The following is a 144,179-nucleotide window of genomic DNA, read 5'->3' on the forward strand; positions in this document are numbered from 1 at the left end:
TGTTGTTTATTGAAGCTATTTGTTCTTTAGCTCCAAGCATAGAGATTCTGATTCATTAGGTCTTGGATAGGCTCTGGGAATCTGTGTTTCTAAAAAGCTCTACAAATGATTATGAATTAAGTTTGGAGATCACTGTATCAGTTGGGTGGCAGGAAATGGAAAGTCTCTTTGAGAGGTTATTAAAGACACTTTAATAACCGCTTATTTACAAAGGTGTGAGCAAGTTTAGGGGGAACTGTTAAGGGATGATGAGCCATCCTAGCAGTAGTAGGAAATAGGTGCAAGGGGAGGAAGTAGTTACCAGAACTTGGTGGGACTTATAGGTGTAAGAGAAGACCCCTGGACAGGCACCATGGACAGCCATTGTCACCCCATCCTCTGGCAGGGAGGAAAACTTCTCTCTCCTTTGGCCCTTTGATCTCTTTCTGGTGCTTTTCATTGGCCAGATCCATAGGGCCAGGAGTCCAGGCGATGCAGTCTATAAAAGTCAGACTTCTGAGACACCAGACAAGATGGAGAAGGCTGGAGAGTGGAACTGAAGGAGCAGATAAAGAATATCTAGCACATGTTGGTATAGATGATATTTTCTAGTTACACATTTGTATCAATATGGGAATGGCAAATATGTGGATGTGTTTTTGTTTACAGACACACTTTTTTTTGGGGGGGGTATGAAATTGCCTTCTCAACGATTTCATCATAGAGACTGGAAACTCTTAAGGAACAGGGCTGACATCTTTAGAATTATCTTCCTGTGCCCTGCCCATGGTTTAGCCAGTTAATATTCTTTCTCTGGAAAGGGCTGTAAGGAGAATATTTTGTAATATCACACATTTTAGAGAATGTTTTGGAAGTTGTGTACCTGGTTGGCAACTTTACATTTAGCAATATATTTTTGGGATGCTCTATTCTCTCTTATTAAGTTATTGTGGCTCTATCGTTCCATATTCTGTGAATTTATTTGTACTTTATAGGAAGCTGTTTATATTTGTAACCAATACGATCTTCATGCTGAATATGTCTCCTTAAAGAAACCACCTTTCTATACTTCCTAAAAGATTGAATTTAGTTGTATTGCTCTTTTTTTTTTTTTTTTTGGTTTTATGTCAGAAATTTATTTCACTGTATTCGAAGCTTGCATAAATGCTTATTTGTGAGTATAATGCCATATCAGAAGGATTGGATTAATTTTGATTATAGTGTGTTGCCTGTGAAGATTTGAGCACATCTTAATATAGCAGTAAAAAAAAAAAAACAAACTTTATGGGAACTGTCCATGGAATCCCTGGAGATTTATCTACAGCTTCTGTTTTAAGACTCCAGCTCCTTCCCCCCCAGTGAAGAAGTGTTTGGCATGTAGAGTCTCCCTTCTTGATACAAACTAACAGCTCAAAGACAAAGTCTTCCACTACAGCTATTCATTAGGTCTCCTGTGTCTGGTAAAGAGGACAGTTCTGGTCTCACACCAAGGGAATAATATGCATACTGATTTCCAGCATCTTTTAGTACCTAATGTGTCCTGGGCACTTGACATACAATTTAGTTCTTCCAGTTCTTCCAGTTGCTCAGGAAGAAAGCTTTGGAGTAAACTTTGAATCCCTTTTTTTTTTCTTCACATACCTATATAAATCTACTCCAGATTGTCTACAAAACAACTCCAGAAGTCTCTACTTTCAAAATATATACAGAATCTGGTCACTTCTCACCATGTGCAATGCAGGGTGCTAGTTCAAGTCACCATCATCTCTCCCCTGGATTCGACTAGTGACCTCCTAAATGCATTGCCTGTGTCTCTCCCTTCTCCCTTCCATCTTTTTTTTTCTATAGAGCAAACAGAGAAAGGCCTGTTAAAGATCAGATCATGTAGCTCTTCTATTTATAGCCCTCCAGTGGCACCCACCTCACAAAGTCATTACCATAGCTTCTAAGGTGGAACCCTATCTTTTCTTAACTCTCTCTCTGACCTCATCTCCTTTTGCTCTCCTCTCATTATATCTACCTACAGCATACTTCTGCCTTTGTATAGGCCATTCCTTCTGCCTAGAATCCTCTTCCTCCAGTTTTTTACTCTCTTATTTCATTCAGGTCTCTTGAAATATGACCCTCTGAGAGAAGCCTTCTCTGAATACTGTATATATAGCAGCCACCATTACTCTTCTTTCACCGCATTGTGTTCTTTTTCCTTGTATTACATATCAGCACCTGACATATTTACCTGTTTGTTTCTTCTGCACGCAAATTAAAGCTTCTTAAAGGCTGACTTAAAGACCTTTGAGGTCCCTGGTCTATCTCTGGCACCTGCTTTAGTAAATGGCACATAGATGGTGTTCATCAAATATGGGTTAAGTAAATGAGTGGATTTAGGAGTAAATCAATTATTCTTAAGAAATATATTATCTAGCGTTTAGCAAAAATAACTCAGAAAATTTTCATTTTAAATAATATTGTATTGAGTACTTATCTGATACTTTGCTAAGCATTTTATCAGCCTTATTGCCAATGAAGAATGTTTTGGTTTATTGTGAAGGAGGGGAATATGCGTATCACATACACACACATGTGCACGTGTACATGCAAATATAAACATACATATATGTTATGTATGAATGTGCATGTTCATGTATGTATGCATGTGTGTGAGTGTGTGGAAGAATGTGCATGCACTTTGCATGTGTGTGCATGATTATGAGTGTGTTTGTGTTTAAAACTTTTCTTGGCCCAGGAAGGAGATACATTCCTACTCAATAGTTCATTGGAAAATCTCCATCTTCTGTCCTAGGAGCCGGTGCCAAAGGTGGACATGGAAGAAGGAGACAGTGGGGATCTGCACATGAATGAAGAGACCTGACTGTGGAGTATTAGAGGATTTATTAAAGGATTGGACAGTTTTCCTTTATGGTCTTTGTGAAGCCTCGGAGTTACTAACTGCCAGTGCAATATGGTATCACAAAGATAACAGCCTTTACTAGAAGTTCAGTTTTCTATTCCTACCTTGGAAAGCAGCAGCTTAACAAACCCAAGTGGTCAACGTTTATGGTACTCCTGTCTTTCTTCTAGGACCCTTTGAAATATATGTCTTTTGAATTTAGTTTTGCTGGAAAAATCTGCATCCAATTTGAATGAAATTGAATATGTTTCAGGGCTCAAGCAGCATGCCTTCCATCTGAAGCAAAATGGAGATGAATTTCAATTAGATGTTCCCATTATAATCTGTCTCCACCTGTAGTTTTCCATAAAAATTGCTAGGAAGTGTGGTATAATGTATGATCAGGATTTGCCCACTGGCATCAGTGTCCCATTATCTTAGTAAAAAAGCACAAAATAATTAGTCTGATGCATATAGATAGCAGCTTCTTACAGCGAGTGACTTTAATTGTGGTGAGTAATATATACGGAGTTTGAAGTATTATATATTTCCCTCCCAAGAAGATACCAATTACTAATTCAGTTGACAAAGTAACGATATTTCAGAAGATTTAATGCAAACTGAACATTGTAGTCAATAGCCACTGTAAAATGTCCATTTTATGGCCTTATTTTTGCTTGAGCTTAATTTATGGTAATTTGGTAGTTGCATATAGCCTGGAAGTATGCTGTTGGCTTGAATTAGTACTTGGGTATTGCATAAATCATACTGAATGTGTTGGCTTCATCTAATGCCCTTCTTTCTCCTACAGTTGGAATCCTTCTTATCTTGTCATTTCTCTCCCCTCAATCCTACCTGTAAATTCATGGGGCTCTAAGAGCTCAGTATTTAGGAGATCACTTCCTCATAGAGTAGCATCTTCCAAATACCAGATAGAGTTCTGTGCTTCACAGGGAGGGAATTTAGCAAAAAATTTTTTTGTGGGATAGAGTATTTGTATTATCCCACCTTAAGTGCTTTAAAGGAAAATACAATTCCCTCTCCCTGTCCTATTTGCCTCTAAAATCCATGCTAATATAAAAGGCAAGGTTTAAAAGTATTATATTATTTGAACTAATTTTTCCAGTGCTGGTTTATATTAGTTTTTTCAATTTTGTTTTTTAATCTGAAACATAGGACAAATATGCCAGCATGCTCTAAGCTCACAGGTAATCTACCTGGGGACCTAAATAATATGAATCATCCACCTGTATGGTAAGATTTAGTTTAGGTGACTGGTCTTCAAAGAAATACATTGGATGTTTCAGAACTAATGAGATAATTGCCTATGTTCTGCTGTTCTTTTATACTTGTTGATAAAGATTTTGAATTTTTAGTTGTGGTTAGTCATTTTTAAAAATGATTAAAAATTTTAAGTCAATAAATGTCACATAGACATCTAATTGTGAGCAATCTCATTTTAAATGTTGTAGGAAACCATGTTTTAAAATGTAGGTTCTTCTCTTGAACCCATAAAATCATAATACAATATTGACATCTCTTCCTAAGTTGGATAACGATATTCTTCTAATTTAGTTACACAACTCTCTTCCTTTACTTATAATCATAATAGTTAACATCTGTACATAAATTATACAGAACTTTTATAGGCATTACCAGTTTTAACCCACATATCACCCCCCCATGTTGTAAGCATTATTATCTACAATTTAAATGAAGAAACAAACAAATTTAAAATGGTATATTTTCTAATTATAAAATGACAAATGTTTATTGTAGGAAATCTCAAAAGTGTCAAAAGTACACAGGTGTTGTTGGTAAGACTGACCAAACAACAATATAGAAAGGACACAAATTACCAATAGCATGAATAAAATAAGTCGATATCACTACAGACGCTAAAGAAAAAAAGGACACTAAAGAAATGCTACAAACAACTCTATGCACATGAATTCAATATTCAGTAATAAGAAAAATGTACTAATTCCTTAAAAAATACTATTACCAAACTCACTGAAGATGAAATAGGTAACCTGAATACTCCTATCACTTTATTAAAAAGCTGAATACATAGTTTAAAACCTGTAAAAGAAATCTATGGCCCAGGTGGTCTGACTGGTGAATTCTAGCAAACATTTCAAGAAGAATGAACATAAATTTTATACAGTTTCTTTTTCCTTTGTCAAAAGTATAAATACACAGATCATTGGAGAATCCAGAAATAGATCAACACAAATATGACCATTTGATTTTATTTGCATTTGATTATCTTATTTATTTTAATGAAAAACTATCTTTAAACAATTTTATATTTACAGAAAAATTAAACAATTTTATATTTACAGAAAAACTGAGAAGATAATAGAGTTCCTATATACCCCCTACCCACAGTTTCTTCTATTATTAACATCTCACATTAATATGGTACATTGGTGCGGTGCCTGGGTGGCTCAGTCAGTTAAGTGTCCGACTTCAACTCAGGTCATGATCTCGCGGTCCGTGAGTTTCAGCCCCGTGTGGGGCTCTGGGCTGATGGCTTAGAGCCTGGAGCCTGCTTCCAATTCTGTGTCTCCCTCTCTCTCTGCCCCTCCCCCATTCATGCTCTGTCTCTCTCTGTCTCAAAAATAAATAAACATTAAAAAAAATATATGGTACATTGGTTATAATTAATGAACCAATATTGATACATTATTATTAACTAAAGTTCGTACCTTTTTTATTTAAATATTTCTTTAGCTTTTACCTAAACTCTTTTTTCTGTTCCAGAGTTCGATGGAGGATGCACATTACATTTAGTTGTCATGTGTCCTTAGGTTCTCTCTTAGCTGTGGCAGTTTCTCAGACTTACCTTGTTTTTGTTCACCTCGATAGTCTTGAAGAGTATGGTTGGGTCTTTTGTAGATTGCCCCTCAATTGGGATTTTCCTGATTTTTTTTCTAAGTGTTTATTTATTTATTTTCTAGTTTTTGAGAGAGAGGGGGAGAGAGGGGGAGACCGTGAGTGTGAGCAGGGAAGGAGCAGAGAAAGAGGGGGACAGAGGATGTGATGTGGGCTCTGTGCTGATAGCACAAAGCTTGACATGGGGCTCAAACCCATGAACTGTGAGATCATGACCTGAGCTGAAGTTCACGACTGAGCCACCCAGGCGACCCCCTGAAGTTTTTTCATAGACTGTGGCTTTATTTTTGGGGGAGGAAGATCATAGAGGTAAAATACCTTTTTCATCACATTATATCAAGAGCACATACTACCAATGTGACTTACCACTGTTGATGTTGCCTTTGATCATCTGGCTGAAATAGTGTTTGTCATTTTTCAACTGAAAACTTTTCATTTCCCCTGTTTTCCATACTTAACTATTTGGAGGCAAGTTGCTATACCTAGCCCATACTTAAGGAGTGGGGGTTATGTTCCCTCCTCCTTGAGGAAAGACTATGTAACTAAACTACCTGAAATTCTTCTGCATGGAAGATTTAGCTCTTTTCCCTATTTATATCTATCTATCTATCTATCTATCTATCTATCTGGGAGTATGGGTCCATGAATATTTATTTTATGGGTTATAATCCAATATGACTTTGTTTTGTTGCTCAAATTGTTCCAAGTCAGAACATTGGGAACTCTTTCAATTGGCTCCTGTTTCACTTTCATATGCCCTGATGGTGTTTTTTGTTTTTTGTTTTTGAAAGTACTTCCTTAATTCCTGGCACTACAAGTTGCTCCTGGCACATCTTGTACATTTCCTACTAGGAACCTCTTCTATATTTTCTGTTTCAGCCCTAGAATCCCCCCATTCCTTCATTCTCCAAGAAGACCTGGTTCTTTTTCTTGGATAGTGGTATTAGAAACCAAGACCTGGACACTAGTTTGTCCACTGCTACTGAGATGTTACTGACTCTAGGCCCTTTGGTTGATGGATCAGGGAAATTTATATTTGTATACTGTGTCTATACATGTGTTTATAACTATTTCTGCATGTAATCATTTTAATTTATATTAAGCTAAACATGAGTTAATGATGTCTCCAACTCTAATATCATATGGATCTTTCTAGCTCCTTCTCTTGTTTATCCGTAGACCCCACTCCAACAATAAGAACTTGGGCTTCCATCATTCACCATTTATACTCTTAATTGTTTAATTCCAGTATACATGTATAGCTGAGTTAGATTTGTTAACCTTTTCTTGCATGGGAAAAATTTTATCAACTAAAGCATAGTGTTTACACTTGATCTTAGCCAAAACGATAAGAAGTGACTGAGCATAGCATTTAAATAGAGTTTCTTTTACCTTTAATTTTATAAATTCCATTAATTTCCAAAGTTACTTAGGTCAGCATCACCTCTTCCAGTGAGGTAGTTTTATACATTTGTAATACTGTTAGATTGCTTTGTCACATTCTATATTCCATTCTGGGATCATATGTCATCCTAAGTAATTTTTAAAATTTTGCATACATTAAGGTCCATTGTAAAGTTTTATAAGTTGAATGGCTTTGACAGGTGCATAATGTCATATGTCAGGAATCATACAGCATAGTTACGCCACTCTAAAAATTCCCCATGCTTCAATTCTCCCTTCTAAACCCCTGGCAATCCCTGATCTTTTTACTGTCTCTATAGTTTTGCTTTTTCTACAATGCCATATAATTGTCATCAGACAGTATATAGCCTTTTCAGACTGGCTTCTTTTACTTAAAGATATGCATTTATGATTCTTCCATGTATTCTCATGACTTGATAACTCATTTATTTTTGTTCATAAATAATATTCCATTGTATAATTGCCATTTGACTTTTTCAAAGGTGCCTAAGTGATTCAATGGAAAAAGTATAGTCCTTTTGACAATGTTGGAACTATTTGGGTCCATTACAAACCATGGCACTCAATCTTGTATAAAATCCTTGTATAAAAATCAACTAAAAATGAATTGCAAATCTAATTTTAAAATTATAAAACTTTTAGAGGAAAATATTCAAGACCTGGAGTTGAGCAAAGTGTTCTTAGATGGAACTCCAAAAGCAAGATCCATAGAAGAAGTTGATAAATTGGAATTTATCAAATATAATACCTTTGCCCTGCAAAAGACACTATTTAGAGAATAAAAAGACAAACTACAGACTGGGAGAGAATATTTGCCAACCACATGTCCAACAAAGGACTTGCATCCAAAAAATATAAAAACTCTTAAAACTTGGCGCACTGGGGTGGCTTAGTAGGTTAAGTGTCTGACTGTTGATTTTGGCTCAGGTCATGAGCTCATGGTTTGTGAGACTGAGACCCAATCTGGGTTCTGTGTTGACCGCACAGAGCCTGCTTGGGATTCTCTCTCTCTCTCTCTCTCTCTCTCTCCCTGTCAAAATAAATAAATAAACATTTAAAAAATCCTCAAAACTCTATAGTAAAGAAACAAGCAAACTAATTTCAAACTTGGGAAATACTTGACTTTACCAAAGAATATATACAAATGGCACATGAAAAGATGTTCAACACCATTAACCAACAGGGAAGTGAAAATGTGTGGTCTGTTCTCTTGGTACGTCTCCGAATTCCTCTCCTGTGTTTTCCTACCTCACTTACTCCACAATCAGCCACACGCATATCTTTGCTGTTCTTAGAACGTCCCAGATACAGTCTTGACTTCTACTTGAAATGTACTTCATCCAAATATTCCCAAAGCTAGCTCTCTCACCTTTTTCAAACTTTGCTAAATGTTACCACCCTAATGAGGCTTACTCTCTCCATCACGTTTAAATTGCAATCCCCTGTCCCTGTGCTCTCAGCTCCTCCCTGTTTTACTTTTTCATAGTGTTTATTACCTTCCAACAAATTGTATAAAGTACTGATGGTATTTATTGTTTGTTGATTACCTTTACCTACTAATATCTAAATTCATGGAGACAGAAATTTTGGGTTTTATTTACAGATGGACTCCAGTGGTTTGCTTACAGTAGATTAATAGTAAATATTTATTGCTTATATTAAAGAAATAAAGTTATTGCCCACCATTTTATAGAATGTTTATATTATGCTCTAAATATCAAACATAATTTTTGTGTGCTTTAAATCTTTATTAATTTAGTGGTTAGTTATGGGGGTAGTTGTGTACCATTACATTTTTCTGTATATGCATTAGAGTGACATGATGATTTCACACAGAATCACTAATTCTAAGACTTATGACTGAGTATTCTGCTTTCTCAATGTTACTTTATCTTTCTATATCTTTCTGTCTTCCTTCTTTCTTGTTATTTTTCACAGGAATTTATAATTAGGATAGATTAGTGGTATTCTTTTTTAAAAATTTTTAATGTTTATTCATTTTTGAGGGAGAGAGAGAGAGAGAGAGAGAGAGAGAGAGATCAGGAGCAGGAGAGGGGCAGAGAGAGGGAGACACAGAATCCAAAGCAGGCTCCAGGCTCTGAGCTGTCATCACAGAGCCCAATGCAGGCCTGAACTTATGAACCCTGAGATCATGACTTGAGCCAAAGCCAGACGTTTAACCGACTGAGCCACCCAGGTGCCACCCAGGTGCCCCAATTAGTGGTATTCTTTTATTCTTTTTCCTCAAGTATGAAGTAATGCTTTTTTAAGAACTCAGGAGTTTACGGTAGTGTTATTAAATACTATTTATGAAAATAGTCTGTTTTTCACAGTAAGGGATGATGTTGCAACAGAACAAGGCTTTGCCTTTTTATTCACCTAAAATATGGAATTGGTACCAAAGCACCCAAGTAGAACCTATCAGAAATAAACAAGTAGATGTTCATTTTCCCTGAACAAATTAGGTAAGTTCATGGAAGCAGAAGTTTGGCTAGTTCCATTTTTATCTTAATGCTTATGTCCACAGTCAAGCTTTTTGGATATACCTTCAATGAGAAGAAAAGATCAAGATTTTTGGTTTTGCAAAGTGTTACTCAAAACACATATTATGGGTGTCTCAGCTCTTAGTTCAGTTCTTAGCTCAAGCTCATGCTTGAAAGTACTGATGTTGTTACGTCTGTATAAAATAAAGCAAATGGCATAGGTTTAAAAAACCTAGGGGCGCCTGGGTGGCGCAGTCGGTTAAGCGTCCGACTTCAGCCAGGTCATGATCTCGCGGTCCGTGAGTTCGAGCCCCGCGTCAGGCTCTGGGCTGATGGCTCGGAGCCTGGAGCCTGTTTCCGATTCTGTGTCTCCCTCTCTCTCTGCCCCTCCCCCGTTCATGCTCTGTCTCTCTCTGTCCCAAAAATAAATAAAAAACGTTGAAAAAAAAAAAAAAAAACCCTACACAGGCAATCTTTACATTGAGAGCTGTCTAGGTTTAAATGGCTATTTGTTCTTTGACAAATCTCTCCAGAAAGCAGTAGAATGAGGACTACCTTTGGAGCCAGAAAATGCTGGGATTCAAGAGGTGAGAAAAGCAAATTCCTTGGTTTCCCCGTGAGTACAGCCTAGTGGCGGGAGATGGGTATTTAATAAAATAATCACAATGACATGTAACCACAAACTAGAAGAGCTTCCCAAGTAGAGTAAAGGGAGCTATAGAGGGGATTAGAGAGTGGTAGATCTGTCTGGGAAGCACAAGGCAGGTATCCTTGGGTGTTTTAGTTGTATGTAAAAAGTGAGAAAGTGTAGAAGGTGATGTGAGATGAACGGGAAGAGTTTCCAGCCTGAGGCAACAGTATTAAAAAATCCTGAAGGCAGAAAGGACCATGGCATGTTGGCAGAGCAGGATAAAGGCCAATAGAACTAAAGTATAGAGAAGGGGACAGGGCGGGGCATGTTCTTAGATAAGAAGTAGGTAAAGGCTAGATCAGGCATTGCCTTACGGGTGCCAGTTGGAATCTTGATCTATATTAAATAATTCCTAACAGTTTTGGGAATTCATAAAAAGGTTTTATACAAAACTCAGATGTTTAGAACTTGGTTTCAAAATATCACTTGACATTACCAAATGTGGAAAATCAACTTAAGGGAGCTGGACTGGAAATAGGCTAGTTAGGAGGCTATGTAGTGTTAGTAATAATCAGGCAAGTGATGGTTTGGACTAGAGTGGTTTGGACGAGATCAGTCAGGAGGCTTCTATATTTAAAAAAAAGTTTTTTTTAATGTGTATTTATTTTTGACAGAGAGAGAGAGAGAGAGAGAGAGAGAGAGAGACAGAGCATGAGCAGGGGAGGGGCAGATAGAGAGGGAGACACAGAATCCGAAGCAGGCTCCAGGCTCCAAGCTGTCAGCACAGAGCCTGACACGGGGCTCGAACTCACGGACCATGAGATCATGACCTGAGTTGAAGTCGGACGCTCAACCGACTGAGCCACCCAGGCGCCACAGAAGGCTTCTATATTAATCTAGGCAGAAGATGAGGGTGATTTGGACTAGAATGGTTGTATAGGAGTTGGAGAGGGACAAATGTGTTCTCCATAGCTTTCTTGTTTCTTCAGAGTTGTATGGACCAGTATAGGCCGTCCATGTAATTAACTGATGCAATGAATTAACTGCCTAATGTCAGTTGATAGGAAATTTTCAGGTGTGGCTATGGTTTAATTGATCCATTTTGGAGATCAAATAGTGCAGTTTTTTAAAGGACTGAGATTTCTATCAAGATTTTCCTACAGTTTTAAGAAGATGGCATGATGTTGTTAGGAATAACAGTGCAGATAATCTGTCAAAGCTCTAAGAAAACACCAGAAGAGGAGGGCCCTTGATTCAGGAATTGATGCAATGGCTGGCAGCTAACACAGCAGCAGAAGGTAGGGAGGTGACAGACACGCAAGGCAGATGTTCTACTGAGCTCCTCCATCTGGATAGGGCCTTTTGGTTCTACTGCTCTTTCCCAGCCATGCAGGAAGCAAGTGCCAATGATGCATCTTCATTAGGATGAACAGGACTTTGGATAGATGAAAAGCAATTGCCACTTACCGAAAGCCCAGGGTCAATGAGCACCCAAATATGGTATTGATAGCACTGGGGGAAAGTGACAGGACCATAATCTATTCAGCAAGTGTCTTCTTCTGAAAGAGGACTTATCGGCATCGAATCCCAACCTGCATCAAAAATACAGGAATGAAATGTGTTAACAATAGCTATATTTTGATCACTCATTCTGCCAGACTCTCTATGATCTGCTCCATTCCTTTCCCCTTATTTCTCATTTCCCCCTACTCCCCCCATTGACCACTGTACACAAGCCACCACAACTTCCTCATTATTCCTTGAAGATCCCAAGCATGTTGCCATCTCATGGAATTTGCACTTGCTATTTTCTGTTTAGAATTCTCTTCTTCCATGTCTGTGCATGACTTGTTCTATCACTTTAATAGGTCTCCACTCAAATTCATCTCCAAAGAGAGGCCTTGCTTGATCATCCTATCCCCAATTAGTACCTTTGGTTACACTCTAGCCTTTCGCACTGCTTTTGTTTCTCTACATAGTTCTCTGCACTGCCCAACTGTAAAATGCACATATTTGTTTATCACACTGATTAGAATGGAGGTTCAGTAATGTGGAGATTTTGACAGTTGTCTTCATCGTGTGATCCTGAGTATGTAGAACAGTATTTACACAGAGTAGGCACCCAAGAAGTACTGGGGTGAATCACCAAATGGATCTTATTTAATATCCACAGTGCAATCTGAGAAATAGGTGTTATTGTTATCCAATATAACAGAAGAGGGAACAAGATTAAGTATTTTATACAAAATCAAAAAGATACTGATTTTAGAATCTGCTCTTTTTACTTAAACCATTTTGTTCCATTTTAATCTTTGATTTTCTCTGCATCATATAAAGTGAAGAGGAACATCAGATAATACTACTTACTTTTGTTATCAAAACTGTCCTTTTGCTAGGCCAGAGGGTATAATACAGAGGATGATGGTATGGCTAGTGTTTAGGTATAAGAAAACCCTTTTGATACTGGAAGTAGAAACAGAAAATTGTTATGGACTAAATATTTGTGCTCATCAAAAGTCCTATGTCAAACCCTAACCCTAATATGACAGTAGTAGGAGGTAGAGTCTTTGGGAGTTTTAGATGAGGTCAGGAGGCGAGTCCTTATATGACATTAAGAGCTCTTTTAAGAAGAGATAAGAGAGAGTGACATTTCTGTCTCCTTTTCTCCCTCTCTCTCTGTTTCTCTACCATGTGAAGACACAGCAAAAAGGTAGCAGTCTGCAAGGGGGCTTTCACCGGCAACCAAATCTGCTTGTACCTTGATCTTGGACTTTCCAGTCTCCAGAACTGTGAGAAATAATATTTGTTGTTGAAGCCACCTAGTCTATGATATTCTGTTGTAGCAACCCAACCTAAAACAAGAATATTCTCTGAGCATTTATGCTCAAGGTTGTCTCTTTTGCAAGTTATACAAGAGACTTTATATGTATATGTCTCAAAGAAGAGGCTTGGCATGATGCTTCTGAAGAGCAGACAATGACCTTTCTGGACAAAGGACAAATGAAAGAAACTGAAAATAAATGTCCAGGAGATTCTCAGCCTCTAGCTAGAGTTCCCCAGGAAAGACAATTGTAACCTCTCAGTCTCCTGAAGATGAAGCTCAGAAACACCATTTTTTAATTTAACAGTCTGTGTGGCCAGAGGCAGAGAGTGGCATCATTGATGAGGATTTAATGATGTGAGGCTCTATTTGTGTAAATAACTGTAGGAAATCCCAGAGTTTACAAGTGGTAATGACCATAGACTCCAGCTTCCTAAAACCAGGTGTGCAGTGTAATCTTTTCATGCATGTCCTGATCTACTTCAGGTTGAATGCTTTTGGTGAGAGCCATTATATTAATTTTCCTTCCCTATTTCTCAATTCCAGGTTAGCTTGTATGGAAAACCAGACACTCTCCTCACAGAAAGATCTAAGCTGCTGAACTTCTTTGTGAACTATTATGAGTATGTCCTTGAGTGGCTATTTTTTGTGTCACCAGGTGTAGAAATATGTCTTTGTTAACAAGCACATTACTGTAGTTTGTGCATTTTAAATGCATTTTAAAAACTTGAATGCTGGGTTATTCTGGATAATTATTATTTTTTAAAAAAATTTTTTGATTAGCTGAGAGTTAGGCACCATCTTCTTCTTTTTTCCCTGACACTGGAAATCAGGAATAATGCTCGAGTTCACTCCTGTCATTAAAAACAGTATATTAAACCTAATGAGAGCCACTTTTAATTAAAAATCTAGGAGTGTACCAGGTAAATCCTTTCAATTTATCAATTTTCAGTGATTATTGTAGATATAAGATTGGTCTAAGTGTTGGTTGGTTATAAACCATATCTAGAATTAAAGAAAATAATCACCCTTTACAAATACCCTGTTTCATTCAAATGGGAAAACCCTAGTGAGTAGAATGTTATGGTAGTTTGTATTTCAAAGCTCCATTATATTTTTAGATTTTCTCTATGAAATATTGATGTTTCTGTTTCCTTCTTTTCTTTTTAAATATCAGTTTAATATCTCCACAATCTTATAATACCTTCATTTCAATGCTATTCCTAAACTTCTAAAAATGTACTGAAATCTTAACTTTAATTGTAGTTGTTACATGGACTCATTTGATTTAAGCAATTTTAAAATGCAATTGAGATTTCTTCCACCATTTTTTGAATGTGAGAAAGAAAATAAAAATGATTGGTTTAGTAAGAACAAAAATAAATTAAATATCAAAATAAGACAAAATACACAATTTACACAATTTATTATTACAATCGTAATATATATTCCCATTTTAGTTTTATTTAACAATTCTTTATGTAGACCTCACCATATTCCAGGCATGGTTCTAAGGCCTGAGTGGGTATTAAGTCTCTTTGTTAATCCTTAATATTACCCCTATGAAGTTTTTACTGTGATTCCCATTTTACACATCAGAAAATGAGACACAGAGAAGTTATATAACTTTCCCAAGGTCGCGGTACTATTAAATAAAAGAGTTGTGATTTGAAACACCCAGATTATGTGCTTTCAACTATTATACTATGCTGTCAGTCTTGGCTGCTTAAAAGACAGAAATGCTCAAAATGTCAACTTCCAGTACCCATCACTGTTTAGGGCTATTAATATCTGGAAATAAATGAATTTTATGACCTATCTCTCATACCTCAGGAATATATAATGAATATTTTATAAGTATGCATTTATGCATGTCACACACACACACACGCACACTACAATAAAAATACAGTCTTAACTACATTATAGTTCTGGCATTTCCTTATGATTTGTCCTCTCCAAAGATTCAGGCATTTCCAGATAATCCCAGAAGAAGCTAATGGAGATGGCCCTGTCCTCATCATTCTGTAGTTATTATTTTTTGTCCTGCTTCACCTTTGGGTGCTGATTATCTCTGTGTTCTATGCTTTTCCACATTCTATGCGAATCCATGAAACACTCATGCATAACTTATAGCATGGTTGATTTATGACAGTCAAAAATACCGAGTAGCCTGCAGTTACTCAACTTTCCCTCTGAAATAAAATCAGAAAAGCCAAAATTCTCATTATGACTCAGATGTGAATAAATATATAGCTTTTTTCCCCCCAAACTGATTTCCTGTTGCTCTCATGTTTTTCTTTTAGTTATTCCCTCTAACAGAAGAAAGAAGAATAGAAGAATAGAAGTTATTCTCTTCTAATAGAAGAAAAAAAACCCCATAAACTTGCCAGTCATATTAACTGGGACGCCTCTAGTTTGAAACCATCTCTTATAGATACAAAGTAGTCAGTTTAGGGTTGGTACTAAAGGCTATTTGTCCTGGGCTAATTCCTATGGTATTGAATTGTTTGGGTCCCCCAAATGCTGGCATCTGCCCTGGATCACCATGAGCCCTATTCTTGTCTCTGGTTGTGAGGTCCCTACTCTGTGACACCTTGTCCTGAGTACTGCTCTTCTCCTGTTCCCTAGACCTATTAATACCCATAACAGAATGCTGCAGTAGGATTTTTCAAAGGCACAAGGATGTTATAGATGCTCCTTAACTAAGTAAGTGCCAGATTAGAACAGCCTATTTAAGGGAGAAGAAAAAAAAAAAAAAAGGAGAGAGTAATCTTTCAGTCAAATTGAAATTATAGAAAGGAGTCAAAATGCTGACAGGAGAGGATTTGGTGAAAAGATTTCCTTTACAGAATGTTATGCTAAACCCTGTATTAGTCAGGTTTTTCCAGGGAAACAGAACCAGTAGGATGTGTGTGTGTGTGTGTGTGTGTGTGTGTGTGTGTATGTAGATATGTGTGTATATGTATGTAGGCATATATAAGGAGAGATTTATTTTAAGAAATTGGATAATGCAATTGGGAGATGGCTGGTAGGAGAGCCTACAGCTGGGACCTCTGTGGACTTTTGGACTTCACTCAGGTCAGAAAGAGCTAGAGGAGCCTGAGTAAAGGCAGAGAGAGCCCCTGAGAGACTACATTTAGGAAATAACTACATGTCCACTAATGGACAAACAGATAATGCATCTTTCCCATGGAGCAAATGAGGGCCACATCAAGATCAGACCTATCTCTGAACTGCTTTAGGTTCTGCCCTGAAGGAGAGCAAACAGCTTCCAACTGTGAAAGTCTGTGTATTAGAGTGGCCACTGGGGAACCACACTGAAGGAGAAATCTCATCTCTGTCATTGGAAGCACCTAAAAGAGTAGGAGGCTTTGCAATGCCCACAAAAGTACCCAGTTTAAATATCTGCCAGACTGAGAGGGCATGATGTTGCTCTATTACCTTCATGCCATGTGGTATGTAGTGCCTGATGAATACTTAGTTGGGCTTCTCTGAGTTGCTTCTGGCTTCCTCAGCTATACCCATGGAATGGGGCACCCACTCCCAGTATTGTTAAATTCCAACAACATTGTGTGGGTATTTCTGTGCCTTTTCCATCCTGAAGGTTGTAGATTTCTGGGATGTTCTCATCTTTCTCTTTTTTTCTTCCTCCCTCCCTCCCTCCTTCCTTCCTCTCCCCTCCTCCTTTCTTTCCTTCTTTCTTCCTTCTTTCCTTCCTCCCTCCTCTTTCTTTTCTTTTTTTCTTGCTTTCTTGCTTTCTCTCTCCCTTTCTCCCCCCTCTTTCTCTCTTTCTTTCTCTCTCTCTCCCTCCTCTTTCTTTCTTTCTTTCTTTCTTTCTTTCTTTCTAGCATTGTAAAAGGTTCCCTTGTTCATCCTCCTTTCAGGCAGGAAGTTTTGCCTTATGTTATAGTATATTCTTTTTCTACTCCTTATTAGTGACATAATATAATGCAAGAAAAGAATGCAAGGAACCAAGTGTATTTTAGCAAAACCAAAAAGTATTTAGGGAGATGATCTCATGGCTGTTTCATTAGAATAGCTTCTCTCCTTTGTTCTGCTGCTGTCAGTGGAATTTCATGGACTTGCCTTGCTTGTGGATGTTTGAGTACAGCCCTTAATGCACTAAGAACCTTAACTCATGGTTGCCTCTTACACTACACAATAAATTTCTCTTTATCTAGATACAGATCCCTTTTATTCTTCTTTTCCTTTTTTTGTATTTAAAAATCATAAGGTTAATTTTCCAGCCTGGATTAGAGAAGAATTATAATAACCCTATTTCAGTATTTTACTCTTTTTCTTCTATGTTGCTTTACAATCCAGGGTCAGTCCAGGGTCCTTTGGAGTCAAAGGAATGGATACATTGGAAAATAACTATAGTAAAATCTGTTTAAAGGTGCATGAGGAAAATAAAATCTTGATTTTCTTTAGACAAAAAAGATACATGAATATTCAATCATGGTGATTTCTAATAATTTTACCATTTTGTCTCAATAGATGGTGGAGTGACTTTCTTTTTTCTAGTGGGGGGGTTGGAAGCATATTTTCAGTAAAGATTTTAATTGTGTAATTTGACTTCTTAAACATAGGATGCTAGATGTAATATCTGTATATGCATTTTCATTAAACATTCTTTTCAATCAGATATATTTAAAGATTCTTGTTTGGGCTAAGTCAGATTTGTCAGCTCTTCAATCAGTTTGTAGTACATTGTAAAAGAATATACTCAAAACAGAGCTAAGCTGTCAAGCTGTGACAACTTTGAATGAGGAAGATTTTCAAAAATTATGAGTGAGATATTTTAAATGTCTCCTTGACATCCATAGCACTATTCAAAATACTTCATCAGAGGCATGTGCTTTACAAATGTACTTGAAAATTAATGTGAGGAGTGCAATTTGTCAGTCTTTGTCTTAGCAAGCGCATCACTGACAGTCACAGAACATCTACAGTAATACAGCACTGAATCTCTCCACCTAGGTGCTGCTGGGATGGGGAAGAGATGGAGTGACCTATTCAAGGGGCAGTTAGAAGGGCCTCTAGCAAAGCAGAAACATAAGAGGCTTGATTCCAAGTCCTGTTGATACCTGTTTGAGCCGGTGGCGAATGGCAAACTCCATTTGTCCTTTGCCAGGAGGATTGTGTGATTTAGTGATTCCTCAAAGGAGCCATTTCATCCTTAGCTGTGAGTCAGGGACATGAGCTATTTGTCCTGACCTCAGCTCATAATAGGGAAGGCTATGGCAAAGAGACAAAGCCTTGGCTATTTATTTTAAATAAGTCTCTTAAGGGGTAAAGAAAAATCACAGGCCTGGGGCTGTCCTACCCTAGCTTCTTCTAAATTTAAGGAAACCTTTCCAACACCTGACCTGGAAGAACTCTCCAGGGACACCACTTAATTGGTGAAGGGGCTTAAGAATGGATCACATTGAGCCATAGACTTTCATGTTTCTTTTCACTGCTTCTCAGTACCTGTCAAATGCATGTGTTGTATGCTTATCTGTTGCTAAAGTTTACGAAATCAAGGTGGGGAAGGCACACAGTGCTGGATATTGAAGAGAAAAACTTAAAATAGATTAAAGGTCATCCTGTCTTCCATTTGCATAGTGTCTCTGGTCTTTTAAGGTGCCCCAAAGGGAAATTCACAGCAAAGATTCATGGCAGTGTCACAGAACCCAAACTTAGGAAGGTCGGGTTCCAAGACCCAAAAGAAATATAGGTGGCCACTGCCTCTTGGACCTTGGTGCCTTCTCTTCTGTGTGTCCGCCTTTCTCTCTGTCTCTCTAGAGAGAAGAGGAGGTGCCTCAAGAATGGAGAATGGTCAACAGTATTAGATACTTCTGAGGCATCATAGTAGAATAATAGGGGCTGTACAAATAGCCTTTGGGCTTAGTGACGAGGGTGACCTTAAGGAGAGCTGTTTCAGTGGTGTGGGGAGGCAATACGTCATAATGGAGTGGGTTGAGAAGTGTGTGAGAGGTAAGAATATGGTAGTAAGATAACTACTTGATACTTTACCTATTCTCATTGTTCCATAGCTAACCAACTACGTAAAAGGGGACTCAGAAAGATTCAGTACTTTACATGGGATTATACATTTAGTGAATGGCAGACACAGGATTCAAACATTTAAATGTCTGCCTTGCAGGGTTGAGCTCTTACCTGCAGTTAATTTTTCTACCACTTTCATCAGGGCCATGGGTATGTGGCTGCTTATGGTCCCAGGGCATGCTGAATATATTTGTGACCACTGATACTATACAAAAGTGATAGCTGCCATGTTTTGCTTAGGCTCACAAAAATGTGACATAGCACAAGGAAGTAGTTTTAGTTTGTATTGTTAATCCACTTATTAAGGTAGGCTTACTATCACATAATTGTCTAGTTTGTTCCAACCTTCCAATATCACTTGCAGGAACGATACCATTTTGGTGGCCTACTGTCCCTTATCAGGGCACCTATAATGATACAGTATTTTTCTATTTGACTTGTACAGTCTATGTGTGGGTTTTAGAATAAAAGAATAATAGAGACAATTAGCTCTGCTAAATGCATCTTGGAGCCATGTGCTAGCTTATCTATGGATTTTCTCCTTAGATGTTTAAATATTCCCCCTGCAATTTAGGTTTCATGAAACAAAGGAGATCTGATTTAAGATAATTCTCTTGGTAAGAAAGCAATTGCTATTGCAATCTGCCATTCACCCAGAGCCATTGATCCCAGGATAAACATTCATTTATCAGAGAATTCAAAATAAAACACAACATATGCTGTCGTTTATAACAAATTGATGGGTAGAATTCTGCATTCTTCTTAGGTTCTCCTATCTAAGCATTGTTTCATTCATTTGGTGAAAATTACCATAATATATCAGTTTTGTCTCCTCTTGCCATTATTTTAAACTCAAACTATATGCTGGTTATTATTATTTTTTTTTATAAAGTCAGCCCATTATCTTAATTAACCTCATTGTACTATTAATAAGTTTATTTAAAACTGTCTTTTCAAAGCATTATTAGGATATTTAAATATGGTCTCTTTTATAAGCCACTCCACCATTTGGAGTTGTTGAGTCCACAGTGTGCTGGTAGGTGCTTGGGAGGAGTTCAGGCATCTGGATTGTTACTTTGGTCTTGTGTGGTGACATTCTTACAGCAACCTTATAATCATCTTCTAAAAGCTGTGGTCCAGGTGTAAAGAGGTTGTGGCCATGAAGACATGCTTTTCATTAGAATTGTTATTGAGTTTTGCAATCTGCACATAGCAGGCAAAATGACCATGAGATGGTAATTAATTGGTCTGTTTATTATTTCAGAAAGGAAGAAAAGTTCACAATTCTGGTCATTGCAAAGCCTCCAAATTGGAGATTAAAAAACAACAACAACAACAACAACATAAAAAAACCATAAAACACTTGTGTGAACACAGATTCCCTCCTTTCATTTTTTAAATGTAGATATTTTTTTCTTGAATAATGAGTGTCTTGTAGGACAAGAGGCTCTTGACTGAAAGTTGGCATTAAAATACTTGCTATCTAACAGCAGTATAAGCAGATTGTACAAAGGAGACCACTGTTTAATCACTGAAGTTCAAAACCAAGGTTTCTCTCTGCGAAGGGTGTTTGGAGCCTCTAAAAAATGCAACAGATGGGTACCTCAAATTTAAATTCTTTTGATAATGATTAAGGATTTTCTGCTTAAAAATGATGAAAATAAAACTTCCACTGACAGCCTTTGAAGATGACAGGAGAAGATCTATCAGGAAATTATAAATTTTTTGTGGGTTTCATTTTAAAGTAAATGGTTTTTGCTTCTCTGTACTATATGATCTGACTTTTCTGCATTTTAATAAAAGTTTTCACTTGAGCTCACGTAAAACTCAGAAAGAAGCAATAGTTATAAATAAGAGTATATGCATTATTTCTTGTACTTTTACTGAATTGAAAAACTTGAAAAAAAATTTAATCTCTGGTGCAAAAAAAATAGAGATGGTTCCAACTGAACTGTTAAATTATTTATTTTTTCTCTCTTAGTCATTGTATAGAAATTTACCACCTCAAGCAAACAAAACCTACCGATGAGCTACATGACACCATGGTGATCTTCATTTAGTTGTCTGCTAGTCTTTTCATCTGTAATCTGGATGGGATTATGTAACATTCCATAAACATCAACAATGAATATATTTTGTTAATTCCTAATATTTTTTAGAGAAAGAGAGAGAGAGAAAGCATACAGATGCAAGTGGGGGAGGGGTAGAGAGAGAGAGAGAGAGAAAGAGGGAGAGAGAGAGTCGTAAGCAAGCTACATATTCAATGTGGAGCCCAGTGCAGGGTTCTGACAAGCCTGAGATCATGACCTGAGCTGAAGTCAAAAGTAGGACACTTAACCCACTGAGCCACCCAGGTGCCCCTCTTCCTAATAAATTTTTAAGTTGCTTTCACATATTTAAGAAGTTGTTTTGAAAACTTTCCACTGTAGTAGGTCTCACAGTGCAGGTTTTAACACGCAGAGGAAGGCTGTCTTAACATATTCATCTTCAGTTAAACTTACTGTATAGGCTGACATGATGTTTATTATGTCTCCTTATAAAATTTGTCATTTTGGTAATATACCAGTGCTTTGTTAATTCAATAACCACATATCTAATAAATTAATTCTATATCTTTATAGACTCTTAAAAAGCACATTGTGTACTTATACTTCATTAGTATGTCAAGGAAAACTTTTTACATCATAAACTATCAACAGTTATTGATTGGATTAGAGAGGGTTGAGGAATTTTGGAGTGGCAAATTTGTACTAAGTATAAATGAAACATTCTACAAAATCATAGAAGATTTCTTAAGTTCCGGAAGGGACTTTTTATATCATCTGTCTATTTCATAGTTTGGATGGCATACTGAATATGGATGAAAAAAATCAATATTAAATGCATTTTATTTAAATTAAAAAATATACATCATATTCAAATGCAACAGCTCAATGGTTACACTAGAACAATCTAAAAGTTGTTAATTCCACAGCATGAGGCCCTATATATGCAAAATGAGATGAAATCTACTATGTGCCAGAGCTCCAGATTGCGGGCTGCCTTTGCCTTCTGATATATGCGAAAGCTCAGTAAAATATGCGATGTGAGAAAAGAAATCAGTGGGTTTATATTATTATTTCTAGTAGGAAAGGCTACATTTCTTTGTTTATTAAGAACTTTAGAGGTCCATTGTTCATTTTTCTTTTCTTTTTATTTTACATTACAAATTCCTCTTAGAATTTAGTCAAGTTAAAAAAAATTTTTTTTTAGATCATTACCTTTAAGGAACTAGTCATAAATCTACATATATTAGGCTTCTTAAAGCTGCATTTGCATAACTGATTTGAAAGTAACATTTGTTATAAGCTTAAGTCTTGATGCTATTATCCCATGGCAATTATTTCCAACCACTATGAAATGTCAAGGATGCTCTGTTTATAGTATGACCCTGGTTCTTTTCCCTTGCCAAAGTAGAAGACATTGATAAGTACTTAGATTCTAAGAAGTTTAGGAATAGGCATTTAATATGCTCCATGACTGGTTATTCTTTACACCAGTCCCTATGGAATTAAAGGCATCCTCAGCTGTTGGGTACCTCCCTCTTTTTCCCTTTTGCTACTTCCCATTGGTTGCTACTAAGGTTAAATCCTAAAGTGCACATCCAATTATGCATCTCATTGCCCTCAAGTTTATATTCTTAGAGAGACCTTCCCCAGCCACCCTATCTATAGCTGCTGCTCTCACAATGTAGTTTTGAAAATGGCATACTTTGCTTCATATTTATCATTTCATTTATCCGTACCTAACATTATATTCATTTGTTTGTTTTTACAGAGAACAATTTTCACAGTTCCTTACTAGAATGTAATGTCTGTGAGGGCAGGAGCCTTGTTTTCTGTCCTGAGGATTGGACCTGGCACATAACAGGTTCTCAATAAACATTTTTTAAATAAATGAAAGTATTTTTTAGAAGTTTATTTATTTTGAGAGAGAGAGAGAGACAGAGAGAGTACAAGAGCAAGTGGGGGGAAGGGCAGAGAGAGAGAGAGAGAGAGAGAGAGAGAGAGGGAGAGAGAATCCCAGGCAGGCTCTGTGCTGTCAGCCTAGAGCCCAACACGGGACTTGATCTCACAAACTGTTAGGTCATGACCTGAGTTGAAATCAAGAGTCAGATGTGTAACCAACTAAACCACCCAGGCACCCCTGAATGCATTTTCTTTAAAGGCAAATTGTATCTCAACATTCCCTCCTTCAGTCTTGTGGTTCCATTGTTTTACCATAGCAGTATGTGTTATTCCCCATTTATTATCCCAAATAGAATATTTTTCTTTTTGGTGATGGTGTGTGATATATTTATTCAATGCTTGGAGATGCCCTGGCTAAAAATGTATTTATGAGAAATAATCAATACAAATGACAATATTTGTGTTAAGCTCTTTTTTTTCCCTGTGAAATAATTTCTTTGGAATTTTGCTTCCTCTAATCTTTCCAATCTGCCATAAGATTATCTGTGAAATCGCTACAAGATTTGCTTGTGTTCTCTGGGTGTAGGGACCGCAGCATGAAAATTATACTGGACTATTTTAGAAAAGTACATCGGGATTAATTTTTTGTTGTTTTTGTTCTGATCTATAAGCAGTTTAAATTCTTACTGGCCTCTGCTGTGTGTGGGAGAAATCCATAGATAATTTGCACTTTTATTTATTTATTTATTTATTTATTTATTTATCTACTTTTAATGTTTATTTATTTTTGAGAGAGAGGAAATGAGAGAGAGAGAGAGAGAGAGAGAGAGAGAGTAAGCAGGGGAGGGGCAGAAAGAGAGACAAAGAATCCTAAGCAGACTCCAAGCTGTTAGCACAGAGCCCAATTTGGGGCTCAAACTCACCAACTATGAGATCATGACCTGAGCCGAAGTCAGATGCTTAACCTACTGAGCCACCCAGGCATCTTGATAATTTGTGCTTTTAATGATAAAGGTTCTCACAATGCTTTACATGAATGTACTGACAGAAAAGACAAAATTGCCTTTTTGCCACTTAGAAATGCAGGACAAAGCAGCTGACAAATGTCATCTGGAATTTTAGGTCATACAAACCTGCTCACTCCCTGTGTCAGCAAGGGTATGCCTATAGGATTTTAGCAGTTTCCTTCCAGTTTCTCCAGAAATAATGGGTTAGTTCACATAAGACAGTCTCAAGATTATTGATATAATCACAAATTGAAATGGGACCCTGAGCTCTCTGTTCACAGAAAAGCTTGCCTGGCTCTCTCTGTATTTGAAGTGATTAACGATGCTTCAGCATTATGGGAAAATGATATGTCTATAATTATATGAAGCCACAGGAGGGAGAAACCCTTTCTGATACCGGTCTTTGAAGCCACCCAAGTTATTTGAGTCTGAGCCATTAGGGGGAAAAACAAGCAGAAAAAGTAAGACAAATATAAGAAAAGAAAAAAATCAGAATATGCAGTAGTGATACAGGTTTAGGGGGAGACTGTGTGCAAGAAAGAAAAAAAAATGGTTTTGGCCATGAAAAGCTAATCACTGGGGGAAATATTGTCTCAGCAGTTAACAAACCACATAAAGTCATAGAACACTCACCTGTTCTCTGAGTAATTATCTTCCTATTTTTCCTATCAGGTCGCCCTCCTTTCTAATTTGTAATGGAAATAACATTTCTCACCATCTCTGTAAGGCACAATGACACAAAAGGACTACTAAAAATCTAAAACGCTATGTAAATATTATAAACAATGATACGGAAGAGGTGGTCTTCATTGCTCTTCCCTACCCCCACTGCATGGGTGTTCATTATAAAATAGTCTTCCTTGGGGCACCTGGGTGGCTCAGTCAGTTAAGCATCTGACTTCGGCTCAGGTCATGATCTCATAGTTTGTGAGTTCTAGCCCCTCATTGGGCCCTGCACTGACAGCACAGAGCCTGGAGCCTGCTTTGGATTCTGTGTCTCCCTCTCTCTCTGTCCCTCCCCCTATAGCGCACTTTCTCTCTCTCTCTCAAGAATAAAAGTTAAAAAAAAAAAAAATTAACAATATCAGTCTCCAAAAATTTAGGATAGTTTAGGGCTTATGTGGGTTTCAGGATCACCTTTAAAATGTCAGGGGTATATGGGGCTCCGTTTTCCTCCCCAGCCTTGGTCAATCGCTCTGAGGAGATGGAGGACAACCTCCAGGTGCCTGAGAACAGCGTTGGATTGACATGCATACAGCCTGCCCGGAGGATGTAAATACAAACTGGCAGCCCAATTCCCTTCCTGACCACTTGGTGCCACTCTAGCTTTAAGAACTGCTCAGCTGCAGCCAAATCCTGGGAAACCGCTTTCTCCTAGATTGGCTTCTGTGGTTTCAAAGACAGTCATTGTTTTGAAGAAGGTCATTTGGAGAGTTCGATGGCTGATGTGATTAGAATGTGTACAGCGAGTCGCATTCCAGGTGCTTTGTGTGCTAACACTTAGGTGTTATTACCAGCATTAATTATCCAAGGGACATGTAGCAAACACAGGTGGGCCCTTGTTGGTTCATTAAAAAGGCAAGGCTCTGCAGAATGCAAACCACCAGGTAGCCACCCAGGCCTTTTAACTTGGAGTTTAATTTGAGAACAGGCTGGTGCCCATCAGACCTACTCTATTCATAGATTGGACGTTATAAAAAGAAAATTTGTTCAATATTTGTTCCTCCCCAATATTTGTTACACACACACACACACACACACACACACACACACACACACTGAAATCAGAAAGCAATGAATTCAGAAAGGGTTCAGAAACAGACACCCTTGTAGTGAAAACAGGAAGGACCTGAAAATGCTGTTGAGTATGTTTCCTGACATATGATATTTTGTTTTTTTCCCCATCTCCACACTCTTTACTTGCATAACTTTTCATTTATCAACAAAAAGGGCATTTTCCTTTACAGAAAGAACCATCTTTCATTTGAGTTAATTACCTCTAGTGATATCCAAAATGTTACCCAAATGACACATCTTCATCTCTTTCCCCACCTCTCTTTTTCTTCTGGGACCACAAAGGACTCAAGGAAGGAATCTGTGCATAGGCGTTTACAGCTTTGAGATGACTCTCAATTGGAGGACATTGCAGCATTTAGCTGAAGGTCCTGTGTTCTGTTTTAATCAGAGCCCAGGAGGGCGGCTTGCCTACTTCTGAAGATGCTATTGAGAGGAGTGCTTTTCTGACTCATTAATTTGGAAAGGCAAGAGAAAGCTGCCATTAAGAAATGTCTTTGCAATTAATTGCATGTAAAATCTCAAGGTTTTTTTTTTTTTTTCCCCTGACACATTTATAGAAAGTGCTTTGCCTTGTTTATGTAGGGGTACCTGTGGCCTTAACATGACTGGAGCTGTCCCCAGGCAAAATTGAGTGGCTGGCAAAATCTGTTTCTGAGTCCTTTCTGATTTCATTGCTTATTTTTCCCTTCTCTGAGCCTAAAACTTCTTTCTGTTTCCCCTTAAAACTTATGAGTTTTGAATTTAATTGCCTCTGGCATTTGGCTTACCAACTTTGGGTTGTCCTTGGGCTTGGGGGTCTGGGAGCTCTGTTAGGATCCTGAATCTGCCATTTCCTTGCTGTGTGAATTTAGGCAAATTACTTAACCTTCAGGTCCCTGTCTGTAAGGAGGGCTATTTTGAGCAATAAATGAAACACCACTTATAAAGCTCGGGGTCTGGCATCAGAAGCATCAAGCACTTAAGATGTTTGTTAAAAATGAAGACTTTCTGAATATTATTCTAGACAACTGACTCAGAATCTTGAGGGAAAGGCCCCAGGAATCTATAGTTTTAAAAGACCTCTTACACTCACCAAAGTCTGAGAATTCCTGGCTTCAGGAATAAACCTTATGAAATGTAATTGTTGTTATGAAAGGATCAGGGAAAAGGGCATAATCAAAAGGAAGGGATGAGTAACTGAAGGACCCAGGCATCATAGTTGTTTTGTTGAGAGAGATTTTAGGGCAACTATAGGGCGTGATTTGATTAGGGCTGTCCTGAATCCTATGCAGAATGGAATATGTGGACAATTTATTCAGGATGTTGCTGGAGTAAAGTATGCAGTGTCTTCTTTCTAAAGTGAAGATGCTAAATCCATCTATTTTACTACTGTAATTTGTCATTTTTTTTCCAACTGTGTTTTGTTTTGGGTATCCATATGTGTGTATTTAAGGCAGGGATTACTCCCCCTCTGTTTCTGCTGGTTAGCAGACTCTTGTTCACTAGACTGTAGGCTCTACAAGGGTAGACATCATGATTTTGTGCTCCTTTGGAGTTTCAGGGTCTAGTACACAGCACATGTATATGGTAGGCATCTGGTTAATGAGGGCATGAGTTGGGAAGGAAAATGGTTTCTTAACCTCTAACATATACCAATTAACCTCCCCTTTTCTTCCTTCTGTTCACATTCACACACGTACTTAAGGCTTAATCAGATCCAGGTTCCTTGAGTAATAGAATCATTTGGGGCTGGGTTGGTGCTGACACCCTAGATGAAGCTAGGTCATCTAAAACTTAGGGATGACCAGATATATGGAATATAGATTTTAAGGGAAATTAATTCAGTATTGGCTTACCGCTGGGCCATCTTTCTAGTTCAGATCATCTGGGAGATTAAAGATCCACTGACCCAATACGAGCCTGATTTGCAGAGCTTATTGACCATGTGGAAAATTGAGCGATGGAAAGCAAGTTGCTGCCTGCTGGGCTTTGTTGTTGACCCCAGTATTTAATGCCTGCTCAGAACATTTTAAGAAGTGACAATGGAAGGATTGTTTTGAACATAGTTAATATTTCCCAGAGGCATTCACAACTGTCTAATTTTTCTCAAAATTTAGTGTAATAGGAGAAATGCAGATTTCTGGACCCTATTCCAGGTCAAACCTACATTTTCCAAATGGTAGGTGTGAGGCAGGGCATAAGAAAAACTCAAATGAATTTGGTCTGAATGAAGCTGTTCATGAGATCCAGGCCATCTCAAGTTACCCCCACTCTGCCTTCTGGGGTACTAAGGGGAGTGATATCTGATATCTGTAAAGTATTTATTGCTCTCCATGTATAAAACTGTGGCACAGGAGTAAGTGTATTCTTTGGTCTATAAATCCTGTAGCCTTTGACATCAGGATTCAGCCTTGTCATGTCTTTCATAATCAAGGACCACATAACTTTTTATTTTTTTTTCCCACTAACATTTTCTTTTGTTAGGGCAGTTTTAGGTTCACAGCAAAACTGAGGGGAAGGTTCAGAGATTTTTCACAAACCCCTTGCTGGGCACATGCACAGCCTTTCCCATTACCAACATCTCCTACCAGAGTGGTACATTTGTTACAATTGATGAAGCTACACTGCCACATCATTATCACTCAAAGTCCATAGTTTACCTTGGGATCCACATAAGTTTTTTAACCTCATTTGCTTCTCCTGTAAATGGTTTCAAGTGAGAGAACTTCTCTCCTGTGCTCTGGACATTCCTATTTCCATGTTTTAAGTAGGTAACAGGAAGAGTTTTGTAGATTTTTGTTGTTAACTTTGAACTCTTTAGATTAAATGGGCTAGAAGCCCTATTTGTCCTTTTAGTTTAGTGATTCTCAAAATGTCCCTGAGCCAGCAGTATCAGCATCCCTGGGGGAATTTGGTAGAAATGTCAATTCTTGGGCCTGACCCCAGACGTGCTAAATCAAATGCTGGAGTGAGGCCCAGCAGCCTGTATTTTAATCAGCTGCTCAAATGGTTCTAATGCTGCTATAGTTTGAGAGTCACTGGACTTAAGGGAAATGTTGCTCGTTGGCTTAAAATTTTAATGAGCGCTAATTTGGCTGAGTGGATAATCCTTCATACAGTGGCATTTAAGGAAAATAGAAAAAGGCCAGTCTGAGGCTCTGTGTGGCAAGATCAGGGCAAGACAGTACCATGGATCAGCTATGTCACAATCACATTTAGTTTTTTGCCTAGGACTGACCCTACGTATATGTTAGAAAAAATTTCTTAACCTCTGGTTTCATGGTCCTTGTTTGTACATTTGGGCAATGATGAGAATCCTACTTCAGCTGGCTGTTGTGGGGTTAAATAAGGATGCAGGTTAAGTGTCTCTTGCAGTGTGGTGTATGGTAGGTGTTCAGTGATGGTCCTTTTGCTGCCCTCCCTGAAGACGGGGAACCGTGTGAGATGACACCAGACTGTAAGACCAGGGAGGGGCAGGACCTGCATCTCTTAGGGTCCTTGTTGTAGTCCTAACAACTAGCACAGTTCCTGTCCCAGAACTCACGGAAAAATATTGGTTGTATAAACAAATATGAAACGGTCAATGCAAAATAATGAATGAGGGTGGTTTTATTTGATATGTTGACTGATACAGTATAAATGTGAGGAAAATGTGACTTTTTGAGACCAAGTTTAGACCTACTGTAAGAAATTTAAGGGCCAATTCTAAGGTTCAGATCAGAAGCTCATACCGGGACTCAAGTAGGGATGGGAGACAGGTAAGTGTGGGGATTGAGGACCCCCACTCCCAGCACAGCCAGGCTCCGCGTGGGCACAACCACTCTGCAGCAGCCCAATTTCCTCCTCCCAGCACCTGGCCTTGCAAATCTCCTGAGGTGGCTCCGCCCCGCCTAGAGGAAGGGGGCGGGTGTGTGGGCGTGGCCTGTGCCCCAGCTCGTGTCCGCGCCGGGGTAGCGGCTGTGTCACGTGGCGCCTGGTGCTCCGACACCCTGTGTCTGCTGCGTCTCCTTGGTGGTGAGGCTAAAAGGACGATGGAATCCCTTCCGGATTTCCCTGAGCGTTTTATGATGATCCTGGACCTACTGTGTGGACAGGGAAGGCAGGCCCAGCTTGTATCATTCTGATTGTCAGCGGACACCATTTTAGGGCCCATCAGGCTCTTTTGGCTGCTTGAAGTAAGTTCTTTTAAAATTCTTTCAGGGGTTTACCCAGGAACTTTAGGCGGAGATAGAAGGTGTTAGTAAAATGGCCTTTTGTCGTTTTGTTGAGTTCACGTATACAGCAAAATTAATACTAGGAGAAGAAGCAGCCAATTCTATGGAAAGCAGCAGAGCTTATACAAATGCTAGAAATTCTCAAAGCCCTTGAAATCGGATACAGACAGGTGAATAGCGTATTTTTCTCACATTTACAGTATGCAAGTTTTTTTTGGAACACAGTGTAAACTTTTTGAATGACTGAAAAAATATTAGGGCCTTTTTCTGTTTGCATCATTGCTTTAAAACTGTGTATGAAAAGGTTCCTATTACTTGTTAGGAAGCAGCAGGTGAATAGCATATTTTTCTCACATTTACAGTATGCAAGTTTTTTTTTGGAACAGAGTGTAAACTTTTTGAATGACTGAAAAAATATTAGGGCCTTTTTCTGTTTGCATCATTGCTTTAAAACTGTGTATAAAAAAATAAAACTGTATGAAAAGGTTCCTATTACTTGTTAGGAAGCAGCAGTTACCTTATAGATTTTTTTGTCCCCAGTATATTGAGGTATAATTTCATATAATACAATTCACCTATTAACCTGTAGAGTTTGAGTTCTGGTAACTGTATACAGTGGAATAACCACCACCACCACCACCACCATTAAGATATAGGAACATTCATTACCCTGAGTTTTCGTAGGACTCGGTGGTAACCCTGATCCCCATCCCCAAGTAACTACTGATCTGATTTTTATCGCTGTAGTTTTTATCGCTGTATTTAGAATGATGACATTAAGTGGACTTCTATAGTGTGTGGTCTTTTGTGTTTGACTTTTTTCGCTTGGCACTGTGCTTTACAGATTTGTACATGTTGTGGGTATTACTATTTTGTGCCTTATTGCTGAGTAGTATTCCATTGTAGGGATAAACTACCTGTTGATTGACATTTAGGTTGTTTCCGGATTTTGGCTGTTACAAATAAAGTGGCTATGAACGTTTGTGTATAAGCAAAAAAAATTAAGGCAGTACAAGCACTTTTCATATCATTAAATATAAGAATAGGGGCTTCTCACTAAAATGTAAGGGCAATTATATTAGTATAGGTGTTAACAGATTCTGTATTTCAAGTTCTGAAACATATTGTAGAGATCTATTGCTGAAAATGTTTAGAAGCCAAGGTAGATCAACTTTGAAATGCTTTTTTTTCTCCTTTGGTTTCCTAATGACCCATTTGTTTTTGACTCTCTTTAAGGGTTGCCAAAAAAAAAAATCTGTAATGAAATTGTGCCTTACATTCACTTATTCTCCTTTCCTTGTCTTCATTTTCGTTAACAATCTCATCTTATTTAACTTCTAACTTTATGCCTGCTGTACTAAACACCTTCTCAACTTTAACAAATTAATGTTCTTAACCATGTTGTTACCACCCCATGTTACAAATGGAAAGGCTAAGACTCTGAAATTTAAGTAATATTAGCAAAGCCAGGACTAGAATTTAAGGATGATTTCTCAGCCTATGATCATTCTACTGTAGCACCTGGTACAGAGAAACCTCTTTACGTTTGTTTCTGGCTCGACGTGACGTGATTACTAATTCTCCTACACTTAGCAATATAGGTGAGCTTACAGAACTCTTAGAAGACTTGCAGGTGGAAAAGGAATGAAGAAAGAATTCCCAGAGCATAAGCCATTGGAGAAGGGAGAATAGCTTTTCTCTTCTTCTAAGAAGTAGATGTTTGAATATCAGGATGGCCAAAACTTAGAAAGATTTTGGTGATATTGGAATTGGATGAACAAATGCCCTCAATGCTCTTTGCTGTTTCCTTATTATCTCTTAGTTACTTCTATTCCAGGTTCCATGATTTGAGCTTAATTTTTTCCTGGCTTCTGACATTGGTTTTGCCTGTGCTTTTTCCTTTCTCTTCATTCATGGAAACTTGAATTGTCTTTCAAGCTCTTTCTGACCAGTCTAGGCAAAAGTGATCTCTCCTCTGAGTTCATGATTCTGTTTGACATTTATTAGGTACTTAATTACATATTGCTTTATGGTGGCAATAAATTATTTAAATAAGAGCTATTTAAATTTGGATAAGTATTGTTCCTCAACCACAGTTGGATTATAAAGTTCCCATTAAAAAATAGCAAGCATTTAAAATAACAATAAAAATGAAATAATAGCTAATATTTATTGAAAGCATTTACTGTGTATCATTATTTCATCTATTTTTCATATGAATTTTATGAGATGGATACTATTATTATTATTCATGCTTTATAGATGAGAAAATGGAGGCTTAGATTAATTTGCCTGTGTTGATATAGCTGGAAAATATAGTCCAAAAGGGAAAATGAAAACATAATCCTATCATCCAATGATAACTATGTACTCTTAAATTTTAAATAGACTGAGAACACTTTTTTTTTTAATTTTATAAAGTGTTTAACAAAGTGGTAGTCAAATAATGAATACTCAGGGTACCTTTATTGAATAATCAAGTGCATTCCACAAAAATACCATTGAATAAACTTACAAAGTAGTTGAATTATATTTTCTTGACTTAACCTGTTTGATTTAGCTTCCCCTTTTCTTCTTACACAGCTGACTGTCCAGAATGAAGTTTTCTACCTACTGATGTCAAAGACTGTTATTATGTCATAGGAAAAATCACACTTCCCTAGCCCCGACCTTTACCTTTTTGAAAAAAACCAGACAGGATAAATTCTCATATAAGTAAAGCTTTGAGGCTCTAACAAGCTGCATTTTTAGAAAAATTTTACTCAGCTTTAATCCCTTGTGGGTTCTGTAGCTTTGACCAGATTTTTCTTTCCTGTTGAATTCTTGGCCTTGTATAATAAAACGATTCATGCTTTTCTCTGGATCCTTCCCTTTCATTTTTCTTAGCCTTCTTCAAAATGTTTGTTATGCCAGCAATCTTGACTGGGAGTGTCACAGAAAGTAGTGGCTGAGAGCTTGAGATTTTGGATTTTCAAATAACCATCACTTTTTGGCTCTGTGAGTTTGGGCAAGTTATGTAACTGCCTTAGGTAGGTTACATAATTGCCTCAGTTTTCTTATCTGGAAAATGGAAACAATAATATTATCTACCCTACACGGTTATTCTGAGGATTTTATTTGAAAGACATTGCATATAAGATTCTTAGCATACTGTCTGATGTTTAAACATAAGAAAGGCTTTCTTTTCCCCCAAATATTATCTTGTAGAAGATTGAATGGCATTTAGTAAAAAGTTCTTATGAAGCCCTCCTAAGGGATACATTGTAAAAAAAGGTCAAAGTTTGGGGAAAATACATAAGTCCTAACGACCTCAGTGAATGTTACTTAAAGAGATCATCTGCCATCATAGACTTAAAAAAGAAGCAAAAGTATTTAACACAGCTGTAGGAGTTGTTCCTGTAGGTTGTTCTCACAATTTTAAATACTGTATGTCAGTGTAAACAAAACTTTTAAAGAGTCTTTAAGAAAGGAAAATTCTGTGTTTGGGTTTGTGGACATTGGAATATATTCCTTCTGGGACGACTGGGTGGCTCAGTCTGTTAAGTGTCCAGCTTTAGCTCAGGTCATGATCCAGCAGTCAGTGAGTTTGAGCCCTCTGTCAGGTTCTGTGCTGACAGCTAGCTCAGAATTTGGAGCCTGTTTTGGCTTCTGTGTCTCCCTCTGTCTCTGCTCCTCCCCCACTCATGCTTTGTCTCTCAGAGATGAATAAATGGTAAACAAAAATTTAAAAAAAAAAGGAATATATTCCTACAGGATGATGAGAAGAGTAAATGCCCTAATATAATGCTGGTGATACTTCAGGCATGGGTAGTATTGTTAGCAATTGCATTTGCACAGATTCACACAATTGAGGCAGAAGCGAACATGATGAACTCTGGAGAACCATTAAGGCATCTCAGAGTGTGAATCCAGGGCTAATAAAGACATGCTGACAAAGATGTGTGTGAAGAACTTGAATAAAATTATTTCAGGCAACATCAAGGTAGTAAAGAGTAATTCTGAATTAATGTAGTGCATATAATATGTGATTTTAAGCCTGAGTATAAAAGTTTGAAAAATCAATCATTAGAAGTAAATATTTAAGTCTTCTATCTTCATGTAAAAGTTTATATGCCTAAGTTGGCTACAAACATTGTAGGGGGTCTTTTTATTGAGAAAAAGGGGGAAATTCTCTTCTGGGTCATCATCTACTTTGGTAGATATGGTAATAAGTTCTAAAAAATAAGCCATAATAATATTAGTAACAATATATATTTTTAAAAGACCAGATCTTAAAAGTAATCAACTTGATAATTTGAAGTAGTTCATTCAGGTTTTTTGTCCCTACAAGGACTTTTTTTTTTTTCTCTCTTAGTGTACCATTACCTATTCTATTGATCTTTTAAGTTATTAAATCACATCTTCTTCTTGGGCACTAGAGTCTACAAAGATGACTTCCTCCTCCAAACACAGAATGTGATTGAAAATAAAACTCTCAACAGTGTTTGTTTTCCTCCCATCTGAACCCACCAACTTTAAGTACACACACACGTATTTACACAGTCACACACTCCTTCATACTGGAACATTAAAAAAACAAATCAACTAAAAAAACCAGCAAAATTCGTAGGGTGTCTGAGTGGCTCAGTCGGTTAAGTGTCTGACTTTGGCTCAGGTCATGATCTTCTGGTCTGTCAGTTTGAGCCCCGCATGGGGCTCTGTGCTGACAGCTCAGAGCCTGGAGCCTGCTTCGGATTCTCTGTCTCCCTCTCTCTCTCTGCCCTTCCCCTGATAATGCTCTGTCTCTCTCTCCCCCTGTCTCTCAAAAATAAATAAACATTTAAAAAAAAAAGTCAAACAACAAAATTCGTGATTTATTTCATGGGAGAGTTTTATCCATAATGCTGCTTAGTATATGCTGTGTGCCAGGGACTGTTTTAAATATCATGCAGTCATTATCCTGTTTAATCTTCACAACCACTTTCTCTTACTACTGTAACTCCTTTTTAAAGACGAGCAACTGAGGCACAGAGAGGGTGAGCAGTTTTCTCTAGGTCACATAGTTAATAAGCTGCAGAGTCAGAATTTGAACTCAGAATCTGACTTCAGATTCCAGGCCTGAATTTAATAACTTTGATTCGGCCTTCAGTGGCTAGGTGCTCTTGTTTATGCTCATGTAAAGAAAATAAAGTTTTTATAATTATAAAAAGTAATACCTGCTAATCATTTATGACAATAAAAAATAATTGAGTTGAGGAACACCTGGGTGGCTCGGTGGTTAAGCATCCTACTCTTGGTTTTGGCTCAGGTTGTGATCTCAGATTCATGAGTTGGAGCCCTGTGTTGGGCTCTGTGCTGACAGTATGGAGCCTGCTTGGAATTCTCCCTCTCTCTACCCCTCCCCCACTCGTTCTCTGTCTCTGTCTCTGTCTCTCTCTTTCAAAATGAAAAAAATCAATGTAAAAAATATTAAATTGTTAAAACCTCAAACAATGGTAAAATTGATAAAATTCTTGATTATAGTTCCCCCTCACCTACCAGTTTCTATAGATAGCTATCATTAAAGTTTGTTATATATTATTTCAGATAATATGTGTATATACAGTGACATCACTGTAAAAACATTATTTTGTAACTTGAGACTTAGTTATGTGTTATGGATTTCTTTCCATGAAAGATGTGGGTCTAACTTAATTTATTTTACTGGTTACATAGTTTGAATATATCACAATTTATTTGGTAATTTAAAATCAACTCTTCTTGATACTTAGATTATTTGTAATAGTGGGAAATTAAGAAAGTAGTATATGGAAATGAGTATTCTTGTCTTTCCTATCTCTGTATATACAAATTTTATCTTTCTAGTTTAGACCCCAGACTTTGGTGTTTCCTTGATGCTTCTCTTTCTATAACACTCGATGTCCAGTTCATCAGTAAATCCCATTGATTTTATTTTTTAAATATATGCTGGTAGTGGCCATTTCTCTGTACCTCTTACCACCATCATTTGGTCCAGACCCTCATTGCCTTTTATCTGGATGATTGTCATCATCTTGTAGCAGTCTGTCTACCTCTAAGAGTAATCCTTTAGGGGCACCTGGGTGGCTCAGTCAGTTAAGCATCTTACTTCAGCTCAGGTCATGATCTCAGGGTTCATGAGTTTGAGCCCCGTTTCCGGGCTCTGTGCTGACAGTATGGAGCCTGGAGCCTGCTTCAGATTCTGTGTCTGCTTCTCTCTCTGCCCCTCCCCCACTCACACTCTGTCTCTCTCTCTCTCTCTCTCTCTCTCAAAAATAAAGAAACACTAAAAAAAAAAGTAACCTTTTAAAACTCAGATAAAAATTACTCTTTTCAAAGCCCTTCAGTGACTCTCTCTCTCACTCACTATAATCCAAAGTATTTGCCATGGTCTTTAAGACTCCCCATGAGCTAAAATCTTACTATTTTTCTGACCTTGATCTCTACCACTCTCCCTCTTATTCACTGTACACCAGCCACATTAAAATATTCACTATCTCTTGAATGTAATAAGCACAATTTCTCCTTAGGGTTTTTGCGTTTGTTGTTTTCACTGCCTGGAAACCTTCAAGCCTCTCCCGCTTCCCCCATATTTGTCTGACTCACTCCTGCATTTCTCCTTTAGGTGTCTGTTCAAATGTTGCCTTATCATATTTGTCAAATTAATGTTGAATGAACATATCTTTATCCACTTAAATAAATGCTTGTGTCAAATAAATTTCTAGAACTGAGATTGCTTACTTTTGCACTGAGTGCAATTGTGTTTAAAAAATCCTTTGTTATTAAACTTCCCTCTTCACACCCATGCCTATTTATTTTAGTATTCTCATGCCCCTCTTCAAAGTGGTTCTGTGGGTCTGTCACTGTTTCTACTGTGGAAGGCTGGCTTGCTTTCCCTCCCTCATGGGAGCTCTGGAGGAAAAGCAGGCACTAGGCAGCTGGTCTGATCCCCATGGGTCTCTTCACAAGGCTGTGATTTCAGGAGTGACCTTGGGGTATGACTGAGTTGTCATTAAACAATTTAATAGATGAAAGAATTTCCTCTTCATACTTCAGCCACATTTATTTTTCCCCAAATGTCTGGCACTAAGTTGTAAATATTTAATAGCACAAAGTTGCAAAAAGATCTGATTTATTATACTGGTTTAACATTTCTAGACATATGAAATTGGGATAATCAGAGAAATCCTGGGATTTTAGTGGCGAAATAAAATCCCTGTCCATGTGTATCTTTAAAAAATTAGAATACCTTTGCTTATCTTTACCACCATCCTTTTAAGAAAATGGTATGAATACTGTTTAATTGCCAAATAAGTTGTGATTTTCATTGTCTCGTGTGTCACTAGGAAACAATGATAGCATGAGTAATTGGAATCATAAAATTATGGAATATTTGAATTAGAAGACCTCATTTGTTTAATCCCCTAATTTTACAAAAAGGGAAACAGAAGTCTATAGAGGTTGGGTGACTTACTCAAGGTCACACAGCTAGTTAATGGTACAGATGGGTCTTCTGACTCCCCAAATAGTGCTCAGTAGCATCCATTGGACAGTGTCTGTGAACCAAGCTCTGTGCTAAATGAAGTTCTACCCGCTAGATAATTCCTGTTTCTTCCAATTGTCCTGACACCCTGCAGTTTATTTAGATTACGCGATTGGGCCTCATATTTCTTCTGGAGCTAGTGGGATAAGGATCACCCTATTAGGGTGCTTAATTTTGTGCTAATGATCCTTCTTTCTGTCTGAAGTCTTCAGGTTACAGTTTTTTCAAAGGAACTCTGTGCTGCTTGTCCTTTTCTGCTTGCTGCATGATGTGCACATCAGTGCCTCCTGCAGCCTTCCACTTTTTAATTGCCTCTCCTTCCTAATGAAGCCTGTATCAGCTCCAGTGCTAATTGAACTTCGTCCTTCATTCAGACTGTGTTATTAAACAAATAGTCACAGTGTTTGGTCTCACTTTAATAGGAGCATTGATGTTTGCTTAACATCAAAAACTTATTAGTAATCTATTGAAAAGGCAATTAATGGAGGACATGTGGGTAAGGAAATTGAACTAGTCTGCAGTACAGGACAAAGAATGGCAAAGACACTCTGGTGTTCTAAGGTTTAACTGTCTGTATTCTGGAAGTTGCAAACTGATTGTTAAATTCTGGACTCCTAGCCCACATCTATGTAGTTATCATTTTTATGAAGTAGCATTTACATATCTAGTATTAAACTGAAGGGCAAACCAATGGTCTCTCTTGATCCCATCCTACCTCCCCTTTAAAGAGAGACTTTTTAAAGAGACTTTTTCCCAAGCTTTTTAGCATATAGACTTGTATTTATCATTGTAGAAAATACTGAAGGGTAAAAAGATGCAAATACCTCATCTGTAGTCTGATCACCCAGAGACAAGCACTGATAAGATTTGGGTGTGTCCTCTTCTGTGATCCATTTTAACACATGTATAAAGACATTAAATTGGGTCACATACCATGCTGACCTATTGATTGTTTATTTTTCATTGGTATATATCCTGGACAATTAATAGAAATCTATATATCATATTTAATGGCTTTGACATATCCTGTTGGATGGATAGGCTGTAATTTATTTTATCATATTGTTGAAGGCTTAGAAACAAATTTCTTTTACCTAGTTGTTTGTATGCCCTAAATGAACTTTATTGTTTGGGTAAGTAATATGAGATTAGGAAATCAAATTGATAGACTTCTCTGTTATAAAACCATCATCCTCTGTTGTGTGAGTATATACAGTATTTGGTGTTATTAGACTGTAGACCTAGATCCTATAAAATCACTTTTGTGAGTATCAAATGTCCTGTACTTGTAATTATGCCAATAAAATAATTAAGAAACAACAGAAGGCTGATCAAGAAGTATTCTTAAGATAATGGCTTAAGGTGTGGATTTCCTCCTACCTGTGAACTCATAAATGATGCGTGGGTTCAAAGAGAAAACAAACTCTAAAATAGGAATCTAGTGGTATTTGGTAATTGAGTAAAGCATTGCAGACCAAATTCTTTTTATTATCCATGTTAAATAGATATGAGGGGAGAAGAACCAATAATGGGTTACTCCATTTGTTCCACAGACCTTGGATATGACTGAAACTCCCATCTGCATTAATAAGAGTCATGCATGGCTAGGTCCCCAGGCAATATTTAGTAAATGAATGGTGTTACTGCCTGCCAGGGACCCTTTTAGAAAGTGCTGTTGTTGAGAGAACCTAAATAGATATATATATTCTGATTTAGTGAGGATTATGATGCATAAAATGTTGGTAATAGGTTTAAAAGATTAGCATAGACTGGCTTTCCATGAGATCGTTTCTTATATATAAAAAATTAAATGTTATTTCTAATGTCATCATAAAAGTAAGGCTGGGGATTATCGATTTTTGGAGGCTTTTACTAGATAGTTTGATAATTGACTCTCAAGTTTTTAGCACTTGGCCCTGGGTTTGCTGTTTACCTTGCTTAAGCAATTTGGTGTAATTAATTTTAATAGCTGTATTTATTTTTAGGGTTTATACTTTGGTGGAAGGTTCCTCTAGTCAAAATCACATAGAATTATTTTCTCTTTGAATTAAAAACATAGAATAATTTAAAATTAGAATCTCCCTTATAAATTTAAATGAAGAGAGCAGAATGCAAAATCTTTTAACATATTAACGACCCCACAAAATGGAAATGTTTGTTGATGAGGATTGAAAAGAAACAAAAATGAAAGCAATTAATTTGTTAGATGGCAAAATTGATGCGTGTTTTTTGTAAAGAATAAATAAAAATGGAGGAAGAGAGGGCTTTAGGTGAGATCTTACTTTGAATGCTTCCAAACAGCTGTGAGTTGATGCTCCTCTATCAAAAAATTTGGCTGCAAAAATAGTCATTGATCATATTGACTGCTAACTGTAATCAGTCAGAAATTGCACATTGTTCCATAGGCTTCTAAGACAAGGGGAAGGAAACAATGAGTAAAGGTTGTAAAACCTTATACTCTCTAGCGTTCCTCTTCTGTTTGTATCCAGGGCTTGTTGGTAGTTGGCCTGTAAGGGGTGTGTTTTCATATGATATGGGATCTCAGTATCTCTTAGGCTGACACCTTGTTCCTTCCAGTCTGATTATTTTAAGGCAGCTATAAAAATTAAAAAAAAAAAAAATTGATCAGAGGACTTTTTTTCTTGTTGAAACAATTTTTACTTTAAAAAAAGGTGAAAAAAAGATTTTTCTTAAACATTTTTTCCCCTTGAGTCTCAATTTTATTTGTAATTTGTGCAATCTGTTTCCTTGTTGGAATTGTTTAATTTTTTTCTTAACTGTTTCTAAACTCTGAATTTTGTATGCAATGCATGTCTATTGAAGAAAATTTGGAAATAAAAATAAAGTAAAAACAAGAATAATTGATATTTCGCCCATTCAGAGATATATCAATGTTAAATTGTCTTATTTAGCTCCAGGTTTTTTTTTTTTTCCCCTTTCCAACATGGGTTCATGTGTGTGTATATTTTTACTGCTATACTAGGATAATGCTGTGATAAACCCTTCTGTGCATACATTTTTATATAGTTCTGATTGTTTCCATAGGATAAGTTAAGATTGCATTAAATTCTTCTTAAGTTTTAAAATCGCGTTGGGGGATGGGGCTGGAGATGGGGATTGGGGACAGTGAAGATGTTAGAGGAGGGCAGGAGCCATGGCTCTTGAAATATTTTCTTCCCTTTCAGTAATCTCTCCCAGCTGTCTGGGGATAGCAGCAAATCATCTCTGGCTAGATTACAATTCTGAGGATCCCTAGTTGATATTTTGGGTAAGTGGAAAAAAAAAAAAGGTTAGGAAATATTCTTATGCATGAAGGTCACTCCTTAAAAATAATGTAGAAAAATGAAAGGTTATTTGAGATTGTTATATGCTATAAATATTCTCATCTGTAAATTTAGTTATTTTTTGTTGGGGAAAATATGAGTCACACAGTATCCCAACTATTCCTTCTTTAAAAGAGAACTTGGGTTCAATAATGGAGACTCACAAACAGAGGAATAAGAGAAATATGCAGTTTTGCTTTTGAAAGAATACTGAAGTGGAAAATAGAAAAGCTGAAATCAACAACAATAACAACAACAACAAAAAGCCACATCCATTTGGACTAAACTACATGTATATATAACACAACTTTCCAAGCATAAAAAGAAAACTCTAGCCAAGGGAAATGAAAGAAATGCCTTTGAAAAACTGCTGAAATAGGCCTGTTGTTGAAATAGTTTTATTTCCCCTTTAGAAGATCTATTTACTACAATGCTGGGAATGAGAGGGATGATTTTGAATAAAGAATAGAGCCATTTAAGATGTTGTGCACAGTACCAGAATTTATGAAGACTGGTTCGAATTAAAACTAAATGTCACCAGCAAATAGAAGCTAACAGAAATGTACATTTCATTTATTGTATTGGGAATTGGGGAGGGGAGCAGGGATGGGCTTATTCTTACAGGACCTTTTTATATGGCACTAATTTTATGGGGAGAACTTAGACCTTAAAAAAGCATGTATTCTCTCAAATCTTCTTAGCTGTTGAGATTAATTCATTAAGTGGCAAGAGTTGGAATCATACCTCCTACTTCATCTAGTGCAAGAAGGAAGAAATTCAAATGTTTAATGCAGTCATTCATGTGGCAAATTTGTGTTATATGCCTAATCTTTGTCAGGTGTCACTTCTGCCACTGTGAGTACATTGGTGAAGCGGACAGGTCCTTGTCTTTAGGAGCTTCTAAAATTGGGGGAAAGGCAATACATAGCAGGAGAGGGGTGAGTGGTCTGCCAACAATTAAAATTGGGTAGTTGGGAGATGCTGGGGGGCACATTTCAGGCCAAGTGTTTAGGGAAGGTCTCTGTGTCACATTTGAGAGGGCCTTCCAGGATAATTCTATAAGCCTGCGCCTTTCTTCTGCAGTTGAGAGTATCTGTCTTTCCTCTTTCTGTGGCCTTCACCTTCTTGTCAAGGGCTTTACTGTTACGATTTGCTTTGAAGAACTGTAAAACTGAAATAAAGATGCAGTTTAAAAAAAGAGCTGGAAATGCATTTTTTATAAATCAGAGGCTCAGGTGCACCATCATTTTCTCAGCTCCAAGAAAATCATAAATTATTTTTTATTAGAGGGAATTACTGCAGCTCTAGATCTTAATGATTGCTGAACAGGAGCTCTTCCCCCCCCCCCCCCCCCCCCAAATATCAAGTAGCTGCCAGTTTTAATTTTCTTTTAGAATTTACACATTCAAAACATTGTTTTAGCTGTTGAACAAAACTGTCTCTTATATCCAGGGGATGGTGCCAGAGTATGAAATACACATCTTGGTTTGATTTCTTCCCCTCCAGCCTGATACATGGGTAAAAACCAGCCTTGTGTTTTATGATTAGAGGGCTAGTGTTCAATATTAATAACTGTGGAAAGAATCAAATTCCAGTGTTACCCTTTAGTATTTTCATGCCCAGAATTTGTATAATTGGGAGTTTGTGAGGAAGTCGACCACATTCCTGCCATCCTTACTTGATGGTACCAAGTGGTTCTTTATCATGTACTATTAGTGCAATAATTCTAATACCTGGGATTTTAAGCACCAATAAAATGGAAAAAAAAATTTAATAAATATGTATTCAGCATTTGTTATAATGTCAGATCAGATGCTGTTTTAGGGGATGGAGAAACTGTAGTAAATAAAAAGAGAAAAGAAATAGGCAGAAATTGCTGCTGTCATGCAGAGTACATTCAGATGAGGGGAGTTGTTAGACAATACATAAACAAATAATGCCAGATGGTGATAGATACTAAGAAGAATTGCAGAAAAGGGATAAAGGTATAGTCAGTGTGGTAGTGAGGCCTATAATTTTAGAAAGAAGAAAGTTTGGCTTGTGAAATTCTCAGATGGCAGGTAACTTCTGAGTATAGATGGGAAGGAGGTAGGGGGGCAAGACAATGCGAATATCTGGGTAGGTGGGAGCAGCAAGTGCAAAGGCCCTGAGGCACGTGCATACCTGGTGGTCTAGGAGCAGTAGGGGAGACACTGTAGCTAGAGTATGGGGTGGGGGGGAGGAAGGAAGGGTTCTAGGAGATAAGCTGAGAGAAGATTGCAGAGCCAGATCACATAGATGGTTATAACCCATTATAAAGACTCTTTGGCATTTGGTTGGAATCAAGTGGGGAGTTATTTCAGAATTGTGACCACAGGAATATTCCGATTTAACTTCAGAAGAATACACTAAAGGAGAGCAAGGGAGGAAGTAGAGAGACCAATTAGGAGACTATTTCAATCATCCAGGCAAGAGGAGATGGTAGTTTGCAGTCGCAGTAAAGGCGGTGAGAAGTTGTCTGATTCTTGGTGTTTTGAAATCAGAGCCAACACGTTTTACTGTTGGGATGAATGAGGGATGTAAGATAATGCAGAGAGTTGTGGATAAGTGCAAGGTTTTTGGCTGGAGCAATTGGCAGGGTAGAGTTGCTGTTTACAGAGAGTGGGAGGATGCTGTCTGGCAAGGGTGCAGGTTTGATGGGGAGACCAGGAGCTTGGTTTTGAATATATTGGGTTTGAGATGCCCTACCCACTAGATATCCAATGGAGAGGATAAGCAAGATACCAGGGATGGGTGGCTCAGGTTGGAAGTATAAGTTTGGGAGCAATCAGAGCCAGATTATGTGTTTTCTCTGCTATTGTGCACACTGCCTTGTGTGCTGTGCTGTTTGTGACTTGCATAAAATTGGTGTTTGCAGTACCTAGAACTGTAACCCAGGTTGAAAGCCAGCCTCTCAAATTTTATCTCTTGCTTAATTCTGAACTGGGAGTGATTCTGTGTTTTGTTTTGGTTTTATTAAATTATCTCCTCAACACCCCATCACAACCAAGTAGCTTCTTATGACCCTTATTCTCCAAAGGATGGAGGTGAGGGTCAAAGGGTCTGAAGGCGATTTATTAGCCTCAGGAAGAGGATGTCTTTTTGAAATTCTTCTGAGAGGAGGCTCTTTCTGAGATTTTTTGTTACCTTTCCAATTAACCCATCTTAGAGTTGATTATGATTTTAAGTTTCATGATGCAATAATCTGTAACATTTATATAGTGCCATTATCTCTTTCCAAGTACTTTGTGAACATTTGTTAATTGCTTTCTCTGTTACCCCAGGAGGCAGATAGAGACACATTTGCATTCATTGTAGGAGTTTCCAGGCAGTGGGGGTTTGAGCAGTGAAGCGACTGCCCATCAAACACCTGGCCAGTCAGGGATAAAGGGATTCATAATTCAAGTAATGATAATGACTCATTTCCATTAATTATTATTATTTTAGTACCTGCAACATTCTCTTCATAAAAGTCAGAGCCCAAAATGAAAGAGGTGTTTTCTTTCCCTAGAGATCACAACTGATAGACAAACTTGATGAACAGATGGGAGATACTAAGTACCAAGAGGATAAATGAGAAATGAGAAATGAGAAGGGGCCAAAGTTGCCTTAAGCACTTCTAATTATGGAACAGGGGACTGTTACCCAGGAGGATCTTAAAGTATTCTGGTAGAGTAAGAGTAGAAATCACTTGGCTGACTGGTTAATTCAACTTCATTTTTACTTTAATTATTGGAGGACTTAGACAAAAATATTTTCTTTCTTTTTTTGAGAAACTCATTGACAAATTTATTGATATTTCCTATATGACAGACATTTCACAGGCTCGAGAGGATTTAGTGGTGTATAAAAGAGAGTAACGTTTGCAGAGTGGATATAATGAAATTAATGTGTGTTCAGTATTTACCATTTGCCAGGGCCTCTCCTATTACTACAGTTAACAAATAATTGAGTAACAATAGTCCTGTTATTATCCACATTTTATGGAGAATAAAATTAAGACACAGAATAAGTGACTTGCTCCAGTGTGCAGTTAGTACATGGTAGGGCTTTAGTCCAAAGAGAACCACTTTGCTTTAGTTTTGTTGTCTGCATTAAGTATTGGAGATGAAGGGGGTACCTGGTTTGAGTAATTCACCATAACTACTTAAAATGATAAAATTCAACATATTGATCTTAAATTTTTGAGAGCCAAAATGCATGCATCAGAATTATGTCACAGGTCAGAGGAAAAAATGGTCTCACATTGTTTTACTCCCAAGTTTTTGCCTTGGGCAGGTAGTAGTTGGGTTATTCCATTCTTACATATTGGCTTTCCTGTTCATCTATATTTAATGAAGGTTGCTGGTTTTTTGAGATAGGTCTTATTTCTAGGATACTTGGAGATGATAATTCAGGGCTAGCCTTAGGCAAAATTGTGAAGTATGTTGAGTTAGGAATCTTAGATATATTCTCAGTCTTGCACTATCTTCTCACCCTCTTTTTACTCATTAATACAACCCCTTCTCTTTTTTTCCCTACAAATAAAATGAATAAAAGTGATTTAATTTAACTCTTTCTTTCCACACAATAACTTTTATATATTTTAAGAGGGATTCTGCTTTTTGTGATGAAATGTCATACAAACATTAATTAGACCCATGGTAAAAGTCTTAGGGGACCTTCAGAACATTTTAATATCTTCAAAGAATTATGTACGATGCAGTGGAAAGAGTACAACTTTTGTGTTGGATAGAATTGGGTTTTAATTCTTAATCATTTATAAAATGTGGGATGCTGGGCAAAATATTTTAGTCATTGGAGGCTCATTTTTATAATCTAAGTAGGATTATATAATTTCTAATATATGTGAAATGACTTTTTCTGACTGGCATTTTATAGGTACTTAATAAATGGTTGCTGTTTGCTAGTTTTCACTCAGCTAATGTTTGAATACCTATTACATATGGGCTAGGTTCTGGGAAGAGAAATTATGGTGCGATGCAATTATTGTATATACTAATAAAAAAGACAACGACAGCCTTAGTCACTGGAGTAGGTCCCCTCCCTTCTATCCCCCCCACCCCGCCCCGCCTTTTATTGTTGAGTACTCTGGTAACTAAAACACTCTTCTTAGTGGTCGTTAGAACCCTATTCTGGTAAGAACTGTCTACCTATATCATTTTCCTTTTGTCCTAAACTTCAAGAGACTGGCCATGAATGTTGCTACTTCTCTTCCTGTGGAATCTTCATTGCTGCTTATTTCCTGCTGTGTTCCTTATAAGATGAGGAATTTGGACATTTTTATTGCAGTGTCTAGATGTTTAACATCTGTCCTGCAGTGCCTCCCTGAAATAGTGAGGACCTGAATCAGGCTCCAGTGGTAGTAAAGTAGAGGAGTGAATTCCAAAACTAAGTATAAGTAGGAAGCAAAAGACAGGAAATTGTTTTGCAAAGTCTAAACTTGCAAGAATAGCAGTGCCATTAACCAAAATTTTGAGCACAGAAGGAGTGAGAAGAGAAAGGTACAGGTCTGGGCAATAGGAAGATGGTTCATCTTTAGATTTACCAAGTTGACATGTTTGGTATTTATAAAAATGGAGATATTCTGTAGTTATGCTAATAAAGATTTTTGGGAGCACAGACATTATTGTATATATTTCTCAGAGTATACTTTTATTTCCCATGGTATACTGTGACTGAATGTTTGGACATTGAGTAGATCAGGAAAGAAACTAGAATTTGATGGAGGAGTATGGGCTGAGAAGAGAGAGATGAGATAGGGATCAGAGAGTTTTCTGCATAGTGATGATATTTAAAGCTATGAGACAGGATTAAAATATCAAGAACAGAAAGAGGGGCAAAAGTAGAAAGAGCAGAGAGAAGCATCTCTGCTTCTGGGAAACATCTCTGTACTTCTCTGGGAACTCACAGTGTAGGAGGTGCAAGAGGACCTGTGTTGAAACAGACACACAGGAAAATAATGATCTTATGAGATAAGAGAGTTATGGAAGATAAGCTATCAAGACTATTAATGGCTGCGTTGGGGTCAAAAAGAAGGAGGATTGAGAAATGGATCTAGGATTTTTTGTGATGAACTGGTCACTAGAAACTTTAAAAGAAGTGGTTTGGGCATGACAGTTGCCATACTTTGCTGTGGATTAGGAGGTAGGGGTGCATGCGAGATGTTCTATCAAGATTTTGGATGGTGAAGAGAGGAAGGGAGGCAGATAGAAAGCAGAAGATTTAAGTGATTGGGCTCAAGGAGAGGTAGACTTAGAAACAACTGTAGGTGGAGGAGAAGGCTCAAGTGGAAAGACGGGAAAAAAAAGAGCTTAAGTCTCTTTTTAGAGAATAATGGTAGTTTTAATTTCCAAGACTAGTGGGAAGAAGATAGATTAGATACAGATAAATGCTGAGGAGGATGAAATAATGTTTAAGATTTAAGGAGAAGTCTTGATATAGGCATTTTGGAGGCCTTTAATTTTATTTTTGAGCAGTAATTGTTCCAGATGAAGAAGATTGCAGATATTTGTGCTGGAACACATCACCTCCATTTTACAGTTTTCTCTAGTAATGCTGATGGGTGTGTTTGTGTTCTAACATTAAAGTTTTAACAAGTTTAATTGATGATAGGACCGTCAGTATAGAAATTTGTGCCTTTGGGGTAGCTTGGTGGCTCAGTTGGTTAAGCATCTGACTCTTGATTTTGGCTCAGGTCATGATCTCATGACTCCTGGGATTGAGTCCCAGCATGGAGCCTACTTTGGATTCTCTCTTCCTCTCTCTCTCTCTTTACCCCTCCCCTGCTCTGTCTCTCTCTCAAAATAAACATTACAAAAATTTGTGATGTATTTCTGAATGTAACCTTAAATATAATTAGTTTTCTATTTTCTATATTTATTCACACATTTTAAAGTCAAATTTTGTGATTAAAAATAGGATTTTCAAAACTGAAAGTATCCAAGGGAACATACCATCTAGCCCATTAAGTTGATTTCAGCTTATTAGCAGCCTGTAGTTTTTGTGTTCCTTGTGTTTTGAGACTACGACCTTTCTTAGGATGATGAGATAATCCTATTTCTACAACTCTGTCTCTAGAGAGACAGGTAGAGAGCTGAGATTTAGGAAAGCCCAGTTATTATTCATGTGGCTTTAGTTTCTTCTCATGTCACAGGGCATAATAATATCTGTCTCCTATATTTCCCAAAGCATATACGAGAAATCACAATTAAAAAAAAAATCTTTGAATACTTAAAATCCATAGTATGTTAGTCATAGGCCCTGGAGAAACCCATTAGCTTATTTGGAAGATCAATATTTTACAAGTTTTAAACTGTGTTATTTCTAAGATTTGATATTTTAATTTAAAGGAAAGATTTTAAAGAGGCAATTAATTTAGTATTTGGTATATTTATTTAAGTACAAAATATAAATGTAACATTCTGTGTTTACCGTGTTATCCATTATCTAAATAGATGATGGAGTCATAGTATTTTATCAAGAATCTATATGTCAAGCATTTCATACTGTATTTGGACGTGGGATTGGGAAACAAAATTAAATATGCAATGATCAAAATACTAATGTGTATAGCTCAGATATATATGTAGAGTTTAAGAGAAGGGAAAATCCATATGGGCTGTCACAGTTTGAGACAGCTTCCTTAAAAAGGAGGCTCAAGGTATATCCTGAAGGATGGGAATAACTTGAGGTAAGTGGAAAGGTAAATATGAAGTTTCAACTGGGAATTATCCATGGTATTTTATTTTAATGTGAAATTACACATTGTTTAAAACAAGTTATGTTTGAAACTTTAATCATTGGCTATCATGCCAGTATTAACATTCATACCTACTTTCACACACATACACATCTCTGTACACATAGTTCATGGGTGGTGAAGTGCTAAAATGTCTAACCTTTCATTAGACTTGTATGATGGGGGGTCAGCTATTGCTTCAGTTTTGAGGGAATGACCCAGGGAAGTTGATTTTATTTCTCCAAATTAAAAAAAAAAACAACAAACCCTCTTATTTATCTTTGACAGACTAAGATAAACTATTTACTTATTTACAGTAAAAACAATCAACAAGTTGAACTGGACAATAAAAAAGCTTTGTCTGAATGGTTAATTTACACACAGTGGTGCGGGCTGGGGTGTTGATCCCGTGGAAGAAGTCCATCAAACCATGTGGTTTCTGGAAGAAGGGAGGGGTGCTAGGAAGACACAGCAGTAAATACCCCATTACTCTATATTTGAAGACTATGTTTATTGTATCACCTGATATTCCCTATGTATTTTTTCCCTCTGAGTTTGGTACTTGTGAAAATGCTTTGTACTGCAAGTCAGAGAATACTCAAATTTAACAGCATTGCTTATTGCATTAACGAAAGTACACGGAGAGGCTGCTTTGACAGCTCATTGATGTCAGTAAAACTCAGGGGCTTAAGTCTTTTCTCCATCCTTTGTAATTCCTCTGTTCCTTTCCTTTTTTCCTGGTTGCAAAATGGCATCAATGTACATAAATGCAAGTTCTGTTCAAGGTAGGAAACAGAGGATCTGCCAGAGTGACAAGAGATACAGATCTCCTCATGTTATCCTGGCTTTTTGTCAGGCACAGGAAACTCAGGAGAGCTTTAGCACATTGATTGCTTGCTTGATTGGTTGGTTGAGAGAGAGAGAATCATAAGCAGGCTCCATGCCCAGTATGGAGTGCAATGTAGGGCTCAGTCCCATGACCGTGAGATCATGACCTGAGCCAAAATCAAGAGTCAGATATTCAACTGACTGAGCCACCCAGGCACCCCTTATTCTATTATTAAAAATCAGTTTATTGAGTTATAATTTACCAAATTTAAGGGTGCACGTTAAATTTTCACAGTGTGTATAGTCATGTAATAAAAACCATAAACATAACACAGAACCTTCACATCACTCTGAAAAGTTGAGATTTTTTTTTAATGGATCCAGGTGGAGTACAATTTCTTTAACTGCCATTCTTAAAATCCTTCTGTCCATGATGATGTTTTCATGGTGTTGATTCTGAAATCCTAATGAAAGCTGACATTACAGTAATAGCTAATGTTTATTAAGTGCTTTTATGTACTAGTTACCACACTCTTTGACATACATAACCTCTTTTAACCTCCATACGTATTTGACATACATTGTCTCCTTTAATTCTTGAAACAACAGGATGGGATAGGCTCTATAGACAGGCCTGCTTCTAGTCTATGTGGTGCCATTGTGTGAAGAGAAAAGGAAAGCCTCTCTGGTTGGAGGGAGGGGACCAGTCTGGCTAAATAGAACAGGGATGGATTTTGGCTCCTTCCTTTCCCCTAAACCAAACACCTTTATGGAATGCATCAACATTGCATCTGGATGAGGCAGCCTTGTCAGTAGTTACCATTTTATGATATGTAAACTTCTGGTTTGAGAAGTAAATTGACCTATTCATGGTTATATAGACAGGAACATATCTTGGCTTTTTATAAGCTTTGGTAGGTTTTTTTAAAATTTATTTTTAATGTTTTTATTTATTTTTGTGACAGAGACAGAGATGAGCAGGGGAGGGGCAGAGAGAGAGGGAGACACAGAATCCAAAGCAGGGTCCAGGCTCTGAGCTGTCAGCACAGAGCCCGACGTGGGGCTCGAACTCACAGACTGTGAGATCATGACCTGAGCTGAAGTTGGACGCTTAACCGACTGAGCCACCCAGGCATCCCAGCTTTGGTAGGTTTATGGAGAAATGTAATTGACTAAACAATTCCTTGAGTTGTTTCCTCATCAAGTTTTGCTTCCTTCCTGTTATCTATTTACCCATTCTCATATACTTATTCAGGTTTATCTCTCTCATTGATTTATTCATGTAGAGTAATTTTCTCAGTTATTACACTATTAACAATTATTGCAATTACTATATGTTCATGGAACCTTGTATAATTATATTTATCTTTTTAGTGGAAATTAGTTTTAGATGATAATTATTGCATTAATTTTTAATCGACTAGTTACTAGCAACCTGTATGAATGAGTTTGTTTGTATTCAGATACATAAAAAGCTCATATGTATGAGGTTTTTTGTTTCTGATAAAATCCTTCATAAAAAAAATCTCAGACCTCTTTGAATAACCATGTATCTTGTTTTATTAGTCATGGAAGGTTATTAGGTTCTATTAAATTGCATGATGATGCCATAACATAAAATGACAAATCTGGTCTAATATTATGTATCTTGTACAACTTCTATGTAATTTTATGATTTTAAAGCTGTCACAGAAAATCCCAGGGGAAATATCTTTGGGAATTGCAAAACAATTGTTTTGAAATAAATTGTTTAGAAGTTGTCAGTCTGTACTAGATTTTGTGAATGTAACCAGTAATTGGAATTTTCTTCTTTTTCCTGTTGTTGAGAGCAAGTAAATTAAAATTGGATGTTCATTTCTTGCTAGTTAAGTCCATGGTTTACTCATCTTGTCTTCTGAAAAATAGATATAATTAGATCTTTTGCATAATTTACTAAATATTCTATAAAGCACAATATACAGATTAGTAAACAACTAGAAAGGTTGGCAGAAAAAACTCCCAATTAGAAAATTATTGATTAGTTTGGTGAAGCTGATACAATATTCATGTCATATTTTCAGATTCTAGGACTATAAAGCAAGCAACTTAACCTGGAGTATCTACTGTCTGTTAAAATCAAAGAAGCTGCCAGTTCCTTTGAGGCACACTACTTTTTGTAGTAAACTTGTTTCACTGTTTCTTCCATTTTGTTTTTGTTTCTCAGAGATAATCCTCCATTAACTATCATAAGACCTCTTTTATGCAAAACAAGAACTTTTTTTTTTTTTCTTTTTTTTTTTTTTTTTTTACAATATGCCAATTCAAGGTTTAAATCTGGGACAGCACATTACCCTAGAGCAGTGGTTCTCAAAGTGTGGTTCTTAGATCAGTAGCATCTGTCTCATCTGAGATCTCTTTGGAAATGGGAATTCTAGGGCTCCATCCCAGACCTGCTAGATCAGAAACTCTGCGACGAGCCCAGGTATCTGTGCTTTAGGAAGTTCCCCAGGAGATTCTGATGCATGCTAGGATTTGAGAACTACTACCCTTAAAGGAAATTTAGTGTAACCAAATTACTTAGGTTGTATTCATTATTTAAAGTATTTTACTCCTGGTAGTAGTGCTTCTAAGTCACAGGGTATGGACATATTCAACTTTACTAGGTAATGCTAAATAGTTTTATAAACACTTGTTCCCATTTGGATTATCACCATATCACCAATCCTATTGAAAGCCTTACTCTATATACCTAACTTTGTCAGGCACTTTAATTTCTATAAATTTGGTGGATATGAAATGGTATTGAGTTTTAGACTTAATTTGAATATCTCTTATGAGGTTTAATATCATTTTGTATATTGGCCCGTCATGTCTGCACTTAAGTGAATTGCTTATTTTTATCTTATGTCCATTGCTTGATTGGGTTGTCTTTTTTGATTCATAGGAGTTTTAAAATATTCTAGATACTAATACTTTGTCATTTTATATTTCAGATATCTTTTTGTTGGTTACATTTTTTCTTTTCACTCTTTCTGATCTATCTTAGAAGAAAGAAGTTTCATAATTTTAATGTCAAATTTATTCATCTTTTTATTTATAATTTTTATTTCTATGATTTTTTTTAAAAATCCTTTTCTACTCAGAAAACACAGAACTATTTTCTGGAATTTTTTCCCCAGAATGTGTTTAATGTTTTGTCTTTAAGTCTTTAGTTCATATTAAAATTATAAATGTACACATATATACATACATTTTGTTGAAGTATAATTCACATAAAAGAAGATATACCCATTTAAAGTATACAGTTCAGGGGCACCTGGCTCAGTCAATTAAGCCTCCAACTTTAGCTCAGTTCATGATCTCACATTCGTGGGTTTGAGCCCTGAGTCAGGCTCTGTGCTGACAGCTTCGGTTTTGGTGTCTCCCTCTCTCTCTGCCCCTCCCCCACTCACACCACTCACACTCTGTCTCTCTCTCTCTCAAAAATAAATATTAAAAAAAAATTTTAGGGGCGCCTGGGTGGCTCAGTCGGTTAAGTATCCGACTTCAGCTCAGGTCATGATCTCACAGTTCATGGGTTTGAGCCCCGCGTTGGGCTCTGTGCCGACAGCTCAGAGCCTGGATCCTGCTTCAGATTCTGTGTCTCCCTCTCTCTCTGGCTGTCACCTGCTCACACTCTGTCTCTCTCAAAAATAAATAAACATAAAAATCAAAAAATTTTTTATAAAAAATATGCAGTTCAGTTTTTGACAAATGTGAACACTTATGAAACCACCACCACAATCAAGATGTAGAACATTTCATCACCTCACAAAGTTCCCTTGTGTCTTGCAGTTAGTCCTTCAACTCAACCACTGATCTGTTCTGTAACCAGAGATAAGCTTTATCTTTTCTAGAATCTCTTATAAATGGAACCATACAGTATGTATTATTTTGCATCTGGCTTCTTTCACTCAGCAAAATGTGTTTGAGATTTACCTACATTGTTGTATGTACTAGTAGTTGATTCCTTTTTATTTTCTTTTTTGCTGAATTCTATTACCTCCCATTGTGTGGATATTCCACAAGGTGGGTATCTATTTACCTGTTGATGGACTGTTTTCAGTTTTTTGACCATTGTGAATAAAGCTGCTATGAACATTTGTATTTAAATCATTTTGTGGACATATGTTTATTTATCTTAGGAAAATATATAGGAGAGATGAATTTATGTTTAACTTTATAAAAACTGCCAGTTTTCAAAGTAGTATTTTTTGTGTTACCACCAGCCACATATGAGAATTCCAGTTACCTCACATTCTCACCAACACTTGGTATTGCCAGTCCTATTAATTTTAGATAGATGATACTAAAATTATATAAAAACTGGTATGGTTTAAGGGTGAAGATGGCAGAGTAGTAGGGAGACCCTATGCTTGCTAAGTCCCTCAAGCATGGCTAGATAAATATCAAATCATCGTGAACACCCAAGACCAATCTGAGGACTGAGAGAACAAACTGCACATCTAGAGGGAGAAAAATGGCCACATGTGGAAGGTATGAACTGCAGTGAGTCGATTAGGGGGAGGAAATAATTGCGGGTGTTGTGGAGGGAATGGAACCCTGATTATGGAGAGAGTAGAGAGAGAGAAAGACAGAGAAAGAGAGAAAACAGTGCACAGGGGATTGCAGAAGAAAAACTCTTCCCCGAAAACATTGGGAAAAGGAAAGGGGCTGATTATCACAAGTTTTTATAAATAGTAGAGCTCAAAATCTGGTTTTAGGAGGCTGTGCCATCGCTGTTGTGCCTGGCAGGCTTAGGGGTCCTCCTGTGGGGAAGGAGGGCAGAGGCCTGGGAGCAGACAGCATGGACTGAGCATCTCCTGGGTCACACAGGGAGAAACAGTATCCCTTCTTGGAGTGCATTTGGGAGAGGTAGCACTTCTTCTTAGGGGACAAAAATGATGGTGGGTACCATCGAAGGGCCCCTTTAATTAGCATAGCAGCAGAAGTACCTGCTGAAGGCAGTTAATCTGGAAGCCAGCTTTTGGCTGTGCTTTACTGTAAATACTGAGTTCCCTGTGTAGTCATGCAGTTGCTTTTCTGGGACAAACTGGCACCAGCCACGGCACAGCTAGACTGATCCCCCAGGTCAGTGTGAGTCCACTCTGCACCAAGTCCCTAAAATTTTGGGTTTTTGAAATCCAGCCACACACCTAAGATAAAACACAGGAGTACTGTGCTGCCAGGCAGGTAGATAGTGTGGACACAGACAGGGTGAAAGCAGAGTTCTGATGGAAATCTGGGACACAAGAGGGGAGATTGTTTGCTCTTTTGTGAGGACTTCCTGAATAGCAGTGCATGTGAACTGTCCCTGGAGACTAGAAAATAGGGTGTTGCCATTTTTCCCCCCTGCCCATCAGCAGGACAGACTTCAGTGAGCATCACAGTGCTTCCCAGTGGAGGCTGGAGCCATTTACACCAAGTCCCGCCCCACTGCCTCGATGGATGGATGCATCTTTAGGGCCAGACTGCCTGAGAAACAGTGCAGCAGGCCTCTCCCCGCAGAAGACCAGCACAATCCCCTGCCTTTCCCCTCATTCCTGTATGCATTAAGTCTGATCACAGATTGTTGCAAAGCTTCAGCTCTAGTGGAAATAGGATCGGGTTTATTAAAAAACAATTTTTTTTAACATTTATTCATTTTTGAGAGACAGAGACAGAGTGTGAACAGGGGAGGGGCAGAGAGAGGGAGACACAGAATTTGAAGGAGGCTCCAGGCTCTGAGCTGTCAGTGCAGAGCCTGACATGGGGCTTGAACCCACAAACTGTGAGAGCATGACCTGAGCAGAAGTAGGACGCTTAACTGACTGAGCCACCCAGTCACCCCAGGATTGGGTTTATTTCAACAAATGGACCAAATCACACCTAGTTAAAATTCATGCACTGGACAAGGTCCAAACATTCCCCACTGCAGGCAAGGAGAAACTCTGCAGAAGATTGACTTGAAACAGCAGCCAAAAACACAACAGGAGAGTGCACACTCTGAAACACTTTCCTAAGTGCCAGATCCCGGAGAGTATAGGACCTCTTCTAAATATAGCTATTACTCTCAGGATCGGGAAATATAACAAGCTTTCCTAACACACACACACACACACACGACCTAGATGAAATGACAAGATGAAAGAATTCATCCCAAAGTAAGGAACAAGAGATTATGGCCAGGGATTTAATTAAAACAGATGTAAGTACATGCCTGAACCAGAATTTAAAACAACAATCATAAGGATACTAGCTGGGCTTGAGAAAAACATAGAAGACATTAGAAAATCTTCTACTACAGAGGTAAAAGAACTAAAAACTAGTCAGACTTAAATTAAAAAAAAATTCTATAACCGAGATACAAATCTGACTGGATAATGACAATGAGGATGGACAAAGCAGAGGAACAAATCAGTGATATAGAAGACAAAATTATGGAAAATAATGAAGCTGAAAAGAAGAAAGAATAGCATTAGATCACGAATGTAGACTTAGGAAACTCAGCAAGTCCATAAAGCCTATTAACATTCCTGTCATATGAGTCTTAGAAGAAGAAGAGAGAAAAAGGGGCAGAAAGTTTATTTTAGCAAATCATTGCTGACGACTTCCCTAATCTGGGGAAGGAAACAGACATTAAAATGCAGAGAGCTCCCATAAAATTCAACAAAACCAGCCAACACCAAATATAACAAAAATTTTAAAATATAGAGATAAGAAAAAAGTCCTGAAAGCATGGGGGAAAATATCCCTAATCTACAAGGGAAGGCAAATCAGGTTTGCAGCAGATCTCTCCACGGACACCTAGCACGGCAGAAGGGACTGCCATGATATATTCATTGTGCTGAAGAGGAAAAACATGCAGCTAAGAATCCTTTATCCACAAGTCTGTCATTCAGAATAGAAAGAGAGATAAAGAGTTACCCAGACCCCCCCCCCCAAAAAAAAAAAAACCACCACAACAAAAAACAAAACCAGAGGAGTTCATGACCACTAAATCAGCCTTGCAAGAAATATTAAAAGGGACCCTTTGAGTGAGAAAGACCAAAAGAATAAAGACTAAAAAAGAAATAGAAAATCTCCAGAATCAGTGACTTTATAGGTGATACAATGCTATTAAATTCTTATGTATTGATAACTACTCTGAATGTAAATGGACTAAATGCTCCAATCAAATGATATAGGGTATCAGAATGGATAAAAGAACAAGACTCATATATATGCTGCTTACAAAAGACTCATTTTAGACCTAAAGACACCTGCAGATTGAAAGTGAGGGGTTGGAGAACCATCTATCATGTTAATGGATAGCAAAAGAAAGCTGGAGTAGCCATACTTCTATTAGACAAACTAGATTTTAATTTTTTTTAATGTTTATTTACTTTTGAGAGAGAGAGAGAGAGAGAGAGAGAGAGAGAGAGAGAGAGAGAATCTGAAGCAATCTCTAGATCTCCAGGCTCTAAGCTATCAGCACAGAGCCTGATGCGGGGCTTGAGCTCACAAACCATGAAATCATGATCTGAGCTGAAGTCAGACACTTAACCGACTGAGCCACCCAGGCGCCCCCAGACAAACTAAATTTTCAACCAAAGACCAACATGAGATGAGGAAGGGGGTAAGGGGTCTATCCCTCAAGGTGATCTAACAATTGTAAATATGTTTCCAACTTGGGAGTACCCTAATATATAAATCATTAAATCATTTTTGATTTCTAATTGATAACTCATTGCTAATAATACAATAATAGGGGACTTTAACATCCCACTTATAGCAATGGACAGATCATCTAAGCAGAAAATCAACAAGGAAACAATGGCTTTGAATAACATACTGGACCAAATGGACTTAACAGACATATCAGAACATTACATCCTAAAGCAGCAGAATACACTTTTTCTTCAAGTGCACATGGAACATTCTCCAGAATAGTTCACATACTGGGTCACAAATCAGGCCTCAACAAGTACAAAAAGATTGAGGAGTGCTTGGGTGGCTGGTGGCTCAGTCAGTTAAACACCTGAACCTTGATTTCGACTCAGGTCATGGTCTCATCGTTGTGAAATGGAGTCCTGCATCAGGCTCTGCACTGAGCATGGAGCCTACTTAAGATTCTCTCTTTCCCTCTGTGCCTCTCTCTTTCTCTCAACAACAACAAAAAAGAGATCATACCATGTATATTTTCTGACGACAAGGCTATGAAACTTGAAGTCAGCCACAAGAAAAATCTTGGAAAGAACACAAATATATGGAGGTTAACAACATCCTACTAAGGGTGAAAGAGTTAACCAGGAAATTAAGGAAGAAATAAAAAATACATGGAAGCAAATGAAACTGTAAACATTACAGTCCAAAACATTTGGGATGCAGCAAGGGTGGCCCTAAGAGGGAAGTATATAGCAATATAGGTCTATGTGAAGAAACAAGAAAAGTCTCAAATACACAACCTAACCTTAAAGGAGCTAGAAAAGGAACAGAAAATAACGGCTAAAGCCAGTGGAAGAAGGGAAATGATAAAGATTAAAGCAGAAATAAACAATACAGAAGGAAACAAACAAAAAAACCCCACAATAGATCAGTGAAACTAAGATCTGGTTCCTTGAAAGAATTAACAAAATTGATAAAACCCTAGCCATATTTATCAAAAAGAAAGGACCCAAATAAATAAATTCACAAATGAAAGAGGAGAGATCACAACCAACACCACAGAAATTAAAACAATCATAAGAGATTATGAAAAATTATATGCCAGAAACCCGGGCAATCAGGAATAAATTCCTAGACACTTACAAACTACCAAAACTGAAATTGGAAGAAATAGAAAAACAGACCCATAACCAGCAAAGAAAATGAATCAGTAATCAAAAATCTTTTCAACAAAGAAGAGTTAATACCTGTTCTTTTCAAGCTCTTCCAAAAAATAGAAGTGGAAGGAAAACTTCCAAACTCCTCCGAGGCTACACCTTGATTCCAAAATCAGACAAAGACACCACTAAAAAGGAGAATTACAGGCCAATATCCCTAGTGAACATGGATGTAAAAATTCTCAACAAGATACTAGCAAATTGAATCCAACAGTACATTAAAAGAATTATTCACCGTGATCAAGGGGGATTTATTTCTGGACTACAGGGCTGCTTCAATATTTGCAAATAATTCACTATGATACACTACATTAGTAAAAGAAAAAATAAGAACCATATGATCCTGTCTCTAGATGCAGAAAAAGCATTTGACAAAATAGAACATCCATTCTTGATAAAGACCCTCAACAAAATAGGGATAGATGGAACATACCTCAACATCATAAAGGCTGTATATGAAAGACTCATAGCTAATATCATCCTCAATGGGGAAAAATTAAGAGCTTTTCCTCTACAGTCAGGAACAAGACAAGGATGTCCACCCTTACCATTATTATTTAACATAGTACTGGAGGTCCTAGCTTCAGCAATCAGAAAACAAAAAGAAATAAAAGGCATCCAAATTGGCAAAGAAGAAGCCATATTTTCTCGATTTTCAGATGACCTGATATTTTATGTAGAAAACCCGCAGAACTCCACCAAATAATTACTGGAACTGATACACAAATTCAGCAAAGTTACAGGATATAAAATAAACATATAAAAATCTATTGCATTTCTATACACCAATAAAGAAGCAGAAGAAAGAGAAATCAAGGAATCAATCCCATTTACAATTGCACCAAAATCTATAAGACACACAGGAATAAACCTAACCAAAGAGGTAAAAGATCTATACCCTGAAAACTATAGAACACTTATGAAAGAAATTGAAGAGGACACAAAGAAAAAAAAAAGTTACATGCTCATGGATTAGACAAAAAAAGTATTGTTAAAATTTCCATACTACCCAAAGCAATCTACACATTTAATGAAATCCATATTAAACTACTACCAGCATTTTTTTTCCCACAGAACTAGAACAAACAATCCTAAAATTTGTATGGAATATAAAAGACCCCAAATAGTCAAAGCAATCTTGAAAAACAAAAAGCTGGAGGCATCACAATTCCGGACTTCATGCTATATTATAAAGCTGTAGTCATCAAGACAGATGGGACTGGTACAAAAACAGACACCTAGATAAATGGAACAGAACAGAAAACACAGAAATGGACCCACAACTATATGGTCAACTAATCATTGACAAAGTGGGAAAGAAGATCCAATTGAAAAAGTCCTCTTCAGCAAAAGGTGTTGGGAAAACTGGACAGTAACATGCTGAAGAATGGAACTGGACCACTTTCTTACACCATATACAAAAATAAATTTAAAATGGATGAAAGACCTAGATGTGAGACAGGAAACCATCAAAATCCTAGAGGAGAAAACAGGCAGCAACCTCTTCAACATTAGCTGTAGCAGCTTCTTACTAGACATGTCTCTGGAAGCAAGGGAAACAAAGCAAAAAATGAACTACTGGGATTTCATCAAGATAAAAAGCTTCTTCACAGTGAAGGAAATAAAAAAAATTAAAAGGCAGCCTGTGGAATGGGAGATGTTTGCAAATGATACATCTGATAAAGGGTTAGTATCCAAAACCTATAAAAAAATTATCAAATTAAACACCCCAAAAATAGATCATCCAGTTAAGCAATGGACAGAAGACATGAACAGATTTTTCCAAAGAATACATCCAGATGACCAACAGACACATGAAAAGATGCTCAACATCATCATTATGAGGGAAATACGAATCAAAACCATGATGAGATACCACCTCACACCTATCAGAATGGCTAAAATCAACAACACAGGAAACAGCTATTGGCAAGGATGTGGAGATAGAGGAAACCTCTTTGCATTGTTGGTGAGAATACAAGCTACTACAGCCACTCTGGAAAACAGTATGGAGGTTTGTCAAAAAGGTAAAAATAGACTGCCATATGACCTAACAATTGCACTGCTAGGCATTTACCAAAGGACACAAAAATACTGGTTCGAACAGGGCACCTGTACCCTGATATTTGTTACAGCATTATCAACAATAGCTAAATTATGGAGAGAGCCCAAATGCTCATTAACTGATTAATGGATAAAGAGGTAGTATAAATATACCATGGAATATTACTCAGCCATCAAAAAGAATGAAATCTTGCCATTTGCAATGATATGGATGGGGCTAGAGTGTATTATGCTAAGTGAAATAAGTCAGGAAGAAGAAGAGAAATACTGTATGATTTCACTTATATATGATATTTAAGAAACAAAACACATGAACATAGGGGAAGGGAAAAAAAGAGAGATGGAAGGATATCTGAGGCTATGAGAGAGGCTATGCTGACAGTGCAGAGACTGCTTGGGATTCTCTCTCTCTCTCTCTCTCTCTCTCTCTCTCTCTCTCTCTCTCTTTCTCTGCCCCTGTGCCCCCTTAACACATACTGTCTCTCTCTCTTTCAAAATAAATAAACATTAGAAAATGACCTTTGTGTTTGACTGGTATTAAATTGTGAAAACCTAGTTAAAGGTATTTGCAAAGGTAAAAGAATACAAACAGGGTTGATGGAGGGAGGTGGGCAGGTGTTGTACTAAATGGGTGATGGGTATAAAGGAGGACACTTGTGATGAGCACTGGGTGTTATATGTAAATGATGAATCACTAAATTCTATTACTGAGACCCAATTTTACTATATATGTCAACTAACTAGAATTTAAATAAAAAATTGAAAGAAAAACTGGTATGAAAATTGGCACTCTACTTTTTTTTATATAGCTTTCAGTAAAAAAGTTTAACATGCATATTTAACTTTATACTTTGTTAATCAGCATTTCAATAAGCTTCACTTTGAATTTAGAAGGTGATGTTATCCAACCTTAGTTTATTCTCTTCTTGTCCAGTGTGTTATTCTATTTTCTCTTTTTAAGGAATTCTTAGTCACAAATTTTAAAAAGCACTGTCTTTAAAAAATACATTTCAACTAGAACTTTAAGTACACCACATATCTGGTTGGCTATATTGTTAGCAGTTGAAGTCCTTTTTGTTTTACTTTTAATGTTTATTCTGCCTCTGAATAAAAAAAAAGTATTTTCCTGTGGAAGAGAATTAGGAAAAAATATAAAACTATGAAGGAGAAAATCATGTCCTGTAATCTTACCTCCCAGACATAACTATAATCTTCCTTTTTGTTTCTCTGTTTTCCAAAATTGTACATGGAAATATATGGAAATAAAATAATTCAGAATAATTTAGCATTAAAAGTGTTTAGCTCTTTCTTCTCAATCCCCATTCTTTCATATATACTTTAACATTAAGTATATAGTCTGTTCTAGAACTATTTTAAGACTTTTGTAGTTTGTGGGATGCCTGGGTGGCTCAGTTGGTTAATTGTCTGACTCTTGATTTTGGCTCAGGTCATGGTCTCATGGTTTGTGAGTTAGAGCCCCACGTCAGGCTATGTTGACAGTGCAGAGACTGCTTGGGATTCTGTCTCTCTCTCTTTCTCTCTGACCCTCTCCGCCCTTACACATACTCTCTCTCTTTCAAAATCATTAAACATTAAAAAAAGGACCTTTGTGTTTGGCATTAAATTGTAAAAATAAAACCTAGTAAAAGGTATTTGCATTATTGCGTCTGTGTATTTGAAAATATTTTTATGAATATAATATTTTAAGACAGTACAACAATAAAATATATGTAACTATAATCACAATTAAGAAAATGTATTCTAAAGCATAGCAAGATTGCAATATCATTTGACCTGCAAACCATGTTGGATATTGCTCTGAGTCAAGGATGTTAAATTGTGCTAATGGTTTGTTTTCTCTCTCAGTTTTTATGGAAACCCTATAGTGAGGTAAATAGTGCAAACTGAATTCATCTATTTTTATGTTTTTCCTGACAAAATTTATGTTTTCATCCCCAAAGCAGAAGCTTCAAATTTATTTTCTGATATTTAAATTCCCTAGTTAAGGGCAGAGACAAGATTTAAAATGTCTAATCTCTTAGGGTTTAAAAATACAAGCAATTATGGTATGTTGGATTTATTACTTTTGTAGATTAAAATCAATGGGATTTTAGCAATTAATGACAAAATTGCATATGATGGTCTTAGAGTATTAATAGTCTTAGTAAGCCATCTGTAGCGGTTTTTAATTCTCGACATAATTGCATAGAGTAGTTTATGTTTTCTAAGGAAAAGTCTCTAAACAAACTATGCCTTATTTTACTTCTATTTTAGGCTCATCCCTGGAATGAATGTGGTATCTGTGAGTTATTCCTCTTTGGAGATTTGGGAGTTTGCAGAAATATAGAGATAATAAAATCATGATTTGAAAAACTGCATGCTATTTAGAGGTGGCAGCTTTTTTTTTTTCCTAAGCCAATATCAGTGTTTCTTTTGCATGTGTGGGTAGGGGAGAAGGGAGAAATAATGTTCTCCCCTTCTGTTTGGATGTGAAAGTTTATCATTTGGACCTAAGAATGTCCAACCTGGAAATCAGTTGGGTGGAGTGAATCTGTCAATTGGCATTTAGTTACATGACACAGATGGTCATTTCCCTTCTAACATGTGGATATGTGCCTGAGGATGAGGCATGTAGACCATTTTGTTTTTCTTAGTATGAATTTCAGGTACAAGAATTGAGTTAATCTTACCAAGTTCATGACAGACTCATCACTGCTTAATACCTTTTGTCTTCCTTTATGATTTTCCCCCTTTATCTTCATTATTTATAATCATTCCACTGTGTCTATAAGCACCCATTTTATTGAATTTAACATATGTTTTTTAAATCTTATGTTCATATGTTTATTCAAAATATGTCCCTAACACACATGCTTCTATTTTGTGTGTGTGTGTGTGTGTGTGTGTGAGTTTCTAGTTGACATAGATGGTTTTATGCTATACAATACACTCTTAATTTTTTCCTTAATTTTTAAAAAAATATTTGTTATTTTTTGTTTCCATCATACACATGTATTACATTTTGTTTATTCATTTACTGATGGGAACCTTGGAGACCTCTACTATCTTGGTATGAGAAACAGTGCTTCAACAATTATCTCCATAGGTGTCTCCTTGAGGACAATTTTTGGGTGGCAGGATGTATTCATATTTAATGTTCTTCCAAAAACAGTTCATGAAGTTTTACCAATTGATATTATTTGATCTTTTAAAATTTGCCTTTCTAATGTAAAGTGACATCTCATCCTCTTTCTTTCTAAGAAAATTCACATTTTAAAAATAGGATGCTTGCTGATCTAAAGGAGATATTTCTTCTTTTTTTTAATTTTATTTTTTATTTTTTAAAACTTGCATCCAAATTAGTTAGCATGTAGTGCAACAATGACTTCAGGAGTAGATTCCTTGGTGCCCTTTACCCATTTAGCCCATCCCCCCTCCCACAACCCCTCCAGTAACCCTGTTTGTTCTCCCTATGAGTCTCTTCTGTTTTGTCCCCCTCCCTGTTTTTATATTATTTTTGTTTCCCTTCCCTTATGTTCATCTGTTTTGTCTCTTCACTTTCTTTCATAAGCTTTCTACAGTTTTCAGGGTATAGATTTTTCACCTTTTTGGTTAGATTTATTCCTAGGTATTTTATGGTCTTTTGTGCAACTGTAAATGGGATCGATTCCTTGATTTCTCTTTCTGTTGCTTCATTGTTGGTGTGTAGGAATGCAACCGCTTTCTGTGCGTAGATTTTATGTCCTGAAATTTTGCTGAATTCATGAATCAATTCTAGCAGTTTTTTTGGTGAATCTTTTGGGTTTTCCGTATAGAGTATCATGTCATCTGCAAAGAGTGAAGGTTTGACCTCCTCCTGGACGATTTGGATGCCTTTTATTTCTTTGTGTTTCTTTGTGTCTGATTGCTGAGGCTAAGACTTCCAATACTATGTTGAATAACAGTGGTGAGAGTGGACATGCCTGTCTTGTTCCTGACCTTAGGGGGAAAGCTCTCAGTTTTTCCCCATTGAGGATGATATTAGTGTTGGGTCATTCATATGTGGCTTTTATGATCTCGAGGTATGCTCCTTCTGTCCCTACTTTCTTGAGGGTTTTTATCAAGAAAGCATGCTGTATTTTGTCAAATGCTTTCTCTGCGTCTATTGAGAGGATCATATGGTTCTTGTCCTTTCTTTTATTGATGTGATGAATCACGTTAATTGTTTTGTGGATATTGAACCAGCCCTGCATCCCAGGTATAAATCCCACTTGGTCGTGGTGAATAATTTTTTTTAATGTATTGTTGAATCTGGTTGGCTAATATCTTGTTGAGGATTTTTGCATTCGTGTTCATCAGGGAAATTGGTCTATAGTCCTCCTTTTTAGTGGGTCTGTGTCTGGTTTTGGAGACATCTCATCTTTTTAATTTGCATTTCTCTAATTATTAATGATGTCAAACATCATATGCTTAATAGCTATTAAAGGTTTTTCTTTTTATAAATTGTCTATTCATAGCTTTGCCCATTTTATTTATAGATTTCTAGTTTTGGGGGATGATTTATAGGGATTCCCTATACATTATTATAATTAATCCTTTGATTGTCTTAATTATTGTGAATGCCTTACCTCAATCAGTCATTCATAATTTGTCAAATTATTCATTGAACAGGAATATTTTATGAAATTTGGATTAAAATTATTTTGTCTTTTTATGGTATATAATTGTGACTATTTAAAATTTTTTTAAATGTTTTATTCATTTTTGAGAGAGAGAGTAGAGAGGCTGAGCAGGGGAGGCACAGAGAGACAGGGAGACACAGAATCCAAAGCAGGTTCCAGGCTCTGAGCTGTCAGCACAGAGCCCAAAGTGGGGCTCGAACCCACGAACAGTGAAGTCATGACCTGGGCCGAAGTCAGATACTTAACAGAGCCATCTAGACACCCCTATTTTTGACTCTTTTATTATTTTTAAAAGTTTATTGTTTATTTTTGAGAAAGAGACAGTGAGCGGGGGAGGGGCAGAGAAAGAGGGAGAGAGAGAACATCAAGCAGGCTGTACCATGTCAGCATGGAGCCCAATGTGGGGCTCGAACTCACAAACCATGAGATCATGACCTGAGCCAAAACCAAGAGCTGGACACTTAACTGACTGAACCACCCAGGCGCCCCCTAATTTTGACTATTTTAAAAAATGATTTCCTTCTCTATCCCTAAGTTCCTAAAGATCTTCTCCTATATCTTTTTTCTTTAGCTTTATATTTTTGTATTACTGTTTTTTTCCTTCTGTTGAGGAACTGTCCCACACAATTTACCCTTGAATGCATTCTAAACTTATTGATTTATGATGTTTATTACAAACAAAGCTCCTCTATTCTTTTCCACTGGCCTAATTGTCTGTTTTTGCACTCATTAATTACTGTCTGTCTGTCTATCTAATCTTTATATTTATCTTTATCTCTTTGGGTTTATAATATTTGCCAGAGTAAGCCCTCCATTTTTTTCTTATATTTCTAAATTGTCCTACCTACTTATGATTCAGTGTTTTTCATTATAAATTATAGAAAGTACCTATCAAATTGCATTCATTTTTACTCATAATATTTTTTGGATTGACATGAAATTTGTATAGTAGTCTAGGGGACAATTGGTATCTTTTAACTATTTAATTGTTTCATACATGCACATAATATGACTTTTTACTCAGTTTTAAACATTTTTAATAGTTATTATTTTTTCCTGAAAATGGTCTTTTACTTTAGGGTGATTCCTAGATATTTTATAGGTACTTTGTAAGGGGTGTCACTAGTATCTTGTTTTATATTATTTAGTTATTATTACAGACAAATCTATGTATTTTCATGTTAATATTTTATTTGCAATCCTTTTTCAGCTCTTATTAATGAAAGTATTTTGTTGATTTTCTTGGGTTGGCTATGCAAGAGATAATATTGTTTGTAAAATTAACAATTTGATTTTTTTCTTTAAAATCCTCATCCTTCTATTTCTTTTCTTTGGCTTATGGCATTGGCTTATGACTTTCTTATGGTTTATGGCATCTACTATAGATTTAAGAGTGGCATTGTTTGTGATATTATAGGGAATAATGTCTAACCTTGTGCCATTGATTATGTATTTGCTGTGGAATTTGGGCAGAATCTATCAAGTTAAGAAAGGCCTCTTCTGTTTCTTATTTCTAAGTTTTTATTTTTATTTTTTAAATAATAATCCTATAAACTATTAAGGTTTGTGTAATGCCTCTACTGCATCTTTTGAAGGGATCAGGTCTTTTTTTCTTAGCCCATTAATGTGGTACATTATGGTGATTAGATGTTTTGATGTTACATTTGCTATATTCCTGGGATAAACCCTGTTTGGTTATGATGTAGACATTTTAATATAGAGTTAGAATAGTTTATATCTTATTTAGGATTTTGATACCTATGTTTATATGTTGAAATGATCCTATAATGTCATTTCTTGTATCCAGATTGGGTTTTAGGTTAATACTTGGCTTTGCAGTATAAGCAGTGAGTTTACATTCTTTTTTATACTTTCTGGACTTTCTTTTTAAGTCCATTTATTTTTGAGAGAGAGAGAGAGAGAGAGAGAGAGAGAGAGAGCATGAGCACAAGTGGGGAAGGGGCAGAGAGAGAGAGGGAGAGAGAGAGAATCCTAAGCAGGCTCTGTACTGTCAGCACAGAGCCCAATGCAGGGCTCAGACTCACGAACTGTGAGATCAGGACCTGAGCTGAAATCAAGAGTCACTTAACTGACTGAGCCACCCAGATGCCCCTCTTTTTTTTTATTAGTAAGTTCTTAATTTTAATTCCAGTATAGTTAGCATACTGTTCTGTTAGTTTCAGCCACTGTGGAAAACAGTATGGAGGTTCCTCAGAAACTTAAAAATAGAACTACTCTAAGATCCCATAATCACACTACTGTGTACTTTCTGGATTTTTTTTTGAATTAAAAAAATATTTGTTTATTTTTTTGTGTCTCAATAAATTTAATATGATTTATGCCATACTATGTTCTCGGTAACAATAAAATAAAATTAAAAATAAATAGCCAAAAATTTCCTACCAATCTTCAAATATTTGGAACATAAACAACACTCTTCTGTATAATCATGAGTAGTAGAATAATTTTGCAGTAAATTAGAAATAATTGAAATGAAATGAAAATGACAACATACAAAATTTGCAGTGGTGATATTCAATAAGATTCAACTGAAGTATTGCTTAGTAGGATTTATAGTTTTTAACATTTGAATTAGAAAAATACAGCTTCAAAATCAATAAAATGAATGAAAACTTTGAACATATACTTCACAAATGAAAGTACACAAATAGTAAATACATAAAGGTTTTCAACATTTGTCATCGGGTAATGTAAATTTAAATGCATAAGATACTCTTTCATTAAAACGGCTAATAGTAAAAAAGGACAGTATCAAGTGTTGGCAAGAATTTAGAGCAGCTAGGACTCTCTTTTTTTAAATTTTAAACTTAATTTTTAAAAACTGGAATCCAAGTTAGTTTACATGTAGTGTAATAATGGTTTCAGGAGTAGAATTTAATGATTCATCACTTACATATTAACACCCAGTGCTCCCAACAAGTACCCTCCTTAATGCCTATCACCCATTTAACCCATCCCCCCCACCACCTAACACCCCTCTAGCAGCCCTCAGTTTGTTCTCTGTGTTTAAGAGTCTTTTATGGTTTGCCTCTGTCTCTGTTTTATTCTTACTTTTCCTCCCCTTCCCCTGTATTCATGTGCTCTGTTTCTTAAATTCCACATATGAATGAAATCATATGATATTTTTCTTTCTCTGACTGACTGATATTCGCTTAGGAATTTCTTGAATAAGATCATCATTGCTTTCAAAACATCTGATAATGGTTACTGTTAATTAGCAGGGAACCCATTGACACTTTCCTATCTGTTACAGTGTTGTGCTGAAAATATTTAACAACAGGCTGGAGCAGGGGAGCGGGGAGCTTACTGATTTAAGTGTTTGCCAATTTCAGTGGTGTAAATATTGCCACCATGTTTGATTTAAAGCTACCAATATGAAGTCTTCAAATTTGAAGTTGTGAAGAAATATGCATAATCAGCTCCTGTGAACTGGCACAGGCTGGTTCCAGCATACCACTAGTCTGTCACCACAACTGACTATGACAACCTTCAGAGAGTAATGGCAGCTGCTTCATTTCTGCCTTCCAAATCTTTTACACATTTCTCTTTTGGCCGGCTTTAACTCAACTATTCAAGGAAGAGGATTCTGGGAATCTTATTTCTAGCTTAACATGTCATTTTTAGCTTAACTTAAAATAAACTGCCATGAGGTGCCTGGCTGGCTCAGTCAGTAGAACATGCAACTCTTGATCTCAGGGTCGTGAATCCAAGTCCCACGTTGGGCATGGGGCCTACTTAAAAAACAAAACAAAACAAAAAACAACTGCTGTAATTACCACTTTTAAGTTATTTTATGGCTATTGGCCTGTTCCACTTTCCTATTTTGACATTTTATATATTTCCCAAAGCATACTCTTTTTATCTAGGTTTTAATTTGTTACCTTTAGTTTTCCATAGCTTTTAAACATTCTTAAAAATTGTTTATTCATTTTTAAGAGAGAAAGAGAGAGAGAGGGAGAGTGAATGAGTGGGGAGAGGGAGAGAGAGAGGAGAACAGAGGATCCGAAGTAGGTTCTAGAGTGACAGCAGCAAATCCAATGTGGGGCTCAAACTCACAAGTTGTGAGATCATGACTTGCTCCAAAGTTGGACATTCAACTGACTGAGCCACCCAGGTGCCCCTAAACATTTTTATTTAATTAAAAAAAATTTTTTTTTACATAGAAGGACTGGGCACACAAGCAGGGGAGGGGCACACACACAGAGAGAGAGAGAGAGAGAGAGAGAGAGAGAGAGAGAGAGAAAGAGAGAGAGAAAGAGAAAGAGAGAATCTTAAGCAGTCTCCATGCTTAGCACAGAGCCTGATGTGGGGCTTGATCCCACGACTTTGAGATCCTGACCTGATTCAAAATCAAGTCAGAAGTTAACTGACTGAGCCACCCATATGGCCCAGCATGTAAAAAAATTTAAATAGTGTCATATTGTAATAATTTACTCACTTTAATTCTGATTTATAAATTTTTAATTCTTTTTCTTGATATGTCTTTCTGGAACTTTGTTAACTTACTAACTTTTCATTTTACCAATCATCTCTGTCTCATTGATTTCTGTCCTTATCTTTATTATTTTTTTCCTTCCTTCTTTTTTATTTGACTTTTCTCTTGTTTTGGTCTTTTACTTTTTTAACCTATTTATAATAATCCTTTTTGTCTCTTATATTTTTTCCCCCTTAAGATATGTATTATCTGATACAGATTTGTTTCCCTTAGTTTATTTGGTTTTATAGTTACTTAGTGTAACCAACTTTATTCTTTTTGTTTCTCTTTATCATAGTTCATTTGCATTTATTGTGAATATCAAGAGGTTGGATTTATTTCTGCAATTTCACTTAACAAATAGGTCTGTCTTTTGTCAAATATTACAAGGAGTACTTAAAGATGCAGCATATACTGCCCACCCTCAATTAATGTATTATTTATCAAATATTTTATTTCTGTGTTGTTTTACTGACCACAGAAGTAGATGATAGCATCATCATTATCACTACCTCTTAAATTTTTATCTGTAGCTACCCCACTTTTTTTTTTTTTTTAATGTTTCTTCTTGGATTTTAGACTTTTCTTTAGCAGTCTTTGTTGTGTTTCTGAAACCAAAGTACTGTTGTCCTAAAGCAATCTTAAATGTTTCCATCTAAATGTTTTCTTCCCTCTATTTTTCCCATCATTTCTGGAATATCAAATTTGTGTTAGAATTTACACCTTATCTCCTCTCTTTTAACTTGGTTTTTATTTTGTTTCTTTTTGTGTGCTTCATTCTGAGTTAGTTCTTCAGTTCTGCCTTTCAGTTCATTAACCACCTCTTCAGAGGTCTCTTTAACTGATCCAGTATATTTAAAATTTTACTGTTATTTTCTATCTCTGACGCTTCTCTTTGATTCTTTTTTAAAAGTCTTGATAGTCTCTTTTCCTCTGTGCCTCTAATTCCCTTTTTTCAGTTCCTTAAACACATTAAATATTCTTTTTTAAAAAAAATGATTATGCATTTTTGAGAGACAGAGTGTGAGTCAGGGAGGGGCAGAGAAAGAGAGGGAGACAAAGAATCCAAAGCAGGCTCCAGGTTCTGAGCCTGATTCAGCCCAGAGCCCAACACGGGGCTCGAACCCACAAGGATTGAGATCATGACCTGAGCCAAAGTTGGGCGTTTAACCAACTGAGCCACTCAGGTACCCCAACACATTAAATATTCTTAATTTGTATTTTAGATCATATAATACCAGTCTTGACCGTCTTCAAATACATGCTCTCATTTAATCCTCACCATGATTATGTCAAGCTTTAACTCTCAATATACCTATTTCTAGATAAGGAAAACTGAGTCTGGGAATACAAGTAATTCATTCAAGTCACAAATTTGCTAAGTGTTTAGGCTGAGAGTATTTCTGGTCTGTTTGACCATAGAAATGCCACTGATATGATCAAGCGTGATTCTTCCATTCACTACCTATTGATACAACTGATGTATGTTCCATTAGATCACATACTAGAGTCTGAGTGCTTTGAGGATGTGAATAATATAAGGGAATATTCAATACTGTATCCCAAACATCTATTTCAAAGCAGAAAAAAACTGGACAAACTCAGTTAATATTTGTAGAATTACGTAGTCATTTAGTGCCATAGGATCTCATTACTGCATCTCCTACTAGCACAGATGCACTAACTTTATGTGATCAGTTAATATTTGCCTCAATAACCATAGATGGCCTCTATAGTAGGATGTGAAGGCTAGTTCTGTATGTAATTACAGAATATCATTCTTGTCTTTGTTTATATTTAGTTCCATTCTGGCACTTTAGATGCTAGTTTTGGGTATTTGGTATCTTCCTGTACCTTTGCTTATTTGGACTTTTGTCTCAATTCATTCACTAATGCTAGTCTCTTTTTTCTAGTCCATCCTGGATACCACCAATATATTCTTTCTGAAATCGGCTCTTCTCAGAAAATCCCTTGACTCACAAACTTTCAGTATTACCTCTCTGTTGCCATGAGTACATTATGTGAACTCTTCTCAGTGGCATTCACACCGGTCTTCAGTGTTGTCTGAACCTTCTTTTTCAGTCTTGTCCCACAGTATCTCCCCACATAATAACAATAGCTTTTGACAGTTAATGCACTTGTTATGTGCCTTGCCCCATCTTAAGAGCTTGACATGTGTCATATCATTTAATCTTTTGAGACAAATCTAGAGATTTGTACCATTATCCTTATTTTATAGATGAGGACACAGAGGTTTAGAGGACTTCAATAATTTGTACAAGTTCACACAGCTAACTCCAGAGCTCATTCTGCAAATCTGTCCCTTTGCTTTGTAAATCAAGCACATTGCTTATCTGTACCCTATTCTGAAGCCAAAATTGATTGTGTGTTGTGTCCCAAACGTCCATTAAAGTATTTCATTTCTGTTCTTTTGTTTACACAGTTTCTTCTGCAGTGCTTCTTGAGCCACATGTCACACAGTTTGCCATGGGCGCAACTTAAATTTCATTTTGCAAATCTTCCCTTATTTCTCAACTTCTAATGTGCTCTATGCTCCCTTCCTTATAGCACTGTCACAGACATATTTATTACAGTAGCCTTTAACTGCGACATCATCTGCACTCCAGAAACCCATCCCTGAACCAGGGAGAAAGACAGAGGATGTCTTTATTTCTTCTGCAGGAACTTGCGTGGGAATTTGTGTCGGCAGAAGTTTAGATGCTGCTTCTGCCACTTTGTAGGTGTGTGATCTTGAGCAACGTGCTTACTGCTGTTTGTGTCTGTTTCCTCTCTCGTAGAATGAAGACCACGACCTACCTCACAGGGCTGTAATGGGAGAAATAAGATAATGCATGCAAAGCTGCGGGCACTTAAGTGGTGTTCATCCACTGCTACATTCCTTTCTCTTTCCACTTCATAGGAATACAAGACCTTGAAAATATTGCATATTTGGTAAAAGATGTGGAAAAAAATTAGTGAATGCCCATCGTGTCTGTTATTGGTGGACTCTACCAGTGTGTTCTGTGATTGTATTCTTTGATTGCGATTTTCCACATGTTGCCCTTTTTCCTCTCAAAGAAAACCTGCCAGCCTTGTGGTACATTTTTTCCGGTCATCTTACTCTTTTAGGTTATAGTGGCTTTAATTGGTTCAAGAGGTAAACTAATCCTTTCTATTGAATTAGTTGTTTAATGTTTCTCTCTTTGAGGACAGGTAAGTCTTAATCCATTTCAGTGCAGACTCCTATCAGTAATGGATCCTTTGTGGAAGTTTCAGATTTAAAGAGAGTTACTTAGGGTATATGGGCTTGTTTTTTTTTTTTTTTTTTTTTTTTTTTTTTTTAAGGATCCTCCAAGGCTGCTATTCTCCTTATTCAGGGAACTAAACCTACTTCAATTTTTTCTCTTGTGCCGATGAGCAAATGGTATAGGGTTTGTCATTTAGATAGCTGGGAGTTTGAAATAGAATTCCTCATTGTGATATCACTTCCAGCTTATAAAATGAGAAATGAAAGCCTCTTTCATTTTTGGGTGCCATATGGAATCAGTTTGATCAGCAGATTGCAGTGGGTCCTGCCACAAGTGGATGTAGGATTCCATCTTCCCACTCAGTGTCATTGTCGGCTTGCCTTCTGAGCAAGCTTTAAGGATTTTTTTTCCTTTTTTTAAATACTTTTTTTTGAGAGAGAGAGAGAGAGAGCATGTGTGTGAGCGAGTGGGGGAGGGGCAGGGAGGGGAAGGCACAGAATCTGACGGAGGTTCCAGGTTCTGAGCTGTCAGCACAGAGCCTGATGCAGGTCTCGAACTCACAAACTGCAAGATCATGACCTGAGCTGAAGCTGGACGCTTAACCGACTGAGCCATGCAGGTGCCCCTAAGGAATTTTTCTTGATGGTGTTAGCCTCTGAAGTAAATCCAAGGTCCTAAATGATATTCTTCTCAGATATTTTTCCATGTCTGTTTTCATTTGTAAGATGGGAAATGTTTCTTTGGAGTCCACATATGGGCTCCAAAATAAATGCTTTAAAAGACATTGCAATATATGGTCTCTAAAGACTTAGTTTTATTTGCATATTAGTTTTCTGATAGTTTTTATTTATTCGACACAAGTTTAATAATAATAATAACAGCTCTTATGAATGAATACCTTGAAAAAGAATACAAAAGCATCATTTTTTGGATACTTTGTAACAGCTACACAATGCATACTTTTTCTGCAAATGTTATCGAGTGAAGCAGTCTTTTATACAAAGCAAAATAAAGCTGTTGCTGTAATTAGTGTGAATATACCAAACAAAACAAGGCTAATTACTGGATGGAAAAAAAAAAAAACCAGAGTGAATTTTGTGAGATATAGGCTATCTTCCTTTCTAGGTAGGGTTTTGCTTTTTATTTTTTTTTTTTTCTTTCTGTTACTTCAACTCTGGAGAATAGGAATTTTGATGACATTAACACAGTTTATTAATGATCATTGTAACTCACACCGTCCACCTAATTAAATCATCAGTTACAGTTGGTTACAAGGGAGTATAATTTAAATGGAACTGTTCTGACAAACTAGATGCCACTTCATTCCTAAATATTTAATATTCCCTGTGGCTAGATTAACCAGAAGGTTTAAGGAGCCATTTAGCCAGGTCTTTCAAAGGTGAGTGACAGACATTTTCTATGCCTTTTTGAAAGGCCTTTTTGAAAAAAGACAAATTAATTATAAATAAATTTCTGATTAAACCCTTGTGTCATTGGTATAATGTAGACTGAGAAATTATAATTAAAACCATTTTTAAATTTCATTAATAAAATAGCTGAGCCCCTGAAGGAAAATTGATTTAAGTACTTTATTAAGTCAAAGAACTACAGTTAAAAAATATGCATCTAGGTGCATTAAAACAGTCCAGAAACTAGATAAGAGGCATAAATATTTTATCACTCAAGAAGTCTGTTAACTGAGCATTTACTATGTAACAACACCAAAGTAGATTGTGGGGATTTAGTTAACAAAATGGAATGAAACAGATCTTAATAATTACAAGTGTAATGAGTACTATAAAGAAGAAAAGGGAATGGACAAAATTTTCAATTTGACTCTCAACCTATTTTAGGTCCTAAAAGGGAGAAGAGTTATGTAAAATTATGCCCATCTGTCTCTACTACTTTCCCTGTCTTTTTAAATAAGTCCTTGTTTGCCAAGTGGTTAGGTACAATTTTAGTATTTTTTTTTCCTATTTTTATCTCTTTAGACAAGTTTGAATTATATTTCCTCTAAGGACTTTTGTTTTGTGGAAAACAAAAGTATGGGTATCCACTTCCTGGCACTTAAACAGAAAAAAAGGCTTACAGATCTGTAAGGCCTGCTACCCTTAACAATCCTTACAGGTAGTTGTTAAGATCAGTTTCATAGTTTCGGTAAATTGGAAGCTTCCACCTCAAATGGTCCCTAGCCTCTTAATTATTCATTATTTCCATTGCTTCTTAGTTGCAAACTGGATCAAGGTTGCTGGGCATCTTTTGGGTTCTATGTAGGGTGGAAATGGTTGGCATCAAATGTGAACCTGAGAGGGGCGCCTGGGTGGCTCAGTCGGTTAAGCGTCCGACTTCAGCTCAGGTCACGATCTCGCGGTCCGCGAGTTCGAGCCCCGCGTCGGGCTCTGGGCTGATGGCTCAGAGCCTGGAGCCTGCTTCCGATTCTGTGTCTCCCTCTCTCTCTGCCCCTCCCCCGTTCATGCTGTGTCTCTCTCTGTCTCAAAAATAAATAAATGTTAAAAAAAAACAAAAAAAACAAAAAAAACAAAAAAAAAAACCAAATGTGAACCTGAGGAGGGAATAGGAAATTAACATTTCATAACATCAGGGCCTCTTAATCTCTTGTTGAGAAAATTTCCTACTGCCTATTTGCATTATGAATGGGGGCTATTTTTCTGCTGGTTCCTACCAAATTCAAAGAAAGATTATGTATGCCTTTCTGCTCTTTCCGGATAGCTTTTGTGTTTAATATAGGTCTTGTGGATTGCTTCCGACAGAAAAGAAAGTACTAGATAAGTAAAATTGGGAAGAGTTTTTCTGGCCGAACAGCATGTCTAGAATTTTAGGAAATATCATCCTTGAAGATTGAAAAGAGGTACAACATGGCTAGAAAGGAGAAAGAGTTGTTTGCGATGACCTTGGGGAAGAAGGCAAGATAAGGTTTATTTTTCCTTGCTTTGGACGAACATAGAGGTTATAGGTTCGTGGTTGCTAAAAAAAAAATCCCTACTGGGTTTTTAAAAATAAACTTTTAAATTTTAGGATAGTTTTAGATTTATAGAACGTTGCAAGGATTGTACAGAGAGTTCTACCTCATCCTCACCTTCCCCTATTATTAACATATTACATTGGTATGGTGAATTTGCCACAATTAATAAACCAATATTGAAACATTATTATTAATTAAATCCATACTTTATTCAGATTTTCTTAGTTTTTACTTAATTCTTTTTTCCCCCTGTTCCAATATCCCATCAAGGATACCATATTACATTTAGTCATCAGGTCTCTTTAGTTCCTTCTGGTTGTGACAGTTTCTCAGACTTTTTTTGTTTTCATGACCTTGACAGTTTTGAGGCATAGTGATCAGGTACTTTTAGATTGTCCCTCAAATGGAATTTGTCTGGTGTTTTTCTCCTGACTATACCAGGGTTATGAATTTTGGGGAGGAAGAGTACAGAAGTAAAGTGCCATTCTCGTCACATTATGTCAAGGGCACATACTTTGAACATGACGTAGTGCTGCTGATAGTACCTTATCTTCTGGCTGAAATGGTATTTGTCAGGGTTCTCCATTGTATGATTACTCTTTTCCCCCCTTTACATACTGTCCTCTTTGGAAAGAAGTCATTGAAAGTGACCTAAACTTAAGAAATGGGAGTTATTCTTTACCTTCTTGAAGGTAGGATATATACATAAAGTATTTAGAATTCTTTTGCGTGGAAGATTTGTCTCTTTTCCCCCAGTTTATTCGACTGTACTTATTTCGTTGCTCAAACTGTTCCAGCTTTGGCCGCTGGGAGCTCTTTCAGTTGGCTTCTGTCCTTTGACATGCCCTTATTATTGTATTCTTTTGTTTTTGCTTTTGTTTGTTTGCTTTTAGCACTTATCTACTATAAGATTCTCCAGGCTCATCTTGTATATTCCCTGCTCCAGCTCTAGAATCAATCATTTCTGCAAGGATCCTTTTTGTTTCTTGTGTTGAAGAATGGTATTAGGAACAAAGATCTGAGCCTTAGATTTACTCATTGCTACAGGGACATCCTTGCTTCTAGGCTTTCTTAGCTGACAGAGTAAGAAAATAATATGCGTGTGTGCTAGCCATGCATATACACATACCTGTAAATACTTCTGTATGTACCTATTTATATTTATATCAAGATAAACATAAGAGAATGCTGATGTCTACAACTCTAACCCATTACCACATGATCATTCTGGTCTCTTCTTGTTTGTAACTTCCCGTTCCTACACTGACAAACCTGGCTTCTACCCTGTGAGCTCTTTACTGAATTTTTCAGTTCTGGTATACATGCATAGTGGTTTAAGAATCATCCGTACTGTTCCCCCTGTCCTGTTTTCTTTTTTTTTTTTTTTAATTTTTTTTATTTTTTAATATATGAAATTTACTGTCAAATTGGTTTCCATACAACACCCAGTGCTCATCCCAAAAGGTGCCCTCCTCAATACCCATCACCCACCCTGCCCTCCCTCCCACCCCCCATCAACCCTCAGTTTGTTCTCAGTTTTTTAACAGTCTCTTATGCTTTGGCTCTCTCCCACTCTAACCTCTTTTTTTTTTTTTTTTTTTTTTCCTACCCTATGACCCAGCAATAGCACTGTCCTGTTTTCTTGACACAGAGGACATGTCTTTCAAGGTGGTTTGAGTCTCCAAATGCCCACCTCCCTTCTTTCCTTCCTTTTCTCCATACACTCTTCTATCCATCTATTTGTCCATTTATCCAGTAAATTCATATTTATAGAGCTAAGTGAAGTACCTTGACTCTAAGAGGCAGTGATGCAAATGGTAGATTTGGGTAAACTAGTGCTATTTATTATAGTAGACTGATTCTTAAGTGGATTCTGTTAACTGACTTGCCGGATTAATCTGACTCCATTCTTCTTGTAAAATGCACTGAAAGTTTCTTTTGCTTCCTGAAGGCTTTCACGAAGCCGGCAATTTTTATCATGCTCATACCTACATACTCCCACCATTTGAGTTTTGTACAATAACAGTTGTTTTTGTTTCTACATCTGTTTGACTTTTTCATTTTATTGTAATTATTATTATTTTGTTATTGTAATTATAAATTCCATTAATTTTTGTAATATTTAATCAATATTTAAATATGTAAATTATTAAATATTAAATTTATTAACATTAAATAATATCAAATAATTAACAATTAAATAAATGATATTAATATTAAAATTTATTAATATTAATATTAAATTATTAAATGTTAAATATTACACAAATTAATGAAATTATACTGAAAAGTTAAAAACTACTTTGGATATTTTGTAAAGTCTCAAAGAAGAGAGTATACATAGATGGCTATTGAACTGGGTACGAAGGGTGATTACAAAATATTGGGAAAACTTATTAAAAATTTAGAAGGGTTCTATGCCAGCAATGCTACACAAGTGTTTTCAAATCCTTGTACAGCTTTCAAGAAACAAATGTAGGGAAACTAAGGTGATGTGCAATGGAAGCCATTTATGGAAGAAAGACCATGTGCAATTTCAGTTGTTTGTAGACTCACATTAAAGCAAAGACCTTGGCCCTTTACCAAAGATTCACAATTAATATATGTTTATAAGTTAATGTAATAATTCTTTATCTGACTTTTTGTGATTTATTTATGAACATTTATCCCATCTTTGGAGGAGAGGTTTACTACTAGAGTTTTATTCTTGAGGTATGTTTGAATTTAGTAGACTTGTGGCTTAGTTGCAAAACCTAGTCACCACTAAAAATTTGTGTTCAGAGTTATAAATGACCTTGGTGAACATTGGAATTACCACCTTTGGAACTTGTGCTGGACATCTTGCATCTGTTCCTTTAAACCCACTCTTGAAGTTTCTCTCCTCTGTGTCTAGGAGACTAATCTGTAGAAATTACATCAGTGGTGATCCCTTGGCCTCTGGCTTCCAGCTGGATCAGGCTAATGTAGCCTCCCTATAGGAAACTGGAGAGATGGAGAAGAGTGAGGCCTGAGGAGTGGCTCTTTGTATTTCCTTTTTGCAATGTCACCTTTAGCTAGGTATGTCCCTCAAATACAGGTTGTTCAAGGAGGATTCTGCTACATCACCCTCTTTTCTTCCAGGTTTTGGCAACTGCTCCCACTCATTATTTGACCTATGAGTGGTAATAGCCCCACTCCTTTTAGATCCAGTTTACTACTCTTTTCCTTCTATATATCTACATCTCTGTGCATCAACCCTTTATAAATAAATACCTTTCATATTATTCTGAGATCATCCATAATGCATATACTATAGTCTGAAATATAATCTAATGAGAAATAGGTAGGTATTGGTGGGGGTGAGAATTGGAAAAAGGTGGGTTCCTTATTCATTGATGTCGTTATTTACTGACTGATCCTGGTAAACCATTTAACTTTTCTCAATTTTTGTTTCTTCTTAACCTACCAAAGGATCTAAGAGAAGTATTCTCATGCATTTGGAAGAGGAAATGCAGCTATCCCTCTCCTAATTCTGGTAGGGAAATTAAAGAGAGCTTGCATTTGTTGAGCATATACCAGGCATTATATCAAGCATCTCATTTCAGTCTTACAAAAACCCCATATGTGGTGTTATTCCCTCTCACCAGTGAAACTGAGACTCAAAGCTACTAGGCTAGTCATATAGCTAAACTATTATTTGTCTTAATAGGCCAATTGATGGCAATATGTCCAGTACCCAGTACAATATTTAGCAGATATTGGTGCTAAGGGGAAGGTAGAGGAAAGGAGGCAGAATTTGGATCCAGGCTCAGTGACTTCAAAACACACTAGTATAGTTAATAAAACAGTAATTTTTATTCCTGACATTAAGTAAATGGTCCAAAATCATTTTCTATGGGTTTATCAAGGGAAAATTAACCTAGAATATTATATTGGTTTCAGGTATACAGCACACTGATTCAGTATTTAACTACATTGTGAAGCGATAACCACAATATGTCTAGTTACATCTCTCAACCTACATAGTTACAGAATGTTTTTCTTATAAGGAGAACTTTTAACTGTCTTACAGCTTTCACATATGCAGGACAGTGTTATTAGCTATAGTTGTCATGCTGTACCTTATATTCCCATGACTTATTTATTTTATAACTGGAGTTTTCTACCTTTTGACTTCCATCACCCATTTTTCTCACCCCAACTCCCTGCTTGTAGCAGTCACCAATCTGTTCTGTTTCTATGAGCTTGGTTTTTGTTTTTAAGATTCCACATATAATTGAGATCATAAGGTATTTGTCTTTCTCTGACTTATTTCACTTAGCATAATGCCCCATTTTGTCCATCCATGTGTCACAAATGGCAAACTTTCTTTGTTTTTAATGACTGTGTAATATTCCACTGTGAGCACACATGCACACATACTCATACATACTGCATTTTTATATCCATTCACCTGTCAGTGGACATTTAGGTTGTTTCCATATTTTGGCTACTGTAAATTGTGTAGTGAACATGAGGGTGAATATATGTGTCTTTTTGAGTTGGTGCTTTCATTTTCTTCATTTTTCTATTATGGACTAGATTTTTTATCTGTGTGTTTACTATTATAATTGGGTTTGATTTGCTTTTTTTTTTCATTTATTTAAAAAAATTTTTAGTGTTTATTTTTGAGAGAGAGCGAGAGAGAGCGAGCAAGTCGGGGAGGGGCTGAGTGAGAGGGAGACACAGAATCTGAAGCAGGCTCCAGTTTCTGAGTTGTCAGCCCGGAGCCCATCGTGGGGTTTGAACTCATGAACCATGAGATCATGATCTGAACTGAAGTCAGATGCTTCAACGATTGAGCCACCCAGGTGCCCCTGATTTGATTTTTTAGTAAGTTATCACGTATCAGGAAAATGCATATGGATAGATGAGAGGGCACAAAGATGAGTATTGCTGCAGTTGGTCAGACTGTAATCCTCCCAGGTAGGGTGGTATTGCCAGTAAAGCTCAAGGAATGGTGGGATCTTGGTGTTCTTGACAGATATCAGCCGTAAATAACAGACATCACATATTTCCTTATAAATTTCTTGATCTATTTTCTTTCAAGTTTTATTTTATTTATTTTGAGAGAGAGAGAGAGAGAGAGAGAGCACAAAAGTCAAGGAGGGACAGAGAGAGAAGGAGAGAGAGAATCCCAAGCAGGCTCCATGCTGCCAGCTCAGAACCTGATATGGGAACCCATGAACCGCGAGCCATGACCTGAGCCGAAACTGAGTTGGCCATTCAACTGACTGAGCCACCCAGGCGTCCCTTGATCTGTTTTTCTTAAATAGATTGGTGGCTTTTTTTTTTTTCTGGTTGGGGAGGAAGCAGTGATTTTTCTATTAGTATATCCTATGTGAAGTAATGCTTTTATTTGTCATATACTTAAGCCATTTATATTTTGATATTGTTTTTTCTTTAACATTTTGAAATTTATTTTTTATTATTATTTTTATTCGATTTTATTTATTTTATTTTTTTTATTTTAGAGAGAGTTTGTGAGTGGGGGTGAGGGGCAGAAGAAAGAGAGAGAGAGAGAGAAAGAGAGAGAGAGAAAGAAAGAGAGAGAGTCTTAGGCAGGCTCTGTGTTCAACAAGGAGCCTAATACAGGGCTTGATCTCATAAACCTGGGAAAATGACCTGAGCCAAAATCAAGAGTCAGATGCTCAACCGACTGAGCCACCCAGGCACCCCTAGCATTTTAAAATTTGAATCTATCACCTTGTACGTGGCTTTGATAAAAAAAAAAAAATTGGTAATGTCCTTTTACAGGATTCCAAAACAAGTCAAGTTTTGCAGGCAGTGTTCTCATGGCAGTCTCTTCATTTGTCCTGATGGTTACAATACGGAGAAGTAAGTTGAGGATCACATTGTTTGCTGCTGAGGGCACTTGAAGTAGATAACCTCTGGAGTGTGTCTTATCACTTATGTAAATAGACAAAATTATTATCATTCAGAAGTTTGTCATTCTTTAGCACTACGCATATATAAAACACACGAGTAGACATGTATGCATATGTGTGTGTATTTATATTTCTACCTGTTATTTTAAAGTCACTTGCTGAGAAGTAACTTCATCTCTCCTGTGCAAGTACTGGTGTAGCCTGGGTAAAGGTAAACCATGGTGGGTTCAAAGAACTTTTGATGGCAAATGTGAGAATCAAATGAATCAACTCTAATGACTATCCTACCCTTTTTATTCTGAATTTTACTTGGGCTAAGGACTTGGGAGCTTAACAGTGGTTAGAGACTTCAAATAGGTCTTATGAGTGTTAGGTCTGTAGGGAAGTCCCAAGCCAAACACCATGAACATTGACAAATTTCTGTTTTAGTTCAGTTGCATTTACATGATGAATTGTCAAATAAAAGGGTGTGAATATGACAGCTTAGTTTCACATTAATCAGATCCCGCTTTATTGCCATTACAAAAACTTCTGGGGTCATGATCTTGAGGGGCTGTGATTCTGAATCTCATAAATATGGTTTTATAATGTCTATGTGAAATTATTAATATTAATTGTTTGTGGTTTTCCCTTCGTGTTAAATTCTCCGTTGCTGTTTGTGGTTTATTCTGAATTCTGTGGTTAGATTTCACGGTGTTCCTGAGATTGTGCATGAGATGGATTTTTGAGTTGTTCTGTACCATCTTGAGAGGCAGAAATACTTAGTATGTAATCTTTTCCTTTTGTGCCCCTAAGTTTTCCTCTGTGGGGATTTGTTGGACCACTTTTTTTTTTCACTTTCCTAATCTAAGGCTCCGTTTCCTTTTGTAAAGCAAAGATAATAGCAGTACTTACTTTATAGTGTTGCTATGAAGATTAAATATGCTAATGTTTGTAAGGGGATGAACCTGGTGTATGGCATTAAGTGCTAAGTAAATGTCATCCACAAAAACCTTTGGTACTCTCAGAATTAGGTAGGCTATAGCAAAGCTCATAATCATTTTAATTTGCCAATGCGCCCCTTTGTGTTTCCATACCTTTTTTTTTTCACTCAACAATGCTTAGCCCTGGACCTCAGCATCAGGTAATAAATAGCAACCACTGAAAGGTCCATTAATTTTTAGAGGCCATGTATGCACCATTGAGTAAACTGGCTCTCTTGGTTCTCTGATAACCTGGAAGAGTTAACACTTTTTTTTTTCCAAAAGGGGAAAGTGGTTTATTCCTTTCTCACTACTATTTTCAGACCCATTAAGCTCTAAGTAATCGTAAGGTTTCCATGGCTGCTTTGAGGAATACAATATATTTTTTATTTTCCCTTCAAAGGGCCTATTACAGCTCTATCACTGAGTTGTTTGTTGTTTGCTCTCCATCAGAGAGAGTAATTCCAGAAAGGTTAACAAAGTCCTTTCTCTGTCTCTTATATTGCCTTTCTATTATCTGACTTAACATTTACTGATTATGAAAAAGTTAAATCACAAAAGAGTTTAATAAAATATCTCAATAAAAGAATTAGATAAGATGAAAAACATAGCATCTGTCAAAGGCTTAAAGGGCATCTTGGATTTTTTTCCCCCCATGTACACAGCTAAAAGAAATACCAGTTTTCATGATAACTCCTGGATTGTGATTAGAAAGGAGGAGGAGAGAAAGGGAAAGGAATTGTCCTTCAGGTGGATTGAACTTTCAAGATCCCTGGTCTGCCATATTGCTGGCAATGAAATTTATGAAACCAAAAAGGCAAATTGCTTATGAATTTTAATAACTTTTGAAGATTAAATACTAAACATGGGGTGTAGTCTGTCTGCCTGTGTATTTTAATGGATAATATTTCTTTCTTACTTCCTCTCTCTCTTCACCTGTGAAATAATGGGGGAATCTTCTCACAAATTCACAGCCCTTCAGCAGGATGGGTCTGTTGACCACAGCTAGTAAAGGCCTAGCATTTAGTAGTTCACCTTGTCTCCCTTTGTGTTACTCACTGATTTTTATCAGAGTGGACAATTGTCCTGTAGGTAATGAACTCACACCCAGATTTCTAGGTACAGTTTTACCAGTGACCTTCATCTTACAGCTCTTTTGTACAAAAACTTCAGGATTAATATGATGCTTCTGGTGTACCATGGGTGGAAGAGGAACTTACTTTGGGTCCACTAGATTAAAACCCCAGGACTTCTGAATGATATCAAGGGAGGTCACTTGTCAATGCCGATTATGATTTTACATACAAAAACTTTGATATGCAGTTAAAACATGCTAAATCTTGGAGAACCCAACCCCTTGAAGACTGCTACAAGCAGAGGATATTGTGACATGTCTGCAGAAGGTTTTTCCCAAGGTTCTCCATTACTCTGGAAAATGCTTATTGTATTTTATTTTGGTCTTTTCTAGTTACACCTGATCTTGGTGAGGTTTCTTTTCCTCTGCTCCTGGCCAGGCTGCCATGCTCTACATCATTAACCCTAAACTCTGGGGAACTGATCCCCTGACAGCCTCTTTGATATTAGATTAGATCCCTTCCAGGCTTCATTTAATTGACTGAGTTCCTAGGGGGAATACCTGGTTCCCTTTTCCTCTCTCTATTTTACTTGGCCACTCTTTAATAGGTGGCTTGCAAATTCACTGTGCCTCCGTGAAGAAGGAAGTGTGACAGATAAAACAAATGCCTGTGATTCTGAATTCTCCTTTTTTTCCTCTTCTAATAACATGTGTACAGTTAGACCTGTCAATGAGCATCTTTGTTCTTTTTGAATCCTCTTCGTCCAAGTAATAAGAAAGTGACTTCTTTCTTTTCTCTTATGTCCTTTGCGTTGCACCTTATCTATTTTTCTGAAAATGAAAGACGAGAGTACTGGTAATTAGAACACCAGTTCTTTTTTCTTGGCTCAAATGTCTTCACTTCTGTTTTTAAACTTTTAAAATCTTTTCCTTTTTTAAAAAATGAATCTTATAGTGTTAACATTTTTTCCCATCTTTCATTTTTTTGCAATGATCAAAAAAATTAAAGCCTCTTTGTTTCCCTCAAAATATAGAATATTTGCTCAGTCTCAAAGATTCTAACATTATAGAAATATGTAATAAGGAAAATAAAAGATGCTCATAATAATAACACTCTTTTTCCTTCCCCAAAACTTAATCTTTATTTTTTGATGTCTAATCCTCCTGATTCATGTGTGTGTGTGTATACATTACTATATATTATATACTATATATTACATATATAGTATAATTGATTTTCTTTTCTTTTTTTAAATTTTTTTAACGTTTTATTTATTTTTGAGACAGAGAGAGACAGAGCATGAACGGGGGAGGGGCAGAGAGAGAGGGAGACACAGAATCGGAAGCAGGCTCCAGGCTCTGAGCCATCAGCCCAGAGCCCGACGCGGGGCTCCAACTCACGGACCGCGAGATCGTGACCTGAGCTGAAGTCGGCCGCTTAACCGACTGAGCCACCCAGGCGCCCCTAAAATTGATTTTCAATGGTAATAATACCACCTTCCAACAAATTAAAATAATTTTGGGGGGGGGGCGCTGGTAGTTAAAATTCATGCTTACTCCTCTCTAAGACATAACTGGAGGCTTTTAAGCATACTCTCTAGAGTCTAGTTTGAATTGAACATTTATAACTGGTTGAAATATTTAAAAATCTGGTCAGATCATTGAAACCCCTCTTTCTAAGTCCCTTCCATTTCCCAGTGGAGCTCTGAGATGTTATACATGTTCTCTGATGTCATAAACTGCTGATGTCAGCCACTTTGTTCTCTGTCCTTGTCCCTCATTCTGTCTGGTGTGTCTCCCTTTGATAGCTCAGGGTTAAGACCAAACCAATTGTTGAGTTTGAACTTTGCTCTTTACTACCTGTATTGCCCTGGGAACATGTCCTGATGTACCAAATGGGAAGAGTGCCAATTATTGTGGTTGTTAATTTTGGAATTTTTCATTGGGTCTGAATAATCACAATTCAGAGTTTATGAGAGACCCATTTGCAAAGCACTAGTTCATCTTCTCCTTCAGGAAGAAACAGAGCTTTGAGGTAGAAATAAGCTGGGCAATGATTAGGTACACCTCTCAACTCCCCAAATTGTGTTTCACCCTGAAACCAAACTGAAACCATACTTTGCCTCTCTACCATGCCCAGTGTTACGATAAATTTCTTTTATAATTTATTTTTTTCTCCTCATACAAGAAAATGAATTAGTCATACTTTAGGTCCAGGGCTTTTGATGGTGACTTTCAGATATGCCAGTGAATTAAAAATAATTTTGTGCCAGGCAATAGAATACTGCCAGAGTGATGCTCTCATTTAGTTGTTTTTTTTTTCCTGATTCTCTAAAGATAAAGTTGCTGAGACAATAATGCCAGCCTCTCTTTTCTCCTGGGTCTTAGGATGAAATAAGAATTCAATAACCCCATGAAGAATTTTCCCTACCCTTCTTTCTGGTGTGCAGTTACTGGAGGAAAGGCACAGGTACAAGCTGGTTCTGATCAAGTGGACGTAGATTGTGAGAGGCCCTTCAAATTCTTTGAACTCTAGATACAGAGTAGAGCTTTTGAAATACGTATTACATCTACTGCATCAAGAAAAAGTCCCAAGACCCAGTAGTATCTTAATATCATTTGGATACTAAATCTGTTATTCAAGTCCTTTAGCTCCTCCAGGGATGCAAATATGTTTCTAGAAAAATCATAACATCAGGCACACTGTAAGCTATATCTATCCCAAAGCATGACATGCACGGTTTTTGAAACCAAAGATGGACAAATAGGTGAAGGGGGCTTGGAGATTGGTGATATTACCGTCTTTTTTCTCCTTTGTTCTTACACAGCAAATAAATGTGCTCTGTGTGTGTGTGTGTGTGCGTGCGTGTGTGTGTCTGTGTCCCCGTCCCATTTAAAAACTCTTAATTTGCACAAAGCATGTGGGTTAGCCAAGAAAAGTTAAGAGTGGTGGGAAATGAATGGAGTTAGCCCATACAAGTCATTCTACAACACCTGTAGTACCTTGTACCTGTAAACACTTAGAAAATGATTGCTCTCATGATGGTGGATGGTTCTGGCATCTTTCAGAGGCTTCTTGTTTCCTTATTCATATCCTTTTCCTGCTTTTTTTAAATGATCCTTGTCACTCCATTACACTGTAAGCTATCAATGTCTTCATCTGTGGTGACCTCTTTATTCCCAAAGCCAATGGTATTGAGTCTTTTGAGGTGGGGAGGAGAGGAATGCTGTGTTCATAAGAATTAACCCTTTTAATTTGGTTCTTCAAAAGTTGCAACTTTTGATTTTGCCCTTTAAATTTTTAATTGTCCCTAAACTTGAAAAAATTTGAGAATAAATCTTTTTAGGGATTCTGTTGGAGGGTAATTCAAATAGCATTCACCCAATTTCATATTTAACATTCTTTACCTGTTTATGCTAATCAGAGCCTAAAGATTGGGTTAAACACCTTAGCTCTTTTTTACTTTTGGATGACTTTATAATTTATTAAAATTTGTTACTGTCATGTCTATTATATGCCAGGTATTCTTATAACATTGAGAAAATATCATTTCCATGCCTTAATGAAGTGCTTACATCAGTGGGAGAAATAGAAAATAGAGTTTCAAGTGAAGGAAACAAAGTACAGGACCAAGCCAGGAATTAGCCTGGAAGGCCAGGGAGACTGGATAAGATTGAGTAGAGAGCAGGATGGCCCAGAAGAAACCAGAGTGGTAGCCACAAACCAGAGTGTAGAGAGCTCTGTAGACCATGGCATAGAATATGGATCCTAAACTTATGGAGGACCAGAACCTTATTTAAGAATTCCTATACCAAAGTTATAAGAAGAACTTGCCTCATTGTCACTTCTTTCTGGAGATCTATTAGGGCTTCTCATATGATACCCTATTTTATTCATTATAAGATGAAATTTTAAAAATAATTTTTATACCTCTGAATCTGAGATATGACCAGTAATTGAGAATGTCTTAGCATAGTGTCTTAGTTTATTTGATATCATTTGTCATTCCTAATGGTAAATAAAATAGTGGAGCATCTTATAATTGTGGATATCTTTGATTTGCTGAAATATGGTGTGTCCAGCTTTCTTAAGTGGTTTACAGTTGACCTTTCTTTCATCTCCCTAGCCTCTTGGTGACCTTATAGAATAGAGCCACCATCAGAAGCTTTTGAGTATTAAGGCATTTTCTTATAAGTGAGAATGCCTTTCAACCACACATACTTGAGAATCAGTCCTCCTAATTGTACATTTTCATGATGATTGATTGGAAATAGGAATGTAGCTCATAGCTTTGGGGTACAGTTTGTCACATGCAGAGCTAAGTGGGCCACAAAGTTAATGGATCCATTACTCTGACTTTGTTGTTAGTTTGCACTACCTGATCTAAGCAGATACATGATGTGTGGGTTTGGCATATTTTCTGAGTTTGTATTTAACTTTGATGATTCTTGTAGTCCCTCATGAGGTTTTGAAACCATGTTCAGGATCCTGTTTTTTGCGACTGAACCTGTTGAGTTCCTCTATTAAAAATAATTGGTCACTTTCTTTCTATGCTGTAGATTCTGAGTGCCTTGAGGGCAGGGACTATACCATTCATTTCTGTATTTTTAGTGCCTACGAGAATGCCTTGCTCATGGTAGATATTCAATAAAAATGGATTAAATGGATGAGAGGACTCAGTTCATGACTTCTTATAGCTTATCGTCTTAAGGCTAGCTTACTTCTTAATATATTGAAAACTTAAAGATATTCCTAGTTTAGTAGGGCCAAACATATATGTGCTACATCTCACAGATAAAAATAAAGTGGCTCTCTTTATGATACTTACAACTGTTCTTACCTTATTCTTGGAGTCCAATTTCTGCTGACAACAAAATATTTAAACTTCATGTTTAAAATTAATCTCTTCAGGTATAAAACCATCTTTGGTTAAATAGCTCAGAGTTCAGGAACTTATCAAATCTATTTTTTCTTCTTTAAATGTTTTTGCATAATAAAAGTTTATATCTTTTTTTCTTTTTCTTTTTAATTTTATTTTTTAAAATTTATATCCAGATTAATTAACATATAAGGCAACAATGATTTCAGGAGTAGATTCCTTAATGCCCCTTACCCATTTAGCCCATCTCCCCTCCCACAATCCCTCCAGTAACCCTCAGTTTGTTCTCCATATTTATGAGTCTCTTCTGTTTTGTCCCCCTCCCTGTTTTTATATTATTTTTGTTTCCCTTCCTTATGCTCATCTGTTTTGTCTCTTAAAGTCCTCAGATGAGTGAAGTCATATGATTTTTGTCTTTCTCTAACTAATTTCACTTAGCATAATACCCTCCAGTTCCATCCAGGTAGTTGTAAATGGCAAGATCTTATTCTTTTTGATTGCCGAGTAATACTACATTGTATATATATACCACATTTTCTTTATCCACTCATCCATCGATGGACATTTGGGCTCTTTGCATACTTTGGTTATTGTTGAGAGTGCTGCTATAAACATGGGGGTGCATGTGTCCCTTCGAAACAGCACACCTGTATCCCTTGGATAAATGTCTACTAGTGCAATTGCTGGGTCATAGGGTAGTTCTATTTTTAGTTTTTTGAGGAACCTCCATACTGTTTTCCAGAGTGGCTGCACCACCTTACATTGCCACCAACAATGCAAAAGAGATTCTCTTTCTCCGCATCCTCGCCAACATCCGTTGTTGCCTGAGTTGTTCTTGTTAGCCATTCTGACAGGTGTGAGGTGGTATCTCATTGTGGTATTTATTTGTATATCCCTGATTGATGAGCGATGTTGAGCATTTTTTCATGTGTCGGTTGGCCATCTGGATGACTTCTTTGGAGAAATGTCTATTCATGTCTTTTGCCCATTTCTTCACTGGATTATTAGTTTTTTGGGTGTTGAGTTTGATCAGTTCTTTATAGATTTTAGATACTAACCTTTTATCTGATATGTCATTTGCAAATATCTTCTCCCATTCCATCGGTTGCCTTTTAGTTTTGCTGATTGTTTCCTTTGCTGTGCTTTTTTTCCTTCACTTTTTATTTTGATGAGGTCCCAGTAGTTCATTTTTGCTTTTGTTTCCCTTGCCTCCAGAGACGTGTGTAGTAAGAAGTTGCTGCGGGCAAGATCAAAGAGGTTTTTACCTGCTTTCTCCTTGAGGATTTTGATGGCTTCCTGTCTTACATTGAGATCTTTCATCCATTTTGAGTTTATTTTTGTGTACGGTTTAAGAAAGTGGTCCAGGTTCATTCTTCTGCATGTCACTATCCAGTTTTCCCAGCACTGCTTGCTGAAGAGACTGTCTTTATTCCATTGGATATTCTTTCCTGCTTTGTCAAAAATTAGTTGGCCATATGTTTGTGGGTCCATTTCTGGGTTCTGTATTCTGTTCCATTGATCTGAGTGTCTGTTCTTGTGCCAGTACCATACTGTCTTGATGATTACAGCTTTGTAGTATTGTTTGAAGTCTGGGATTGAGATGCCTCCTGCTTTGGTTTTCTTTTTCAAGATTGCTTTGGCTATTCGGGGTCTTTTCAGGTTCTGTACAAATTTTAGGATTATTTGTTCTAGCTCTGTGAAGAATGCTGGTGTTATTTTGATAGAGATTGCATTGAATATGTAGATTGCTTTGGATAGTATCGACATTTTAAGAATATTTGTTCTTCCTATCCAGGAGCATGGAATCTTTTTCCATTTTTGGTGTCTTCTTCAATTTCTTTCATAAACTTTCTATAGTTTTCAGGGTATAGATTTTTCACCTCTTTGGTTAGATTTATTCCTAGGTATTTTATGGTTTTTTGTGCAACTGTAAATGGGATCGATTCCTTGATTTCTCTTTCTGTTGCTTCATTGTTGGTGTGTAGGAATGCAAACGCTTTCTGTGCGTAGATTTTATGTCCTGAAATTTTGCTGAATTCATGAATCAATTCTAGCAGTTTTTTGGTGAATCTTTTGGGTTTTCCGTATAGAGTATCACGTCATCTGCAAAGAGTGAAGGTTTAACTTCCTCCTGGCTGATTTGGATGCCTTTTATTTCTTTGTGTTTCTTTGTGTCTAATTGCTGAGGCTAAGACTTCCAATACTATGTTGAATAACAGTGGTGAGAGTGGACATGCCTGTCTTGTTCCTGACCTTAGGGGGAAAGCTCTCAGTTTTTCCCCATTGAGGATGATATTAGCGTTGGGTCATTCATATGTGGCTTTTATGATCTCGAGGTATGCTCCTTCTGTCCCTACTTTCTTGAGGGTTTTTATCAAGAAAGCATGCTGTATTTTGTCAAATGCTTTCTCTGCGTCTATTGAGAGGATCATATGGTTCTTGTCCTTTCTTTTATTGATGTGATGAATCACATTAATTGTTTTGTGGATACTGAACAAGCCCTGCATCCCAGGTATAAATCCCACTTGGTCATGGTGAATAATTTTTTTAATGTATTGTTGGATCTGGTTGGCTAGTATCTTGTTGAGGACTTTTGCACTCATGTTCATCAGGGAAATTGGCCTATAGTTCTCCTTTTAAGTGGGGTCTCTGTCTGGTTTGGAATCAAGGTAATGCTGGCTTCATAGAAAGAGTTTGGAAGTTTTCCTTCCATTTCTATTTTTTGGAACAGTTTCAAGAGAATAGGTGTTAACTCTTCCTTAAATGTTTGGTAGAATTCCCCTGGAAAGCCATCTGGCCCTGGACTCTTGTTTTTTGGCAGATTTTTGGTTACTACTACTAATTTGATTTCCTTACTCGTTATGAGTCTCTTCAAATTTTCTATTTCTTCCTGTTTCAGTTTTAGTAGTGTATATGTTTCTAGGAATTTGTCCATTTCTTCCAGATTACCCATTTTATTGGCATGTAATTTCTCATAATATTCTCTTATTATTGTTTTTATTTCTGTTGTGTTGCTTGTGATCTCTTCTCTTTCATTCTTGATTTTATTTATTTGGGTCCTTTCCTTTTTCTTTTTGATCAAACTGTCTAGTGGTTTATTAATTTTGTTAATTCTTTCAAAGAACCAGCTTCTGGTTTCATTGATCTGTTCTATTGTTTTCTTGGTTTCGATAGCATTAATTTCTGCTCTAATCTTTATTATTTCCTGTCTTCTGCTGGTTTTGGTTTTATTTGGTGTTCTTTTTCCACTCTTTAAGGCATAAGGTTAGGTTGTGTATCTGAGATCTTTCTTACTTCTTTAGGAAGGTCTGGATTGCTATATACTTTCCTCTTATGACCGCCTTTGCTGTGTCCCAGAGGTTTTGGGTTGTAGTGTCATCATTTTCATTGATTTCCATATACTTTTTAATTTACTCTTTAACTGCTTGGTTAGCCCATTCACTATTTAGTAGGGTGTTTTTCCGTCTCCAAGTATTTGTAACCTTTCCAAATTTTTTCTTGTGGTTGATTTCGAGTTTCATAGCTTTGTGGTCTGAAAATGTGCACAGAATGATCTCAATCTTTTTGTACTTACTTAGGGCTGATTTGTGTCCCAGTATATGGGCTATTCTGGAGAACCTCTATGTGCACTGGAGAAGAATGTAGATTCTGCTGCTTTAGGATAAAATGTTCTGAATATATCTGTTAAGTCCATCTGGTCCAGTGTGTCATTCAAAGCTCTTGTTTCCTTGTTGATTTTTTGATTAGATGATCTGTCCATTGTTTGTGAGTGGGGTGTTGAAGTCTCCTACTATTATGGTATTACTATCGATGAGTTTCTTTATGTTTGTGATAAATTGACTTATATATTTGGGTTTTCCCACATTTGGTGCATAAATGTTTACAATTGTTAGGTCTTCGTCGTGGATAGACCCTTGATTATGATATAATGCCCTTCTGCATCTCTTGATACAGTCTTTATTTTAAAGTCTAGATTGTCTGATGTAAGTATGGCTACTCTGGCTTTCTTTTGTTGACCATTAGCATGATAGATGGTTCTCCATCCCCTTATTTTCAATCTGAAGGTGTCTTTAGGTCTAATGTGGATCTCTTGTAAACAGCATGTAGATGGATCTTGTTTTCTTATCCATTCTGTTACCCTATGTCTTTTGATTGGAGCATTGAGTCCAATGACGTTTAGAGTGAGTACTGAAAAATATGAATTTATTGCCATTATGATGTTTGTAGAGTTGGAGTTTCTGGTGGTGTTCTCTGGTCCTTTCTAATCTTTTGTTGCTTCTGGTATTTGTTCATATATATATATATATTTATTTATTTATTTTTCATCTTTTCTCCCCTCAGAAAGTCCCCCTTAAAATTTCTTGCAGGGCTGGTTTAGTGGTCACACACTCCTTTAATTTTTATTTGTCTGGGAAACTTTTTATCTCTCCTTCTATTTTGAGCGACAGCCTTGCTGGATAAAGAATTGTTGGCTGCATATTTTTTCTGATTCAGCACATTGAATATATCCTGCCACTCCTTACTGGCCTGCCAAGTTTCTGTGGATAGGTCTGCTGCAAACCTGATCTGTCTTCCCTTGTAGGTTAGGGACTTTTTTCCCTTGTTGTTTTCATGATTCTCTCTTTGCGTGAGTATTTTGTGAATTTGACTATGATATGCCTTGTTCATGGTCAGTTTTTATTGAATCTGATGGTGGGGGGAGGTCCTCTGTGTTTCCTGGATTTTGATGTCTGTGTCTTTCCCAAGGTTAGGAAAGTTTTCCACTATGATTTCCTCACATAACTCTTCTATCCCTATTTCTCTCCTTCTTCTGGGACCCCTATGATTCTGATGTTGTTCGTTTTTAATGAGTCACTGTTTGCTCTTATTCTTAAATCATGCTCTTTTGCCTTAATCTCCCTCTTTTTTTCTGCTTCGTTATCCTCTATAAGTTTGCCCTCTGTGTCGCTGATTCTCTGTTCTGCCTCGTCCATCCTTGCCACCCCTGCATCCATCCATGATTGCAGCTCAGTTATAGCATTTTTAATTTCATTCTGGCTATTTTTTACTTCTTTTATCTCTGCAGAAAGGGATTCTAATCTATTTTCAACTCCATTTAGTATCCTTCTTATCATGATTCTAAATTCTGTTTCAGACATCTTGCTTGTATCTGTGTTGGTTAAATCCCTGGCTGTCGTTTCTTCGTGCTCTTTCTTTTGGGGTGAATTCCTTCGTTTCATCATTTTGAAGGGAGAAAAGGAATTAATGAGGTAGAAAAATTGAAATTAAAAAAAATGAAAATTAAAAATTGAAAACACACACACACACACACACACACACACACACACACACACACACAAATTGAATCGCTGATGCTAGATCCTAGGTGTGTTTTGGTCTGGGTGTTGAAAATGGTTTGACAGATTAGAGAGAAAAAAAAGGCGGGGGAGAAAAAAAAGGAAATTGTTTGAGAATTTGAAAAAATGAAAACACTGAAGTAGACTAAAATGAGATGATGGGAGTAAAATAGAATTTGAATAAATATACCCAAAAGTAAAGAATATAGTTGAAAAAAAATTCAAAGAAAAATATTTTTAATAAAAATTGAAAATAAAAATAAATTTTTTCTCTTTCTATATTCAAGAAAAAGAAAAACAAAAGGGAGAAAAAAAGAAGGAAAGAAAATTGAATAGATAGACTGGCTAACAGACTGAAATACGACTGAAATTACTTCATTTTCTCCTAGAAGTCTAATTATGAAGCTCTTTATAATCCATAAACTAGGCAGGTGGTAAGATTTGTGTTCTTGAAAAGCGAGGTTGGCCCAGTTGGGTGGGGCTTAGTGTAACGGATTCTTTCTCCACTAGATGGTGCTGCTAGCCTACGGGGGTGGATTGTTGTGGTGCTTGTAGGTGCGTATGCACATGCATGGGAGTGGTGAAAATGGTGTCACCCAGCTACTCAGTCTCTGGTATTGGAACTCTCTTCTCCCTGATCAGCAATTGCTCACCTGTCCTTCATCTTTGGCTTCTGTCCACTCCTTGCTTCCCCGCTCTCTGTGACCAAGCCCCAGGCAGCACCTCCCTCCTGAGTTTTGTCTCAGATGCGGCTGCCTCCCCTGGTCCCCCACTTCTGAGGTACTGTGGTCTTGATCCTCTCTGCCCCTCTGTGGAGGGTCTCACCGAGCAATGGCTGGGTGCTGGCCACACCCATGAACGTTTGTGGGACTGTGCTGCTGCCCATGCCCAGAGACTGCGGCTAGGTGCCAACCCGGCCCAGGAAAATTTTGCGAGACAGTGTAGAAGCAGCATTTCAGGGATTATGAAAAATCACAACACACATCTAGCACCAGGCTTCACCCCCAATGACCTTGTTCCAGCACCAGTGAATGTGGCCGTTCTCCGGGGTCTGCTGGGCCCAGGTGGCCTCATAGCCTCTACCAAATACCCTTCCAGCCGTGGAACCACTTCTCCCCGTGTGGCCCAAGAACCTCCAGGACCCACTCTTTTCCTGGGGATTCGCCCTTTCTACCAGAGCACCGCCAGGTATCGAGCTGCAGAGTTTCACACTCTGTGCTCCCCTGTTACAGTCTTAGTGGAATTTAAAACCTCTCCTTTCTCCTTTCTATTTTCTCCCTTTTTAGTTCAGTCCCTGCAACTGTTTCCAATTTTCTATTTTCTCTCCAGTTGCTTTTGGGGAGGGGTGCTTTTCCCGTATTCTCCCTTCCCATCCTGTCCTCTCTCCACACACACAAAAGCGGCTCCCTGCCCTCCACGGCTTCCCCCTCCCCCATTTCACCTCTCTGTGCCACGTATGTGCTGAATTTTGTGGTTCAGGTTGTGCAGATTGTTGTGTTAATCCTCAGATCAGTTTTCTAGGTGTGCAGGATGGTTTAGTGTTGGTCTGGCTGTATTTCATAGATGTGAGACACACAAAAAACTTCTATGCTGTCCGCCATCTTGGCTCCTCCCCTCTTAAAATTTTTTTTGATGCTAATTTATTTTTGAGAGAAAGAGAGAGACAGAGTGTGAGCGGGGGAGGAGGAGAATGAAAAGGAGACACAGAATCAAGAGCAGGCTCCAGGCTCTAGGCTGACAGCACAGAGCACACAGAGGGCTCAAATCCATGAGCCATGAGATCATGACCTGAGCTGAAGTTGGACACTTAACTGAGCCACCCAGGCACCCCTACTCTGTTTTTCCTTCTTAAGCAGCCTTTTTTCTTCTTTCTTAAGATGACATCATAGGGGAAGTGACTCAAATGATATACTCTGTGTCTTAGCTGGCCTCCAATGAGATGTTAGTACATCAGTTTACTGGGTGTCTGGGCAAGTGATATTTAGGCATGTTTTGGTTTTTTAGGGACGTCCTAGTGGTCCCAAAGTGCCATGGTGTGAGGTGTTCTGAGACAAAGAGGCCATGCATATGTATTCTAGTTGACATGAACTGTAGCTGACTTCTCCAGTTGATAGCTACCACTGACATCCAGACATCTGAGTCTTCAAACACTTCTAGACCTCATCTCTCAAGTCTGCCAGCAGAGACTTCAGCCAACAGGGGGCAGAGCCAAATTGGCAATGTTGTGTCCTGTTTCTGACCTGCACAATACATGAACATAATATGTGGTTGTTTTATGCCGCTGAGTTTTGGAATAATTTTTTATGTAATCTTAGTTATGCAACCCTTTCTCCCTGCTCATTCCTCTACCTCCTTCTCTTCCTTCAAAATATAAATTTCTTCAAAGATTCAGAGTATTTGATAGTCTTAAAAACAAGGAGTATTTTTTCAAGACCATAATTAATGAGTGTTTTAATTATGGGGTGCTTTGAAAATCTGTGTTATGAAAAAGCATTCACTTTTTTTTAAAGACTTTTGTTAGAGCCAAATTATATGAATTTTTTTTTTTTTTTTTTTTTTTTTTTTTTTTTTTTTTTTTTTTTTTTTTAAAGCTCAGGACAATTCCACCAGCCTCACCCCAGGCCAAAAGCTATTTTCATTAGAGAAAAAAAATGTTTTTCATTTCCTCAAATGGTAATATGTGCACCCAAGTAAGTACAAAGTTGAAAGTCAAAAGTTGTGATACAGCTGGCTGCATTACTTGATCTCTATCTGAATGTTAGTTGCATGATTATTGGAGTTCGTTGTCACAGCAGGGTGGGGAGAGGACATGGCAGCATCAAAAGGAAATTACATTTGCTAAAAAATATGGGTGAAAATGTCTTCAGCAATTACCACAGGTCATCTATGCTGCACAGAGCAAATGGCAGGGAAAAAGGGCTTCCTGCAGGAAAGAGCAGAGAGGAGGATTAGAATTGGGCTATTGTACTGTGCGGAATCAAAAGGGCCCCCCTATGATGCAGGCTGGGAGTAAACAGCGATATTAGTATAATGGGCTGTAATAAATTACTGGTGGTTTTAAGATTTCTGTTTCATTCTTTCAGGTCAGCAAAAATGCCATCATCTTTCCTTGCTTTGTGTCATCTGCACTACCCTTTTAGACCCAGATGATTCCTATTCTATTCCAGCTGGCTGCCTTCAGATTTTTGAATTAGCACTCAGTATATTTTAATTCAATTTGGAAACTAATGGATGCCTGAACTTATTTAGCCCATCCATTCAAGCATCCTGAAGTGCAATTCTGATTGAGGCAATTTTTCTAATTACAATTTTAATTCTTCATTTTTCTTTCTCTCAAAAAATTAAACTCTGCTCTATTGGCGACTGTAAAACTCTAAGTAAGCAGTATAGGAAAGTAGACTCTAAGTGGTTCTTTCAAATTTTTTTCTGGTAAAGTGGAAATATAAATATTAAATAATGTTAGATTTATGTCAATTGTAACAGTCTTGTGTATAACTCAGCTTCTTTTTACTTCCTTTATGGGTGTCTCAAGGTCAAATTGTGGTTTTCCACCAGAAAAAACAAGTGAAATAAAGACCTAAATTTACATGGTTAACCTATCAGAGAGGTGTTTCTCTTGTTACCTGGTTTCTAGGGATTTTAAAAGGGTTCATATATTTACATTTTAAGGACAAATTCAGCATCTTTCTGCTTCAATAAGCTAACTATGTATACTCCATGTCCTTTGTTTTGCTTTTTGAAAAGCTTTATTCACAGTGGGCGAGAGATGCTAGAAGCCAAAACAGAAAGTGAGATGCTGTTCCCTACACAACAACAGCAACAAAACGTTATTTTCCTGTGTGTTAGCAAGGGTAAAGTATCTGGCTGGTCTTAGTTGAGCCATGTTTAGTCAACTAGAGTGTATGGTGGTGCTCTTTTCTGGTATGCTCACCAAACTTTTCCTCTCTACTTTTTGGGTAGTTCATCAAGGGTCTTGAAAAAAGGAGTGGCTGCAATCATGGTCAGGCCTTGGTTCCCTGGCAGCAGAAATTAGTCCTAAGTATGGGCTCATGAACCATGCAAAGACAAGCAGAGTCCTTCAGTGATATTGCTACACAGACCCTGGGAGAAAGAGGCTCACATCTTCTGATAAGGGCACTTGTTTTTTCTATGGTTTCCGTGTTTCCTGCCATTCTAACTGTAGAAGAAATGACACATAAATGCAAAGAGAAATGATGTGGCGATGATAGAAGATGGGTACAGAAGGAACAGGTGTGTCTCAGCAGCATGGAGTTCTTCATTTTTCTCCCACAGGTCCTACATTTTTGCAGCCTTTCCATTAGTTTTGCAGTGTACTCCAGTATTCAGCTACATTACCAACATGTTTCTCTTTTGCAAAGGTTAGCCTGAGTTGTGTTTCTGTGACTTGAAACAAAGTCAGTTTTAAATTGGCTTGCACAGAAAGGGGGATGTTTGTGGGTGTGCATTTCCCTCTATCATCAGTGATAAAAGGGAGTGGCCACTCCTGTTACCTTTTTTTTTAGTACTCTTATCCTCTTTCTAGAATTTAATTCAAGGGGTCTTTATTAATCTACTATGTACTATTTGCTGAAGTTGCAAAGACCAATAAGAAATGCATTCTACTCTTTAGGAGCACACAGACTCTTTACGGAGACTGACCTGTAGATAATCACAAAATAAGCCATGTTACCTAAAATATTCTGCAGAGCACTAGCCATACAAATTATTTTGTGAAGAATGGTATTCCTGGCTTCAAGACTTTCATGACTATACAGATTTGGAAAATATATTAAACTATAATATCTTTTTAAGTTTCACAGTGCATATAAGACCTCAGAAATATTATAGAAATGCTACCTCTTTAGCTAAATATTTCACAACTTAATGAAAATGAAAAAACCCTTGGTCCCTAAATGACCTATTGATATTCCATGCGACTAGAGCTCCTCAGAAAGTATTTGAATAGAGATAGCTATGGGAGAGTGGAGATGGGAGAATTAATTCGCCTTTTGAGGGGATGGAAATGGCTTCAGAGAGGAGGTACGAATTTGAATTGGGCCTTAATGAGTGACTTCACCAGCTCAGCAAAGGGAAAGGGTATTCTGGAAAAAGTTACAAGATGTGAAAAGGCAGAGATATAAAAATAAAACTGTGGTTTACTGGGAATATATAACATCCCACAGGATTCCAAAGGGTACAGAACGGAATAATAACATGAAGGAGATAAGAAAGGAAAGCAAAACTGGGAAATGTAAAGTGTCAGGTTAAGACAGTTGGAGCTCGGGCTATAGTGAAGAGCTACTGAATGTTTTTTCTTCTTTGAGGCATACATTTTATTTCAATCATAATATAGCACTTAAAATTTTGGACATTTCTTTTTTATTATCTAGGGCACTTTTTCCCAATGAAGTATTCAAAATTTTGCTGATTTGCAGAGTGAACAGACCAAAATGGAGGGATCTGGTTTAGAGAGAATGAATTTTGTTTTCTTCTGTTCTCCCCTCCACTATTCTATCTTATTTATATAGAGCCTAGTTTTAAATTGGAACATGCTTGGTGATAAACAATTAATACCTTCTGATGTTAACCATTAAGGATATTTGCATTTTAATAAGCTCTATTTAAGATAAAAATTATTGGAAAGTCCCCTCCAATCCATTATACCAGTTTAAATTCCTCTGGACCTGATTTAGAATTCCATCTCCTTCCACTAACATCTTTCTCATCAACTCCAACCCACGCATTCATTTAGTAAGTATTGTCTGAGTGCCTGATGTCTGTTAGAACCTGTTAGGCCCTGGAAATCTGCATTGGGAGAACTCCTGGTCTCCGTGATCTCTGAGTCTAATGGGGAGACAGAGAAGCAGACAAATTCCAATATGATACTATGATTAGGGTGGATATAATACTCTGAGGAGGAGTTAGGTTTATCTACTAGGCTTGTGGTATATACCTCTGCCTTTCTGTTTGTGTGAGAGGTCAAAGCTTCATGACGATTTGACATCTAAAACTGAATGCAAAAGGATGAACAGGAATAATCCAGGCATAGGAAAATGAATGAGTGTGAGGTCATTCTGGGCAGAGAGAAGAGAATGTACTAAAGACCAGACAGGAGACCTAAGTGTTCAGTTTGGCCTTGAATACAGGGAGGGTTTGTAGGAGATTAGGACTGAAGAGGCAGACAGAGAACAAAGGACTCTCATATTACTTAAAGTCATTAGATTTTTATCCTGAAGTCTATGGGGCATCATCAAAGTGGTTTAAGAACTGAATCAATTTGTATTAAAAAATACTAATCCAGGATAAGTATGGGGAGGGGGGCAAGAAAGGAAGCTGCAAAAGCTTTGTGGAAATAGTCAAGGCTAGAGATGTTTGGGCCCCACCCAGGGGAGAGGCAGTGGTGATGGGAAGAATGAGTTGGAGAGAGATGGAGAATGGGGAGAAGATGCGATCTGGTGTTTCGTTGGATACAGAGAAGAGAGTTGTGGAGATCTGAAAGGATTTTTTTTGTCCTGTAGTGCCAGTAGTCTTTGAATTTATCAAGTGTCTGAGAAGTAAAAATATTTTCTTATATTCTTCATCTTCCCTCTTTGTTTGTCTTCTTTTACCATCTAAGCATAAGCCTCATAGGGAAGAAGTTTATGTTTTAGGTAGCATCACAGAAAGCACATAGTGGATGCTAAAAAGAAAAATAGTGAATACTTATACTTTTTTTCTGGAGAAACAATCATATTTGCTTTCAACTTTTTTGTTGGAGTAAAAGTAATAAGTGCTGTTTGCCACACTGAACTTGGGGAAGGTATTTTTTTTTCTAATTAAGTACAAACTAATAGCATTTAATCAGATAATCGAACTTCTTTATTACTTTATCTGGATGTTTTGTAAGTATTTTTGGTTATTCCATTTTCTCTTCTGGTTGCCCTCTACTGTCAGCTGATGAAGTGCTTTTTCTATTCTCTTACTAATCATTGCTATAATCTCTGGTAGAGTTACCACTTTTCACTTCTAAGGTTCACTCTGTCCTGTGGGAGCAAACTACGTGTGGAGGATCTTATCTAGGCCTTCTCAAATATAAATGATGAAAAGGAGGGATGCTTTTGGCATATAAGAATACCCTAGGCACAGCTGTGCTGAGCTTTGCACACTCACTAATCAGAACAGGGGTCTTAGAACCTTCATTGCTGGCTGCTTCCAAAATATATGCCTTGTTATGAAAATCTTGCTAAACAGAGATCCTCGTGTATGGGCAGAAGTGGGAAAGACCGACCTGCCATTTGTTTGGTGCTTGCTATGTGACAGTCACTGTGCCAACCACCTGCTGAATTAGACATCTATTTCCACTTTATAGATGAGCAGAATGATGCTTAGAAATTTAACCATCCTTCCCAAAGCCAGACAGATAGCAAAACAAACAGGATGGGTCTATCCATCCCTTCTTACTGCCTTTATTCTTAGTCTTTGAAGTTGTTAAAATAATCAGATTAGGCCCAAGACAGAGTTGCTCAGGCTAAGCGCCACAATGCAACTAAACATCTGTGCTCTGCTCTCCCAGGAAAGGGAAGCCTAGGTTAACCTGTGAACACGTGCCTGCTCAGCACAAATTACCTGACCCAGTTCTAAGACTTCCCTTTGCTCCATAGAAGGAAAGTAGCCCTACTTTAACCAGCAAATGCCCAGTATAACTTCCTTGTTCTGTGTCACTTTGTCTATAAAAAACTCTCACCTTGTAGAACTTTTCGGAGCTCCTTTCTGTCTGCTAGATTTGACGCTGCCTGATTCATGAACTGCTGAATAAAGCCAATAATATCTGTAAAATTTACTCAGTTGAATTTTGTTCTTTAATACAGTTGATGGGTTAAAACTTGATGCAGATATTATACTGCCGTGATGGTGCAGCTCCGTGGTGAGGAGAAGGACCCAGGAGAAGATTGAATTGTCCCTTATTCTGTTATGGACATTTTGGAGACTATGATTGGAGTTCTCTCTCTGTTGCCTTCCAGGACTCTTGATTTTGAGCAATTCACGAAAGAACTTGGGCTTTGCTCAGGGTTGCTATTTCTGGTTGTGAGTTGGTGCAGTGTACAGAAGCCATGGGCTAAGAGGGTAGCTGATTATCAGTCCTGAAACAAGGCTGCATTTGCCCAGAGGTGCGTACAGGCTAGCAGATGAGGTAAAATCTTTGGACTAGGTAAAAGCCTCAGTGAGGAAGACTTATCTTTTAGAGGAGTTTAACAACCAGTTGTATTCCCTGCAACATCTTATAGGATCAGTCTTGCCACTTTCTTGGACCAATGTCCTGGGTAAGGAAATGTTTTTCAAGATATTTCGACAGCAAGAATGAGTACTTATAATTTTGAATTTTATAGAATGAAGATTTGATTCCTGGCTCAGCCACTTCCTGATTTTATGACCTGGGGCAAGTTACCTCTATAAAACTGAAATTCTTTGTCTGTGAAATGGAGGTGATGATAGTACCTACCTCAAAGGCTTGTGAAGTTTAAATGATTTAATAGATGCCAAGCTTTTTGGGCAGTATCTGAGAGAGCTCACATTTACTGAGTACTTACCACTGTGACTGTTATTTATCTTTTGTAACTTTTGTCTGCCTCCTGAAAAAGAGCATCACTTGCAAACAGTAAATAAGTTGTCAGTTTTGACTTTTCAGTGTTGGGTGTGGTGTCTGTTTCTCTGTAATACTTTTTTTTTTCTGTTAGCAGGACTTTTTTTTATCACTGAGCCCAAGTTGACTTAAGCAAAACAGTAAAAAAGTTAGGTGTGGGGGGCAGATTGCCGTATTATACAACTAAGCCAGAGCTTCAGATGATGTTGGACTTTGTTTCCATCAGGTAATTCTGTTTTCCTCTCTGTTGGCTTCATGACTAGGCGGGCTTTTCTGCTCTATAGGCTCCATTAGCTCCTGGCTTACATCCTCTTGTTAATCTTTAAATCCAGCAGAAATCTTGTTTTTCTTCCCAAGAAATCTAACAGAAGTCCCCGAACTGAGTCTGTTTGCTTTCTTGGAACATGTGTTTATCCCTGAATCAGACATCCTAGCCACAGTAGGAATGCTTTGATTGGCTAGGTCTGGGACATCTGCCTATTTCTGAAGCCGGGGAAATGGATGGGTCAAACAAACATTCCGAAGGGGAGACAGCTAGTTCCTTAAAGGAAAATGAGAGTGTGTTGCCAGAAGAGAGAAAGGGTATTGGGAAGGCAAAAAATGACACATGTTCATCACATTCCCCTTACTCTTTTATTTTATTTTGGATTTTGAAATCTATAAAAAAATGGACCATCTTATAATAGTAATCCTTTAAACTATAGAAAAGTAATTTAGATTGTAGATTGGGCAATATATAAAGTAGTAGAAGAAATGATGATTTGGGATTTTTCTAATTGTATATGTGCCTTAAATGAGTTGTGTGACCATTGACAAACACTTGTCTTTAGATTGAAGGGGCTGTAAGTATGCTTGCAGCTCTAGTGTTCTATAATGTTCATGAGATAATACCCATTATTGCCAATCACTGTTGGCAATCGCTTTTTCTTTTTCTTTTTTTTCCCGAAAGTGGCGAATGGTATATGTATGCCTTGACAAACTTTCAAATATCATAAAATATTGGATCTGTCACTTAAAAAAAAACCCAGAACACTGATAAAAGATGCTAGCTTTTCTGTAAATTCTTCTACAATAAAACCCCCAGGTCCTTAATGGAACATGTTATGTTAGAAGAAAGTCAGGTTTCATCTTTTGCTCTTTTCTTTCACCTCTGGTCCCCTTGCCTTCATGTACAAGCAAGAGGAGAGAGGAACTAATATTTGACTAGGATGGAGTAACTCTCAGGGTGACCTTGAAAGTTACATACTGAAGATGTCAGAGCCACTAGCCTTGGTTTTCTGAATGACTGTATTGAGTGTGACCTCCCTTGTCCCTCCCCACATCCTCAGTCCCCATCCATCCCAACTGACTTGGAACTGCCATGGATGGTTATGGGAGCATGAAATAATCTGTTGTGTTGAGCCACTAGGCATTTGGTTAATTTCTTACTGTAACCTAACGCAGCCTAATACAAAGTGTTGTGGATTTTGGAAGGGGATAATAATGGTTCCCTGTCACAAACTACAGCTGTACATCTTGGCACACCGTGTTGTATTTTTATTGGATTTCTTGCCAAGAATTAGAAGAACGTGGCAATTATTTGGCAGAATTAGAAGAACTGGCAATGCTGAGACTTCATTTCCCCATGAAGATAGTTTTCTGGAGCTCAGTAGCGGTTGCCCCTATGGATGCCCCGATGTGCTTAAGCTCTTAAGTTTTCTACAGTCTCCACTCTTGCTTTGTACTCCCTGAACTGGCTGGCTTCACTCACTATTTTTCCTGATCTCTGTAGGTGTTTGAGTTTACACCCCTAATCTAAAGGATGAGCCACCAAATGCTCAGAGGTTGGCACTAAAACTGTAGTGACCCTGAATACAACAACTTGGGAACTTGCCTCACTTAGGAATAAATTCTGCTGTGGTATTCTATAAGTACTATGTGTAAAACATGGCATTTGGGGGAAAAACAGTCTTAATGCTCAGAACAGCTACAGTAAAGAATTTGGTGTGGGTCTTTTCCCAGAATTTTCTATGTCAGAAAATTTGAAAATGGAAATGTGAGTGAGTGATAAAGAAGTTTGTGGTCCCAACCAAACTAAATCTGAGCAGTCTGCCTCATGCTGTAGGCAGGACAAAAGTCAAGGTGTGTGGTGGGCCTTCACTGAGAGGGAATTTCTGTCTCATGATTATATAGCAGGGACAAGTGCCAAGGAACATGTGTTCACTTCTGTACTTTTCCCATGTGAAGGAAAATCACGCTCAGTCCTGCTGCTCCTGGCACACTGAGTTTCAGTTCTTCTTAATTTAAATCCTCTTAAATGTTTGGATAAAAGACTGTAAAAACCCTCAGTCATTTGCCATCAAGAGTACCAAGATGATAGGGAAGAACTAGAAGGGTCCCTTGAGTGGACCACGTTTCTTCCCAGCTACCTGCAAGAAGCATTAACTTTTTCTCAAACTGGGCAATAATCAATAGTAGTGGAGGGGGCAGTGGAGATGGTTCAGAAGAAGCAGCAAGGAGAAAATAACCTTATATATGTTCTCTTGTTGTTTAGATATGGTCTTCTGGTCAGAAAACACTCGGAATTCTGCCTTCCCCGTGTTTCTCCTGTCTCCTTGTCACCTAGACCACTTTTCATTATAATCCCCAGTCTCCGTCTTGGCTTGGCTGCAGGGCTGCGTGCTTGAGCTGTACCACAGAATATCCTGGCAAGCACGCAGAATGTGCTTGTTTGTGTTTGTGTGTGCTTCTCACTTATTACTCTCTTAAATTCAATTAGTGCCCTCATGCCATGGGAGGCCAGTGTGCTCTCTGAGAGCGTGAAGGAAACAGTTCCTTGTCTGTGGCTCTGTCTTGGCATATTCATAGAGTCCTTACCTCCTCCCCAATTTAAATTCAGTCCACAGCAAGGGTCACAAATCAGCAGTTGTTAGAATGTATTATGAAGAAATAAATATTTATCAAATTGCTTTTTGAGAAGGTGAATAATTTAGCAAAAGGAAAAAAAAATACCGCTGCCACCACAATAAAATTGTGCTGCTGCTGACTGACAATTTATTTAGTTCCTCTGAGATGCTAGGAGCTGAAGCATGCTTAGTGAATATTGATTAGCTGGATGCAGATAAATTAATTCTTTATAATTCTTGGGTTACTGACTTTTTGCCAATTAAGACCCCAAAATACCATTTAAATGCTCTCACAGTAGTAGCACAGACCCCAGGATTTGCTGATGACCAGTGTTGCTGGTTTGTTACTGCCAACTTATTCTTTAATCACTGTAGAACCATGAGTTTTTGCAGGAGTACTCAAGAGAGGCTTTGCTCTTTAGTCTATATGTGTAAAGCTGTATTCGTCCATGGGGAATGTTTTTCATAACCTGTATTATTGTTATCCTTCCTAATCTTTATTGAGTGCTTGAACTGGGTAAACACCATAATATCTCTTTTATGTAATTGATCTAATATGGTCCTCTTAACAACCGTGTATGGTAGATTTTATTATTTTCCTTTCACTCATTGCAAAACTGATGCTCAGAGAGAGAAAGTTACCTGCCCAAGGTCACACAGCCTGTGAGTGACAAAGCAAAGGCTTGTGTACAGCTCATTCTAATTGCAAAATCTCATTAATACATCTGTATCCACTATCATTTAAGACTTGAGCCACTTATGACTGGCTCTGAAACCATCTTTCATGAAAGCTCATGATTTGGGGAATCCATAACAGCATCTCTCTTTTCAACAAATGGGAAATAAGTAGAACTTTTCCTAAACCTAAACAGAATCAAGAGGCTCCAGCGACTTCTGTAGGGAGACCTTCACATGTGAACAGAACTAGGCTGCTTATTTAACATTACATCTAACTCACTGGTTGTACGTCAAACACCTACTGCACATTCATGTGTGAGGGTGAAGGCATGACATTGAGAGATTATGGCCATTGGAATCAGTGTCATAGTTTTGGAGTTGGAATGTAGAATCCATCACTTATTAGATATCTAACTTTGGATAAGTATCCTCAACTGCCAGCCTGAGTCTTCTGAACTAAGTGGGGTTGAGGGACTTACTGTTCCTGACATTTGCCTGTAAACTCTCAGAGTCATTTTAGCCTTCCACTGCCCTGTCCTGCATCACAGTGTGGACTGACCCCTGCAAGCTCCCTCTTAGCTGGCTTGTTCTGGGATTAGCCAGTGAGAAGCATGGGTGGGAGAGCAGAGGTGTGGAGGAAGGGAGAAGTTAGAGTGTTTCCACCTCTTTCTGCTTTCTGGAGCCCATCTAGTAGCTGTTGCTTCTCTTCCAGGGCTTCAGCCCCCACCTGGCAAGTCAATGATGGCGCTAACTTCCATCACTAGTGTTGAGCCATAGGCTCCGGTGGCATGCCTTCTTCCTTGTCCCTCCATCTGTGAGGTAACAGCTTCCCATTTTGGCTAAATTCTTGGTAACCTTAACATCCCTGTTAGGCTTTGCAACTTTCTAATCACCTTTGTAATGATTACCCATTTCAGATAGACTTGGTTTGAAACATTTTTATGGTTTCTGTTTTCCTAACCAGACTGTGACTGATAAATCCACTTTTTAGCATTCCTAGGATTAAGAAAGCATTTAAAGCACCTAGCATATAAGAGATGCTCAGTAGGCCTCAAAATGCTTAGGGATACCGTGAGAGTAAGGAAGGTAAACAACAGAATTAAGATAAAGGAAGTTAAAACTGAGATTGTAGAAAGTGCTTCAGGTGGGAGTCTGGACACTGGCTTTAATTTCTGCCTGAGTTTAGCCATCTATGAGAGATTAGTTGACTACCTTAAGTCCTAAGGCATCAGCTTACCTACCTGTTCAATAAGACATTTGGAAAATAAAGGATTTCTCAGCAACAACAACAAAAAATAATCAGATGAGGATAAATGGTATAGATCAGGGAGAACTTTATGAATGAGACATTTACCTGAGTCCTGAAGGATGACTAACCTAGAAGCACAGCTGGACTTGAAAGTTGGTCTGGGTACAAACATTCTAGATAAGGGCATTGGAGAATTCCATGTTAGAAAGCCAGACAGCTCTTGACAGGAGCCAAGGAGGAGCAAGTCCATTGCAGATGTTTAAAAATCATCAATCAGGAGTGCTTGGGTGGCTCCGTCAGTTGCACGTCTGACCCTTGATTTTGACTCAGGTCATGATCCCAGGGTCATGGGATCAAGCCTGAGTTGGGCTCTGTGCTGAGTGTGGAACCTACTTAGTATTCTTTATCTCCCTCTCTCTGCCCCTCTCCCCTGACCCCCCCCCCCCTCTCTCTCTCTCTCTCTCTCTCTCTCTCTCTTTTTCTTTCTTTCTCTCTCTCTTTCTGTCTCTAAACAAACAAACAAAATATCAATCAGGAGACAAAGAAAAATATTTGATGACATTCCCCAATTCCTCTCATACCCTTTTTTTATCCTTCATTTGTCACAAGCCCTAATCTTAGGAGTGGTGACAAGAAATAACCATGAGAATTTCCAGCAAGTTGAGTTCTTTGATTTCTTTGTAAAGAAACTTGTCATGTACTACTGCTACTTATTGGTTAATTTGGGCTTCCAAATGCAGTTTCAAGAGAGAGAGATCCTTGTTTGTGTCCTGAATCAAATGGGCGTCTTGATGGGTCATTGGATATTCAGACTTTTAGGTTGTGTTTGTAACCGAAGAGACCCATGATAACAGCCTTTGCAGATACCCACAGAACCTTTCCTAGTTAAGTAAGAAACTACAGTCATCACTCCTCATCTATGGTTTCTCTTTATGTGGTTTCAGTTATTCATGGTCAACTGTGATCTGGTGTGGAAGCAGATGATCCTTTCTGATGTATTGTCAGGGGGTCAGTAGTATAGCTCACTACATTTCAGCATGTGGGCATCTTGTCATCTCACATCATCACAAAAAGGGTAAGTATAGTAAAATAAGATATTTTGAGAGAGAGACTATATTCACGTAACTTTTATTACAGTATATTATAATTGTTCTGTGTTGTTATTGTTGTTAATCTCTTGTTCCTTAATTTATAAATTAAACTTTATCATAGGTATGTTTATATAGGAAGGAATGGTATATATAGGGTCCTGTACTATTTGTGGTTTCAGGCATTCAACATGGGTCTTGGAACATATCTTCCATGGATTAGCGGGGACTCTTGTATAAGCAGACATGCTCAGATTCCTGGGATAGGGATCTTCCTTTGGTTTTGTGATTTATTTAAATGTCCTGAGATACATTTAAGTAAAAAACTCTGAAAAAAGTCATAAGTTGGGAGATTGGCCTAGGATAGTTTTGGATTTTTTTTTCTTTTTTTGAAAACTCTTTCTCTAGTATTTTGGATGTGTTAAAATTTTGGCATTTGCAGTGGCCGTAGGCTAAAAAATATTTACGTGGGTGCAGAACATCTTTGAAACCTATCTGGTGTAGGATACTGGTGTTTTCCCCTGCGGGCTTTCTCACATGGTGTTAATGAGAAAGGAGTTAAATTGGAATGAGTGGGACTGAAGAAACGAGAACACACATTTCCAAAGAGCTGTTGCACTTTTTGATTTGAGCCTCCACTGCCAGATAACTTGGCAGGCACCAGAAACAGCTACTGCAAGACTAGAAAGTTACATGAATACCAGAGGGAAAAAACTGATTTGCTCACTAGGAGGCTCTATTAAGTGAACATCTGTTAACTGTAAAAATCCCATGCACCAAATGGGAAAATATAATGAAATTCAGAGCTTTTGAGCAAATTAAAATCATAAAATACCAGTGTGTAGAAATCACTGTATGTTTCACTATTCTGAAATTTACATGGAATCTTGGAACAAGGCAAAACAAAGTGGAAACACTTAAGTTTATTTACTGTGGGTATAGAATAGAGCTATCCTTTGCTTGGGAAGAAAGCTGGCAGTTAGGGGAAAATGTGCTCGGTGAGGAAGTTCATATGAAAAGCTCCCCAGCTGATAACTGTTGACACAATAAAAGATTGTGACTCTGCAGTAGGAGGGTTCTTGTCAGAACAAGGAAAGTCTGGGACTTGGCTCTGTCCTTTGCAGAGTTGGGGACTGTTAGAGATTTGTGCTGTCCAGATGCTACTGAAATCCTAAAGGAGGGAGGGAAGGAGCAGGGAATGTGTGGTTTTTCCATACGGTGTGTGCCCAAGTAAAATGCATTAGCAATGTGGTGTATAGAGGGAATTATGTTTAAAATGCTCATACCCTTTGGTGCACTGAATACAAAGAACAATGCCAGGGCAACCTTTAGATTGGGATTTTTGTGCATGCTCACAGTTCTGGAAATTCCGTTAGCTGTTTCCTTGGTTGTTTTGAATTGTAACCATCCTAGATTAGGTAACAAGAGGAAAAAACACAGGTTAACTAGAAAGAACAGATCTATGTCGAAGATAGTGTGAGGTCAGTTTAATTTCAATACTACATAAATCCCTGTGGCCACTTGGGCGTTTGTTATATTAATGGCTTTGAACATTTTAGCAATGGCATTGGAGTTATTTAATCTTGTGATTATCTTCACTGATTTCCTGTGGGAGCAAAGGAGGGGTAGGGAGTTAACAAGGGGATGTGAAGCATAACAAAGGGGTCAAAGGTCTGTAGCATAGGAGAAAAATTTTGATTATTGTCAGGTGCATATAAATGGAATGGGCTTCTGGAAAGATGTGCTTTGCCCCACATTTTGCTGAGCTCTAATTGGAGACCCAGCTTCCCTAATTGTGTGGTGAGGTCTAGTTACTGTAGTTAAGAGGGAAGCTGTATATCAGAGGGCAGAGGGTAAAGCTTTTAAATAAGGTTTCTTTCCCAAATGCCTAAGCAAGAAATTGGAACAGAAATATACTGTAGAGCTAAAAAGTCTTAAAGTGCCTCTTAAATCTTTACTACAATTACCATAATATAGAATAATAGAGCCGATACTATTTTTAAAAGCTTTTGAAGGTTGCAAGTAGCAGCCATAAATTGTGGGTTGCAGAAAATCTGTAACTGTAGTTTTTCAGAGGCTTTTTATTTTAATGAAAGAGAAAAGGTTTTAATAAAACCAGAGAGAACTAATAAGAGACATTGTGAGGGAATGGGAATGTCTACTTAGCTCTAGAAGTGCCAAGGAGTCTACACAAATGGCGAGTGTGTGCTTATGTTTAAAAAAATCAGATTTTTTTTCAAGGCCACATTTGGGGACATTTGGGTAAGTTTGATTTATTAAGTCAACAACATGGAGGCAGCCAAGCATGAGAGCAAGAAATAATCTGACACCAGCTGAGATGTAAGTAGTTTGGAGAAAATGAGGCAGATATTCTGGCTCCTTTTGTGAAGGAAAGAACAAAATGCCATTAGGATACTTTGCTGATGATCTGATTGGCCTGGAGAAAATTGTTTCCAAGTCTGTTGAGATTTGTTATGGGTGGGTGTTCTGAAAAAACTTTCGGTCATGATGGGATGCTTACAGATACTTTCCCTCCCCTACCCATTTCTACAAATAGAAGAAAGAAAAGAGGAAATAAAGAAACCTCACACAATATGTTGTTCTGCCTCTGCATTTTTTTTTTTTGCTGCCATCACAGCAAGTTGAGCTATAAGTGTCTTATAGTTGAGGCTCCATCTACCAAATTTCCTTAACGAACCCATTTGCCATTAATAGCATTGTTCTCTTGACTGTCAACTTATCATTAACTTTTAGTTGATCTATTATGGTTACAACAAGCATTAATCACTGATGTCAGAAGGGAATGCTGCTCTTGATTAGTGTCTAATTGTGATACATAGTAAGAGTGGTGGTGCTGTGGTGCTGGTGGTGATGGTCATGATGATGGTGGTGGCTGGGAGGGGTACCCACCCAGAGCATGTCAGGTGGCAGGAGGTGTTAATTTACCTGGAAAAGTGACTTCCAAGGGGAGTTTTTTGGATGAGTTGGATAAAGATGAAAAGTAGGTGGCGAGAGGACAATAGTGAGGAAGGAAGAAGGGTGGAAGGCTAAGACATGGCATGTGTGGTTGGGAAAGGAAACATTTGAGGTGGAAAGGTGAGTAGAGGTCAGACCATAAAGGTGGTGAACTGATGTCTAGGAAGGTGCCTGATGCCAGGATCTTTTAATAAATATTTATTGGAAGAATTAGTGACTATATGGCCAGTTGTTGGATTTTAATTACTAATTATAGTAATCAGAAGCATCTCTGTTCCATTCAAGTTCTGCCTTCTTCATTTTTACTGATAAAGTATACATCTGTCTCCTTCTTTTACTCATGTTATTCTTTATCCACATGTTTTTTTTTCCCCAACCATCTTTTTAGACAGTATCAGTGTTATCTTTTCCACAGAACTTTCCCTGTTATTCTCTAAAGGATGTTTATATTTATATTTTCTCCTCCTCTATCATGGACTCTTGGTATTATTCATGCCTCTTTTCTCCTATGATCTTGTTAATACAGTTATTTATGATTCTCTATTTTATGTGATTTTAATCTCCATGAGGGAAGATAATTGGGCTTTTTTTTTTGTCTTTTTCCAACTACCTAGCACAAGATTGAAGCTTAATACATATTTACTTAAAGGAAAACACAATTGATTAGTAGATCTCATCAAAGGATCTTATGATATAAGGAGAATTCCTGTTTCTTTTCCTGTTTTCTCTAGTTTCTGTTAATTTCATGCTATTATTTTCAAAAAGAGCACATTAGTAATTCATTCATCTAGCATGTACTTTGTCAATATCTTCTGTGTGTCTGTGCTGAGATACCAAGATGAATAAGATGTGGTCTGTGGTCACTAAGAGAAGAAAGAAGGGCACTTAAAAATTATAATGAGAAGTATTAAAAAAAGAGATGTGCAGGGTGCCTGGGTGGCTCAGTCAGATAAACATCTGACTTCGGCTCAGGTCATGATCTCACGGTTCGTGGGTTCGGGCCCGTGTTGGGCTCTGTGCTGACGGCTTGGAGCCTGGAGACTGCTTGGGATTCTATGTGTCCCTCCCTCTTTCTCTGTCCCCTGCTCGCATTCATCAGATCTCTTTCTCTCTCAAGAATAAATAAATATTAAAAAAAAAAAAAAAAAGAGGGGTGCTTGGGTGGCTCAGTCGGTTAAACGTCCGACTTCGGCTCAGGTCATGATCTCGCGGTTCGTGGGTTCAAGCCCCGCATCGGGCTCTGTGCTGACAGCTTGGAGCCTGGAGCCTGTTTCCGATTCTGTGTCTCCCTCTCTCTCTCTCTGACCCTCCCCCATTCATGCTCTGTCTCTCTCTGTCTCAAAAATAAATAAATGTTTAAAAAAAAAAAAGATGTGCAATTTGTTTTCAGAAGACTGAGAAAGAAAGAACTAAAGCTGCCTGGAGAAGACACCATAGCAGACCCATAGATATTGTGACTCACTATTTCTGTATTATCCCTTTTTTCATGAACTCCAAAGTTAAAGGGCAGACAGTATTTTTAATCAAACTCTTAAATGAGTTTGATTTTGGATACATTGTTTTGTCTATACTTTTTCTAATTATAGTAATAAATTACATAGAAAATGTGGAAAACAAAATTTTAATGAAATCATTCATAATTCTGCAGCTTAGAAATAATTACAACTAACATTTTGACATTCTGTTCCCCTATCTCTTTTCTCCCTCTCATCTAGAGGCATATATAAATAGTACTATATATTTAAATATTAAATTGGGATCATGCTGCATACAGTTTTTATATCCTTACCCCTATAGCCATTTCAATTCTGTAATACTACCAGTAACATGTCTGTACATAGATAGAATACTGATGTTACTCTGTAAGCTTAGATATGTGAAAACATTGCATTTCTTTTCTTTCATTTTCTTAATTTTTTTATTCCATACATTTATAAATAAAAGTAGAGAATAATGAACTTCTGTGTACCATTCCACCCAGTAAACATCAACTAATGGCCACTGTGGTTTCATTTATACCTGTATATCCTCTTTACCCCCTCCCCAGACAAATTTGCGTATACCAGGGATACTTTAGTATGAATCTCTGATTCCATAATATCATTCAGTTTGTGCAACTTTTTTGATTATAGTGAATCTGTTAAAATCAGAACACAAATAAAATCCACACATTTAATTTGGTTGATATGTCTTTTAAGTCTTTTAATTTTCTTGAAGTTTATTTGGCTGAGGAAATGTTTTGTAGTATTTCCCTCATTCTGGATTGTGCTGATTGCAACCATTAAGCTTCATTTAATATGATTCTCTGTCCCTTGTATTTCTTATAAACTTATTTTGCATCTAGAGGTTTGATCTGATTCAAGTTCTTATTTACTGGCAAAAATTAGTAGGTGGTTTGTGTACTTCCATCAGGAGGCAAATAGCACAAGTTGTTGGCCTTTTGTGATGTTAGCAATTTAGATATTGCCTGCATCTATTATTAGGGATTTTCCAAATGATGATATTCTTTATTTTTCTCTAAAGATGCCATTCCATTGTCTTTCTGCTTGCATAGTTTCGGCTGAGAAGTCTTTTATATATTTTTTTCTCTGGCTGCTTTTAAAGTTTTCTCTTTATCACTGTTTTATTTCTCCTTGAAAGCAATTTGATTATTATCTGTGTTGATGTGGTATTCTTTGTATTTATGCTACTTGAGTTTTGTTGATCTTTTTGGATCTGTGGGTTGAAAGTTTTCATCAAATTTGGAAAAATACTGTTATTTCTTCAGATGCTTTTTCTGTCCCTGCGATGGTTCTTCTGCTTACTATTTTCCTACAGTATATTGTGGCTCAGGGTTTTTTTTTCTGTTTGTTTTGGTTTTTTGGTTTTTTGGGTATGTGTGCTCTTTTTTTCTCTTTGTGCTTTATTTTGACACATTTTATTGCTGTTTTCAGATTCCCTGATCTATTCTTTTGCAGAATGCAGTCTGTTATTAACATTTCCCAGGAATTAAAAAATTTTTTTTTTCAATGTTTATTTTATTTTTGAGAGACAGAGCATGAGTAGGGAAGGGGTAGAGAGTGAGGGAGACACAGAATTCAAAGCAGGCTCCAGGCTCTGAGCTGTCAGCACAAAGCCCGACGCAGGGCTTGAATCCACAAACTGAGATCATGACCTGGGCCGAAGTCGGATGCACAGCCAACTGAGCCACCCAGGCGCCCCTCCCAGGAAATTTTTGATTTCAGATATTTTATTTTTATGTTTAGAAGTTCCATTTGGGTTTTATGTCATCTATTTCTCTCATTATGTTTGTAGTTTCCTATAAATACTTGAACATAGTTATATTAGCTGATTCAATGTACGTGTCTGCTAGTTGCATTTATCTGTGTCATTGTTGAGGTTTTTAAAAAGTTTTTTTTAATGTTTACTTATTTTTTAGAGACACACACAGAATGTGAGCAGGGGAGTGGCAGAGAGAAGCCGGGGGGGGGGGGGGACACAGAATCTAAAGCAGGTTCTAGGCTCTGAGCTGTCAGCACAGAGCCTAACACGGGGCTCAAACTCATGGACCACAAGATTGTGATCCAAGCCGAGGTAGGACGCTTGACTGACTGAGCCACCCAGGTACCCCTATTGAAGTCTTTTTTTTTTTTTTTAATTTTCTTTGGACTAATTTTTCTCCTGGTTTTCGATAACATCATTGTCGGGGCAGAAGTTACTTATTTTGTTTTGTCTTCCACAGGGATGGGGCTTATCTGTCTTCTTCACTGTTGTATTTCCAGCACCTGGAACAGAATTTAACTAAGGTTACCCATCATGTCAGTGGCAGAACTGAGTTGGAGATCCATTCTGAGTTCCTTGGGTAGTTAAGAACTGAGATGCATATATAGCGAATAAAGACTTGCAATGCTCACTTCTTATCTTGGTCTGAGAAAACTTCTCTTATTTCTTTGCCCTTTAATTTCCTTTTCTCTCTTCCTTCCTATACCTAGCATCATATCTTCTATGAATCTACCATTTATAGAAAGAACTCCAGACTTGGGCTTCTTTTGCTTTTTGCCCTGAGGTAAAGAAGCAAACAACAGCCTGGCCATTGCTTAAAACTTGGGGAAGGTGGTGGAAATATGGAAAGACCAAATTGAATGAACATTTGTAGAATTATTCTGATAATACACATATCCACCCCACCCCCTGTTCTTCAGTGTAAAGTACTAGAAATAGGATTGCAGGGTCAGAGGTGTATACTTTGAAATGTTCTTGTAGCATCTTGCCAAACCACTAGCATATGGAGAATTTTTGAATTGAACACTACCCAAATTTTCCAGCCAAAAATTAAAATGGAGAGCTCCACATTAGAGTGATTCTTCCCTTCAGTTCTCCCCTTAGGTCTGTATCCAGTCAACAGCAAGTGTTATGTCAGCACCTAAAAACCCTGTGTGTTGCCCTGTTATCTAATCCAAAATTGCGCTTGCTTTTTGGGTTCCAGTAGCATCCATTCTTAACTAATTGTCCAATCAGTCAAGTAGTTTCAGTGAGTAGCTCAAAGGATGTGACATGAAAAGCAGGAAAAAATGGGTCTCTGGGTCGCTCAGTTGGTTGAACATCTCACTTCGGCTCAGGTCATGATCTCATAGTTCCTGAGTTCAAGCCACACATCAGCTCACTGCTGTCAGCTCAGAGCCCGCTCAGGATCCTCTGTCTCCCTCTCTTTCTGCTCCTCCTCCCACTCGTGCTCTCTCAAAAATAAACAGACATTAAAAAAAAGCAGAAAAGAGACATCTGTTTGTACATTTACTAGACTAACTCATTTTAACCTTCTTGTTAATTTCTTGTTTCTATTCCAAAGCAGTATTGTGATGTGACTGCATTAAATTTAGGTGCAGAAGCACCTTGTTATTTATAGGAATACAACACATTAAAAGTAGGAGAAAAAAAGAGGCGAAAGACAAGAACAATGAGAAGATATTAGTATTGTGTTTTTTTTTCTTGATACTGAGATTATATATTTAGCATAGGCTTCTGTGTAGGGTAGCATTTGATCACTCGTCAAGCAGATACTTTATTTTACATCTTTCCCAATTGTAATAGTTAAATATCTAATTGTAAAAGTTTAATATGACATTGTTTATTGAAAATTTCACTTAATTGGGGGATGGTTTCTTTATTATAACTGATTCATATGTCTCAAGATAAAACTAGAACACTTGATGGCTTTACAGTATTATTTTTAGGTTACTCCCTACATCTTGTTTTTTTCTCCTTTCATCTTTGATTCCGTAATTGTTAACTTCACTCTTGGAGTCTCCTGAACTTTAAACATCGCCTCATCTTCAGCTTTTTAGTTTTTCCTCTAATTACTGTGCATCATGTTTCTTCCATAATACCTCTATTAGTTTCCTGTTGTTGCTGTAACAAATTGCTATGGACTTGGTGGCTTAAAGCAACACATATTTATTATTTTATAGTTGTAGAGGTCAGTAGCCTGAAATTCGTCTCACTGGGATAAAAGCAAGATGTTGGCAGTGCTACATTTCTTCTTGAGGCTCATAAAGGAAAAATCCATTTTCTTGCTTCTCCATCTCCTAGAGGCTTCTTGCATTTCTTGATTCATGGCCCCTTCTATCTCAGAGCCAGCAGTACATGATTGTGTCTTTTTCACATTGCTCACATTGCCACAGATTCTTCCTCCCTCTTCCACGTTTAAGAGCCCTTATGATTATATTGGGCCCATCAAGATAATCCATATTAAGCTGTTTATTTTTAAGGTCATCTGGTTAGCAACTTTAATTCCTCTGCCATGTTAATTCTCTCTGGCCATTTAACATAATATATTCACCAAGTTATATAGTACTGGGAATTAGGATATAGATACTTTTTTGTGGGGGGGCACTATTCTGCCTGTCACAATGCCTATAATAACTCATTATTCCTTTATGGATCGCCACGTGACTCTTATTTCAGGCCTCACTTCTTGAGATCATTGCAATAGTTTTTGACTTTTTAGTTTCTCATCCCTAATCTCTGCTAGCATACTAATGTCCATAGAGTCCAGTGTAGAGTATTACCTCTCTCTTCAAAAAGCTTCATTGGCAGCCTTTTCAGTAAGGCATGTTGTTTTGATTATGCAAATCATCAGTACTAATTTGTGTATACATTAATATATTTTTATTTTTGTTCATATGCTATTCATATGTTCATAAAATGAATATTTTACAAACCTACAAGAAAGTAAAACAAATTTAAAATTCTATACAAAAGGTGAAATAAACAAGATTTTGAAATATCGTAAAATTTTGTTTATAGTACAAAATTTCTACTCCTTGGTAAAATTGTTAGTATTATCAATGATAGAAATGTAATGAAATAGTCACCATTAGTTTATGAAAATTTTGGTTTAACACTTTGATTTAATATATTGAATATCTCAGACTACATCTAGATTATATTGATACTTATTATAGATGTTACAACTAAAAAAGTTACCTCATAATATACATATAAGAGATTATATTGTTTACTGCACTGTCATGATTCATTTTTCAGTCTGCTCTTCTAGTTGTGTCAAAGTGTTTTTTACTGAAATTTGACACATACATTTTTACCTTCTTTAATGTTAATCAGTTTTCCTTGCAATTTAATTAATCTTGTAAATTAATGAATCTGGCATTTTCAATTATTAACAAATTGCTGTAAACCATCTGAAATTCATTTAGAAGATTCCTACACAGACGAAAATCCCATTTCCAAATTTAAATATGTTGCTATACATTTGTTTAAATACATAACATACTTATGTCATTTGGTAACAAAAAATTTAAAAATGGGAATATTCCCAAACATTGATATTCTAAATGTTCTCTCCATAGTTTTTTTTCTATCCTCAAAGAAGTTCCTTTCTTAGCTATTAAAATCTTTACATTTACCTTGAAGGAACAGACAAAGTATGTATCACATTTTAAGTCTATTGTGATCATAGAAAAGGTCTGCAAATTTGGTATTAATTTCTCTAAAAGAAAAATGTATAATTCATCTTTAATTTAAGAACTCTGTAATTCATTTAACTATCTCTCTTGAGATAACCAATAAACAACTTTGTTTAAATATCTCCCTTGAGGTAACCAACAAATGAGTGATATATAAGATGTTCCTGATAAGTTCTCATCTTAGTATAAAGGATTATAAGAACTCTACTAATTAAAATTATCCACATCCATTGCATCTCAGGGCGGCTGTATATATAAGCACTGCAAGTGAGGGCAAGATTGACCCTCTCTGTCGAATTCTTTTCAAGATTTGTGTCGATCCAACATATGAGTCAAGTAAGAAAGCCACACTGATCTTTGTGTTTTAAAAATTGGATAAGTTTAAACACATTTTTAACTTATTCTTCCTACCTTCAGTGGCTTAATTATTTTGTAAACTCCAATTTGTAGACCTCTGGACTAGAGAATAAATCTCATACTCTCTTGTATAGAGTTCAAAGCCTTCTGAGATCTCACTTCTATTTGATGGCTCACCTGTAATTTTCTTATGTTATTCATCCTGCATAGATTACCATTCTCCCTCCTTTGCTCAGTTTTTCCTCATCTGGTTCTCAAAATTCTACCCATCTTTCAAGCCATAGGACCTGACTGAATAGCACATGTTGGCTGAATGAAAGACCTTCTTACCTTTTCTTAACTTGGAATTACATAACCACTTATTTTTTGACTTGTTTGTGTGTATATTTGAGTAGACCAAGACCTACAAATAGGGACTGTGACCATCAAATCAAATGTTTGCACCTAAGTGAGTGACTAGCACAAAATAAGTAGTTCATAACAGTGTTTTTAAATGTTTATTTATTTTACAGAGAGAGAAACACAGAGTGTGAGCAGGGGAGAGGCAGAGAGAGGGAGACACAGAATCTGAAGCAGGTTCCAGGCTCTGACTGTCAGCACAGAACCCGATGTAGGGCTTGAACTCACAAACCATGAGATCATGACCCTGAGCTGAAGTTAGACACTTAATTGACTGATCCATCCAGGCGCCCCTCCGTAGCAGTTTATCGGATCATTTGTCATCCCATCTAGCTGTAATTAATATTTTCTTTCTCTGTTCTCAAAATCTGTATTCTATTACAGAGTAGGTACTCAATAACTACCTAATTAGAATAAGATTCAGTAAGTGGCTCAGACTTTTTAGTTGTTTTTTGGTTTTGTTTTTTGCTTTGTAGTTAGATCTGACCCAGTGGTAAAGGCACAAGTGGAATTTTGATTGCTAGAGTGTCGTATAGTTGAGATGGAAAGTTATTTGGAAGTGTGCCTGATGCTGAACATCAAATCTTTAGTTGTTCACTTACCACAGTCATGTCTGTATATGTTATTTCACAGCAATGTGCAAATTGCTTATGACTGTACCCAGTAGAATGGTACTCTATCTGAGCTCATTTGCAGCAGTTTAAAAACAAACTCCAGAGCCCAATATCACAACTGTTTTTTTCCTTTTTGATCTTACCTCATTAGGGGGACAGGGTAAGGGTTGTATAATGTGCTGAAATCTGTCAATACTTTGTGTTTCTTATCCATTAAAACCTTCAGATGCTGTTTTCCTAGTGGTTCCATTTACCAGAGAGGGTGAGGAGAAAAACACTAAACAGGTGTTCTTGACTTGAAAAACAGCAATTTCAAGCAACTCACAAGGGGGGGATGTTGGAAATTTTCAGATTCTGAAGTTGTCACTGGGAGATAAATTTGGGTTACACATTCGCCTCTCATAAACAGACTTTCTTTAACATAAATTTCTGCAGTGCATGAGGCACCTGATTTCTCTGGGGGCAGACATGCTTCACGGAGCAATCGTGTTGCAAAGAGATAGTGTATATTTTCCCAGCCTTCTTCCAAATGCACAGAAATGAGCTGGAGGAGTAGTATACTGAGCTGATAATATGGAATTCTAGCTTCCCCTGGCAAGGAGTAAAATACCTATGGCAAATATTTGGCTTGATTGATGGGAAAGTGTCTGAATTTTGAGTAACCTAAATTCAAGCTTAAATGTTTCTGTAATACCATAAGAAGATTATTTGTCAAATAAACAATGAGGTATATTAGGTATCTTATACAAAAGGATTGCATAGTACTGTCTTTGCTTCTTAGGTAGCACTGTCTGAAGCAAAGAGAAAGTTAAGAGAGATAATTCTTACAGCAGTGCTTCTCAAAACGTGGTCTCCAGGCCACTGGCATTAGCATTATGTCTGTTCTTGGGCCACATTCCAGAAATATTGAATCAGAAATTCTAAGAGTCGGGTCTAGGAATCTTGTGTTTTACCAAGTGCTCCAAATGATTCTGATACCTGCTAAAGTTGGAGAACCATTGTTCTGTCAGAATTCGACTCATTAATTCATTCAAACAATAATTATTGGGTATCTAAAAAGTTCTAGGCATTCTTTTTAAGTACTGATATTATAGCAGTGTGAAAAAATAGTCAAACTTTTATTTTCTTGCAGCTTATATTCAAGTGAGCAATCCGGGAAAGTCAAAGGGAATAAGAAATTCATTAGCTTGTGTATGTCATTTTGGGCCCTGCCAGATGTCCTTTTTAGTGACCATGATGTTTGAGGTGCAAATTCTGCCAAGCCTGCCTCACATGAACTGAACTTCATTTTATAAGTTAGCTACTTTCTCTTTCATAGCCAGCTCTTCTGGGACTGGTTTGAAAATCTCTGTCTAGATGCTCAAGATCCATGACTTACCTAAATGTGCAGCTGATCTGCAAATATTTGTTCCTCCAAATAATTTGTTAATCATCTCTCTCTGTTTAGCCCCCTAGTATGGGCATTGTAAATGAATTGACTGGCATGATCCCCAACATCTGGGCTCTGACTCTATAAAGGTTTATCATTGAACCATATGGTATAAATGACATACAATACAGGTATAACAGTTAACAGAGGGATGACTTAGATTATTAAATAAGTATTAGTGAACATTCTTACCATGAAAAATTAGAGGAATAGTAGGTCCTGAGCATTTGGTATTCGGTAGGCTAGAATCAGGAGGGATTCACTACCTTTCATCTAGTTAGTCATTTATCCAAAGGTTTTTTTCCCAACTTTGAAAATTTTCATAATAAAACATACAAATAAGTCAAAAGACAAGTACAATAAATACCTATATAATATCCTTTAAAATTTACTATCTATACTTCCTCTTTCTCTTTATCTCTCTCTCTCTGTCTCTCTCTCTCCACACACACACACACACACACACACACACACACACACACACACACACAGAGTTTTGCCATTCTATGTGAAAATTTAAGTTGCATATATTAAAAAATATCACCCATTAATAATGCAGCCAGGATCTCTTAAGAATAAGGATATATGCCTAAGTTACCACAGTGTCATTATCATTCCTAAGAAAATAACAATCCCATAAACAAAATGCCTCCACTTTGTTTTCTCCACAACACTGACTTACTGAAGAGTTCAAGTCAGTTATTATGTATTATCTCCCACATTCTTGATTTGCCTGTTTCCTCTTGGTGTTATTTAATGTGTTCCTCTATTCCCTCAGTTCCCTACTGTCCAGAGTTACTGAAATTTAGGCCAGAGGCTTGATTGGATTTCATCCAATGGATGCTTGAATATCTGTAAGTACCAGTCACAGTCCAGTAAGTAAAACAGACAGTCTTGCTCTCATGAAGCTCAAATTCTATTTTGGGAAGATATAAAATAAACAGACATATTAGAAACCTGTATAGAGATAACGTCCCCTAATGGTAAATGCTATGATAAAAGTTAAGTATGGTGATGTGACAGTGACTTAGAGACAGTTAGTGACAGGAGTTAGCCAAGCAAGACCTCATTGTGGAGATGATATTTGAGCTGTTATCTGAATGGAAATAACAGGAAGTAAGGGAGAGGGGTGAGGAATATCAATTTGCTAAACCCACTGACTGAAACAAAGACTTCCTGGAGGATGTTGAATTTCATGAGTTTATTGAATGAAGGAAGGGAAATCTTGGGAAATATTTGAGAATTTTAGGAGGATAATCATGTGAGTCATTAGACAGGGGTTAGTGAGAACACTGTTGATCAATCAGATGGTAATTCTAGTAGTGTATTGTGGAGCCTGTTCTCTTTTGTTAGTAACTGCACGTATATACCTAGCTGGCGGCAATGATGCCAACACAATGGACAAAAAGGAGAAAATGTAAAAAAATAATCGAGGAATATACTAACATTTGATGAGCACTGTTGGTAATCATTATCCTTGCAAGTTCCTGAAATGTCATACAGAACTTCACTGGGAGTTGTATGCCAGAAAAATCCAGTGTTCACTGTGGAAGGTAGAGAAAGTTGGAATTATTGTTAGTTCTTCTGCCATGTTTGTCATCCTTCCTATCCCTTCAAAATGTATGACCTTCTTTTATTCCAGTTTGTTTTTATGACTTGCTGGAGCCCACTCTGGATGCATTTATGAATGTAACTTATTAAACGCAATGAGATAAATATGAGTAACGACCTTTATGGTGAGTAGAGAGGGAAACTGAAGAAGATGCTTTTTTTGAACAGTTTTCATTTGGCTGTTTGACAGAAAAGCAGTAAAAAACTAGGTATTCATGTGTGCTTGTATGCTGTCATATTGCAGTGGATAATTGTCTCAGATGAAATATCTACATACCTACATGGTACACATCTAGTAGGAGGTATCTATCCCGTGGTTGATTTCTCAGCTAGTATTTGACAAAGCCTGTGGGTGAGGTTTCTGACACCTGTCAGAGAGATCACGGGAAATGCTTTCTCTGGAAGTACATGGAGATAGAGCTGACTGGGCTCTGGCTGTTGAAAAGAGAGTCCTCAGAGAGAGAAACATGCTGGAGCAACTGACTGACATTCCTCATAGCTATTCCTGATAACTGTTCCTCTCGGTGGGCCTCAGTCTGCCCATCTGTGAAACCCATCTGTGAAATGTATGTATATTGAAAATGCTTGATGAATTTATGTGTCAGGAAAAAAAAACTAAAAAAGAAGACATTTACCAGTCATGTAGTATTTCTAGGGATTTGTAATCAATGCTTATGGTTCTGTGCAAGTTGAATTCTGTTTTTGATTTATGTCTTTCTCAGTAAAATGCTGTACGTGCGCATGCATGTAGGTGCTTGTGCTTACTTTGGAGAAGGACCAAAGAGGATGAACACATTATTCTATTAAAATACAACACATTTCAGAAAAATTTGGAGTTAATTTACATACTTTCAAAAGGCCATGGTATGAAGCATAGCTGTCCAATAAAAATTTCAGGGATTATGAAAATATTCTGTATATGCATTGTCTTGTATGATAGCCACTAGTCACATGTGGCTGTGGAGCATTTGAAATGTGACTGGTGTGAATGAGGAACTGAATTTTTAACTTAATTCAGTTAATTTAAACAGCCACAAATAGTTGGTGGCTACTATTTTAGAAAGAGTAGGTCTAAAGAGATGTTGAGGTTTTGCTTTTAAAAGTCAACATCTAATTAGGCAGTCTGCAAGATTGATTATTCTTGGATTTGGATTATTAGTATATTTTGTTGTGTTTAAATGTGCACCAGTTCCCACTCTCCTGCCCATTCCCTCTCCTTCCTGGTTTTACACACACACACACACACACACACACACACACACACACTCTTCCTTTTTTTTTATTTATTTTTTATTTTTTTTTATTTTTTATTTTTTAATATATGAAATTTACTGTCCATAAATTGGTTTCCATAAATATGGAAAATTGGTTTCCATACAACACCCAGTGCTCATCCCAAAAGGTGCCCTCCTCAATACCCATCACCCACCCTGCCCTCCCTCCCACCCCCCATCAACCCTCAGTTTGTTCTCAGTTTTTAAGAGTCTCTTATGCTTTGGCTCTCTCCCACTCTAACCTCTTTTTTTTTTTTTTTTCCTTCCCCTCCCCCATGGGTTTCTGTTAAGTTTCTCAGGATCCACATAAGAGTGAAACCATATGGTATCTGTCTTTCTCTGTATGGCTTATTTCACCTAGCATCACACTCTCCAGTTCCATCCACGTTGCTACAAAAGGCCATATTTCATTTTTTCTCATTGCCACGTAGTACTCCATTGTGTATATAAACCACAATTTCTTTATCCATTCATCAGTTGATGGACATGTAGGCTCTTTCCATAATTTGGCTATTGTTGAGAGTGCTGCTATAAACATTGGGGTACAAGTGCCCCTATGCATCAGTACTCCTGTATCCCTTGGATAAATTCCTAGCAGTGCTATTGCTGGGTCATAGGGTAGGTCTATTTTTAATTTTCTGAGGAACCTCCACACTGCTTTCCAGAGTGGCTGCACCAATTTGCATTCCCACCAACAGTGCAAGAGGGTTCCCGTTTCTCCACATCCTCGCCAGCATCTATAGTCTCCTGATTTCTTCATTTTGGCCACTCTGACTGGCGTGAGGTGATATCTGAGTGTGGTTTTGATTTGTATTTCCCTGATAAGGAGCGACGTTGAACATCTTTTCATGTGCCTGTTGGCCATCCGGATGTCTTCTTTAGAGAAGTGTCTATTCATGTTTTCTGCCCATTTCTTCACTGGGTTATTTGTTTTTCGGGTGTGGAGTTTGATGAGCTCTTTATAGATTTTGGATACTAGCCCTTTGTCCGATATGTCATTTGCAAATATCTTTTCCCATTCCGTTGGTTGCCTTTTAGTTTTGTTGGTTGTTTCCTTTGCTGTGCAGAAGCTTTTTATCTTCATAAGGTCCCAGTAATTCACTTTTGCTTTTAATTCCCTTGACTTTCGGGATGTGCCGAGTAAGAGATTGCTACGGCTGAGGTCAGAGAGGTCTTTTCCTGCTTTCTCCTGTAGGGTTTTGATGGTTTCCTGTCTCACATTCAGGTCCTTTATCCATTTTGAGTTTATTTTTGTGAATGGTGTGAGAAAGTGGTCTAGTTTCAACCTTCTGCATGTTGCTGTCCAGTTCTCCCAGCACCATTTGTTAAAGAGACTGTCTTTTTTCCATTGGATGTTCTTTCCTGCTTTGTCAAAGATGAGTTGGCAATACGTTTGTGGGTCTAGTTCTGGGGTTTCTATTCTATTCCATTGGTCTATGTGTCTGTTTTTGTGCCAATACCATGCTGTCTTAATGATTACAGCTTTGTAGTAGAGGCTAAAGTCTGGGATTGTGATGCCCCTGCTTTGGTCTTCTTCAAAATTACTTTGGCTATTCGGGGCCTTTTGTGGTTCCATATGAATTTTAGGATTGCTTGTTCTAGTTTTGAGAAGAATGCTGGTGCAATTTTGATTGGGATTGCATTGAATGTGTAGATAGCTTTGGGTAGTATTGACATTTTGACAATATTTATTCTTCCAATCCATGAGCAGGGAATGTCTTTCCATTTCTTTAAATCTTCTTCAATTACCTGCATAAGGTTTCTATAGTTTTCAGCATACAGATCTTTTACATCTTTGGTTAGATTTATTCCTAGGTATTTTATGCTTCTTGGTGCAATTGTGAATGGGATCAGTTTCTTTATTTGTCTTTCTGTTGCTTCATTGTTAGTGTATAAGAATGCAACTGATTTCTGTACATTGATTTTGTATCCTGCAACTTTGCTGAATTCATATATCAGTTCTAGCAGACTTTTGGTGGAGTCTATCGGATTTTCCATGTATAATATCATGTCATCTGCAAAAAGCGAAAGCTTGACTTCATCTTTGCCAATTTTGATGCCTTTGATTTCCTTTTGTTGTCTGATTGCTGATGCTAGAACTTCCAGCACTATGTTAAACAACAGCGGTGAGAGTGGGCATCCCTGTCGTGTTCCTGATCTCAGGGAAAAAGCTCTCAGTTTTTCCCCGTTGAGGATGATGTTAGCTGTGGGCTTTTCATAAATGGCTTTTATGATCTTTAAGTATGTTCCTTCTATCCTGACTTTCTCAAGGGTTTTTATTAAGAAAGGGTGCTGGATTTTGTCAAAGGGCTTTTCTGCATCGATTGACAGGATCATATGGTTCTTCTCTTTTTTTTTGTTAATGTGATGTATCACGTTGATCGATTTGCGAATGTTGAACCAGCCCTGCATCCCAGGAATGAATCCCACTTGATCATGGTGAATAATTCTTTTTATATGCTGTTGAATTCGATTTGCTAGTATTTTATTGAGAATTTTTGCATCCATATTCATCAGAGATATTGGCCTGTAGTTCTCTTTTTTTACTGGGTCTCTGTCTGGTTTAGGAATCAAAGTAATACTGGCTTCATAGAATGAGTCTGGAAGTTTTCCTTCCCTTTCTATTTCTTGGAATAGCTTGAGAAGGATAGGTATTATCTCTGCTTTCAACGTCTGGTAGAACTCCCCTGGGAAGCCATCTGGTCCTGGACTCTTATTTGTTGGGAGATTTTTGATAACCGATTCAATTTCTTCGCTGGTTATGGGTCTGTTCAAGCTTTCTATTTCCTCCTGATTGAGTTTTGGAAGAGTGTGGGTGTTTAGGAATTTGTCCATTTCTTCCAGGTTGTCCAATTTGTTGGCATATAATTTTTCATAGTATTCCCTGATAATTGTTTGTATCTCTGAGGGATTGGTTGTAATAATTCCATTTTCATTCATGATTTTATCTATTTGGGTCATCTCCCTTTTCTTTTTGTGAAGCCTGGCTAGAGGTTTGTCAATTTTGTTTATTTTTTCAAAAAACCAACTCTTGGTTTCGTTGATCTGCTCTACAGTTTTTTTAGGTGCTATATTGTTTATTTCTGCTCTGATCTTTATGATTTCTCTTCTTCTGCTGGGTTTAGGCTGCCTTTGCTGTTCTGCTTCTATTTCCTTTAGGTGTGCTGTTAGATTTTGTATTTGGGATTTTTCTTGTTTCTTGAGATAGGCCTGGATTGCAATGTATTTTCCTCTCAGGACTGCCTTCGCTGCGTCCCAAAGCGTTTGGATTGTTGTATTTTCATTTTCGTTTGTTTCCATATATTTTTTAATTTCTTCTCTAATTGCCTGGTTGACCCACTCATTCGTTAGTAGGGTGTTCTTTAACCTCCATGCTTTTGGAGGTTTTCCAGACTTTTTCCTGTGGTTGATTTCAAGCTTCATAGCATTGTGGTCTGAAAGTATGCATGGTATAATTTCAATTCTTGTAAACTTATGAAGGGCTGTTTTGTGACCCAGTATATGATCTGTCTTGGAGAATGTTCCATGTGCACTCGAGAAGAAAGTTTATTCTGTTGCTTTGGGATGCAGAGTTCTAAATATATCTGTCAAGTCCATCTGATCCAATATCATTCAGGGCCCTTGTTTCTTTATTGACTGTGTGTCTAGATGATCTATCCATTTCTGTAAGTGGGGTGTTAAAGTCCCCTGCAATGACCACATTCTTATCAATAAGGTTGCTTATGTTTATGAGTAGTTGTTTTATATATCTGGGGGCTCCGGTATTCAGCGCATAGACATTTATAATTGTTAGCTCTTCCTGATGGATAGACCCTGTAATTATTATATAATGCCATTCTTCATCTCTTGTTACAGCCTTTAATTTAAAGTCTAGTTTGTCTGATATAAGTATGGCTACTCCAGCTTCCTTTTGGCTTCCAGTAGCATGATAAATAGTTCTCCATCCCCTCATTCTCAATCTAAAGGTGTCCTCAGGTCTAAAATGAGTCTCTTGTAGACAGCAAATAGATGGGTCTTGTTTTTTTATCCATTCTGATACCCTATGTCTTTTGGTTGGCGCATTTAATCCATTTACATTCAGTGTTATTATAGAAAGATACGGGTTTAGAGTCATTGTGATGTCTGTATGTTTTATGCTTGTAGTGATGTCTCTGGTACTTTGTCTCACAGGATCCCCCTTAGGATCTCTTGTAGGGCTGGTTTAGTGGTGACAAATTCCTTCAGTTTTTGTTTGTTTGGGAAGACCTTTATCTCTCCTTCCATTCTAAATGACAGATTTGCTGGATAAAGGATTCTCGGCTGCATATTTTTTCTGTTTAGCACACTGAAGATATCGTGCCAAGCCTTTCTGGCCTGCCAAGTTTCAAAGGAGAGATCAGTCACGAGTCTTATAGGTCTCCCTTTATATGTGAGGGCACGTTTATCCCTTGCTTCTTTCAGAATTTTCTCTTTATCCTTGTATTTTGCCAGTTTCACTATGATATGTCGTGCAGAAGATTGATTCAAGTTACGTCTGAAGGGAGTTCTCTGTGCCTCTTGGATTTCAATGCCTTTTTCCTTCCCCAGTTCAGGGAAGTTCTCAGCTATAATTTCTTCAAGTACCCCTTCAGCACCTTTCCCTCTCTCTTCCTCCTCTGGGATACCAATTATGCGTATATTATTTCTTTTTAGTGTATCACTTAGTTCTCTAATTTTCCCCTCATACTCCTGGATTTTTTTATCTCTCTTTCTCTCAGCTTCCTCTTTTTCCATAACTTTATCTTCTAGTTCCCCTATTCTCTCCTCTGCCTCTTCAATCCGAGCTGTCGTCGTTTCCATTTTGTTTTGCATTTCGTTTAAAGCGCTTTTCAGCTCCTCGTGACTGTTCCTTAGTCCCTTGATCTCTGTGGCAAGAGATTCTCTGCTGTCCTGTATACTGTTTTCAAGCCCAGCGATTAATTTTATGACTATTATTCTAAATTCACTTTCTGTTACATTATTTAAATCCTTTTTGATCAGTTCATTAGCTGTTGTTATTTCCTGGAGATTCTTCTGAGGGGAATTCTTCTGTTTGGTCATTTTGGATAGTCCCTGGAGTGGTGAGGACCTGTAGGGCACTTCCCCGGTGCTGTGGTGTATAACTGGAGTTGGTGGGCGGGGCCGCAGTCAGACCTGATGTCTGCCCCCAGCCCACCGCTGGGGCCACAGTCAGACTGGTGTGTGCCTTCTCTTCCCCTCTCCTAGGGGCGGGATTCACTGTGGGGTGGCGTGGCCTGTCTGGGCTACTTGCACACTGCCAGGCTTGTGGTGCTGGGGATCTGGCGTATTAGCTGGGGTGGGTAGGCAAGGTGCACGGGGGCAGGAGGGGCAGGCTTAGCTCGCTTCTCCTTAGGTGATCCACTTCAGGAGGGGCCCTGTGGCAGCGGGAGGGAGTCAGATCCTCTGCCGGAGGTTTGGCTCCGCAGAAGCACAGAGTTGGGTGTTTGCGCAGAGCGAGCAAATTCCCTGGCAGGAACTTGTTCCCTTTGGGATTTTGGCTGGGGGATGGGCGGGGGAGATGGCGCTGGCGAGCGCCTTTGTTCCCTGCCAAGCTGAGCTCTGCTGTCCGGGGGCTCAGCAGCTCTCCCTCCCTTTGTCCTCCAGCCTTCCCGCTTTCTGAGCAGAGCTGTTAACTTATGACCTCCCAGATGCTAAGTCGCGCTTGCTGCCGGAACACAGTCCCTCCGGCCCCTCCGCTTTTGCCAGCCAGACTTGGGGGCTCTGCTTGGCCGGCGAGCTGCCCCTCCGCCCCGGTTCCCTCCTGCCAGTCCATGGAGCGCGCACTGCCTCGCCGCCCTTCCTACCCTCTTCCGTGGGCCTCTCGTCTGCGCTTGGCTCCGGAGACTCCGTTCTTCTAATCCTCTGGCGGTTTTCTGGGTTCTTTAGGCAGGTGTAGGTGGAATCTAAGTGATCATGATCAGCAGGACGCGCGGTGAGCCCAGCGTCCTCCTACGCCACCATCTTCCCCCTGCATCCTCACACACACTCTTCCTTATTGCTAAGCACTAATTTTTTTTTTTTATATCCACACTTCTTGTGGCAGTACAATGTACATACTATGCTACATCAAAATTTTCACCATTTGTTCTCCTTTAAAATTAGGAACCAGATGTCTAGCCTGATTTAAATTCTCAAAGGTAATTGATATCTTTCATGGTGGTCAAATCTTTCTCCTTAACTTCTGGTTATCTCTACTAATATCAGCCCTTGCTTTAAGATCGCTCTTTAGCCTCTTTGGTGCTATGACATCCTGAGTATATGTCTTTTTCCAGTTATGTTTTCCTCTTTTTTCCAGTGTCCTTTAACATTATGGACATTTCTACAGCTCAGATTTACTCTTCTGGATTCAGCTAAAAATTCTGATTAAGTTTTTTTTTTTTTTTTTTTTTTTTTTTTTTTAGGAAATACATCTAATCCTCATCTCTCTAGTCATCTGTCTGAAAATCTCACACTTTCTCCTTGAGTTTTCTTATTTGATGTGTAAAAATGTAAGTTTAATATTAAAACAACTTTTAATTTTCCTATCAAAATGAATCCCCCATCCAGTGTTGAAATATACTACTGTATTTCCTGTTATGCAGAGTTGAAGGCTTGGTCATCCTTACTTTCCACACTTTTTGTGCTTCCTCTCAACTCATCGTTTGCTGACAGTTGTTTTTCTTTTTTTTTAGTAATATATGGAATGCTTCATGAATTTGCATCTCATCCTTGTTGAGTGGGCATGCTTATCTCTGTATCATGCTGATTTTAGTGTGTGTTACTAAGGCAGATACAATTTTTCCTCTGTCATGGATGTTGGGTTATAACTAGTTTCTTTTTCTACTGTTCACTTGACAGTAGGGACTTGACTAGGGACTTCTTTGGCTTACATGTGCATTACATCTGTCCCCTAATTGGTTCTGTTACCTCCGGTCTTAATGGGGGTTGTACTAATGACTCCATTTCTATCTTATCTTATGATTCTGCATTCATTTAACACTCTGGGTATGTTGGCTTGGTCACTCTTGCAGAATCATTCTTACTTTTCCAACTATATGCCTTTGCTTAATACTACCAGCTCTTCCAAAAGTTGAATTGTGCATTCAGATCCTACATGCCTAACCCTTCTATTCTGTTATTCATAGATTATTCACCAACCATGTATTGAGTGCTTGCTTTTGCAGGCATGAACTTTAGTGCTCAGCTCATAACAAGACAGAATCTCTGCTTTCAAGGAGATTACATTATAATGGGGAATCTGACAAGTAAATAGGCAGTTATGGTGCAGTGTGATAAACTCTCATCATCATCTAGAAACCATCCCAAACTATTGCCTTCTCTAAACTCACAGAGATTACTCATTGACCACCTAATTACATTACTAATTTTTATACTATCACCTATCGATTTTACTATTATGTGTTACTCTTATTTCCTCTATTAGATTTTAAGCTCCTTGAGGGTAGAGAATACATTTTATACTGCTGAATATATCCTATAGCCTCAAGCCCATAATATTTCATATAAAAAGTAAATATTAAGTGTCTGGAAATTTATGAGAGAGCCATATTTTACCTTTAAGAATCTTCACACTGCATAAGCATTTTTCTGTCTACATAAAATTCAGAAATGTGGTGAGAGAAGGTGAGGGTTTTTTGGTACTCAGTTTATATTGGATGATGGTGTTAAACATGTAAATTGAATTACTTATGCTATTTAAAACAAAATCTGTATTACACAATGTTAGGTGCTTATACTTCAGATTTCCCCCGATACAAAATACTTAATAAAAGTGAAATATAGAAATTAGAATTGTATTTCCAAACTATTATGAAATATATGTTGATACTCAGAAGCCAAGAGTAAAAGATTACAATTATTAAAGTTTAAAAACAGATGTTGATTTTGCAAAAAAAAATTAGTTTTTTATTAATATAGTTGGACTTATGAAGCCCTATTTGGATGAAGCCGATTTTTCTAATAGAATAATCTTTAAAGGTAAATATAAATAAACTATAGCCTTTCAACATTTTCATCAATTAAAAAATTATTAGATTTTAATCTAACTCTGGCTTATTCCCAGTTGTTGAGTATAATACTTCCTGGTAAATTAACTTTCCATACAAATGTTTTTCTCTCTGCTTTTTGTTAATTTAAACAACTTTATTAAAGCATAATTGTCATAAAACAAACCACATATTTAAGGTATAAAAATGGATACGTTGGGATATATGTATATGCCAGTGAAGCCATCATCAAAATTGAGATAATGAAAATGTGCATCACTCTTAAAAATTTCCTACGGGCACCTGAGTGGCTCTGTCAGTTAAGCATCTGACTTTGGTTCAGGTCATGATCTAATGGTTTGTGAGTTTGAGCCCCACATTGGGCTTGCACTAGCAGCACGGAGCCTGCTTCAGATTCTCTGTCTTCCTCTCTCTGCCCCTCCCCAACTTTCTCTTACCTTCCTTTTCTCTCTAAAAAATAAATAAACATTTAAAAAAATTTCTTCATTTGTGTAATTCCTCTAACCCCTCTCCATCTCCTCCACCAAAGGCAAACATGAATCTGTTTTCTCTGAGTATAGATTTGCCTTTTGTAGAATTTTATGTAAATGAATTCATATAGTATATGTGCTTTCTGGTCTATTTTCTTTCCTTAGTATATTTAAGATTTATCCATGTTACATTTAACAGTTCTTCACTACTTTTTATTGTCGAGTAAAAACACATCTGATTTTTATATATCAGTTGTGTATTCTGCAACATTACATAATTTGTTGATTAATCTTAACAGCTGTTTTGGTGTGGAGTCTCTATGGTTTTATATATATACATGGTATATATAATATATCTGTAAATAGAGACAGTTTTACTTCTTTCTTTCCAATTTGGATTCCTTTTATTTCTTTTCCTTGCCTAATTTCTTGGGCTAGGACTTCCAGTACTGTGTTGAATTACTTAGTGTTTAATGTATAGCTCTTTTTACATCTTTGGTCAGATTTATTATAAAATGTTCCATACTTTTTATGTTATTGTAAATGGTATTTTTTAAATTTCAAATTCTCATTTGTTGAGAGCATATAAAAATACAATTGGTTTTTAATATTTTTAATGTTTATTTATTTTTGGGGGGAGAGAGAGAGAGAGAGAACCAGAATCTAAAGTAGGCTCCAGGCTCCAAGCTTTCAGCACAGAGCCTGACACAGGGCTCAAACCCATGAACCACGAGATCATGACCTAAGCTGAAGTTGGACGCTTAACTGACTGAGCCACCCAGGCGCCCCACAATTGGTTTTTGTGTAGTGATCTTTTATCCTGCACTTCAGTAAACTCATTTATTCCGGTGGCTTTTTGTAGATTTCATTTGAATTTTTTTATACAGATGATCATGTTGACTGTGAATAAAGAGTGTTTTACATGTTTTTATTTTTCCTATCCTTGATGCTTTTATTTCTTTCCTTTCCCTGATTGCACTGCCTAAAACCTCTAGTACAATGTTGAAGAGAAATAATGAGAATATACATCCTTGTTTTATTCCTTATCTAAGGAAGAGAACATTTGGTCTTTCAACATTAAGTGTAATGTTAGCTGTAGGTTATTTGTAGTTGGTCTTGAATATGTGGGGGAAGTTCTCTGTATTCTTAGTTCTGAGAGTTTTTATTAGGAATGGAAGTTGAATTTTGACAAATGATTTTTCTGCATCAATTGATAAGATCATGTTTTCTTATTTTTTTATAATGTTAATATGGTAGATTACATTGATTGATTTGTGAACATTAAAACAGTGTTGCATTTGGTCATGTCAATTATTCTTTTTATTTATTGTGGGAATTGATATGCAAAGACTATGTTGAGGTTTTGTATCTATGATCATGAGAAACATTATTCTATATTTTCCTTTTCTTGTAATGTCTTCCAGGTTTTGGTATCAAGGGAATACTGATCTCAAAATGTGAACTTGAAAGTATTCCTTCTTGTTTAACTTTTTGAAGGTTTTATGTAGAATTTTTATTGTTTTTCTCTTAATTGCTTGGCCCAATTCACAAAAGAAGCTATCTGTGACTAGTGTTTACTTTCTGGGTGGATTTTTAACTGTAGATTAAATTTTGTTAATAGATAATGGACTATTGAAGTCATCTATTTGTTCTTCAATGAGCTTTATTAGTTTTGTCAAGGAATTTGCTCATTTCGTCTGACTTGTCACATTTATGACCATAAGGTGGTTCATTATATTCCTTTTTAGTTTTAACAACTTCATTGAAATATAATTCATATACCATACAGTTCACTTGAAAGGTAATATTCAGTGATTTTTAGTATTTCCATGGGGTTTTAAAACTATTACCGCTCTCTATTCTTAGAATAGTTTCTTTGCCCTAAAAGAAACTTCATACCTATTAGCTGTTATTCCTTATTCTCCTCTCCCTGATAGCCCTAGGCAACCATTTTCTGTCTACTGTATCTACTTTCTGTCTCTACAGAGTTGCCTATTCTGGACATTTCATCTAAGTGGAATAATAAATATGTGATATTTTGAGACTGATTTATTTCACTTAGAATACTGTTTTCATGTTATAATATGTGTAAGTGCTTACTCCTTTTTGTGACCAAATAATATTCCATTGTATGGATATATGTTAGTTTGTCATTTATTTGGGAAGACCTTTATCTCTCCTTCTTTTCTAAATGACAGACTTGCTGGATAAAGGATTCTCAGCTGCATATTTTTTCTGTTCATTACATTGAAGATTTCCTGCCATTCTTTTCTGGCTTGCCAAGTTTCAGTAGAGAGATCCCTCACGAGTCTTATAGGTCTCCCTTTATATGTTAGAGCACGTTTCTCCCTAGCTGCTTTCAGAATTTTCTCTTTATCCTTGTATTTTGCCAGTTTCACTGTGATATGTCATGCAGAAGATCGATTCAAGTTACGTCTGAAGGGAGTTCTCTGTGCCTCTTGGATTTCAATGCCTTTTTCCTTTCCCAGATCAGGGAAGTTCTCAGCTATTATTTCTTCAAGTACCCCTTCAGCACCTTTCCCTCTCTCTTCCTCCTCTGGAATACCAATTATGCGTATATTATTTCTCTTTAGTGCATGACTTAGTTCTCTAATTTTCCCCTCATACTCCTGGATTTTTTTATCTCTCTTTTTCTCAGCTTCATCTTTTTCCATAATTTTATCTTCTAGTTCCCCTATTCTCTCCTCTGCCTCTTCATTCCAAGCTGTGGTTATCTCCATTTTATTTTGCAACTCATTGATATCATTTTTTAGCTCCTCCTGTCTGTTCCTTAGTCCCTTGATTTCTGTAGCAATAGATTCTCTGCTGTCCTGTATACTGTTTTCAAGCCCAGTGATTAATTTTATGACTATTATTCTAAATTCACTTTCTGTTATATTGTTTAAATCCTTTTTGATCAGTTCATTAGCTGTTGTTATTTCCTGGAGATTCTTTTGAGGGGAATTCTTCTGTTTCGTCATTTTGGATAGTTCCTGGAGTGGTGTGGGACTGCGGGGCACTTCCCCTGTGCTGTCTTGAATAACTGCGTTGGTGGGCGGGGCCGCAGTCCGACCTGATGTCTGCCCCCAGCCCACCGCTGGGGCCACAGTCAGACTGGTGTGTACCTTCTCTTCCCCTCTCCTAGGGGCGGGATTCACTGTGGGGTGGCGTGGCCCATCTGGGCTACTTGCACACTGCCAGGCTTGTGTTGCTGGGGATCTGGTGTATTAGCTGGGGTGGATTGGCAAGGTGCACGGAGAGGGGGGGCGCTGGAGGGGCAGGCTCAGCTCGTTTATCCTCCCGTGATCCACTTTGGGAGGGGCCCTGCGGCACTGGGAGGGAGTCAGACCTGCTGCCGGAGGGATGGATCTGCAGAAGCACAGTGTTGGATGTTTGCGTGGTGCAAACAAGTTCCCTGACAGAAACTGGTTCCCTTCGGGATTTTGGCTGGGGGATGGGCCAGGGAGATGGCGCTGGTGAGTGCCTTAGTTCCCCACCAAGCTGAGCTCAACAACTCTCCCTCCTGTTGTCCTCCAGGCTTCCCGCTCTCTGAGCAGAGTTGTTAACTTATAACCTCCCAGATGTTAAGTCCCGCTTGCTGTCAGAGCACACTCCGTCTGGCCCCTCTGCTTTTGCAAGCCAGACTCGGGGGCTCTGCTTGGCCGGCAGGCCGCCCCTCCGCCCCGGCTCCCTCCCGCCAGTCCGTGTAGCGCACACCGCCTCTCCGCCCTTCCTACCCTCTTACATGGGCCTCTCGTCTGCACTTGGCTCCAGAGAATCAGTTCTGCTAGTCTTCTGGTGGTTTTCTGGGTTAGTTAGGCAGGTGTAGGTGGAATCTAAGTGATCGGCAGGATGTGGTGAGCCCAGCGTTCTCCTATGCCGCCATCTTCCTCGATCTCCTGTTAGTTTGTCATTTAATGGACATTTGGATTATTTCCACTTTTTGACTATTATGAATAATGCTGCTATGAACATTTATTTATATATTTTTATGTGGACAGACGTTTTCATTTCTTTTGAGTACCTAGGAGTGGAGTTACCAGATCATACGTTAACTCTTACGTTTAACTTTTAGCAGAACTGTCAAACTGTTTTTTTTTTTCAGAGTAACCATAGCATTTTACATTACCATGAGAAATATGTGATAGTTGTAATTTTTCTACATGCTCACCAATATGTGTTATTGTCTGTTGTTAGTGGGTGTGACATGGTATCTCACTGTAGTTTTAGTTGTATTTCCTTAGTGACTAGTGTTGAACATCTTTTTATGTGCATATTGGCCAATTGTATATCTTCTTTAGGGAAATGACTCTTCAAATTATTGCCCCAGTTTTAAATCAAGTTTTTATTTTTTCATTGTTGAGTTCTAAGGGTTCTTTACATATGCTAAATGTAAATTCTTTATCAGATACATTATTTTCAAGTGTTTTTTCTTATTCTCTGGGTTGTCTTCTTTCACTTTTTGATGGTATTATTTGCAGTGAAAATTTTTGAATTTGATGTAATCCAACTTAAACATTTTTTTTGTAACTTCCCTTGATATTCTTTTGATGTCATTAGAGTCTGTAGTAATATTCTCTCAATTCTGATACTGTTCAGATCCTGATACTATTGATCCAAAAAGTCAAGTTTTACTTTCATTGAATTGTTTCTATTTTTTATTTTTTGTTATTGCACTATTTTCTTTAGTTTTCTTATGTTGAGTTTTATTACTCTTCTTTTGCATATAGTTTAAAAAATTGTAATTCCACTGTAGTTAACATACTGTGTTATATTAGTTTCAAGAGTACAATATAGAGATTCAACAATTTTATACATTATTCAGTGCTCATCATGATAAGCATACTTGTAATCTCCTTTACCTATTTAACCCATTCCTCCACCCAGTTCCCCTCTGGTAACCACCAGTTTGTTCAATATAGTTACAAGTCTGTTTTATGGTTTGTCTCTTTTTTTCTTTGTTCATTTGTTTCTTAAGTACTATACATGAGTGAAATCATATCATATTTGTTTTTCTCTGACTAACGTATTTCACTTAGCATTATACTCTCTAGCTCCATCCATGTTGTTGCAAATGGCAAGATTTCATTCTTTTTTAATAGCTGAATAATATTCCTGTGTGTGTGTGTGTGTCTGTGTGTGTGTGTGTGTGTGTGTGTCTGTGTGTCTGTGTGTTTGTGCATGTGTATACACACACATCACATTTTCTTTATCCGTTCATCCAGCAATGGACACTTGGGCTGCTTCTATAATTTGGCTATTGTAAACAATGCTGCAATTAATGTAGAGGTGTATATGTTCTTACAAATTAGTGTTTTCATATTCTTTGTGTAAATACTCAGTAGTGTGATGACTGGATCATGGGGTAGTTCTATTTTTAATTTTTTCGGGAAACTCCACACTATCTTCTTCATTGGCTGCACCAGTTCTCACTCACACCAAGAGTGCACAAGGATTCTTTTTTTTTCCACGTCCTTGCCAACACTTGTTGTTTCTTCTGTTTTTGATATTAGCCATTCTGACACGTGTGAGACAATATCTCGTAGTTTTGATTTTCATTTTCCTGATGAGTGATGTTAAGCATCTTTTCATGTGTCTGTTAGCCATCTGGATGTCTTCTTTGGAGAAATGTCTGTTCATCTCTCCTCATTTTTAAATAGGATTATTTGTTTTTTGAGTGTTGAATTGTATAATTTATTTACATATTTTGGTTTTAACCCTTCATTGAACATGTAATTTGCGAATATCTTCTCCCATTCATTTGGTTGTCTTAGTACTGTTGTTTCCTTTGCTGTGCAGAAACTTTTTATTTTGATCTAGTCCCAATAGTTTATTTTTGCTTTTGTTTCTTTTGCCTCAGGAAACCTATCTAGAAAAATGTTGCTATGGCTGATGTCAGAGAGATTACTGCCTCTGCTTTCTTCTAGGATTTTTATGATTTCAGGTCTCACATTGCGATCCTTAATCCATTTTGAGTTCATTTTTGTGTATGGCATAAGAAAATCATCCAGTTTCATTCTTTTGCATGCAGCTGTCCAGTTTTCCTAACACTGTTGAAGAGACTTTTACCCATTAAATATTCTTGCCTTCTTTGTCAAAGACTAATTGAACATATAATTGTGGCTTTATTTCTGGGATCTTTGTTTTGTTCTATTGATCTCTGTGTCTGTTTTTGTGCCAGTACAATACTGCTTTGATTACTACAGCTTTGTAATATAACTTGATGTTAAGAATTGTGATGCCTCCAGCTTTTCTTTTACAAGATTGTTTTGGCTATCTGGGGTCTTTTATGGTTTCATACAAATGCTAGTATTGTTTATTCTAGTTCTGTGAAAAATGCTGTTGGTATTTTGATAGGGATTGCTTTAAATCTGTAGATTGGGCAGTAGGGACATTTTAACAGTATTTGTTTTTCCAATCCATGAGCATGGAATATACGTCCATTTGTTTGCATTGTCTTCAGTGTCTTTCATCAGTGTTTTATAGTTTGCAGAATACAGATCTTTCACCTCTTTGGTTTAGTTTATAGATGTTTTATTATTTTTGGTGTAATTGCAAATGGGATTGTTTTCTTAATTTTTCTTTCTGCTACTTCATTATTAGTATATAGAAATGCAATGGATTTTGTATATTGATTTTATATCTTGTGAACTTACTGGATTTTATCAGTTCTAGTCATTTTTGGTAGAGTATTCATGGTTTTCTATATATAGTATCATGCCGTCTGTAAATAGTGACAGTTTTACTTCTTCTTTACCTATTTGGATGCCTTTTATTTCTTTTTTTGTCTGTGTGCTGTGGCTAAAACTTCCAGTACTGTACCAAATAGAAGTGGTGAGAGCAAAAGCATCTATTGCTTTTTCAGCTCTATTGACATGATCATAATTTATCCTTTCTCTTATTGATGTGATATGTCACGTTGATTGTCTGGGAAACTATCTCTCCTCTTTTCTGAATGATAGTCTTGCTGGATAGACTATTCTTTACTGCAGGATTTTTTTTTCCCAAGCACTTTGAATATATCAATCATGCCACTCTCTTCTTGTCTGCAAAGTTTGTGTTGAAAAACCTTCTGACAGCCTTATGGAGTCCCTTGAATGTAACTGTTTTCTTCTCTCTTGCTGCTTTTAAAACTCTTTCTTTATCACTTCTCTTTTGTCATTTTAATTACTATGTGTCTTGTTTGGACCTCCTTAGGTTGATTTTATTGAGGGCTCTTTGTGCCTCCTGGATCTGGATTTCTGTTTCCTTGCCCACATTTGGGAAGTTTTAAGTATTATTTCTTCATGTAAATTGTCTACTCCTTTTTCTCTGTCTTCTCCTTTTGGGATCCCCATAATGTGAATATTATTAGGTTTGATGGTGTCACTGATTTCCCTTAATCTATTTTTATTTGTTTTTATTTGTTTTTCTCTCACTTGCTTAGCTTGATTGCTTTCCATTACTCTATCCTCCAGGTTATTTATCCATTCTTCTGCTTCCTCTAGTCTGATATTTATTCTGTCTAGTGTGTTTTTAATTTCAGTTGTTAAAATCTTCATCTCTGATTGGTTCTTTTTTTTTGTTTTTGATCTCTTGAAGAGTCTCACTGAGCTCCTCCCCTTTTTTTCTCTAGTCCCATCTGTATCTTTATAACTTTTACTTTAGATTCTTTATCAGGCATGTCCTATTCGTTTTGTTTAGCTCTCTTGCTGTAATTATGTCCTGTTCCTTCCTTCATTTGGGATATGTACCTCTGTCTCCACATTTTGTTTAACTCTTTGTGACTCTTTCTATATATTAGGAAAAACTATGTTCCTGCACTTGCAAATAGTGGCCTCATGAAGAAGAGATCCTGTAGTGCCCGGAAGTGCAATGACCCCTGTTCACTAGAACCTCGTGCTTCAGGGGTGCCTCCTATGTGTGTTGTGTATGCCCTAGTATTTTGGCCAAGTCATTTTTGCCTTCATTTCAATCATTTATGATGCCTCTCTATACCTGTTGTGGGCATGGTTTGGTCCCTGTGCTGTAAATTACCAGTCTGGGGCCACCTTGGGCTTGACTTGGGTCAGACCAGCTGTTTACCAGGAATGCAGTCACATGGAACTAAAGTGTACTCTACCTGTGTTGTCCCGTGAGGAGCTTCTGTTGGTGTGTGGGGCCTGCAGTCAACCAGTTGTTTGCTTCCAGCACACTGGAAGGCTGCATTCTGACTGGTATTTGTGGTTATCTTTCCCTCTTCCCTGGGCAGGGGTCACTTTGTAGTGGTGCTGGTCCCTGTCAGGGCTGTTATCACCTTATCATGCTTGTGAAACTGCTTTGGATGGGCTCCGGCCAATGGCCTATTAGAGGGGGCAGGTCCATAGGAGAATGTAGGGGCGGGGTATACTGGTAACAAGTTAAGTAGTGAGTATTGGCACTGTGTTAGTTCCTCTAGAGATCTGCATGTCTAGGCTGGGGGGCAGGGCAGGGAGATAGCACCTGCCAGCTTCTTTGTTTGTGGGAAGTCTCCTAATAATCCTTTCCCCTCTAGTACATGCTATGACATTAGTAAACAAATCTCCCTCCTGTATACCACAGGCATTTTCAAACTGCTGCTTCTGTGCTGTATCTCCACAGGGCTGTTTGTTGTTCTGTCTCTTTGCATGTGGGGATTCCCTTTCCGCTTGCCCTCTGGCTTGCCAGAGCTGAGCTGCTGATTTTTAAAGGTCCAGGTTTTAAGCCTTTGCTGCTTGCAGGAACTCATGAAATTATGCCTTTCTTGTTTTCATGCAGATTTCCTGTGCCTGGGGTGCTTGGTGTGAAGCTCTGGTCTTCTCTTTTCACACTTGTGGTGTCCCTCCCTCCAGGAGATAGTCCCAAGGGTCCATTTAGTTCCTCACCACATCTATGCCCTTCCTACCCTCTTTGATGTGGCCTCTTTTGTATATTTGGCTGTGGAGAGTCTGTTCTCCCAGTCTTCAGGTCATTTTGTGGGTTATTTGAACTGATGTACATGTTATCTGTTGGTTTTTGCAGGATGAGGTGAGCTTTAGGGTCTTCGTACTCTTCTGTCTTCCCTGGAAGTTTCTCTTGAAGTGCTTTGTGAAGCGTAAAATTATTTGGCACATAAAGTTTTCCTAATGAATTTACCTCTTTATGTTTTTGAAGGAAACTTCTTACTCCTAGGTGTATTCTTTTCTCTGGTCTCAATTTTGCCCAATATTATAGAATCACTCCAGCTTTCTATTGATTATTTGTTAGTATAGTAGGGTTTCTTTCATCATTGCTTTTAACTATTAGTGTCTTTATATTTGAAGTGCATTTCCTGTAAGAAGCGCATAATTTGGGTTTGTTTTGGTATGCAGTCTGACAAAATTTGCCTTTTAATTGGAGTGTTTAGAACATTTAAATGTTTTGTTATTGATGATAAAATTTAAATCTGCCATCTTCTTGTCTCACCTATTTCTTCTTTTTTTCCTCCTTTTTTCTGTTTTCTTTTGTAATAGATAAACTGTATGATTCATACAGATCTGTATGATTCTGTATGTATAATATGTCCTTTATTGACATATTAGCTGAGATTCTTTGCTTTGTTATTTTAATGGTTGCTTTAGGATTTATGACATACATATTTAATCGCAGTCTACCTTCAAGTGATATCATACTACTTCATGTATAACATAGGAACCTTACAATAGTATATTTTCATTTTTGACTCCCAGCCTTTGTGATATTTTTTGGTCATACCTTTTACTTTTAAGTATGTTATGAATCCTGTGCTACATTGGTAACTATTGTTTTTATTTAGGCAGTCAGTTATTCTCCATATAGATAAATAAGATTGCATATATCTATCTATCTATCTATCTATCTATCTATCTATATGGCTATATATGTGTGTGTGTGTGTGTGTGTGTATATATATATATATATATATATATATATATATATATGTATATATATATATATATATATATGGCTATTGTTTCTCTGTTATTTTTCATTCATTTGTATAGATTGCTATTTCCATCTGGTATCATTTACCAGTGTTTCTGCCTGAAGGGTTTTCTTTAACATTTCTTCTTGTACAGTTTTGTTGGTGATACATTCTTTCAGCTGTTGTATGTCTGAAAAAGTCTTTATTTGCTTTTTTTTTTTTTTTTTTTGAAATTAAGTAGGTTTTACTTTTTAGAACAGTTTTAGGTTCACAGGAAAGTTGAGAGGAAGGTACCGTATTTCTCATATACCTCCTGCCCCAAACATGCAAACTTCTTCCCCATTATTAATATTCCCCACTAGAGTCGTACATGTCCTACAACTACTGAACCTGTATTGCCACATCCTTATCATCCAGAGTCCTTAGTTTACATTAGTGTTCACTATTGATGTTGCACGTTCTGTCGGTTTAGGCAAATGTGTAACGACATGTATCCACCATTTGCAGTACCACACAGAGTAGATTCACTGCCCTAGAAATTCTCTGTGTGTCCTGCCTATTTACCCCACTCTTCTGCAACCCCTGGTAACTACTGATCGTTTTGCTGTCTCCATAGTTTTACCTTTTCCAAAATGTCATATTGTTGGAATCGTACAGTATGTAGGCTTTTCAGATTGGCTCCTTTCATGTAGTAAAATGCATTTCAGACCCTGCATGCATTTTCATTGCTTCATAGCTCATTTCTTCATAGCACTAAATAATACTCCATTGTCTGGACATACCAGAGTTTATTTATCCTTTTACCTACTGAAGGACATGATGTTTGCTTTCAGGTTTTGAATCAAACTCTTATAAATATATGTTTGTAATTTTTTTAACTTTATTTTGAGAGAGAGTGAGAGAGAGTGAGCATGTGTGCAGGGGAGGGGCAGAGAGAGGGAGAGACAGAATCCCAGGAAGGCTCTGCATTGTCAGCGAGGAGCCCAACGTGGGGCTTGAACCCAGGAATGGTGAGATCATGACCTGAACTGAGATCAAGAGTTGGGCGCTTAACTGACTGAGCCACCCAGGCACCCCACGTGTGCAAGTTTTTATATAGGTGTAATATTTTACCTTCTTTAGGTGTGATTGTCCTTCATATTCAGAGGCCATGCCCAATATAGAAAATGCTGCAACTTATACCTTAATTCACCTTTTCCGGTCCTAGCCTCCTGCTACCTTGCCGCTGAGGCCTAATTTCTTGATTATTCTATTTCTTATCCATTGCTGACATCTATTAAATACTGTTTAATAGTGTTTTAGGGTTGTTTCATCTTCTTCTTGAATTATGGATTGAAAGTTTTAAACTATAAGATATATAGCTTTCTAAAAGCATATAATTTCTTAACAATAATTATTAAGTGTTTTTTAGCCATTTGTTTTATTCTTTAATTTCACACTTTGGGATTCTCACAGCTCATCAGCACAATAGAAGTGAGGAATCATTTTGATTAAGTATATTTTTTCTTTTTTTATCTTTAAGCAATAATACTATGACTATTCAGTTATTTTTTTAATTCTTAAAATCTCTTAAAATGTATTTGATTATATTTGCTACTTTGC

General features: G+C 37.3%; 1 non-coding gene across 1 annotated transcript; it reads right to left on the reverse strand.

The window, feature by feature from the left end:
* Positions 1 to 130,874: 130,874 nt before the first annotated feature.
* On the reverse strand, positions 130,875 to 130,976 carry LOC132682585 (U6 spliceosomal RNA). The gene has a single exon (XR_009611760.1). It is a non-coding gene; the product is annotated as a U6 spliceosomal RNA (small nuclear RNA).
* Positions 130,977 to 144,179: the final 13,203 nt, after the last annotated feature.

The sequence above is a fragment of the Panthera onca genome, chromosome A1, assembly GCF_046562875.1.
Source record: "Panthera onca isolate mPanOnc1 chromosome A1, mPanOnc1 haplotype 2, whole genome shotgun sequence".
Lineage (NCBI taxonomy): Eukaryota > Metazoa > Chordata > Mammalia > Carnivora > Felidae > Panthera > Panthera onca.